At 43.3% G+C, this 144,179-nt stretch overlaps 1 long non-coding RNA gene across 1 annotated transcript; it reads right to left on the reverse strand.

The window, feature by feature from the left end:
- Window positions 1-35,776: 35,776 nt before the first annotated feature.
- LOC115587089 (uncharacterized) lies at window positions 35,777-101,016 on the reverse strand. Its single transcript, XR_003984961.1, has 3 exons — window positions 100,916-101,016; window positions 100,271-100,427; window positions 35,777-35,868 (listed from the first exon to the last, which is right to left on the reverse strand). It is a non-coding gene; the product is annotated as an uncharacterized LOC115587089 (long non-coding RNA).
- Window positions 101,017-144,179: the final 43,163 nt, after the last annotated feature.

Genomic DNA, 144,179 nt, shown 5'->3' on the forward strand with positions numbered 1-144,179 from the left:
ATACATTTTGCTGAAGTGCAATGATTGCAGACTTGTCAATAAAGAGTATAACAGGCGTTGTGGACATTCAAAAAAACAATAGCAATAATTTTTTTGGACATATGACTGCAGTGCTGTAATTGACAATCTCTCAGCCACCCAGCAGCTTGGCAGACACAAATGAGCAGCAACGTCTTGTTTTCATCTATGTAGATGCTTTTTTTTTTTTTTTATCAGCGGTCACTGTGCGCTGAGTCAAGAGCGAGAGACGGCAGTAACCTGTCAGCCAGAAAGGAGCAGCAGGCAGCAGCGTGTGTTTAAAGCCTATAAGCTAGTTTCACTTTGAACAGCGGCATGCTGCATTGAAGTAGTCCGCCCACTCAGACACCATGTTGGCGCACAATTAATCATCAGAAATCTTTTGTTGTGGCTGAACTTAGTTTTCACATTGTGGCCAAAACTCACGTCGTTAGCTCACCATTTGCTGCCACGCTGCCTGGCAATTTTGACATCAGCTTCACGTTGTGTGTTTTGTCTAGACACGATGTCAGCCTACCTTTACATTTTACTAATAACATGTCAGGTTGTTTTATATGGAGAACACATGAGTCTCATCTTCGCTGTTAAGTTATGGGAATGGCTGCATCTGGTCTCTAAGGGCACAAACTCTTCCTGTAAAATAACCGTTCCCCTGGGTGGCAGCGTGAGTTTCCAGTTTCCATTTAGAGGTGCTTGCGTGGGCGGATTTTCCTTTTGGCTAGCTAGCTGCTCGACATCAGAGGGGTAGTGATCCTTTCATTTAAATTTGGCAAAGAAACGTGATTAAACCGAAGTTTTAATATTTTAATTAATCAAACCCTATTTATGTCACATTTAAATGTGTGTTTTGATTCTGTAATTCTCATGTGGTAGTTTTTGTTGTAACTGCGTGAAACACACACAAACACACTTTGTAAGGATGACTGTCTTTAGTTTCCTTATAAAAAAAAAAAAAAAAACGTTTGCTCATTCTTGGCAGCATTTCTGGTTGTGTTTGTCAGATATCGTGTCATTTCAAATGGACCACTGGACTTGTTTTTTATAGGTAATACCTCATATCTACCTTATTCTTGCCACTCGGAGGTTAACCACAGGTGTTGCTGACCCAGAATCAATTCTACAGGATGTTAAGTTTCATATAAGAAGAGCATGATGTTAACACAAACAGAGCTCTAACACCAAAAACTAAATAAAAAAAGAACCAGGCAAGCTGTTTGTTTTAAAAAGTAGCATGGCATCATAAGAGCACGTGTCAGACTTTCCCCCCGCTGAATATAAGGGTTACACAAACTCAACCAGAGAGCAGACCCACATGCTAATGACGCGGTCAAATTGATCATTCTGTTGCGCCAATAAGGCTAATCCCCCAGGGCCTCCCTTCACCTGTTGTTAACAACATTCTCTGAGGGGTTTTCTGTCAAGTGCTGACAGAGAGGAAAAACATATGGCCGCCTTCATCTGTTAAAGCCGCATGAGAAGAATCCCTGGGAGGCTAGTTTGACCCTCTCCAGCAGTCTTTAAACCGCAAATTAAACAGAAATTGTTTTCTTACCTGAAGCCAGAGTGCCTCCCTGATGTCTTCATGCTTAAGGGGGAAAACGGACGTCAGTTCAAGGCGAGGGGGAACAAAACGCTCGGAAGAATGACATAAATGATTAACAGAGCGCTCAGCAGCTGTCAGTGAAAGATGAGATCATATCGTTTTCAACACCCACCCAACAGCTAATGATCTCATTTTATCTTGTTTTTTTTTTGTTTTTTTTCTCATTGGTTCAAATCATTAGCCGTTGGAGTGTAACAGCTGTTTAACAAAAATGATGCTGATTAGAGAAGCGAGGTTTTTGGAATTAACGGCAATCTGTATTTCTACACGTTCTCCTTCCTCCTTGAAGTGACCCTGCCATCCTCCTCTCCCTCTGGTGATCTGCATTCACTGCTTTAAGACAGATGTACGCAGAGCGCAGAGGTTGTTTGACGGCTGACGGTAGCCTGTGGGCTGTGTAGTTCTAGTGGTGCTTTTTTAGCTGTTTGAAGTGTGCTGCTTATGGGAGAGATGAAAAATTCATGAAAATAATTGAGAGTACGAGCCCCCTCTCTCTCGTGCAAAGGTTAGTGTGAAAACAGTAAAGACACATCCCACACCAGCCGGCACAGGTCTTCTGCTTAGTGTCCTGGTTTTGCTTCATGGAGGAGAGGAAGTATTTGCTGATGGATCTCAGGACTTTAACAGACACGCATGAACACATATCAACGTGAAGTCAGAGGCATCCCACTCGCTCTCTTTATATCCAGACTGTCAACTATTCTAAACCTTCACGCAGTTGTGGTATAGTTATTTGAGATCAGACTTGACACAACAGTTTATAACTTGGCGGCTTTAAAGGTCCAATCAGTAGGACAGTTGATTATTGATGCTGTGTCTCTCAGTTCAGGGTCTGGATCCTTCGAAGGACCCGGCCTTTGCGGTCTTCGAAGGCGAGTCCTTCGGAGAGACCTTGTTAACCATGTCAGCCGTTGTTAAATGGGACAGTCTAGCATTTGGAGCATTTCCTGGTTGCGTCACCAGATGTTTTACCCTTACGTCACGATTCCTGCCGCCATGGCCTGCGAAAGTGGCGATCTTCGCCACGCGATGTCGCCATTTTCTCTCTTTCTTTCTTCTTTTTCGGGCGCGCAAAGAATCCTGGGATCTGTGAGGCCACGAAGAATAGTAGCGGTGCATCCTCCAAAAACAGGGAAAAGAAGGAGCATTTGTGGGCTGCATTTGGAGGAGCCTTTGGATTGGGACAGCCTTTGCGCGGTGTAGTGATGTAATTGGCCTTCAAATGCAGCCCCCGAAGGATGCAGACCCTTAATTGAGACACAGCATGAGTCTAATTCCCAGCTCATCAAACACCGATTGCTTTGGGTTGATCGGTCGAGTCAGTATTTGTCGAGTCAGGAATAAGACTCAACTGTCTAACAAATTGGACCTTTGATGCATGGTATGCAATGTCTGCCAGGAGGGGGTCTCTCACTCAAAACAGTGAAAACAAAATAGGTAGTTGGACGACACCATGATGTAGCGTGGGATCATGGGAGTTGACTTTTAACAACCACTGTTGCCAATGATCTGTCACTGAATCTATCCAATGTGACTCAGGAATGTTCACAGACCAGGTGATGCTTTATTCGGGTTATGTTGACGTATTTTGGTGTTCACATTGGAAATTACAGCGGCAGACATCCAAATGAAGTACGCTACCTTGAATAAAATTATGGATTTCTTTGGGTTTGGGATACGTATACACCACACAACAAAGTCTCTAAAAAGTCTAGTAATTTTTAGACATTTTAATGCAGAAGTGTTGCATGTTATATCTTCAATCTATACTGTTGTGTTTTTACCGCCGTACAACTGCTTGGTGAATAATGAAACAAATATGGACTAGCAGCAGAGATAATATAGAATCTTCCGTTCGCTGCCACCTAGAATCAGTTTACTTATTCACACCCAAATTGTTTTACCAAATCGTAGTGAAATTGCCCCCAAAAAGATCCATGTAAATAAAATTGGGAGTGAATAGACACGGGGTTGTGGAAATTGCGCTGGCAAGGTAATCAGAGGCGGACAGAAGACACCAATAACTCCTCCAGGAAGGAACCAACCACTTCCAATGGCACTTCTTATTTCCATTCTCCACGCTCTGAAATCCTGTCAACTCTCTCTCAGACAGACAGCAGCTGCATTTCACGCTGTTCTTTGTACAACTGAGAGTTGCCCACTCACTCTACACAAAACTGGGTTGGTTGTATGCGGCGGTTAACTGTGCTGTGGTTTTATATGTTTTCTTATTTAACTATAGCTGAGATGTAAAAGATCTCCAATCGTCTGGAGGCAAAAGTCTTGTAATTCTATATGTGCGTGAGAGGAACGTAACATGAAAGGCTAAACAACGATGGCTTTAAGACTCCTGCAAATAAATGTACTTTGGTTTGGGTATTGTGGACTGTAATGATATAAAATGTAACATTGTTGGCGTACAAAGGTGAAAACGAGCTCACTCCTGCCCTTTAGACCAGCAAGTGCATCCCTCTCCAACACTGCTGCTTGACTCCTAATTTCCTGCCCTGGCCCTGGTCAATGTTACACTCTCACTTGACTCTTCACCCTCCGGGCACCCAGACAGTGCACGGACCTTCCTGAGTGTACTACTACGTAGAATTTTAAAACAGCATCCTCCACCCTCAGTACACTTCTCTTCGCTGAATGATGCGATCACAGGAACAGACCTTTTGAGCTCTGTCTCTCTTTATTGAAGCTGTGTGTACTTTTGATAATCTGGGAACAAAACATGTTGACAGTTGCAGGCGCTCCAAATGTGGTAATTACTGCTCACCTCTAATATAATGAAGACGTACTTTGGTCAAGCAGCTGCATCAGCGGGGTGTCTGAAACAACAGTCGGTCGCAGCAGTCTGCCATGTGGGCTGACTGTTAAATAACAGTTACATTGTTTCCCATGTGAACAACCTTCCTTTTGCTTTAAAGTAATATAAACACGTACTTTCAGGACAAAAAAATGTACAACATATCACTAAATGATTGTACAATATTGTCTTCCTTCACAAGGTAAGAGATACAGTATATGATTGCCAGGATCTTTATTGCAATCATAACACATTAATGCAGTTTAAAGACTGCATTTTGTGTGGAAGCATTTATTAGGGACCAAGTATTGTCCGCTGTGAGGACCCTGTTGAAATGCAAGGGATTATTATTATTCATAACAAAATTGTATCACATTTTAAACACGAATGTAAGCTCATAAGACTCAGTGCCATGACCTAAACCAAACAGGAAGTTGTCCAGACAAGTTAGTTAAGTTACTAGAAAATATAGTTTTTGTTAAATGGTAACCGTATTCCAGTGATACAAGAAGTTGCTGTAACTCCACTTTGCAAGGTTGAACCTGCCCCGAACTTCATACATTGATAACACTCCCAGCTTTAACACATTAACATGCCAACAAATCAAATCCCTCCTCCGAACTTTCTGACCAGATCCACCTTAAAATAAGATCTGGGAAGCCCAAAAACCTTGATGATGGTATATGATGAAAATAGTGAGTTTTCATTGGAATACGTTTTACTTGCCATGACATGGGAAGTTGCTGTAACTGTTTAAATAACCAGATCCTTCCCAAATTTCACATATTTGAAATATAAAAGTGTCCCTGTCTGAACACATCTACGAGCCAAATACCGTCAGTGCACCACGTACAGGCAACAGGAAGTATGCCTATAGACAACATTTGATCATCGTGAAATTGTCATGATAGGGTCCATCCATGATATACTTAAACATAACATGTAATTAGCGCCTCTTCTCAAGTGCCACATAGTGAACACACACTCTAAAAGCTCCTGGGTTATTTCTTCAACCAAATTTCTGGGTTATTTGTGTTGGGTTAAAATTATGGGTTATTTTTTCAGAGAGTAACCATTTTCTGGGTTATAGGGATGATATTTTGACCCAACTCCTGGGTTAAAAAGACACCAACTAATTTCTGGGTTATTTCAACCCAGAAAATTGGGTTATTCTTTTTGACCCAACTCCTGGGTCAAAATAACAACCCAATTTTCTGGGTTGAAATAACCCAGAAATTAGTTGGTCCCTTTTTAACCCAGGAGTTGGTAGTGTGCAGGAAGTGACACTGGACTCCTTTGAGCAGGTTCCAGATCAGGCCTGTTGAACCAGCGCGTCAGAGTGAACAGTGCTGCTACCAGCTTTCATTGGTTTCGATTTACCTGCAATATTTTTATGCCATAAATTAGTAGTTTTACAGTATTTTCAATTAATGTTTCTTTCTATTCAACTGTGTGGCTTCACCCAGCTTAAGGTTATCAAAACAACAGTGTTACAGTAATGATGGGATTTGTCCTTTGTGTGTATTTCTGTTTATTTCATGTATTGATTTATTTTTTGTAGTTGCAAACATGGCTTGTGACTTTCAGGGTATATTGCATTATTCTTGTTTGATGATTAGGGAGCAAGGCCTTACAACAGGGATGTCAAAGACACACACTTGGTGTCCGAATCACGCCCACTGCTGATGTTATCTGAATACAAACACAATTGCTGGGATGCTAATAAAAACTCCCTCATAACAGATATGTGGGATGAATTTCACCTCCTGTGATGTTTACTCTGTGTCCGCAGATTTTCACGGATCAAAGAATAAGTCTGGCTATTCAAGTACTCATTTTTGGCTTTAATCCTCCGTAGAAAGAGCCCTTTAAAGCGCAGCATTGTGTTGCATTGATCATGGGACTACTGCCTTCTGAAAAGATAAAAAGAACAGGTCTTCATTTCAGAGAAGAGATTGAGATGGAAACCTCAGCCGCCCCCCTTCGTCTGCTCTTTATTTCAGTGCACCACTGCACTCACATCAGTTGGAACAATAAGGGACATTTAAAGCCTTGTTCAGACTTTCTGTCCTGTGTTCAGATTGATCAGCTTGAAGCAGATTGCCTTTAATACGGGGCACCACAGTGTGAATCAAACGCATCTCCATTGACCAGTTATGATTGTATTTGATTTTCCTTCATCATTCCTTTTGTGTTAAATCTTCAAAGAGGTCAAAGACGCATTTGCCTTTGGACCACAATACAATGGCTTCGAACAGTTATGATTATGCCCCAGCTAAATATACACTCTGGGACAAAGAAGTGCATTTATTGCAATATGCATTTTACTTTGCTATATTTCAAAGCCATAGAGTGAAGTAAACAGACACAATATAAAATCAACACCTCCAATCAACTAAGGATGCTTCTGCGAATTAAGGCCACGCATGTGTTTGTATGAAGAGCAGCATATCAACACTTATGATTTTACAATGTTTTTTGTTTTTTTATCATTTGTCATGAGACAAGACATCTTGAGAGTCTGTGTGTATGTGTGCCACGTTATGTGTTATAGGTTCATTGGGATCACCATCACCGAGAACCTATTTTGGTCATCACAGATCACCGCCGTCGCTAAAAAAAAGCACAGAAAAGTCTCTACTTCCTACGGAAACGTAGTAAGGCTGGATTCCAGAGCAAGATTTGGGTCAGCTATTACAGAGGAGCAGAAGAAAGCATCCCGACTGGAAATATAACAAACTGCCATGGTTGGTGCACGATCCAGAACAGGAAGCCTCAAAGCTGTGGTTGGCACTAATGTTTTTTTATTCAGCCATTGGAAGACTGGTGCTGAGTTCAACACCAAACCTACTTGAGTCAGTAAAAAAGGACACTGGGCAGCGATTCTAGGCTTCTGATCCCGCTTTGCCAACACATCAGTTGTCGCCACAGATTGTTTATCCCCACTGTGTTCCACACACACACACACACAGCACTAAGAGATGATAGGCATTAGACTAAATGTCCCTGCTGTGATACAAGGCCCACTCTTTGTGAAGGGGCCACAGTCTCACAATGATCCACAACTATATCACTGACATTTTCCCCCATTACGTACTAGATACATTTGGGGTGCCGTCACAAAAGCATTGTGATCAGATCTGGGTAGATGCATTGTGTGCCAAGTTAACAATGCGGTCCAAAAGATAGCTTTTTCACTATCAGACAGACATCAAATAGTTCCGGGGGGGGGGCGGAGGGAGACACAAAGCATTTCTCTCGGCGGAAAATTGAAAAGCTTTTATTAAGTGGCTCTCACTTGTTAAATGCTTATTCTCCTTTTTTCTTTCATTTGTCTTCTTTGAAGAAGAAGAAGAAGAACCTCCTTTTGTAAGTACCCTCAACAGTGTTTCGCTTTGTTCTGCGTGCTCTTCCCGGGAATGTTGACATATGTAAAGAGGCTAATGGGTGTACCAGTCATCCAGGCAGCCACGGTGCTTTATGCTTTGATGTAAACATTTGAAATGTCAAACCGGTCCATAGCTCGGCGTGGGTAAGCTCCGACACAAATAGGACTGTCAATCCCTCTTTTTTTTTTTTTCTTTGTGTGGCGTGTGCGTGTATTAATCTGAGAGACATGCCACTGCCTTGTTGTGGGTTTGTTTACTTTATCACCAATATACAAGGAGCCCCTGCCGCCGTCGTACAGCTCTGCCGCTGCCCATAGTTATCCCTGTTCACTTCTTATCAAAGTTCCCCGAGGTGTGACACCAAACTATTCTCCTTTCCACTAATAACCCTCCACTTTTGTCTTCATCGTTCTTGCATGAAATTGGCTATTAGATGGTTCTCCGGGACAGATACAGAGACTTAATACTTTAATACGTGGCCCTGTGCACTAGAATGTGCGCTGGGAAAAATGCTGAAAATGCGAATGCCTTCAGAGGCAAAAATTCCTGACCTGAGCGAGGACGCACACAAACACGCACACATGCACAGGAGGGTAAGAGAAAGAGGGAGAAACGGAGAGAGAGATCGAGAGAGAGAGAGCAGTAAACAGCTTCCTGTGATGTGTCTTTAAACCCCATAAAATGGCTTCAAATCACGGCAGGGACACGTTAAGGAGAGAAGATGTCTTTTCAGTTTGATTTACTTTGAAGCCATCGCTTATCCCTGCATGATGATTACCATGGGTCTTTGCAGCCCCCGACCTCACCCCAATCGCGTTAGCACAATCAAATTTCTGGGCACTATTCGGGTTGCCACGAGCCAGCTACCTAATCATGAAACAGAGAGAGAGAGAGAGGGGAAGAATTATCTATGAGAACTTGGCTGCTTGAAACCCACATACTGGGTCAATCATCATTATCAAAGCCTGTCCTTCTGGTCTCACCAGAGATTATAAAAAAAAAAGAATTAAAAAAAAAACGGGTTGATGAACGGGCATCAGAAGAGAGAAAACAAAAGCAAAAAAAGTCTGACTGTGCCTTTGAAAGTTCAAAAGATGGATATAAATTGCTGCCTTCAAAACATGTCTTGCTTCAGTTCTCTTCCCGCGTCGCATCAAAGCAAAGTGATTATTTAGTAACGTACACACTGTGACAAAATGGCAATGCCGCTCGCGGTTGACGGTCTGTCAATAGGAGCTTTTGGAGAGGTAAGTACCACATTCAGAGTGGGAGTTTGAGTCTGTATCCTCCGCAACGGCTGTGATATAGAATGACTCCATCTTTTACTGCAGAAGTTATGAGCATCGCCTGTAGCTGTGGGAGACAATCTGCTTCGCTCGAAATATGAGAAACATATTCCGGAGAGGAAAAAAAAAAAAAGTTACAATTCCGACTGCGTCTCTTTAACCTGCCATTCTTTTTATTCGTTCCCATATGGAGCTTGTGTAATGTATTTTTTTAATGCACTTGTGGAGCTGCAAAAAAAAAAAAAAAAAAAAGGTTAAATATACAGTCGGTGCATGTCTGTGTAACCGCAATCACATTCCCAACTTAAACCCAGAATCTCTTCTTTCAATTCAAAACCACTTCCCGATCGGGTTTCTCCATTTCCTTTCCTTTGGTTTTATGGAAATAGGACACTTGTCCCCCCACTACTGTCACATAAGATATTGAGATAAATATGGAGCATGCACTTGAACGAATGCATAAGATTCCCTATTGTGCACTGCCGTATTATGCTTGGCACCACGTACACCTGGAGCCCCGAAACCACTAAAGCATGCTCACACAGTGGGAACATCCGCTTTGTTTTTCAAATACGAGGTGTAATGCTCGCTGATATTTGAGGCTCACTGTCCATAATGCTTACAGTGCACTTGTTGACAGGATGTGTGTGTTTTTTAGCAGAAAATGTATTCCTGCCATATATACAGTAAGTTCACATGAACTACAGTATTCTTGTAACACTAAAAAGAAAAATAGACAAGATGGTTCATGCAACCACCCTGTTGACGTTAAAGCTCCATTAATCGACGCTTGCATTACAACTTGAGTGCCTGTAATGGGAAGTAGCTGAAAACACGTACAGTAGAACAGCCTCTGCAGCTCTGCGAAAACGTTTTACTCTTTTTTATATCTTCAGTTTGGTTTTGTTGGACACAAGTACCAAATATGACAAACAGACCACTATACTTTCCATAATGATGGTAATGTAACAAAAAACTATGTGAACATGTATTCTCACCCTATTTTAAATCCTTTCCAGTTTTCTATATTTACCTGGAACTTTCTAATGTGTTCTGCATGCGTTTCACTGCAAAGAGCTTTGTGATGGCTAACTATGTTATTTTTGGCTGGTGTTACATTCGGGCTTCTTTATTAACGTCAAAACGAATTTTATATATATATATATACATATATATATATATATATATATATATATATATATATATATATATATATATATATATATATGTATATATGTGTGTATATATATGTATATATATAAAGTAAATGTGTTTTTTAAAAAAGAAATGAAGCTGACAGTACGATTTTTCAGCCCTGAGTCATTCTGCAGGTATTCCGTGTGTACAAGCCAAAAAAATCTTCCCCTGTAAAGTAGGCCATCCTGACTGTACAGCCTGAGAAGCAAAACCCGGGGCAGAAAAATGCCATGTTGCTTCTGCTCATTAAGCAGACCGCTTTGAGCACAAGGCTATACTGAAGCTGGCCCAGATGAGTGTATCAACATTTTATATCAACTCAGATCTTCTCTCCTCTGGTTGACAGCGAGAGAGAGTCTGCTAAGAGAGATTTTAGTATGAAAGCCAACGTAAGTGTGGGAGAGATCCACCAGAGGACTGCATGGTGCCGTCGCCTCACTCAGTATGTTTCCATGCGCATTGAAGTGGAGCTACGGCCATTGCTCAATTTGGCCGTTTAATTGGACTACTGCCATTGTCCCAGTGTACAAGGACCAGAATCCGTTTATTGATGGAAGTACTGTGTGTCTGACTCTACTATGGTAGGGGGCGATATGCACCGTTTCAGTGAGTTGCTACTGGATCTTCATCCGGTTGACCTATTATATCACATACCAAACAAGTTAATAAGGCCAACGGTGAATTCATGGATGTCTTTTCAAGGCTGTAGATATATATATATATATATATATATATATATATATATATATATATATATATATATATATATATATATATATATATATACATATATATGTATGTATGTATGTATATATAGTATTAATACCTTGGTTTTTCCCAGCATCCTGCTATGGATTTATGCCATAGATGAATTCCAGAATTGTCATGCATGCACAGAACGCCGAGGCCGGTCCAGGTCTAACTGAAGGCTTATACAAGAAAGAGTAAATCGACTTCTATCTGCAGGTGTGTTAGTCTGACTTTGAGAAATGTGATTGAGATGAGTCCATTCGGCCTACATGGACATTATGGTTTCAGACAGACTAACACAGTAATCCTTGCTGGATGTGTACAAAGCCCAACTATCTCAATCGATCATATAATTTTTGCAAGTGGCCAAAATATATATTGCACATTTATTCTAGGTCATATCCAACGTAGGTTTGATCAAACTGAAATATGGAGGTCTGACATGTGCTTTATGTAATGCCTTCACTCAATTGTAGGTCTTTCCTTGGCAGTTTTTGACGTATACAGAACATATTTCAAGCAACTGCTTTAAACACATTTGATATTGAACTTCCTCACAAACAGAGCCGAGCCACTTCAGACTGGCAGTCACACCTCCTCTACTTTAGTGCTCAACACCTTAGCTCCCCAGGGCTGTTTGCTCAGCCTCCTCCTGTTCACACTGTGCGCCCATGACTGCACTCCCAGACATTGAGAGAATGCTGTGGTGAAGTATGCAGACAATGATGAGGCTCCACTTTTTATGGAAACTCGAGACGGCAACATTTCAGAGCCAGATTCTTGTCAGTTTTTTGACAAGACAGCAATAGACAGCATCCATCCTGACTTGAAACGTTGCAAGCTGGCATGGTTCGTGCACGGCCCAGAACAGGAAGGTTCTCCAGCTGGTGTCTAGAACACCATTGGTACCCGTCGACGGAGCAACAGTAGCCCCTTTTAGATAGAAAAGGTGGCACATTTGCATGAAGGTAATGGCTGCAATGTGTGGCCTTGTCGATCTAAAAGGGAGGTGTAACCGCTGGGGTAGATGTAAACATGTGACGTGACGTGAGGCACGGAGTTCGGCGTGAACAGTGAAGCAGGTCAAATTTGTCTTCAAAATAAGAGCTTTACATTGCACCCCGCTAGAGCTGGGTTCTTAGCGGAGGGCTTTTAATTTGAAAGTAGTGACCGTTAGTAGCTTGCCGCTACAACAACAAGCAGACAACGAAGACAGCTACAGAGACCGAGGATATGCTAGCATCTCCTGGATCTCGGCGGCTGTCCAGTTGCTCATCTTGACGTCCGCGGATGAAGTGATGGACTGACTGCTGTGATCAGCTGTTTCCTGGTTTTAAAACTCCCCGGCTGTGGGTCGCGCAACAGTGCACGTCATCGACACCTCCGCCCACCTCACGCAATTGCCGGCACGTCGACATCAAATTGGTGACCAAAACAGACCCCCAATTTACCGCCTTCTGTCTAAATCCGCGGACCTAGCCGAAAAAAGGACGGCCAAATTGGCGGCTTGCTGCCCAGTATAAAAACAGCTAGTGGCATCTGTGAAGTGAGATGCCTGCACAGAGCCCAAAGGCTACTAGAAGACAACACCCACCGCAGCAACAGGCTGTTCACCCTGCTGCCATCTGGCAAAAGATACAGAGGTATCCACTGCCATACCACCAGAATACAGAGCAGCTTCATTCCTGAATCCATCCTCTGCAATCGACTCTATAAAATAGTTTCTTTTGTTTTATTTTTCTCCTTTGTTGTGTAAAGGGAATTAATCTAGGTCTAATTTTTCCACCCCGGTGTTTTAAAATGTGAAATGAATAGATCTTTCACCTTTTAACCTTAAAAACCTCTACAGTGTGAATCTATTCTCATGTGAAGCTGCTAATAGAAATCTGCCGAATGCAGTCTAAAGAAAAGACTGCTGCCGTGATGGGATTTCACCTTTGTCATTCAAGCTACTTAACTGTTGGCAGCTCCTGGTTAATATATATATAAATATAGATATGTGTAGACACACGACAATGGGAGCCGTAATTGTATTAATCCCTGGCATTTGTTTCTAAATGTCACCTTGGTGATGCTCCTGTGTGGAGCCTCGTATTTGTGAAGACGTGGGCTCGGGGGAAATCTGCGAGTAGATACTGAGGACAATATTTGGCAAGAGAGACATCTGACAATCCTCCAGCACTAAACCTGTCACACTGTCAAAGCACCAGCACAACTCCCATATCTCCAGGCACCGAGCACCGGCCAAGAGTGAGACTACAAAAAAATACATATTTATTAGTTCCTGCGAAATATAAAAGCACGGAACTATACAACTTAAGATAGTCTGTTCCCCGTGAGTCTGAGGGGAGAGGGAAAGTAAGCAGTAACCCCATTTTGAAGAGAACAGTGAGGCAGAGGAATACATGCAGCACAGCAGCTCGATGGAGATCGTTTGTTTGAATTAATGAAACCTTGCCACGGGTACGCCCATGTTAAATCATTTATAAAAAGCATCCTCTCGTTCAGTATGCGTGCATGTGATACAGGCTCTTACCTCGGCGGCTCAAAGGCCACCTTTCATTACCGCGCCTTTGTCATCCGAGGATGAGCAACGAGCCCTAACTCTACCGGGGCAACATTTAAAATATTAATATGTCTCAGAGGGGGAATGGACAATCGGGGATGAAAATTGGGAATAAATTATGTAGGTTAAACTCGTAGGCGCTTTTATTCCCTAATTCATGACAGTGGTTAAAATGGAGTGCAGCTCTTGAGGACTGTACACCACACACGGTGTGTCTTGAATAGTTTTTTTTTATGGTCGTATCGCACCAATTTTGTCTCATTAACTAAAAACCACCACTGAATTAACAGGATTCTCTGAAGGACACAGTGTGATGTATATGTAAGAGCCCAAAATGCACCATAGCATGTTTATGTATATCAGATGCAGCAGTTCATAGTGTATACGCCAGGTCAAGGCGGAAAGGACACGAGGCTGAGAGAGATTAATCACGTGTCTTTCCTCGCTGAAGCCTGCGTCTTTATATTTCGTCTCATCCACTAAATCTTGGATGGTGCACAGGGATGAGGTAAGATAAGAATGCATGGTCACAGTTTATATGAGGGAACACATGTTGACAAGGAACTAGTTGCTTATTTGCATGTTTATAAGTAACACACTTTCTCTGCAGCAGTCATTATGAATAACATCTTTATAAATCTTTAGTCTTTATTAGCCTCTGTCTGTTGTTATGACCCTGCGTGACCATATCCTACAACCACCGGGCTATTAAAGTCATGCTCAGCCTGGGCCTTATAACATCGAGTACTCATCCTCTCGTTTTATGGAACAAAACAGTTTTCATTTCAATTCAAGTCTTCCGACTCAGAATATGTCCCCCACTCTAAAGTGAGATCCTAACAGCATTAAGTTGGATGTTATTGAGGGAAGCCTCTTGGTTAATGGCCTAATCGTGCTTATAAAGCATTAATACGTGTTTGATTGAGTCATAGAAAGCCAATATGCTGCTAATATGCATGTTACTAGGCAACTAGTGTGTGGCTCCTGAATATCAAGAGACTCCAAATGTATTTTGTGTACAACAGGTGGTGCACAATTCATATTTTGTTACATTTTCTCCAGCTGCATCATCACAGTTTAGTATAGCAACAGTTGAGGAACAACCAGGCTGTTGGTTTACAGTTGTTGCATGTTGTTTCCATTTATTCCCATTTCATTTATACTCTTGAATAGCGTGAGGGTTGAAATAAAATTATGGTCTGTCCGTAGACATAACCAAACTTAAAGATTAAACACTCTGGACACAGCTAATAGGCCCTACCCTTTATCAGAAGGCGCCACCTGAGAAATTGCTACCTGGGGGTGACATTTAGCATCATACGCCGGCTGATGAAAAGGATGGAAAGTCTGAGCATCAGCAGGTTCCTCGCATGTTGGGTCCTCGGCAGCACCTTCCGTCTGTTTCTCTGGTAATGCAATTTGCCTTTAATTTCCTAATGTTCCTCTAATCACCAGGCCGGGTGCACGAGGGCTAATAGAGGGGTCACAAGTTGAAGTCTGTCCCGAGGAATGGATTTAATGGGGAACAGAGAATGCAAACCGCATTATAAGACACAGCTGCTTCTGCCTCACAGCGAGCCCGGTCAATGTCTGTGGCGGAGATACTGCGAGTGGTGCACATGTTGATGAGAATTCAAGTCAGGCTTCTTCTGCACGACGATTTAAGCAAAAAAAAAAAAGCCGGGGCAGAAAAGATCCCGCAATAATACAATAACGTTCAATCTGGATAATTGCATAACTTTCTAATTCTTATTCTTTTTATGACTCGCAGCAAGGACAGGAAGTAGCCAAAAGGTTCTTTTGTTTTTCTTCTGAGTGGAGTATTTTAGTGATGAATAATTAGATGAATGAGAAATAGATAAGGATGTTTCCCACAGTTACGTCAAATACAAAAGCAGCTGTTTTTATGATCTCTAAAGCGAAGTGATTCGTCATCTCATCTCGTCTCGTCATCTGACTCTGAACCTTAAAGAACTTCACAAGAGACATGAAATTCCTGGATTTCAAGAGTCTTACGTTTCCAGCCTCACAACGTAATGTGTTACATTCGTTTCTTCCATCTCCCGGATCTTCAAACGTAGGAGTTTGCCTTACATATGCTTATGTATGCTAGATTTTTAGATCAATGGCGTGAAGCCCTGGAAGGAGAGAGATGGGGGGGGAAAACATCCGCCGTGAGGAACTAAAATAAGCAGCCAGGCAGACGCATCTGTTCAGTCGCATGCTTTTTTAAACCGCCTGCGCCCTTAACTAAAGGAATCTCAGCGCGAGACACAAACAGAAAATACTCATTGCCGTTACTGTGAAGTCTTTGCACTTGTGGCATGTTTGTCTGTTTAATCATCTTGATTACTGCGCGTGAAGTGTCTGAGAGAATTAAACCCTCAGTTGCCGCGGGCTTTTCTTGCCCAAACGTGGTCTGTAAAGAGCACAGTCATTATCATGAATAATACAAGCAGTGCGAACGCAGTAGCTAATCTCCAACTCTGTTTTTCTTTACAGCTTGTTTTGAACTCTCGGTCGAGCGTGGTGTGCGAGAAGCTTGTTTGTGTGTTCCATTAAAAGGGTTGCGTCCTCCAGCAGAGGCAGAAAGGTCACAGAACGAACCACTCCGCGGTTTTGGCTGAGTGGAATCACACGACACCTGTGCTGTGTTTCGCAACACGCTGGCTTCATTTCGGCTGGTTGACCTCCGCAACGGGGCCGATCCCAGCAAAGTGTTTTCTGCAGCACGGTTGTCATACAGCAGATGCATCAGTAACCCGCTTGTCGTCGTCCTGGCTGCACCGCTTTCATACACTTTTGCTTTCCTTTCCTGTTTCCGAGCTGACAGTGACTGACTGATTGCGCTGCGCCTTAATTGCGAAAAAGCAGCGGAGCTCGCAAAAACTGAAAGGGAAAGGGAAACAACAAAGCAGAGCTGAAGTTGAAAAATGGAGCGACACAAAAGCAGAGACGGATACAACTGTCGTGAATGAATTCATTCATTTTTCGCTTTCGGCGGAGCTCGAAGAACACGAGTGCAAGCGCACATGTGATGGATCAAAACAGATTAGTCAGAGAGGCGCGCGGACATTCTCAATTAAAGGCGCTGACAATCAAAAGCAGTTAAAAAAAAATAAAAAATAAATCACAAATATTGATGTGCCTTTATTCCTAATTTGGCACTCATTTACAGGTGAAGGTGATAAACTAAATGAATCATTGCAGTGCTCTTCCGAAGAAACTGTGATTTATTTGTGGCACGTTCCAAAATAAAATGCATGAATCTGAGGAAGTTGAAGAGAAGTTCACTGCCGGTTTAGGAGGACAGAATGGGGGGAAAAACCCAGACGACTCGATCCATCTTTGAAATGCAACGGTGGTGAATAGATTCTGGCAAAAGCTTAAATTCTGTCTAAGCTTCTGTTTCTGAGAAGCGGAGTTACAAAGCTTGTCTACACAGCTCATTGTAATACACGGTGAATGCCTATTAAAGTGAACCATTTCTTCACATAAATCTCTGTGATGCCCCTCTTGAGTTACTAAAAGCGGCTGCTAGGTTTTGCAGTTAGTTGTTTCCAGTCAAAGTGTTTTTTGATTCTAAAAATCTGCATACTGGGGCATTTACCTGTTTACATCTCCATCCACTCCTCCTCATTAAAGCATCCGCTGAATCAACTGGATTGGCTACTAATAGGTATTCTGGCAAAATGTCCATTTTAGCCAGCGTTATGCTTATTGATGCTAAACCGAATCAAAAGCAAAGCTGCGCCATGAATTATTGATAAAGCCCGCGTTGAAATGGATGCATTTCGCGATGCCAAAGTGATCGTTAAGCGCTTTGATTTTAAGTTTTCATCAGCAGGCTGGGCGTTTAGTAACCGGCACTAGCTAAATGCTAACAGCTATCAGGAAGTCCTGACCGAGCCCTTTGCTTTTTGATTCAAATGCAAAATGCTGCGTTGTGTTTTTGTTCATTGACTAAATAGAAAAAAAAAAAAAAAGATTTTGTACGCCATCATGTTGAATTTACTTCAAAAGCTGATGCAAATGGCTGCTGTTTTGAATACATTTTTGCATTTCTGCTGGCATCACCGTTCTCGGGGCAGTGCTGCTGTTTGTTTACGATGCAGTTCCAACAGTGGAGGGAGAGAGGGCTTTGGAAACCCCAGGCTCTTTAGATTGAAGGACTCCAGCTGAGTGGAAGAAGTTGCAAACAGCAGGAGTCAATTTCATGTCTAAGCAGGGCCTCTTCCCGTGGATATAAGGCACTTTTTGAATGCTCTAAACTCTGCTGGTGTGATTCTCTCCACTATGAGAGCTTATCCATTTTTTTTTTTTCTTTTTAAATCACAGTGATCAAACAGCGAGCCGCGGTGGATGCTTATCCAGAATCAGGTGAAACAACATTTTGTTTTTATTTTAGTGGATCTATCATTTCGAGGAAACTGAGAGGTAAAACCTCCATCCAAATATTTATCGGGACGGAGAGGAGCTCCACTATTTCTTACGATGTCAGAATAATAACTGCCAAGCCTGAGGTTTCATATTGACATCGCTGTTAGCAAAGCGGGGCTGTGCATTAATCTGAGGCCGGGGAGTTCGCATTCTCCTCAGTCGGCTACGCAAGAGATGTTCGTGTGGTTGTTCTGGACCTTAATGCACGTGTCTTTGCACCTGTAAATGTACTACTATATTCCTGCTGGGTTCAACGCTGACAGAACACACTTGAAAGATATATTTAGATGTGTTTCCCCAGCAGCCCAGTTTATTACAGTTTAGCACCATATACTGTGGAGGTCGCGATTACTGTATGGCAGGATGCTCTATTTCACACTTCGAGTATGAGACAGTAATTATCAACACATCTAAGTGGTGCCGAAGGTGTCGTGTGAAGATGAGGTGACTACTACGCCTGCTACAGTTTCGTGTGAAACTAAGAGCGTGCAGTGAGGGAAAGATGGAAGCCAAACATGTAAGTTCAATCGGGAAGGCTGTTTCCTGCGTCGAGACCACTGGCTCTCAACCACGGGGTCTTCAACCCCACGGTGGTCGCGAGACCATTTCTAGGGGTCGTCAAATGGTTGAGAAGTAAAAAATAAAATAACGTATTTTGGATTGGGCATTAGTTTTTATCTTACATTGCTTTCACCATTTGTATAATTAGCTCTACAAATGTATGTAAAATTATTCCAAACGCCCATCCCCGTCAAGTCCAAAGTAAATTGAACGCTGTTGTTGAACCATTTGGAGCACAGGCATTGGTTTGGGCTCTTTTTAAAGGTCCCAGGCTGCCAACTCTGTAAGTGCTTTTGGCATTAATCTAAAGGAATTTGAAACACATTGAATTATATATTTGTTTTTCGTGCCCACTTTTTAGCGAAAAAATAAGCCTGCAGATGAAATACAACCGTCCATAGTAGCTGGGTGTATGTCATATAGTCTGACATGGTCCGAGTTCGAATTTGATGACAATATAACTGAAGATGAACACTTCATACACGTCTTTACCAGGAAATATCCAAGCAGCTGGGCAAGAAAATGACATGTGGTGACCTCAAAATATGCCTGCTTGAGTGTAACAGATGCAAAGACTTTTTTCTTCCTATTAACACGAACTTTATGCGTGTAAAATCATCAAAAATAAGTGTGTAGGTGGAAAATCAGCCTGTACGAACGGCAAAACACATAAAACTACATAAGCTTGCATAATTTCCAGCCTTAGAAAACTGATATATAAACTATATATTTGAAATCCCATGATGCTTCAGTCATCCGAGAAACTTTAAGCCCCTCCAATTGACTCCAACCCTTCATATACGTTGACATTCCTATGTATGATAATGTAATGCATAAGTTCCAGTTGGGTTTATGCTACAAGCCAACACTTTTGTCATATCTATATTTTTCTCACTAATAACCGTCCCTTTTATTAAACCAAGTGGTGGTTTACCCAGTACTATCACCTGCGTCAGGAGCATTGCGTACCCTAGATTTATCTTTCAGCAGCCAACATTGATTTCAGACAGCAATCTCGGTCACCAATCGGGAGCACTATGAGTAAGTGTTTGAGCTTTGAGACAAAGAAAAAAAGAAACAACGCTGCACACGTCTTCACAACAGAGACAAAATCCAATTATTGCACAGTGTAAGTTTATATTTTATAGGTCACACAATAGTTTGATATGCTTTTGATGAACATATTTTCCGCCATTTTCCCCAAAAAGGCTCATATCGGCGAACTTAAATCCAATAAAGACTTCACCTTGAAACACCTCTCAGTATAATAGACTACAATTCAACTTCAAACAAAGTTGTATGAACAGTTCTTCACATACAGTTTCGGCAAAAATTGAAACGCTGAAGTGATGATTCAATCCAGCGCTGACTTCAGACAGCAGACTTGGTTTTGACAGATGGCAGATGTACAACCTACGGTGGACAAAGTCTGAACAAATGTTAACAAAGGTGATATGATTCAAATCCAGACAAATGTCAAACAGAGAGTTTATTGAAAATTTGGAAGTGTAGTGCACCTTTGTCCTGAAAGTGTAGCCTCCTCTGAAGATATCCTCGTATATTAATGCCAGCAAAGGAATTACGCTGTGCAAAGGTGAGACTGGGGAGGATTCACAACTGACAGACTCTAAAGATCCAGCGGTCAGCTGTGCAGCACCAAAGCCACTGGAAACAGAAGCCAGGCAGTCTGATGGGGCAGTGTGAAGTGCAGGGGCAAGAAAGGGGGTCAGCCCTATGTTACCATATTTCTAGGACATATTCAAAATTAGGTCTTGTGTTCCTACATTTCCCTTCAATTTAATGGTTAGGGTTAGAGTTAGGGGTTAAGGAAACCCTAGCCCTAAGGAAATGTGGGAACATGGGGCCTAATTTTGGAAAATAAATCTTACAATCCTCAAATGGAGACAGTACATCAGTGACAGAGTCATTTAGTCAACACATGGCGGGGAATGATTTCAGTCAAACACCCATAATTAACTTATTTGTAGCCGTACGCATTTCCAAGTTTATTATGATTGTATTAAAAAGAAAATCCGACCATGGCTAGATGGAGAAAGACCCTTAAAATGGATTTCAGTGACTGTGAAATTAAAACCATAGTGGAATGAACCTGAAATAAGAAGAAAAAAAAAAAAAAAAAACCCTGATATTGTTTGGAGGCCTGAGCAGTGGCATTTCAAACACCGAGAAAAACAGATGAGTGGCAGAGGGTCGCTGACTCGGTTAATCGTGTGGGCAGCCGGCAGCCCGCGATGGAAGAAATCAAGAAAAGTGGTCCGACTTTAAAAAGCTCCACAGTCGAAAGGTTTACGACGGCATGCCTTTATCTATTTTTGTGCTGTTGTGCTTTTTGCATCATATTAAGTTGAACTCTGAACTCGACCGATGTCTTACCGCTCACCTCGGATTAGAGCGGCAGAAGTATTAACGTAACCTGTGTATTGATTTATTACATGCCATTTCTCTCACAACCCCGGAGTGGCAAATGTGAGTAATCCACATTCAAATTCGCCTCTGTGATTGTGTACATTAAAATAATGTACTCATTGTCGGTAGCCCTTCAACGTAACCCCTCCAGAAAAGGTCACGTTCTCATTGATTGTTCACACACAAGACGGAGGTCAAGCAGTAAATCTGCCAGACGCGATGTAGCAGCAGGAAACTGTGCGTTTAAAAAGAGCAGCCTGGTGTGGAAATATCTACATTCTTCACCCCACAACGCGGAGAAGACCTTTGCTCATACGTACTCACACAGAAAGTTTGCCTTTGCTGAAAACAAAGTGAGGTCAGTGACCTGCGGGATGTGCTGAGGAATACGCTGACCCACCAGTGAACTGACAGTCCCGCAAGACTGCAAGCTCAGGGCCCTAAATTTCCAGTTTGTGGCACTTAAATGACTAACGGTCTCAGTTAAAAGGCTAACATGATGGGTTGTATTTCAATAGGAACATAACTTTTGTGATCCAATTAAAAAGAAATGGGCTAAATATCACACACAGAGCTTCCTTTGCTTGAAAAAAAAAAGTGAATTTATGAGTCTAGATAACAAACAGCAGATTTTTGTCGTGCACATATCCATAAAATACAGTACGAGCCAAAATCTAATTCCCAGATAACGACATGTAAACTTAAAAAAAAAATAATTCCAACTGAGTGCGATATCAGACCGGGTCAGCGGAGCAGTTGCAGAAAAACAAAGCATATCGTGGCGCGGGATTTCAAGACCGCAATTAATTTCACATTAAAACAAAAGCCAAACTCAAAACTTGCACATGCGATTTTCTAGTTTGAAAAGACAGACAGAAAGCAAAAGGAACCCATAGCTCTATAATTATGTCTGCAGAGATGCAAAAGACAGTCTTACTTGAGAAAAAGTTTTGTTGTTTTTTTTCCCCCCCTCTCGGCACATCAAAGTCATAAAGAGTCGATGCTTTTTAGCCTCCCCTCACTGTAGCCTTCTGGTGTCATTATTTTCCTACGACACACAGAGTTTTTCGGTATTCAACACACACTTTTTACTGACAAAGTGCCGAAACCCCTTAAATAGGGAAATAGACATCACAGGAGAAGAAGATGGTGGTCTAAACCCCCCCGCTGTGCTTTCTTGTTAACTCCAGGCCAGAGCTGAAATCTAAAAAATCTGCAGTTTAATAGAAGCCAACACACAAGGGGGACAGTGCTCTCCAATATGGCGCTATAAGATCAAAATGAGGTCTTGTTACAACTTCATGATTACCAATTCGGAAGGCCTGAAGATATACTTTAGCTTTCTGTTGATTCAGCATTACTGTGTGTGGGGCCAGCTTATCAAAGTCTTCCTATGGGCATCCAGACCTGACAAGCAAATCCAGGGGGGTCGGCACCGACTGCGGATGAAATGCCGATAGATGAACATCAGGGGTGCTGCTGGTACACAAATTCTACAGTTTGATATGTTCTGTGAGTTGGGGGGGGGGGGGGGGGGGGGCTCATTTTTGGCACATTGGGGGAAAAGAAAACAAAAGCAGATAACAGCATTTCTGTCACTTCTTTCTGTAAAAATCCAACACATTACCATACTTACTACAGCATATATTATACAGGGCAAAGACGACATAGTGACTGAAATGTGTGCTCACTATGTGCATGCTGTATACTTCTTTCCAATATGCATACACTCCCTTCGCTGTTGTTACTGCTTTGGCATGGCTTGACTCTGTAGTCTGACGATGTTTGAACACTATGTGGAACTTGGAAATTTAGCATGTTTGAATGTTTGTCTGCGTAGACGTACCATGGTTGAATTTGTCTGTTTGCTAATGTGTACTTATCTGTGTAATTATCTTATATATTGGACACATCAGTATCAGAATCAGAATCAGAATACCCGGGGGGGGGGAATTGTATTTGTTCTAATGCTCAATGCAAAGTGGAAAATAGAAATACAGCATGAATGGAAACAAGAGATAAGAATAAAGATATAAATAAAAGACAAAAATAGACAATAAAATCAAATAAAATAATAAAGTAGACAATCTGGAAATGTATACAATATACAGTGAAATGGTTGTAGCGTTATAAATGAAATGAGAATGAGTAAATATAGTTTGTTTTGATTTGTTTCGTTTTCATAAATAGCCATTTGAAGAAAAAGTAAAAAACGACGTCCCACACTGTTCCTCAGTGTCGTACTAGAACTGTAGCAAATGGTATCTTATTTACCATGACTTTAAAATGAACCATTGTAGATGCCATTATTAATACCAGACCTGGGATTTTCAACATGTGTCCCTGGTGGGCCGTTACGGCACTGCAATGAGTGACTTTAAATATACACAAAGTTTTCAATCACAAAGTTTATGATTAGGGTTTGAAATCTTTATACATAATTTATGACTAATATATACATTTAATGGCATTGAATTACATGTTACTCTTCATTTATCTGACTCATTTTTATGTGGTGCTGTGTGGAAGTCTGTATCCCATACACACGTGTCGACCCTAACCCGCATCACCGGTTGGCATTGCAGGAAAAAAAATTTGACGAGAATGTGCAGTGCATGTGCAGAAAATGATGCAAGTTTTCAAAGTGTGACGTGTATGTGGGCGGATTATAAATTTGCGCTCCGTCGCCTCAGGCCTGCGTTAACATGGAATTGAGCATTTCTGGGGAAATACTTCATCTTAGTCTTTTGTGTTTATTGTAGTGTGGGTGCGCTTCAGAAGATTTTCCAATTAATAATCGGCTGGACCCCCAGCTTTGCCATAACTCTAAGATTAACCATATTAGAGTTGCATACTCTGGACTAGTGGTTGTCAAAACAGGGTCTTGGGACCCCCCAGGCATGTTTAAGGTGGTTAAAGGTTGTCCCCAGTAAAAATGGGAATATTAATAATATATATATTATAATTACCTTCATCTATAACTAACACAATGACACTAGTTTAGTCATGGGTTTCATACACTTTGCATTTTTGTTCTTGTCAGATGGGGGACCCAGGGACCAAAGTCTGTGGGTCCGTGGTGTGTTTCTGTTTCGTGTCCTTGACATGAAAGAAAAAACCCTTGGCAGAGGATTTTAGAAAGGTCGCCATTATCTGGGGTTTTGCAAAAATCTTTTAATATGCATGTTCTTGTTTGGCAGTATAATTGAACTTAGAGGGAAACAGTACTCCTACACAACGGCTTTGAATAATGTCAGAGATTCTTCCGGCTCCACAACACTTAAGGTGGACTGTTAAGCTAACCAGTGAACAACACTTCCAGTTACACTGCTATCAAACACATGTTGCCCTTGATTTTCCAACCTTCAAGTTTAATTCCAACCATTATCTAATGCCTGTAGAGGCCCGCATCTCTCTCAACTCTCATTCATTAAATCATGATTGCTTTGTATTACCACACTGGAGGTCTGAGGAGTGAAATATCCAAGATGACATGGAGATTTCCCCGGCATCTGTTTCTCCTCTCTCTCTGTCAGCCATGAGGGCTCTTGTGCCAAGGTCTTCAACTCCCTCTATCTCCACGGCTTTAGGCCTGAGAATTCATAACAGTCTCACCAAAGCTCACCCACATGGCCAGGGTCACGCACACAGTGGCACGCCTCGGTGACAGATGGAGCTTGCAGAGAGGGGAGAGAGAGCGATGCCCTGATTTGATACAGTATACTGGCCTGATGCAAGCTGTGCCACGGTCCCTTGATGTGAATGAAAAGCAGCAAATGTGTTCTCCTGCTTTTTTCGTTGCTTATGAGTGAAGGATCAGAGGTTACAGGTGGAAGAGAGACCTATCACTCCGACTCACTTCTGTCCCCCAGGGATGTGAGGAGGTGTCGTGTAGCTGGTTGTTGCTTAATGGCCTCTACTGCCTCTTTTTTTTTTTCCTTTTCTTTTAAGCCCTGCTGTAATGCACTTCATGTCGTATCAGTCAGAGCAGCCTACCTCCAATGGATGCAACACGCCGCTGCCCAAATTTTAACAGGCACTATGACATATGAACACATTAGCGCCTTGCTAGCAAACTCTGGCTGCCCCTCATGTTCCGTATTGATTTCAAAAGTGTAATGATCACTTTTAAAGCTTCAAATGGCCTTTTTCCAAATTATATACAGGATAAATTGACTTGTCCTATTGACATCATTAGTGTCTTAAATCCCCTCTTAAATGTTTCCTTTTGTAAGAAAGTGTTAATGAATATTTAATGTGTTGCTGCATTGTCTATTCTGAAATGCAGCAAACGATGTCATGGAAAGTGCTATATATCTGCAGTTTATTATGTTATAAAATCCTAGTTTATTGTAAGGGAACTATTACACCGTTCTGCTGCTGCTGAGCCGGAAATTGCATTTTTGACTTTTAAGTTTACAGAGTGCAGCTTTTGCACACCTTAAAACTCGACGGGTGCGTAGGAGAAGACCGACCAAAATCAGGAAAAAGACTCCCACACACCGTCCACTTCACTTGCAATTAAAGGAGAACTTCGGCCGTTTTTAACTCATATCCCTGTTGATCGAGGTTACCGAGTGCTGTCAGTAGGAAAAATAATGTGAATTTTTTGCACAATATTGACCAGATATTAGGACGGCAGCTAAAAGGAACATTTGGGGGCAGACATCCTTAAGTTTCACTTTCGGTTATGTCCGCCCCCATAGGTTCGCTTTAGCTGCCGTTCTGGTACTCTGTAAATATTGTGCCAAATGTTCTCGTTATTTTTGCTACTGACAGCACTCGGTAAACTCGATCAACAGGGATATGGGTTTAAAACGGCTGAAGTTCTCCTTTAAGTTTATTGATGGTTTTTCGGTACTTAGACCTTCATCAAGTTATCTTACAAAACAATGAGGGGGGTTGTCTTGGGTGGGGTTGTGGACTTGCGTGGCTCAATCAGGACATCCCTCAAAATCTCATCAAACACACCTGGACCAACAAATCCACAGCACTGAATATAAACCTTTTTTTTTTAAAGATCTAACAGGAAGTTCATATATCATTGATGTGCATATATACACACAATAGAAATAGTATAACAGTATGAATGTAATAGAATGTTATAGCGTAATGTCTCTTCAAGAACCTAGATTAGATAAGTTAAGAGCACAAACATTATCAAAGAAATGCACAGTGGGAACTGGCTAGAAAAAAACGATAAATCTCATCGAAGATTACAGAACAGGCCACCTCGGGACGTCGAGAAGTAAGTCATCCAGACCACTAGGAGGCATTGGTCTAATATTTCAAAAGGGTACACAATAGGAATATCCTTGTGCAGAATTCACAGACCTGAATCTGACTTTTAATTTGTAAATTTTGCTCAAAATATACACCAAGAGAGTGAAAAATGAACATCTGCTTCTATGCTGATGACACAATGTTCAGTATTTCAAAATATCAACGTTAACTCATCCTCAACTCTGCCACTGAACCAAAAAGGCAGGAATAATCAAACAATACTGAGCACTTCTGAGAAATTAACCAGTTAATAATGATTTAAATTAGACACCCACGTAAATGACATATTGATATAAAGCGATAGGCTTTATATCAATATGTCATGTACGTGTGTGTGAATTCTTGCAAAAAAAAACAAAAAAAACAACAACAGCAGAACAAATGTCTAGTTCACATATTTTTTTTTTTGCTCAAATGTAACATATAATTTGTAAACACACATTGTTATGATACAGTCCTTGGTTTGGGTTAATGAGCAACATGTCAACAAACCGTAGGGGCGGCCACGCACACGCTAGGGCACAAAGCATGGATTGGGTCAATCAATTAGTCCATTTGAAGAAAATTAATTAGCATAGCACTCTTTATATTCAGATCATGCACAGCAACACAAGCCCAATTCTAACAGGCCGTTTGAATCCGTCACTCTGCCCACAAGATCCTTGTATTCTGCGTTTTTCACTATTTTCTGACATTTTACAAACTCAGTGATTCATTGACTGATAAAGAAAACATTTAGCAGACGATAATAATCATTTGTTGCAGAGTAAAAACTCCACATTTATTTGGATATACATTTCCCAGCAGTGCCATTAAAAATCATAAATCCAACGACTGAAACCACCAAACATAAAAGTTATATTTTGGATAATAAAACAGGCATCAGTGTAACTTAGAATATAAAACTCTGAAACAGGTACGGGCAGAGCTTTTGATTTACCGTCACATTATGCATTTTATTAAACCTGCTTTGAATTTAATACACCTGCAAAAGTTTATTTTCCTTTCAACCTGATCCTCCATCTGGTGGACGAGATGAAAAGACAATGCTGCCTTCATTTGCATAAAAGCCTCAATGAGTCAGCTGCACGATTGGAAACAGCTGCACCTGCTGAGTAATAATACGGGCTTTTTACTTCAGCCGGGACCGTATGTATTGTCTGCATTGCTTTGTTTTAGCATTGTGGGCTTTCTGTGTTGTTTTGTTTTGTTTTTTGGAACAGCTTTGATGAACAGACCAAAGATAATGCTTTCCACACTGTGATTGGTACAATTCATTGCGTAAAATCTACGGCATTCTTTGATTCATCGTGGGAAGGATCCACTTTTTTTTAAGTAACAATGAAACAGTGAATGTCTCCACGATCTGAAGTTCAGTACATCCTGTTGAGATTAGATGGTCCAGTGAGACGTGATGAGGAAAAGATCTGGATATCTGAACATTAGGTCATCCCCGAAAAATGCCGCCATGGAAAAAGAAACAACAGTTCTGTAAGCCGGTCTTAATATTCAAATGCAAGTTGAAGGGTGCAGACGATAAACTGCTCGATTTTTTTTTTAGGGCCCGAAGTCCCTTGAGCATGAAAGAGTGAGCAAAGTTCTATGGGAGCCGGAAAAAAATAAAAAAATAAAAAATCTGAACATCAAACAAAATCCAGAAACTTCTTGAACTTCAGTGAAAATTCAAGTATCTTTACAAGCCTGTGATCTTCATTTGAATTTGTGCGATATCATTCTTACTGCCAAATCATTTAAATTACACTGTGTGCCCCCCAAGACTCGCTGCACACACACACACACACACACATGCTCACACACACACACACATACATGCCTCCCTTCAGCATCTTGTTTTGCTGCTGCTCTTTGATCTCATAAGCAACTCAAATTCTCTCACTTATTCTTTTATTCAGGGGAATACTGAGATGGATCGTTTCTGTGTACAAAAAGGGTTCGTGTTAGGCATTATTGGTGCATCATTATTCTGCCAGTATCGCTGACATTCTGCAAACACGCGCAGCTTCTTCTATTACGTTTCGAAAAAGGCACCTTTTAGTGAGAAAGGTTTATTTGACCTGCCACACGGAAAGCAAAAAAGTATCCTGAGCGAAGGTGCCATGATGAAAGCTTTGCAATCTGTTCATTAATGCCTTGTTAAAAATGACAAGAACCCCGTAGTTATTATCGTTTATAATGTCTGCAATTTTATCCGAGGACTTTCAGATGAGTTCTTCGGAGCTCTGCGCTTCAGTTTTCCGCTGTGGAGCTTTCATATTCATTGTATGCGTTGTTTGTTTTTCCTCAAGGGGGGGCAGAATGTCAAGTCGTGTTTACAGCACTGAGAACAAGAGATGGAGACGAGCGAGAAGTCAAATAAGTCGGTAAGTTTAAGTCTATTTTTGACACAGCATTAACAAACAGATGGCGACTTGATCATCATTAAAATGCTGCAGTTTGAAAGTCGGTGCAGTGTGATGACAGCGTCTACATCTACATGCAAACACCTGATAATCAGTGCAGCAGTCTGAAGAGACTGGAGGAATATGTAGAGGGATTCTGGAGGAATTTTCGATCAGATCTAGAGGGGCGTTGTAATCCTTTGATATTCCGATCAATACGAAAATGTTAACCATGTGAACGCTTATTCCGATCGTTTCTCCCTGGTTGGAATAAATATATTCTTTCCGTGCATGCTCGCCCCACATGGGGGTAACATCAAAAGCGATACTAGGTGCTGTATCGTAGGCAACTAGACTTGTTTTCAGTTTCTTGAAGATATTTCTCCTCTCATCCGAGAGGCTTCTTCAGTTCTAACTAACTCGAGGGGAGTTGTAGGGTTTTAAACTCTGTGTGGGAGACTCTGTCCTTACAGAGTCATTAAGGACAGGTGTGAGCTCCGAGTTTTCAGAGTTGTTAGGGCCACTCGTGGGTCGTTGACCCAACCGCCTTCATGTGGGTTGCTAGGGCTTGAAAGAGGTGTTGGAGGTTTGTTTTTTTTAGATGGTTGAAAGGCTCGAAATAACGAGTGGTTCAAACAAGCTTTTGAAAAGATGAACAAAGCCAGAATCTACTGAAACCATCGACCAGCTCAGGAACCGTTTGTTTGGAGAAGTTTGAGGCAGGTGTACAGGGCTAAAAGTCAAAACAGCAGGAGTGGTTTTGATCCAGACAGACTTATGGGATGATCTAAATGGAGAGCGAAGATGGCGTGGATGCGGGGTTTGGGGAAAACCCGGCTGATGCTCCTTCCTATTCAAGAGGGCGGCAGCGATACTGGCTTTTAAGTTCGATCTTGACAGCGATCTTCGATAAACATGAACGTGAAAAGTGTTTTGGCAGATGCAGTAAGTGTATGAATGACCTGACTATTCTCAGTTAGTTTGTCTGTTGTGTTTTCCAGCAGGTCAGATGCTTCAGAGCAGACAGAACCGCTTTACGTACGTCGAAAGAGTTATATTCTGATTAAATGCTTGGGGGATGTAAACACACGTCTTTATCAGATCGCCTTTTTTGTGTGTCGCTGTAAACGGTTAAGTTGGAATCTCTCATCAGAATGACTGAAGAAATATTGTCCTTGACTATGAGAGCGTCTGGTGATGTGCACAGTTCTCTGTTTTAGGTGTTTGTGCTGTAATGCACACATTGCAGGTCACACAGAGAATAAATCGATTTTACAGTAAGGGTCTTAAAGGCACTTGGTAACAAAAATGTGCTCAGAAAATATACATTTATGTTAAAAACCATCTGCAACTATATTACGTGGGTGTCCATTTAAACTATATTTAAGTGCTTACTCTTCATCTCAAGTGAGCTGTTTACTTCCTTCTAGTGCCTCTTGAGATTATGGCAAAGTGACCTGAGTGAAATGTTAAAAGAAATAAAAAGGCCAGCTGGTTTAGTAGCCTGAGGATCTGCAGGGACACTGTCACTCGATGCTTTATGTGTTTCTCTTAGTTAAAACACCATGTTTCAGTTGTTGGAGGGAGTTCAACGTCTTCATGTCTTCTCTGTGCGTCTCTCCTGCATGACCGAATGGAAATAAAAAAAAGATCTGGACACTGGAGTTCCTAGATTGGATGCAACAGCTGCTGAATGCTGAGACTCCAGCTGAACAGCGCGGGGAGGGGAAAAAAAAAAAAGCAAGTCGATGATGGATGATATTGATACTCGCAAAAACATCCTCACCTCACGCTGTCTTCACTGAGCGGTTTTCATCTCCGCAAAACACAGCATCTCTGTCTTCGGAAATCTCTGTCTTTTCCATCTCTAGTCTAGTTATCTGGTCAGAGAGGGAAGCATTTAGAGTCCGCCAGTCTACTCTTGACCAAACCTTCGGAATGATAAAGTGGCCTGACAGCCGCTGAATGGGCCGGGATGCACACCATCTTGCAGTCGTGCAATCTTCATTGCCAGAGGTTGGTGAATGGGCAATAAAAAAAGGAATCACTGTGGAGGGGAAAGTGGCCCGGTCAGCATCCGAGACGTGCTCGACCATGTGCAGGGAGAGTCGTCTCACGTGTAATCAAGACAGAATCGCCGACGCAGGACAATGAACCGGATCGTCTCTCTTTCCTGGACGACGTCTCCAGTGACGTGGCGGGGACAGGTGAAACATCAACGTTAACATTGTAAAGTAAAGTTCTGCTTCCCTCTAGCTTCATATAAATGATGTAACAATAACAGCGTACCAGCGCACAGTAGAAAAGGTAGCTGACAGGGGAGGGGGCTGACTTGGAAGACTTTGCTGCGACATGAGGCAGCCCGGTAGAATGGATGGCCTTGAAAGAGCCGAGCTAACAGAAAACAGTCAGGGAGATGCATCATAGGGCTCTAGCTGGAGGACGTGTCTGCGCGGCGCCCTATCAGGGGGCCCGAACCTTGATTGGCTGTGCCTGTTTTGTCATTTGTTAACTTCACTCCTCGCCAGCCCTAAAAAAAACACAGTCAGCCTCGGAGCAGCATGGATAATCTTGACAAGGACCTATCAGAGGCATCTGTTAACACGGAGCGTGCTGCTTTGTAATTCAATGTGACTGTTGTTAGTGCAGCGGGCTGAGCGGCCTCCTCGGAGCGGACGCGGGGAGGGAGGGCTCTTTACCTCCTGCACGCCCCAGTAGAGAGTCTGAATCAGGACGGCTGCTCACATGTGTTGCGTCTACTGGCAACGTCCTCAACTGCAATTCAATTCAACCGGAAACCTTGGAGGCACAGAAAACATACGTTGAAGGTGCACTATGTAGTTTAGGGGAATACATTTTAATCATTAGAGAAATATCTTCATTGACTGATTTACAAAGTCTTTTTGTTTTCATGACTGAATAAACCGAATGAACAAACTGACCTTAAAGGACAACACAGTTTCACTTTGTTTATATGTGGCGGACCCTGCCACCTTTCTAGCTCAGAGGCTTGTTTATTCAGTTTTTGAAAAACATTGTTATCTATAAGTTCGTATTGTTACCTCTTTCAAAATCTCCTTGAATTTCTTCTCCAATGCCACATAGTGACCCTTAAAAGTACCCAAAATATGTATCCAAGAACTTCTGCAAATACCGTAAGCACGTATCTCTAATGAAGACTTCATTATTTCACTGCTGAGAAACATCTTAGGCGTTTGCAGTGTAGAGTGGGGATCCTAAAAGGCCTGGAGAGACTTTGAAGGATCAGAACAAAGAACAAAAAACACAAGGAGAGCCATGTGTTATATAAAAACATTAAATAATGGACAAAGGAGCGTCTTATCACAGTCTGAAGCAGATGATGCCCACACAAGAGTTCATTATCTCCTACATAAGGACATCTCAGTGTGCATTATCGCTCTTATACGGTGGCCACTTCGCAAAGGGAGAAGCTGGCGGCGGGGCCTTAAAGAGACAGGAGCTAAAACAGAGGGGAGGGGGAGAAGAGTGCAGCGGGACTGGACAGGATGAGAAAACAAAATGTGTTTGTCGAGCATTGAAGCATGTAAACATATTCAAGTAGTAACCCCCCCCCAAAAAAAATGATGAACCCTGAAAATGAGCAGAATATTTCTCCTTTAATACAGAACTGACTTTTCCTGGTTCCCTGAGTTCCTGGTCAGCGTAAACTGCTTCTGTCCGCAGTGTTTGTGTGTTAGCGTGACTGCACTGCAAGAGATGGGGGGGGGCAAAATACACATTACTCGCCCTGCGCAAAACTGGTTTCCAGAAATCAGCTAATGCTCACATCGAGTGGGTATCAAGAAATGTTTAATGCACACTGTTACTCGCTCGAATTCAAATATCAGCAGACTATTTAGCGTTTATTGGATTTCCTCACTTCCAAACCACAGACGGAAGTAACAGATGTGAATATCTGATGCCAGTTTCTTCCCAAGCAGACGAGTACGGGGAGCTCAACGAGGAAGATGAAATCAGAGTGATTGTGCTCACGTTGGACGGCGGGAAAGGGGAAATGAAGGAGAACGGGACTCTCGCTTGGGAGTAGTATATTGAGCCGGAACCTCAAGGTGCACTGCAGATCAACCCCTCTTTGACCCGAGGGGCTAATCACAATTTTAAAGCATCCCCGCGCCCCATCTCGCCGTGACCCTGAGGGCAGACTCGCAGGCAACCTCTCAGGATGGCGTCCCCACTGGACTCATTAGAAATGGATGCGGTGTTCCTGTCAGACACGCCGGACGTGAGGGTTTTGATCAGCGCTGCCAGAAGGAGAGAAGCGAGCGCTTGGCTCGCACCTTGATGTGCAGAACTCATACCGGACCACTGCATGGAGGACGAGTATCCCAGAGTTCAGTGCAAAGCCGCGTCCTCGGTGACTGCGCAGTCCTGCAATGATTATTCTCCCTTTTAAGGGTTTAACAAAAAGCATCTTCCCTCTCCCCTCGGAGGTTAATACTGTGGGTCATTTCATTCTCTGAAGAGGAAATTAAACACAGAGAGTAAGCCTTGAAATATCTGGGTGCATGGCTCCATTACTTATATCCCATAATACATCTTTGTATTTCATTATATCCTGTGCCTGCTTTCGTCCCAGTAAGCAGTCCAGGAGTCAAACAGAAAGATAGCGGTTACTAAGCAAATGGGTCCCTATGCAATCGCTTTTCATTTTATTTTTCCACCCTTTTTTTTTGTATTTCTCTCAGTCAACCAATTGCTGCACTCTGTGTGAGTGCATAAGAGCATCCTCTCTTTTTTTTTTCTTTTCTTTTTTTTTTCCTTCCCTAAGGGATAAAAGTCACCTTCTCCAAATCCCATTGAACAAAAAGTCACACAGAAAATAAAAGCTAAACTCTATATTCCGCCTGCACACAGAGTTCAAGCTTAGAGAGAACAGGGTTGGCACTTTTTTAGTTCTCTCTTTGTCAGCAGAGCTATACAGAGAGAGAGAGAGGGAGAAAGACAGTGAGAGTGAGGGGGTGAGAGAGAGAAAGAAAGAAAGAAAGAAAGAAAGAAACAAACAAACAAAGAAAGAAACAAAGAAAGAAACAAAGAAAGAGCCAAGGTACGTGTCTGAACCTCGAAGAAGAAAAACAATACAGCGTTATTTTCCTCATTTACAAAGATCAGTCCGGAGACTGACTACCTCATAACCTCCGTCTCCTTCAGTACTTCACTCATCCTCGCTTACTGTACACGATTCACTCCGTCTCTCCTTCGCGTGCGTCGCATCTCATCCCAGATAAAAGGAGCAGAACGAGTGAACCAGGTCACTCTAAATCATTGATGAGACGTGAGAGGCATTCCGAGATTGGCATCCGACAGGGGAGCTGTAATAATCTCCCCCCCAACAGGTACCGCTGATGTGTTTCGATTGACAGGTGTTTATTTCTCGAGGGCTTTTTGCTAAAAACGATCCCGTTCGTTTTGTCGGAGCGGCTGCTCTTTAAAAAAAAAAAAAAAAAAAAAATCCTCGCGGTGTCACGTAGAGGCTGATTTGTTTTCAGGTGTCAATGATTATGAAGGTTTCATTCGATTTCTTGTAATCCAAGCTGACATTCCTTTCTTTTTTCTTCATCTTATTTATTCATTGATTCGACTGCCTGATCAGGACGAGTCAGAAAACGTCGTGAAAGACCAACAGGCGCCACTTCAAGCCAACCGAGAATATGCGACATTGATATTTCACCGTGTTTTAAAAAAGACGCTGTGAGCAATCATTGGCCTGACCGCCGTTACCATGGGAACTGGTGTCTCTGGTGTTGATTGACAAGTGACACAATCTGAAGGCTGGCTCACCTCTGAAACAGAGGTACAGCCGCTCAAATCAGTCAAGCAGCCAGGAGGAAAAAACATGGCGGCAGCCCGCGAGCGCGTGCATAAGCTAGTGCACCTAAAAGAAAAAAAAAATATCTCTAATGCACGGCTGATGTATAAAGCTGTCCGCGCCTGATTACTGATTCAAATTGCGTTCGTTTGATTGAAATAAGAGCGCCCGTGAGAACAGAGGGATGGACTCCACCAAGATTCCTCTATTAAAGCAGTTGGAAAATCTACTTCAGATTCCTTCAATATTTTACAACACCGGTATGCATCATATTAAGCGTTACACAAGTGTTTCAGTTGCTCCTTCACAGGGCTACAGATTGAACTCAGCTGGAGCAATCTTTAAATGGTGCACGGACCCCGCGAGGACTGAGAGTTTAAGCGTGTTGCCAAAGTTTAAAGGAGATAGAAAGTTTGAAGCGTCTAGAAGATTAATAGAAATGGAGGGTGGTAAAAGGGTTCTGGTTCTGTGTCGGTGCGCGAACACGTGCGTGAGGATTCGCTTTCACACGCATGTTTCAACGCTAAGAAAATGTGTGCAGACAGTGGCAAACATAGAATTCTATAAAATGCCACAGAAACTAACTCAGGATGTAAATTAATACCTGTCGTTACTTCAATCTTCAGAAATGCGTTATGCAACTGCATTACAGCAACTTCCACCTTCAGTCGGATGAAATGTGATTACTAGTCGTTCAAAAATGCCTCTGATTGTTTAAAGGGCCCTCCTGTGCTTTTTTTTTCCATTTCTTCAGTTCTACAGGGAATTGTGTATGTAAAAGCTCTTGAAAGTTAAAAAAGCGCAAAGTTCACGCTCTCCCTCAGAAAACCGGTCACACATTTGCATGATGAATGCCTCTATTCATGGTGGAAGTGAAGCTAAAAACGCGACCGTTGACACGGTGAGCGGTTCTGGCTCAGGCACGTGTTAGCTGACCAATCAGATGAAACCAGACATTCGGGAGGCGGGGGCCTTAAAGAGACAGGCGCGAAAACAGAGCATCTCACACAGAGGGGCAACACAGCGCTGCAGCCCTGAGACAACTGACGCAGTAACCCAAAATAAAATTATGAACCTGAAAATGAGCACAATACGTCTCCTTTAAGCCCACATCTGTCTTGTGGTGTGTGTGTGTCTGGTTTGTTTTCTTACCCCACTGTTTGGCGCTCACCTCCTCCTCCTCCTCCTCCTCCTCCTCCTCCCGCATGACCATAAAAGGATTCATTACTGACCAACCCTCCTGTCTGCTCATTTATCCAGAAAATCTGCTCATCATCCCGCGCTCGCCATCGACTCTGATTAGACACACAAACAATGTGTTTACAGTTCTAAATTTTCCCCATAATGAGCTGACACTAAGTGCAACATTGTCCACCTAACGAGCTCGTAAAAGCAATATGCCAACATTCTGGAGGCAGGGTGTAATTGATGGAAAAGAACTGTAATTCGAGGGGCACGAGAGGAGGGAAGAGTGTAATGATGAACTAGGTAGCAACAAAGAAATTAAGCTCGGGAGAAATGTAATAAAACAGGAGTGTGAGTACAATACGTGAGTGAATATGTTAATGGAGTCAAACAGGATGTACTCACATCACAATCAGGGGTGTAACCTCAACTGAATAAATACAACGGCAATATTTGTTCAACTAGATTCGAATGTGTGAATGTGGGGAGTACTAGATTATTCTTTTTTAATTCCTTATCCTTCCTCCTTTGTTTTTACTGCCTACTATTCACTGATAATTACATTATATATATTTTTTTTAAAAGTAATCTATAATGCTGCCAAAATGTTAATCTGTACAAAGAAAATGGCATTTGTATCTGATTTGAAATCGACTACTAGTGTGCGCACAAAACCGACATCACAAAGTCTGTTTTTAAAGAGAAAGTTCCCTGAGTTCTGCAGCGGATCAATTATTGTTGTAAATGTGTTGAAAAGGAGCTGCATGTAAAAGGTCAAACTAAAATGTATTTATTTTATGACACATTCACAGAGCTTTTAGAAAGGTGCACGATGAAAACTCTCTTGTCTCTCTTGTCCTTGATTGAATTGACAATTCATGATTGCGACTCGAGTCATTCAAAGAAATGTTGTCGGGGTCCAAAATGATTGTTTTGTTTGTTTTGTATCCGTGTTTCATAAAATTGGCTGCGATCTCCGTGTACATCTATCTCTATCCATGTGCTGCACAAACATTTTAGCCAAGTGAATAAACCAGTAAGTACAGTGTATTTATAAAAGCACCTTTCACAGATTCGCAGATACGCAGTGCGACAAAACTTGTTACCACTTGAGTGGGCAGATGATTGGAACAACAGTGGCATTGATGCGTGAATGCTGTTGAAGGGGGAGATGGTTCAATGTTATAATAACACTTTTAAATCTTAAATTCTCTGAAAGGACGATGGCGCTGAAATTTCCCCGAGGTCACTAAAAGCCACTAAAAATCACACTGAAACAATTTCTTAATTGTAACTTCGCCATCGCAGCGTGACTTCCCTCAGTATTCCGCTGTGTTTCCGTGCGACCTTGAACATATCAGCTCTCCAGTGTGAAGAGTCACTGACACTGTAAGCATTTCTCCACCAACGCTGAATTGAAACAGTTGCTTTCCACAAACACTGGCGAGAGCCGCGGAATAAAGCTTCGAGCGCGAGTGCAAACCTGGAGTTTGTAAGAGGATGAAGAGGGGAGAGGATTTACCGTGCGTTCCACCTCTTTTTTTTTTTTCCCCCTCGCTGCCTGCGTGAGCTTATTGACCCTTGAAAGACACAGGAGTTAACAGCCAGAAACAATTATAGACAGAACAAAAAAAAAAAAAATCACGATCATGGACACATCAAAACACTACTCACGCTTTATGTTCCTTCTTAATTTACCCTCCATCTCCACACTGCAGACCTATCGCCTGCTCTGTATCACTCCCCCACTGCCACCCTGATTCACTGAACCCTGCCCAGTATTTCCACTGGTTGATGGGTTGACCCCCACCCCCTTATTCGCGGTCTTATCTGGTCACCCAGGTGTACAAGATAGGCCCCACTGTGCAGCGGTCCGTTTGTAATGGTGGTCTGTGTTGTGCGCTCAGTAACCCTGCTGTTTCACAGATGCAGTGCTTTATCTGAGGCAGACTGTGGTTATTATTATATTATGATGGGAGGCGGTAAGCGACACAGGTCCCCCTGGGTAAATGTATACTGCGCGAGCGGATAAAGTCCATGATTAAAATGCGCTGCAACCTTTCCTCTTGTCCATTTAGCTTACGTTGAGGAGAGGCGCGCTCATACAGCTGATGTGTTATGTAGCATCACAACGGGAACGGCGATGTGCGATCAATCACGGGAACGATCCCAAATGATTTATTCCGTGCGCTATGTATGAAGAAAGAATGTGACTACCAACCTGATGCACACACACACACACACACACACACACACAGCTCTGTCAAACAATGCACTGTTACCAGATCTGTTGTGTTTTCACTTCCCATGATCTGTCAATAAGGGCGTCACATGGCTGGCAGGATGACGTGATTGTCATGTTGGATCCACACCTACGCGACGAACATCCTGAGCGACTGCTGCTGAACAGATGTCAGGGAGGTTAATAAAGAGCTGTCAGTTGCTCCGAGCTATATCTTACACTTTGCATACGCCTATGCAGCATTTAGACACAATGTAGTAATCAGCAGCTGTAACTCCCCCTGTACGGGCGGAGGCCGATGTGATAATGCGCTATGTTGTGATTACACTTCATATTAAGGCCCTTTTAGTGACAATTTAGCGTTATTAAATCACCAGAAATAACTCTAATGTCAAGAATGCTAAGGCTGTCAATAAACTACACCGCGGCCGCATGACTATACACTGCAGTATACTAGTATCAAACTACTCGGAAGGTCAGAGTTAGAATATTTTCCGACTAACTTTTCAAACTAAAGCCTGTAAGGACTCAGTAAGAAAGTGAACGTTTAACGCCCCCAACATTTAGCCGCTTGTCAGCATGCACCATTTTACAGAATCTAACGCTCTGTGATTCAAATGTATCTAGGTCCTACAATAATAAACAATACAATCTTTCACCAGACATTTAAACATGAACCCATTCTAGGAACCAATCGACTTGAAGACAAGGGAACCAGAAGTGCAAAAATGCAAACTTATTTTCTGGTATTAGGACTCATTCCTGTGGCACTCTATTACAAACAGTTATGTTCTGTTTTAGTGCTTATAAATGTCTTGTAATCTAACAATAAACGTGTTTGTCATACTATCGCTAAACACATATATCGTCATATAATAATGGTAATAAGCATCTTATAAGGACTTAGAAGGCCCTTATTTCCTATTACTGATGCTTATTAAAAGGACCTTAATTTAAGTTACATCTGCTAAAAAACATGAATAAACACTTACATCTGTTGTGCATATTGCTACATTACAGTGTGTTACTGATCCTTCATGTAATGTTTGTTTATAATAGGGGGATTTTGTAAAGTGCTGAATTCCATGTTTAACTTTAAATATGCCTAATTTAGGCTGGAGCACTGAAAGCAGGTCTTTAGGCTCCCATTTGCTTGCAAGCACAAAAAGAATGTGATACCTGCCTCCTGAGGAGGAGGGGGACAATGATAGCATTTTCCTTTTTGCAGGTGTTGGTGCACGCACTGACACTCGCTCACGATCACAAACACACATGCTGTGCAGCTCACATGCTCGCTCTAGTCAGTTAGCACACATAGTACCGAGATACACAGCTTTGCCCGGATGAATCCATCATTTTGAGCTATTATGCTGCTAGCGGTGCTGGAGAGAATTGTACGCCGCATCCCTCATCTGTGCTTTATTTCCTACTAAAAATAAGCAGACGAATAAATAAGTCTGAGCTCTGGGGCTGCTTAAGCAGTCGGAGCGGCTCGGCGAGTTCGGACCGGCAGTTCGGGACATTCGATGGAGATCCGAAGTCGCATCGGCTCTGAGGGTCAATTTGATTTTGAATGCAGTTTGTTTGACATTCCATTACACGTTATTTGAAGAACACAGCGTGACCCCGTGAGGATGAATCGAATGGAGTGAGGTGATATGACAAACGCTATTCAATTCAAAGGACTTGTGTTAGAGGCCTGATAAAAATTCATGCTTTAGATGTGCCCTGAAGTGTTGTGATTGGCTAATGCCGTGTGGGAGTGCGTCTCCACGTCAACAGGATCCTGGTTATGGTTGATATGAAGAACAAGCCTAGCAGCTAATCTCCCTCATTCCATGCTCACCTCTTTAAATGGGAAGCACTAAAAGAAAAAGATACCGTATTAAGTTCACGCACATTGTCAATCCCCCCCCCCCCCCTTGTCTCACTTCTTTCTCTACCGCTGTGAATAAATCACTTCTGTTCATGCATTCTTTGTGCACATGCACTGCATAGCTGGATCAGGTGCAAATGCGTGCATGACATACGCACGAAAATGCCCGAATCAGAAGAATTCAAATAGTTTCAGGTAAGTTTGCAGTCACTTACACTAGAACTCACTGTATACGATGAATGCACTCCTGTTGGTCATCGATAATGACAATCAGTTATTAATATGAAATTATTTTTGGTGTGTTACTGTTGGGTAAATGGGTAATAACTACAATATGGTTATTCTGACCTATTAAAACCTTAAAGCTTTCACAAACTCACTGTTTGTTATGTATTTTTACATTTTATCCAGTTCCAGTTCTGGCCTTTCATTTCCAGTCGCTTTTGCCTACTGCAGGAAACTTGTTCCAAAGTTATTACATACACATTTATGAGAAGGTCTGATGAATCATTCACCACAGATGTAAGATTAAAGGGTAAAGGACAATCTTAGCAGCTACTGACTGCTTTAAGTAGTTAGTCTGATGTTTCTATGGTGAAAAACTGCAAGAACACTGATGTCTTACTTATAAGGGCAAAGAGGAATTGACTCCATTTTCATGTAGACAAATCATTGTTTAGCTTGTAGAAAGATGCAGAATGAAAGTATCTATTTTCCACAAGAACGTTATTGTGATTGCGAATCGATAATTTTACTGTGTTTGTCCGATCCAAAATGATTTCTTTTGTTTATATCTGCGTACGAATTCTGACGGTTCCAGCTTCTAACAAGATTTGTTAGCCAATGGTATAACACTGTTAATACCACGTGGTATCCGTGTTTTGTCACGGCAACATTAACAGTGTAGCTCACAAAATGAGTCTCTTCTACGACTGTCTTTGTCGAATGAATAAAGTATGAATATTCATACATTTAGCCATCGAAAAACGTCGTATCATTGCTGTAAACACAAGTGCTAACACATTTTGATCAGTCACCAACAGTAGTACTGAAACACGACCGGTTTATACTTAAAGAGCTCTAGAGTACTATTTCTAACAGTTGGCTGCCATATTTGGGTAATTAACCTACTAACACTGGAAGAAGACAGCCCCTTGTCTTTGCTCTGATTGATGACCTGCTGGTTTTCTACCAAAGGCTAAACCAAGTAAAGCATTAGCTTGGTGATACGGGATTTTTTTAACTTCTTAAATCAACTTAATTGTTCTTCTGGAACTCTTCTTGTTACCATATGTGATTAAAAAAAACCCTCCATCTGGAAAATAAATACACAAAATCAACAAAATCTCCAAAGAAAAAAGACTAAGGATGCACGTGTGAACGGGTCAGTAAGAAAGAAGGTCTCCAGAGGGATGAAAGGGTGGTGATGGTTATGGTGTTTCTGTGCCGTGGGCTGTGGGGCATTTGGTTTTATAACCCGTGCAAGGTCGAGGAAGCTTCTATCGAAGAACTCTCCCACCCCCTCCACCGCATTTCCTGACCCCTCACCCACCTTTGAAAGGAGAGCTTTACTTGCATAAAAGCAGCAGCTCCGAGCAGCAATTCTGTTTATTCCCCCCTTTTTCTTCCTCTTCCTCACTTCCTCACCCTGCTTCCCCTGATACCAAGCCCCATGAAATCTACACAGCTTTCAAATTAAATGTGAATGAAGGGTATGTTTCCTTAGGATTGCATGGCATGATGGTTGAAATCCCATAGTAAATATAACTTTGGAACCAATAGTATCTCTCAGGCTGTAAGCTGGGAAAATATTCTGCACTCTTGCACTACATACAACCTCTTCAGAGAATCTGATCCGTTCCCGAGGCTTATAGAAGGTGTCGGTGGAGCTCCCCTGCTTAACGGTCCTGATATAAATGGAGGATGATGGGGAAAGGGTGCAATTTGCACCAATATGATGCAGCTTCACGAATGGCCCACATTACATAAATGTTAAAGCAACTGCATATTTTGTGCAGCAAAACTGAGAGTCCAAGCATGTTCGTTGTTTTATACGTCAGTGCGGGCTGGGCATCTGAGCAGACTTTATTTAAAGAGCAACTAAACCCCCAAACCACTTTTTTCTGCTGAAAACCAATGTATTTGGGTATGAAGTAGTGTTGCTGAGTGATTCTGGTCCAACTCTTGACATTTTAGTCGAAGTATTTCAATTTGGCGTATTTTGTAGTAAAAATGTAAGTGTGACTGCCCTCTATGGGTTGAAACCCGGTTATTACAATCGAATTTTCCTATTGGCTGAGATGGAGGCAGATGACGTTTTGGAGGCAGCTTTCGTCACGGTCCACCACGGTTAGCTCCGCCCCCTCCTATAAAAACTAGCACCTGCTGATCTGGAATCTGTGGCGAGTAGGTTGGATTGAGAGAATTGCGAATAGAGAGGCATAGTGATTATTGAGTAGGTAGTGTAGTGTGGTGACGGTTAGGGGGGAGGGGGGAGGGGGGAATCGGAGAGTACTCCTGGAGCCCCGCCCATCATCAAGGCATTTTTTGAATTTCCAGCTTAGAGCACGTCATCCAAAACTGAGGGGTTTAGTTGCTCTTTAAAGATCAATGAAACTTGATTTGTGCTTTAAGAAAAGCTTTCATGTATCGTAATGAGATAAGTCTGGTTTATTAGTTGATTGACAGCCATCGGAACAATCTTGCAGCGTGTGGCGCTGAGTTGGAGGGAACCTGCATCAAGTTAAAAAACATTCAAGTCAAGTACATTTTAGTTATATCGCCCAAAATCACGTTCACGTTGCTACGCTGAGCTTTACATCTGTCCTGAGGTCCTCAGTCTGAGTGAGGAAACCTCCCAGGGAAGAAAAAAAACCCTTGCAGCAGAGTACAAAAATGGAGGAAACCTCAAGAAAGAGCCACAGAGAAGGGATCCCTCTGCAGTTCAATTTCATGATTGGCTACGGTTTTTAAGGTTGAGGTAACTAAGCCTTGACCGAGGTTTTTTTTTTCTTGAGTGCAGCAGTCAGCGTCGCCGCAGAGCCTGATGCTAGGAGGTGTGACGGTGGCATCTTTAACATGTAACCCTCAGTGAAAAGTAAGCGATCAACCAATCAAGACAAGTGGGTTATAATTTCCAGGAATACGGTCAATTGAATACAGGCCTCCCGTGTGTCGAACGCTCACCTGGATCTGGAAGAGTATTACTGGAATCTGATTGCAATTAGAGCTACTTAGTGATTCAAATATGAATTTACACACTCTCTTCTACATCAGACTAGTTTTCACCAGAGTGATTTCCTGATTGTATTCTAAGTGATACTCAAAGTTGAAATACAATGCCTCTCTAATAACCACATAATTGAAGTTTTGCCTGTTAAATATAAGGTCCAAAATAAAAAGTCTGGTATGGTCCAGTTGATGGCCCAAAACGTTTCCCTTACGTACTGCAAGGTTTTCTGGGGGATGAGCAAAATGTAGTCTGGTCTGTTCTCATGTCAAAGCTTGAACCCATGTGTTGTAGCTTCGTGTTACCGAGTGAGTCGTCGGTCTTATACCGCCAAGTTGAAAATCTCACAGCCTAATTCACCCGGGATCAGCAGTGCACCGGGGGATTAGGCAAAAGCTCAGGTTTTGAGGATCGTTAGCCAATTAACTTATCATTCCCATGCCCGAGAAACATGACAAGAACAGGCCACATTGATTTTCGTGGGGTTTGATGTTCTCTATCTCTTCCTCCATCCTTCTTTCCCTGTCCCTCTTACTGCCCGCGCAGTCTGTTTCTCGCTGGATCTATCGCTGTGTGCTGTACTTCTTTCTCATTGACAGGGCTACCTGATAGCACAGGCTGACAGGGCTCTAAAGGGCTCTCAGGCAAGGTTCCTATACAATAGGTCATCAGCGAAGAGGTGTTGGCTGATGTTTTCCCAATCTACAGCTCTGTAAAAACTGCCCAGATCACCAAGGCACAGACAGCTTGACAAAAACACCCACCGTGAAAAAAAACAAAAGTCAAAGTCCATTTGCCTCTAATCTGTTCCAGTAAAAGACCGGCCGTTAATGCCAAATGTCTGTTGTTGGAGATGTTTGGGGACAGGGCAGGATGACCTTGTTCCAGCATTTGTGCGTACGGAGACAATTTACTTTTTATTAGCTGCTTATTAGTTGCTTATACATGGGCAGCAGGCCCATGTGTAGAACAGGGTTTGAGATGAACAGTTTTGTTGTCCTGGGGATGATAGAAACTGTGTTTGGAACAAAAAGAGAGCTTCTTCTAGGAAGAAAGGGATTTTTATATGAATATGTAAAATTACCACTCAGTGAATAACAAACTGCTCCAAGCTCTGAATCTATCAGCGCTAGTCTGCTTATGCCGTTACTAAAGTTGCCATCACTGACTGGCTACTCCAATCTAAACCTGTGAAAAATATGATGCCCTAGAATCCAAAAGGAAGCAGTGAATTCACTCTCGATGGTGGATTCACCGCAGTTTTTGTCATAGGTTAGTTTGTGGTAAAATTCGACAAGATGTAATTTACAGGGTTCGTACACATTTTTCAAGGTCAAATTCAAGCACTTTTCAAGCACTTTTCAGGGTCATTTTCAAGATTTTCCAGCACCTTATTGCTGGGGTAAAATACGTATCTACAGGAATATATATACTCATGATTTTTTTCTTCACTTTTTATCACAATTATGTACATTGTATTATGCTGTAAACATCTAAAATTATGTTTCATCATAGCAAAAACTTCAGAAATTAATTATCCTGTCTGATCCCAATTTTGTGAAAGACACAGATTTATAATGTCAAGCACTTAACCTAAAATCCAAGCACTTTTCAGACCTTGAAAACACAACATTGAAATTCAAGCACTTTCAAGGATTTCAAGCACCTGTACGAACCCTGAATTTAGCAACAGCTATACACACTGAGAACACTGCAGAACTGGGATTATCCCTCCAGAGGAACATGAAGCGCTACGTCACCACGACAGGATGTCACAGCGGCAGTGTCTCCGGGCCTGTTCAGTGCAGCATCCGCCTAACTTACGAGCCCAGAGACACTGAATGAGTGACCCAGACAAGAGCAGCAGACCAGGAGAGAGGCCAAAGAGATCGGTGTGTTTACCTGCAAAAACTAAATCTTATAAACCACAAAAAGCAAAAAGAAGAGGCTTCGTGTAAACAGTTAGAGAACAAAGCCAACCAATCAGAGATGGAGTACGCAACCAAAAAAAACAACCAATCAGAGGCGGAGTAGGGCCGGTCCTGTATGACCAAAAGTGGAATCCATAATAACGCGTCCCTCCTCATTAGAACCATTACTATTAAAAATATTATTGTATCACTATAAACTATTACTGTTAGAATATAGAGCTATTTTACACTTATTTCAATATAATATAAAAAAAGGAAACTCACTTACAGCAGCTTTAAATGTGTAGGACGGCAGTGAAAAAGTCAGTCTGGAGGCCTGGTGCAGATATTTCCATCATTAAATGCATGCACGTCTTTGAACGCATACACAAACAGGCATGAACAGACACAACAAATCTACATGCACACACACACACACACAAGTGGCTACCCCCACCAGGCTTTTGTTCTTGTGTGTTTTAATAAGTGCTATCAGTGGAGGCTACAGCTATTTGAGGACACGGACACACTTCCCACTCTGCGGCTCTCTCTTCTCTCTCCTCTCTCTGTGGAACTCCTTGTTCTGCGGGACACATATGGCAGCAGATTGGCCATAAAAAACCAAACCAAACACTCCATCGCACATGCTCGGAAATAATCTGCCGCTCAACCAAAGCACTCGGTACTTTCCACGCGTCTCATAGAGGCAGGTGTGCGTTTGGCCCAACGGTCACGCACGCGCGTACGCGCACATTCAAATCAATAAGCATCAAATAATGTAACAGTCCCAGCTTTGAAAAGATAGCACGCTGCCACTCATCTAACACTATTATGAGAACAATCTCCTTGAATCTCGCCGTCACAATGGGGTTTTATTCCAGGTGTCCTGCTCCTCGCCGCAAATGGTTTTTCCTTCGCGCGAGCTTCAAGTAAAATCACCTTGAATCAAATTTTCTCCAGATGATAGGAGAGCCGTGGACACGCTTTGAAGGCAAAACACGATGAGTGAAAATTAGGCTCTGAAAAAAATACCACCACCATTCATTCCATGCATAATGATGCATTTTGTCCTTTGTGAGGCGCGGTGTAACTATTTCTAAATAGAAATGACTGTCGAGTCCTTTTCAGCCCAATTCTATCTGGTTCCAGAAAATAAATAATAATAATAAAAAAATAAAAAAAACATGAGAAAGCATCTACTCTCTTCAACACATTCCAACTAACTCATTACCACCAGCGAGATTACTCCAGCAACACCATCTATGACGACCCTAAAGCCCCCCCCCCCCCCCCCCTTCCCTCCCGACCATCACAGGAAAATATCTGGGGCTGCAAATGTGCCTCTTATTCATTCATGGACTATTACATATCAAGCTATATATGCAATAAGTGCAAAACAGATTAGCTTTTTGGATTATGAGTAATTTCATATGGGGCGTCTCGTAATGCCACACTGAGGGTGTGGGTGTGTGTGTGTGTGTGTGTGTTTGTGTATGTGTGTGTGTGTCATACGGGAGCAGAGGAAGTGCAGCAGCTTAGAGAATGTGATTTGCCGGACTTCTCTAAAGACCACAGTGACCCCTGCTGGACGGGTCAAACTGTTTAGCTGCAGTGAACTCGGAGCCTCGCAGAGAATACAGAGAGAGAACGAGGGGGAAGGCGCTGCTGGAGTGGGGTTTTTTTTTGGATGTTTGGCCCCCTTGAAAGCGGATTATCTTTGTGAGGTTATGCAAGGGTCAAAAATACTGTATTGGACTTCACTTAATGTGTTCTATTGATTGTGGGAATGTAATTAATACACTCACTGCTGACATTTGCCGTGTCCCTGTGTGTGTGTTTCAGCGGGCGATTGAGACGGATCTTTATTTCAGGGAGTTTGGGAACAGAGGATGGAGGGGAAGGAGGGGGGGAACATGTTGAACATTAGTCTGATTGGCTCTCGCGGCTAATGTTTATGTTGAATCGCGCCCTTTTGCATCCTATACCGTGCAGACCTGGGTAAAAAAAAAAAGAGGAATAAAATCATAAATCAAAGCAGCTAAATGGCACAGCAAGTGTAATATTGATTATGAACGTTAAGCTAAGGCTCCGTAGACTCCATGCGACTCCACAATGAACCATGATCCCTTTCCAAACACGTCTTCTTCAACACAATAGTAAAACAATGGTATAAAAAAAAACCCACAAAAGTCATACTTCTTCACCCTGGAAAAATGATTCATGCAGACGCTGCAACAGTGCGAAAGTGAGCGGCGCGTCCTATCACAACATCGACTCCCTCAACATTATTCAACTGACTGACGGGGCCTTAAAAAATTGACAGCAAAGAGCAGCTTGATCAAATGTGATCTGACTTGTCGCTAAATGTGTAATTGTGGCATCTATCAGGGCGAGGAGGAAGAGGAGACTGTCAGTGGATGTCTCCCTCGTGGGAGAGCTAATGGATTTACAGTACTGCCTGACAGATTTAAGAGACCTTACATCATGTTTTTTTTTTTTCTTTCAAATATGTATTTCTCTCATTTATTTTGAAAGTGGAAGCTCGGGCTCAGCAGTCGAGCATGAAATGAGTCAAATCTGTTTGACTTTGGCTCTGTTCCCGTCCCTCTAAATGGTTATAATGGTTAAACTGACTTTTTTTTACCTTTCACTGAGGTTTAATTTCGTTTTTTTGTTTTTTTGTCTGACGTTTCTCTAACGCGACTTTATCATCCAGCAGATAACATCGTACTACAGTGTGAAGGCTGTGCATTTCCAGTAGGATTCTCCCTGAAACATCAGGTGTGTGTCAGGGCGTTTTCACACCTATAGCTCGTTTGCTCTGGTCCGAATCAGGGACCAACTTGTTACAATGTTGCATATTACCTCGAGTTTGGTTTGTGTTCACACAGCAGCATTTACAAGTGGACCAAAATGTGTGATGCGTGAGGAAACTGCTCTCTAATTGGTCTAAATTTCGAAAACGAGGCAGCAATTCAGCTGAATTTAGCACCAAGCAGACAGGAAGTCAAGCACTGAAACAACAACAACATGACATCCGGTTACTTTTCAAAATAAAACACTTCGTGTTGACACCAGCACCCAAATCTCAAAAAAGAGACAAACACAAGCTCTTCTGCTGATCCTTCGGTCGGGAACACTTCGTGTTGTTGTTTTTATGACACAGACCTATAACTGCGGTCGCGAGTGATCATTTGATTATCGCGGCAACTCCTCTGCCTTGAGACGCCAGTTGTCTACTATACTGCGCCGTGTCCGACTCAAAACGCAACCGGGGGTTACCGGACGGCGGAGCAAACACCTGATCGGGTCGTAACGCAGCGGACACGTATCCAGTGGAAATCTGGGGTTAAGCACTGATGCTTCCTGCAGTTGGGTCGGATCGAGGTTGGATCATGTTCTCACCACAAACGAACCGTACCAGAGTTTGTTTGGAACCGGACCGAGACCACCTCTTCAACAAGGTCTCGGTCCGGTTGTTTTGGTCTGCACCCGAGTGCGACTGATGTGTTCACACCTTCCCAAACGAACTGCACCAAGGGGGTAAACGCTCCAGGGTTCGATTCAACCGAACTAAACAAGGCAGGTGTGAAAACGCCCTCAGTCTGTAGACTTAAGATAGTGAAGTGAACACCCCGCCCTGCTGTCCAAACTCCGAGAGGAACTGTCAGGTAAGCAGGTTCGCCAGCTGGAATCCAATTAACATTCAGATCACTCGGCTCGTTACTGTAATTTTCATGTGGCTTCCGATGAGGATCAATTACAGTGCAGGGGCAGGGCGGCTGCCCATTACGAAGCGAGCCTGCCCATCTTCTCACTTTGAGCCACAGGCTTTCAAATGAACACAATGTAAATGAGCACACAACAGAACCCCCCCAAATACTCATTATCTCGCATTCACAAGCAATGTGCCATTGGATATTGACTACATTATTCTCCCTGCAGGGTCTCCAAAAGGTTATTTGGCTAGTAGTCTCTAACATTCCTTTTAGAGAGAATTAAAAAGAAAAGGGGCCTGACAAACGATGCCAGAACTGCCTCCGCTAATTGGGTTGTGTGTTTGTGCGGCGTCAGATAATATCTCCGAATAATGACTTTTTGATGGAACATCCGACGACGCAACAAAACACGGAACGAGAGGCAGAGTGGTCGGGGAATCAAAACGCGCTCTCGACGAGCGGGCCTTTGTCTCTGATGTTGTTGTTTGACCGCACAGAGCGCCGCTTCCTTCGCGCCTCCCGCTGAGCGACTGAGCGGGCTTAAGTGCAGTCTGTTGCCTCTGAGCGGCGACGCCTCTGATGTGCGGGTCCGTTTGCCGCTCTCCCGAAATGGCTGCACTAATGAACTCTGGGGAAGCTGCACGTCATTTCAATAACACGCCGCGCACCCATCCGTTGTGTTCTTGAGCGGCACTTCAATGGCGGCGTCGTCCGGATGGGGGGTCTCCGCGCCCGTTATTCAGCATGATCTATATTTAAATCGACGACGTCTCCGGGCGACACTTCCGTCTTGGAGGGAGGTCGGCCACGCTGGCATCTCGAATCACTTTCATTAGTTTTGACACGCGGCTTATTTGGGAAAGAAATCACCCGGCGAAGCTAGTTATCACCGACTTCACTGAGAAGGGAACGTGTCAGGTTTCCACTTCCTCACTTTCAGAGAAACTGAAATGAATCTTTGGATAAAGGATACTGTGTTTGACATTAAAAGCGACATCCAGGCCAACATATTCCGTGCTGTCGCCTGCTGTACAGTATGAGACTCATCATTACGCTGACTTTGAAACTCTCACTTAAGGCCTATATGTTGTTCTGCTGTGATTGAACATTTAAGTTACTCCTCGTGTCACCCGGGGGGGGGGGTGTGATCCGTCTGGTCCGGCGGCTGTCTTACACTCCTCAAAAAAAAAAGAAGAACCTGCCTTTATTTCCACCGCGGACTGATGGATTGTCCTCACCTTCAAGTCGCTGGCATTATTTATCTTTTTGTCCTGCGCGCTACGTTCTCGTCAAACAGCGCTCCCCTATAATTTGCCGCCATGTATCCCTCAATCAAGAGAGCGCGGCTTAATGAGACACTCACAATGAGGACAGATGTAATTCACACCCTCGGACTGTGTTTATTGGACAGTGGCGTCTCCTCACATCCTAACCGGGAGTGATGAGATGCTCGCTCATCCATCTTTATTGAAAAGAAGAAAAAAACAACAACAACATCACTGCAGCATTAAATATTTTTTTACGTCCATCCAGAATGCGCCCGCTGCTGACTTTAGGTGGTGCGCATCCCTGTTGTTCTGACCAGGTATACTCTTTTTTCTTTTTTATATTTAAATACATGCAGCTCTGCAAACCGTCTCTCGAACAGCGCGTGTAATATTAATAATGGAAAAGCCGTCACTGAAATCCTTCTAGTTCATTAAGCGTCATGCAGTTATTCACAACCTTTACGACCCTGTCTTACCATTCGACCACAGTGACATTTCATTGTGATGTTTTTTCCTGTCGAGCGAGTGCGGCTCAGGAGGTGGAGTGGATCATCCACCAATCAGAAGGTCAGTGGCGGCCCTCGAGCGATACGGTGAACCCCGGGTTTGCTCCCGATGACCGCCCCGTCGGCGTGCGAGTGGCTGAATGCAGAAACATCACGGGCCGGGTCAGCACTTTGCATCGCAGCCTATGCCATCAGTGCATTAAAATATGTGTATGTGAATGGGTGAATGTATTAAAGAGCCCTTTAAAATGTCAGTAGACTGAGGGCACGCTCACACCACCGTTTGACCACGCAGGAGCACAAGAGCAACATGGAGACAAAGTATATTGATGCGTATTACGCTATCTCGCATAATCAGGAAATCCAGGAATGTGAGGCATGACGCATGTACGAGATTTAACCGTAAGAGTTATCAGCCATTTCTTCAGTTCCCCTCAGCTGTACTAATGTAGGTGTTTAGCATCTTTCGGCTAATTGTTTCTGTTTTTTCTGGCCAGCAACTTTAGTTATCAGCGTCCTTCTGCACAAACAGCCGGCTGCTGTTTATCAAGATACACCCCGGCCAGCAGCAAACAGCACCCCGCCATCTAGCTGTTGAACGTGGTTCAACAGAGTTTATTTGCGAGGGAGACGGATGAAGTGAGAGTTGGGTGCAACGGATCGCCAGAAACACGACGGCAAATGAATTCTAATGTCGCTCCGAGTCTAACGCACGTGAAAACACGAAAAGAAAATGTTCTAAAATGTCCACCTTTCGCAACAAGGACATATAATAGGAATCCAATTCCAAATCCAAGGTACGAGCAAATAATGGGAAAAAGGAAAGTTCAAGGGAATATGGAGAGAAATAGAAAACTGAGGACATTTCAGAAGACCATGAGTATCGGGTCAGGAACACGGGGATCACAAAGAACAGAAGCAGATGTTCCAACAAAGAGCGAGGGAACGGCACAGGCTTAAAACAAAAACTAAACTAGCGAGGGGTTGATGTACATGTGGAAAGACGCTGGGAACAGGGCAGCGCTAACAAAGCTAACGTGAGACAGGGAAGCTACTGCAGGGGAGGAATCAGGCCGGGGAGGAGCACAGGAGGGAGACAGAACACTGGGAACACAGGTGAGCAGGAAGTCGAGAGGGTATGACTGCAAAATAAAAGAGCAAATAACCAACCAAAACCAAAACCATGACATAATATGTCAGACACACATGCTCAGTTTACTGTAAAATTCTGCCCCCGAGTGGCCACAAAACAAATTGCTTGCTTTAATCACCTCACAACCCTCTCTGATTCACCCTGCAGCCTCTGCGGGCTCCTGACCCCTGTAAGGTGGGAGTCCCTGTCGTAACACTTTACGTGGCGATGCTGTGGGCTGTCGGTGACACACGGCCTCACTGGAAAAACCTCGTAAACGTGGATTCCATTTGCAGGCTGCTGGTTTGTGATGACATGATTTAGGGCGTTGCCTTTGATAACTCAAGAGAACCTGTTTAAAATATCATCTTCACAAGTGCTCCTCATATTTAAGCTGCATATGAATATACACTACTGGACATTTTAGTCCATCTGAAATGATGAAATAGATTTATTTTTGGCAACATATTCTTCTAGCGGCACACAATCAAATATTCAGCTAAAAAAACACAAAGCTGCAGGTTTGTGTCTAATATTCCTCCGAAATTTCTCCCGGCCCTCCACTCCATCTCATCTCATCTTCATCTGCTTATCACTTCATCCTTTTTTTTTTTTTTTTTTTTTTTTGTTGCACTCCACACATTCCTGCAATCATTTACACAGCGGATTATTGCCCCTGTCTGTTCATGATAAAAGACGGCGATAAAATGAACACTGCGATAAAATGAATTAAAGCTTCAAGTATTTCTTCCCAACGCTTATGAGCGAGGCTGGTATATTACCATGTTTATATGACACCCGTCCTCCTGTAAACTCCGGTAAGCGGAAACAGAGGCAGCCCGCCCATAAAGCACGCCGCCCTCCCCACATCCGAGTATTTATGGGAATAAAAACAACAGGCTCTAAATCAGAGCCCTCAAGAGGGGCCGGGGACTTGTGCTGAGGAGCCGTGTTGTGTCCACTCCTTCACTGCACCCTGTGATGAGTTCATTTATTTGACTCCTGATTTCATTTTTACGCAAGGAGGCTGGGGGGGGAGATGGCGTTTGACGGCTTTCATTTCATCAGGATACGTTGAGATTTTCACCTCATTTTCGAGCGTCTCGCCTTCAGTCAAACATAACGTGCGTACTGCTGTGGGAGCACGGCGATGTTCTATTTGGTTATGCAGAAACCAGTTGTTTGATAACATATTCCATTTTTCTTTGGCTTTAAAGGTTAAATGTGCGTGTCGTTTTTTTCGCGTCTCGTGACAAATGATTTGCTCTTAAAAATATCCGTTCTACTGCCGGCGCGTGTCTTTCGCATCAGTTACCCCCGCTGCCCCTCTCTGCATGCCACGCTGGCTTTTGTTTAAAACAGCAGGAATAATGCGGTCAGGCCTCAGAGCAGCCTTTGCCTGTAGGTGCGGCGAGGGCAACACAAGATTGTTCTTGTTATATTTGTTTTTCCGTGTCTAGGGGGGATGCTATCAATCAGGAGGGAGAGGGAAAATGTAATAATAATACGGCAGTGAGAAAAAAAAAAATGGCCCCAGTGCAGATGGTTGGCTCGTGAGGCAGGTGAGTGAACGCTTGCAAACAATAGCAAAAAAAGAAATAAAAAATGGAGGCAAACCATGTTGTGAGATTGCCTGCCCTCGACTCAGACGGGGTGTTGTGGATCACCGCCAGTTTATTTTTATGTTTCCTAATATTTTAGACTTGCCAGTCGACCACAGCAGATTACCGGCCAGCTCGTTCTCACTCCCAACATGTCCAATGCAGCAGCCTGGTCGGACGCCAAACACTTCTGAGTTTGGTGTTGGAATCACCCCACTAGCATCACTTCATGCAAGCGCACCCGTAGTGTAAATAGTGGAACAGACCAAGGCTGGGGTTGCTTTGGGTGGAGGGACGGGTCACACACGGGAAAGAAGAATTTCAAATTGTACAACACAGGTAAGTTAAGGTGCATCGTCAACGTAAGTGAGCACGTTATGGGGCGTTTAACCCAAGTAAAAGTATTTTGTTGTGCCTAAACCTAACCAAGCAGTGAATAATATCATAATATACTATAAACTCTTACATGTAGTGTTGGCATACATTTGGGTTCAACCATCACTTTGTCTTAAACATCCTAATCTGGATAATTAACCCAGGAGGTCATTTACAAACGTTCTGTTCTGACTGTATTGTTTCTGAATTTTCAGACTTTCCAACCATGTCCACGAAGAAATCTTCTGTCCTCTGAATGATGAAGATTTTTAACCCATTTTCCCAAGTCCTTTTCTATTTCTGGATATAAAACAAAGTTGGTAGCCCAGCGGCTCCACGGATCTGAAACAGAGTATGAAAACAAGAGCTGACACATTTTGCATGAATAATGTTAATGGCTCGTTTCCAAGTCCGGACCAAATTAAACATGAAATAACCCTGACCCTGGATCAGCTATTTTCTGCTAACTGCACAGGGATCTACTTACAGGGCGATCAGCTGAAACTAACCGAGCAGCTGCCTGTTCATCTGTCAATGCTGGATTCTCTCATGTTGTTACAGGCGCAGGGGCTGCAAGCGTGACACCACTGGATATCTCTGAGGAGACGTATCCAACCGCGTTTGTGGCAACCAAAGTCCATTTGTGGTGACAGAACCTGGAGGACATGTACAGAACAGTTTGTGGTTACCAAAAGATGCATTTTAAGCCAAACCCGTGATGTTTTCCTCGCTACAACCGAGTGTTTCCTGTGCCTAAACCTAACCACAGCAGAAGCACAGCGTTGTGACAAGAGGGAAAAATTAAAATTTGAACCAAAACAAAAGAAAACTTGCAGCTTGAATTTATTTATCCTATGGATTGCCCATGCCCGTGTTTACTGTTAAAGTATGGGTCTTTGCAAAAGTTTTTTCAGGGCACAGAGTTTGCATCTGTCAATGTGAATCCGGACCAATCGTCTGTGGAACTAAACTGATGGCTTCAGTTATTTTCTTTCATCTCTTCAAAGCACTGTGGTTTGTTGAGAATACAGTGAGGGCGGCAATTTGTGCCTGGATGGACAATCAACCGGCACACAACCTTCTTAGCTCTCCAACTATTCTGTCTGGGCTTTATTTTTTATTTTTTTTACGCAGGGTTCTCTTTTTTCAAGACACAAAGGGAAAAAGGATATAATTAAAGTTGGGGTCGAGGGAGGCAGACGTAACGCAGGAGGCTCGACAGCTACCACGGCCGGTCTGTAATTAATTTGCTTTCACAGCCGTACCATCTGGTCTCTGTATAACAGCAGCTTCTGTAACAGGTTCACCTTACATTCTGAAAGACCTGTCATGGTATTAATCACGAGACTTTCGGGGGTGATGCTTTGTCTAAACTGACACTAAACTCATCATAAATCTGCATCGAAGCCACAGTGTCATGAATGGTAATCAATACCTGTAAGATTAGGAGAAATGCTACGCTTCGCATGTCTAGAGCATTTCTCCAAAATCCCAGAAGGGAGCGAACAATGAATTCATCTCCCAGCTGAAGCCGCTAACATGTTTCCCTCTATTGTTACCTCCATCCACACCGAGGTGAGAGTCAGAGGAAGAGTATAAAAGAGAAAGTAAAGAGTAAAGAGAAAAAAAAGGACAAAAAAGACAAGGCCATTAAGCAGCCGCGGCAGAGGATTATATTTATTTCAAAGAAGAAGTGAAAGTGTAATCCAGTTAACATTGGGTGTCTCCGCCCTTGGGGAACAGGGGGCCTTCACAACCACGGCGTTTAAGCAGTCATCACGGCCTCACGGAGCAATGTTCAGTCTCATTACCACTTAACAGCCTTATTAAAGTCCGGCTCCAAACCCCCCTTACATGACATCAAACGTGTTCCATTAAATTGTGACATCTTGTACAAAGTTGTAGAAGCCATTAAAACGCAATGGTGAGGAAAGCGGCGGACACAAAAAGTGAGCGAAAAAAACCTATTGGATGTTTTTTTTTTTTTTTTTCTTTTGCTTTTTGCCTCCGTTTTCTAAAGCTTCATTTAGAAAATTAGAGCAGCTCATGGCGATTGTGAAAAGCTTACCACTGAATACTTCCCCTGAGGGAGAGTCTTATAGTAAGTGTGCTTCCCACATGATCATTAACCATAAACATCAAAGACTCTTGACCCAATCATTTCTGGTGCGGTAGAGCTAATGCAGCTTAATTAAAATCCTCTTAAGGATCACGATGGGTGACCTCTGGAATATGCTGTCTGGATCATCACAAGCAAAACTTCTCTCATTTCTAAGTCTGCATTAAGTCCCGCACGCTAATAGGCCAGATATTCTTAATTTGTTTTCCGAACCGCCGCGTCTTTTGTTCGCACCAACCGCGAATAATGAAATAAAGTCCGACCGCCGAAAGACACGAGCGGAGACTTTATTAGGTTTCGCTGGGAATCAATCAGTGCTGTGTTTTCGTGGTATTAGTTGAGATCGTAGCAAAAGTGTCAGCAGCGATCTGTCATTGACTGCTGCAGACTCTTCTCGATCGGATGAAAATGCCGAGGTGGGATCGTGTTATTGGACCGTGGACCTCTGAGGATCGAAGTCTGGATGAACTGGTCAGCAAATTGCAAATCTTTCACACTCGTAACTTGCTTAATATTCTTTTCATAACCGGTGGCACAAGATTTTGCTGAAAGTTTCCTGGATAAATCGATTTAATTAGGACGTGATTCTACAGAGAAAATATAAACACAGACCCTCGACTCGAATTTGAGCTGAAAGTATTTGTTCTGATTTAGGACTCAAATTGGGGCCTTTCCAGATTACACTCCGTCTGATCATTTAACTGCCACGGGTTCTGCGGACCTCAACACGTGAAGTTCAATGAATTCAAAATTGTATTTAAGTGAACGACTTCTTCCAACATGACTTCTTCTTGGAACTGTCATCTTTCATTCTTTACTCTGTTGGTCTCAGGATGTTTTATCTTCTGTGCCGCAGATAAAAATATAACTTTCAATCATTTCAGTTAAACTAGAGGTCGACTGCATTTTGGATCTGGTCTAATTACTGCCGGGTCTGATTCTGCCTTAAGACGTTTTAAATGGACTGCTACGTATTATATCTTTAATTACAACAACATATAGGCTCCGGAAGGCATGACAGGGAGCTATTTCAGTCGGAAACAATACATTTTTTTTGTTGTTTACTCAGTAAAAATGTCCGTATCTATGCGGACACGTACATTTTCATATACTGCGTCTAAGCACATAAATGTGTCGGAGCTGTTTGTCTCCCTGACGTCGCTATTTTAAGAACAAAAGCTCGCGCCTCAAACGTGGATGTGGCTGCGATACGCCGGCACCTCCGCCTGGTATACGTCCTCTGAGCGCTCTCGGCTCTGACCTTCAACGAGGTCCTCTGGGCCGCGTTCACACCGTCGCTTCTAATCACAATGGAGAGTCGGAGAATGCGAGACAAAAATGTAGATCCCGCTGCTTAGTCCGCGTTTCTTTTATTAGATTTTGCCTCGAAATATATCACAGACATTTTGGAATAGGAGCAATGTCCCAGAGGCACTTCAGACCATATATCAATAGTAGCCATGGCATTTAAATGTCAACCAGGATTAGATACTTGCGTCACCGTCACACCTGGAGCTCATCCTTACACATCCTTCAATAAACACAGGGCTCCCGCGTCCTTTGTCATACAAGAGCAATGTATGGTATCCCGGGAGAGCCGGGATGAGCGCCGCGGAGCCCCCTCGGGCCGGGCACTCGATGCAGAGCTCGCTTGTCCAGCCTGCACCTTTCTTTCTCCAGCCTCCCTACCTCTTTCTCCTGGCAAGCGGTTTGGAGAGGGACGGATCACGCGGAGCCAAACCCCAGTTATCTGGCAGAAGATCACACAGATGGGCCAGACTGAGCCAGCTGAACCCACAGGCAGCTGGGAGTGATGATGCACAGGATGCTTCCTATCAACAGGATGTACTGTAGCGCAGAAGCTTCACAGGCTGACACACCAGACAGAGCCGCTGAAGGAGGGCCCGCAAAGAGACCGGAGAGGACAGGGGGAACAGAGAGGAGGGGGGGGGGGGGGGCGAGATCAAGAGGAGGGGACTCCAATCTCCATGATTGAGTGAAGAGCTGAAGTGTGGGGGGGGAATGACGGAAGAAGGGGAAGTGAAGCAACTCTGTGGACCTTCAATGAAAAAAAAAGGAAGGGGAAGAATAAGGGCAGGATGATATAGAAGGCGCTTTGAGGGAGAGGAGAGGGGAGATAAGCTTTGTGGCGAGTCGTAAGGAGTGGCGAGGCGAAGTGAAGGAGACTGACAGTAAAATTAAACATGTGAAAGGAGAAAAAAGGGGGAAACTTTGAAAGAGGAACGGCAAATGTGTTTGGACTACAAAGGGCGGGATGTTTGCGCGTTTTTCCCGGGGAGATAAAAAAAAAATAGGCTGGGACGTTCCATTTAATTCTCCACGAGGTCGCATTATTTCAAGTCTCTTACTCGCGAGGTTTCAATGAAGCAAGCTGCAAATGAGGAGGCAAACCTCAAAAGTGTTTCTTTTATTGAGTGCTGTTGTTTCCGTTCAGATCCTCTTTTTTATCTTTTTATTTCACTTCTTTTTCCACTTCCCCCTTTCTCCTCCCGGAAAATACAACCCACAGCAGCCAAAATATCTGCGGGGAAAAAAAATAAATAAATAAATAAATATTGCAGCTGCCCCCCATAAAAATGCAAATATGACAGGTAATGTATGAAAGCTCAGTGGCTGCAAATGGCACACATCTGCAGAGGAGAAGGCGCACAGGGCACGTAGCCCGTACAGTATCATCAGCTGGTGATAATCACCGCATTCAAGGAGTTTATTGTGATTAAGTGTTTTAATTTGATTTGAGGGGGTGTGGAAGCTGGGATGTGGGACGACACTGTGCCGCCGTGTTCGTGGTTGTAATGTGTATAAATGGAGAGGGGTCTGACCAGTCGGGATCGTTTCACCGCTTCCTGATCGATCCGCAGCCGAAAAGATGATGGATAGTGACAATCTGAAGGAACGTCGGGATGTATTTCGTGGTAAAACTGCATGCATGCATTGATAACACGGTAGCCGACGAAAAGCATTCGACCACTCCCTAGCTAACGTTACTGTGTGATTAGCCAGGATCCACTGTGTGTCGGCCTTAGATAAATGTCTCCAAGACGTGAAACTGAAGTGCTAACAATCAAGGTTCTGTGTCGTAGGCCACTGGACTCGTTTCAGGTTCTTGAAGACGTTTCACCTCTCATCCAAGAGGCTTCTTCGGTTCTTGGATGCGAGAGGTGAAACGTCTTCAAGATACTGAAAACAAGTCAAGTTGCCTATGATACAGCACCTCGATCTACCATGACCTGAATGACTGAGAACCTCCATCGACGTGAAATGCTAACAGTTTGTTACGACGGATCAAAGCATCGGAGCTGACCATGAAGGCAGAGGAAAATAGCCGCCCTGTGAATACGGTCAATGGCTGCATCACACGGGAGCTCTCGAGGTCGCCGCTGTTGAAGAAACTGACGTCTCTCCTTATTCTACGATTGATTCCTGCTGGAATGATTATTTCATGTTGGTGCAAAGCACAAAGACTGCTTTGCTCTGTGATTCTAAAGGGGCTGACACCACACGACACGTGCACCGTCGGAGTTTTAAGGTGAACATTTTTTCCCATAAAATAACTGTATTTCATAACTCTTCAGTACACATCACTAAATCATGTCACCTCATCTATTTTTGGCTCCTTATCTGTGAGAATTAAAAAAAAAATGCCGCATATCCCCTGAAAAATGGGGCCAAGAAAATTCAAGGTACACCACCGGTAGCTGTATTAAACACTTTAATCCACCCTTTAATCCAGCCTTAAACACTTTTTACAGTGAAGGATGGATTTTTTTCTTCTTTTTTTTTTCTGTCTAAAAAAGCTGCGCCTGCGATGTGAAGTGAAGACAGTCGGAGTTTGCCTTAAAAGGAAAGTATTCTTAGGCGGCATCCTTCGAACGGTGCGAGCGGCATGTTGTGCTTGGAAATAATGTGAAGGGAAATATGTAGTGTACTGTACACCGTGACAGGGTGAGAAACTCTGTGGCTTCTGCCGGCTCATACTGCAGTTCTGGAGGCAGGTCACCCACTGAGAGAGGAAATAGTCTATAGGAGCGACATATAGAGCTCCACCAGTCCCTGTGATGAGCCGCCAGCCTGTATGTTGTTGAGTGTTTCACAGGCGCCACATGACCATGAAAAGCGCTCTAATGAGAGAACTTTCACTTCTAAAAGTAATCATGTCCTGGCAAGCACAGCAGTTTGAATGAGAGGAAAGGCTTGAGGATTTGCGAAACAGTATGTGTGTGTGTGCGTGTGCCATGCAAACGGCTGACACAACATTTACATCTTTGGTGAAGCTGAATTCGTGCTTAATACCTGTATTTGGGGTATCTGCGAGCGTACACTTAAGACTTCATGAGATGAATATGAAGTATTATGAATATGCAAAAGAGTATCCAGTGTATGAAACACACCCGCCACCACGTGTGTCTTTGGAAATGCAAGGAAAGAAGTGTGAGAGGTCATCTATCACAGACCTTAAAACAGGTAAAACGCTGGTATGATGATGTCTTACGGTCTATTTTTGTCTTGCAGGAGGAGCAATTAAAACACTGCGACAGTAAAAAATGTATATTTCTTTGTTGTCCTGGTCTGAATGTATGTATTGATATATAGTATGATTTTATAGTATGATTTTGCAAAGTTGCATTCATGTGTAAGGGCCTTGTGAGAGCGCTGATGAGTAAGATTTAACCTGTGGCAGTGAGCGAGTAACACACGGGATGGTTACACTATCCCCAAACATCTTCTAGACCAGTTTTAATAGGGGGGCCAGGTTGGGGCCGGCTTTTTTGTTAGGGGGTACATACAACCCGGGAAAAGACAAATCCCTCATTCAGATAAGGGATAAATGGGACTTCAAACAATATTTATAATTTCAACAACTTTGATTGGGTAGTAAACTGCTGAGACACTTTATTTCCACCTTTCCCTTCAGTAAAAAATCAGTGCAAGAAATCTGTCATTGTATTATTGATGCAGACTCCCTGTCAGGGGGGCCACAGGGGGTCCAGACTCAGAGTTACGGGGGTACTGGCCCCTGTTGGCCCCCCCCCCCAGAACCGCCCCTGGGAGAGGCTAATCAATGCAATCATAAATACACCATGATGACATTAAGGTATCAAACTAAATATTAGCTCAAACTACTCCAAGTACATCAGATGATATGTAGGGGAATGCAAAGTATGAACAAACAATCAAATCAGAAGTCTGATATTCATCTCTTCTTTCGCTGGTTTTTCTCCACCAACACTCGAGAAAAATAAAGCTCCTGGATATTTAAAAACCTTTTCTCACACAAGCTTATCTATTATTGCTGTTCAGTCGGTTCATCTAGCTTCTCTAGCTAATAAACACCAGCTCTCGATGAGGCGTATCAAAGTTGCGTTGCTGAGCCACGCAGCAAGACCGAAACTTCAGCTGAAAGAGGCAAAAACGCTGAAAGCTGGCGCGATAGTTTTCCGAAGTTCGGCCATTTCGAGCGACACCTTTCGCATCCGACCATAAACGACAGAAATCCGACACAGGCTGAGCCGTCTTCTTCGCCCCGCATTTCCGGTCTATGAGTCCTGAGATTGGTGTATAATAGAATCCCTACATTTCAGCAGAAGGCTTTTACTGTATGTGACAGAGAAAAAAATGTTGGAGGATTCGGTTCGGGAGGGAGGAGGGGTATTTTCTTCGTCAAATTATAAAGTCTCACCGGTGGAAACAGGACTGTCACTCAGCTTGCCAGGAGCTGGGGCAGAGCTGGCATATTAAAAGACCGCTAAAAGGTTAGAAGTCCACCGGGGGCTTCTGTGGAAATAAACATCACAAAAGAGCCGCGCTGACAGACTGATTACAGAAAAGTAATAACGGGAGAGATTTACGGCGTACAGTCAGGGACGGTCCACTTGGCATCAGTAATGTCGCTGCTGTATATAAAAGAGGATGCACAATTTTCCAGACCTTGCTTTGATTTAAAGGCAGTGAAGTCCTCCATGTCTGTGCTTGTGTGGGAGGCTGCTCAGAGGAAGAAGCGGTGGGGGGGTGGGGGGAGTAATTGTTGACAATACTTCACGCGGCTTCATTTCATGGCCACACTCAGATTAGCAGATGTTTGATAGTGTCACCCTGCCCCTGGAGGAAGATATTACACAAACAATCACATAGCAGAATGCACACAAAACGGATGGGTGACTCAAATCAGCTGCCGGACCACATCCATCCATTACGGTCCCAAACAGTCGAGTCAGCCTTGAGTCAACACCCGTTCGGAAACCCGCAAACACGACCTGAAACGTGCGTGTGTTTTACTGTATCTTACGAATAAGGGTGAAACTCTCACCGGGGTAATCTCGCAGCTGGCCGATATCTGCCGTCATTACCAACAGGTTTGAGTCTGCAAGACTTCTCATTGGGAGGAGGTACCCGCTATTAAATGAGGAAAAAAAAAAAATGGCATGATGTGAACGTTTGATGTCCTCAGCACAAAAGGTAACATGCCTGATAGCGGGGGCACGGCTGGAAGCCGCGGATCCCTGTTTAAAACTCTATTAGACAGAGATCAATATGTGACAGGACTTAAGAATTCCTCACACTGGCCCTGACATTTATTTTGGGATGGCCGGCGCTGCGTCGCGAATACAGAAGAGCGCTGGAGTGAGGCCACGGGATCGTTCCACTGTTCACATCCTTACCTCTCATTTAAACGAGCCATTTTTTAAATTTTTTTAAAGTCAAATTCTTGGGTAAGTCCACTGCTTATGAGCAGATCTGATGTTTTTTTTACGGGGGGTTGAGACCAAACCATAACATGTGTTCATGCGGCATTTATCCCAGCCAAAGCAAAAAAAAAAAAACGTCCATTTTTTTCCTTTTTACTCTCTCGCGCGCAGCTGAAAGCTCCTTTAATAGGAACACATGTAAAAGCAGCGACGGAGGGCAGAAACCTGCTTTTCCTTTTCTTGTGTACATGAATAGATTCATTTAAGCACGCTCGCCATTCTTATTTGAAAGACGGGCGCGCAGAAACACATGCCAGACCTACGCGGGCGATGTGTGTGTGCGGATAACGAACGCTGTTGTCATTTGGAATCATTTGATTTCCAGTGTGTTGCCCATTTGTACTCGCCCCCGTGTGTCAATGGGAAAACCAGCTGTGAGGCTCCACAGTGACAATAATAAAATGTTAAGGACGGCAGTGTCGCCCAATCAACCTGAATCCCACTCAGTGTGCTCCGAGCGGGCAAAAGCAAACCATTCCTTCTGGTTTTAAACAAAGAGGCGCACGTAAATGTGAACCGTGTGAACGTACACACACCGTCGCACGCACTTACATTTGCATTAAGAATGTTTGGAGAGGAATACATTCAAAGCACACTGGCCCATTATAGTTGTTTACCCGCGTTTGAATGGGGCCACGTGACGCACGCCGCATCTCGCGCGCCGTCAATACACCCTTCATTATCGCTGAATATTTAACCGCAAGACAATCGTAGCACCCTTTTAAAAAATTTTAATTAACTTTCCACACTCGACAGTCAAACATTTACTCTGATCTCGCGAAGATGGGCACGACCTCCAATATATACACCGCTCGCTTTGGATGCAAATGAGCGCCGCGCGTTGTATAATCTATAAATATTAAAAGCAAAAGAAGGATGAATGTGGGTTTTTTTTTTTCTCGTAATTATCAAGTTCTACACCTGCTGATTCGGAGCGGATTAGAATTCATCTTCTTGCGCGAGGCTTAAAGTCCAATAATTGATGTTACATATTAGCGCATATGTGACTTAGGCAAAAACAACACGCTGTGCGAACGCGGTCCCTCTCTTTAAAACGGGCCCGGTGGCAAGCTGAGAGAGCGAGATACCTCAATTCATTAAAGATAATAGTACTTACAACAATGTATTCGTCCTCTCGCCACAACAGCGTCTGTGAAATTAATTTCAGACAAGTATTTATGCCAAATGAATTCATTATAATGTGTAATGTACAAACACTTTAAAAGAACATTACTCTTGGAAGACATTTATTGTGAACGGTGTGAAATCTTAAATTGAATAAGAAAATAAAGGAAGGGACGACTTTACGGCTTTGTCCCCGAGGGAGAGCTGATTTAGTAAATGTGACCACGCGCTTGTTGTCTGCTTTTTAACAAACACACGGGCTAAAAGAAGTCCTCAATGCATCATCCGGACACACTCTTGCCTTTAAAGTGGTTTTATAAGGTGCCATATCACTTTAGTACATTAAAAGAAGCGATACATATTCAGTAATGGGAGCCCATGCAGGCCTGAGTAATGAACTGATTAATTTCGAGACGCTAAAAGAGCGTACAAATGCAGCCATCGTTTGTCTTTATTACAAAAAGAAACCCTCTAAATGATACATATATACGAGAGACACATCAGCTGGTTTCATGCTGCTTTATTAAACAGCAATGAATCTCTAAGCAACCACAACAATGGCTTCCTTTCAGTGTGGTTAATGCTCTTTGTGAAGCCGTCGCGGTGTGTGCTTACTGTTTTGTGTCAAAACAAATTAATTCAATCATCTCGCAAGTTAAGTCAAGGTCACAGTACACTCAGTTTGTGAGGGATTCAGTTCTGCCCTGTTTTAATTACACTTTATGTGGCTTCACGGTGTTTGAGTGTGGTCTTCTTTTTTTTTTTTTTTTTTGCACCGCTGACTAAATGATTTACCTGAACTTCATCGTGGATTCCTGCTCAAAAACAAACACAAGAAAATACGTGTCAGTCAGTGCCGCCGCTGCAGCCAACAACCGTACAGTGAGTGATGGTCCGTTTACAGATTTAGGACTATACAGGCCATGTAACCCTGTCGATCGATATGTTTGGATTTGGTGCTGTCTTGGAAGCAGTCCTGGATGGAGGAAAAGACCGTGCATCTGCCTGTTCAGTTAAAGTCCTGCAGATGCAGGTGATCAGTCTTCCTTACAGAGGCCGTCTGACTCAGTCTGAACTTTCTGCCAGGACATCTCTGAGCTCAAGTCCTTCAGGCTCCCAGTGGACACCCACTTCCCTAATGACATGCAGGCCCGCTGGCTTATTATGAGATATTTATGGATGTTGTCCAGCTGCCCAACACAGGGCCTTGTTTCATCAACTTGAGGACAACTTCTCGATGCAAGCTTCCTTTCTTGAAAGAATCCTAAATACACTCTGTAATAATAACACGGTACAGAGTAAGAACATTTAAACTGGTCAAAATTGACACACTAATTATATAAAAGGACTTAAAAATGTCAAATTTTTTGGACCTCATTCCCAACTTGTCAAAAACTGATGCTTCGAGATTGTAGGTCCGGTTGCCGCCATCCCAAAGTGTCGGTACTTGACGAGTTGGGAATCCTAACATATTGGACCTTTTATAAAGCGTTGGAAAATGATAAGGCAGCGCCAGGCAGACGATCAGTCTCCAAGTCTTTTGCACCGACTGGGCGTTCTGTTTCAGCAGTGGAGCCTGCTGGTGATGGCAGTCATTGTGATTGGCTGTTCAGCCGAGCAAATCATCGCACAAGATGAGAAACAGAAAAGAAAAGGGGAAGTCCCTCGACCCCGTTGCTGTAGTATCCATTATTTCACCTCCTTGGCTTGGTTTGACTTATTTTCGCCATGTTCGCCAGAGCTATCTGCGATATTGATTGAATTAGTGACAGTAGTGTTGAAATATGCTGCTTTAGTGTAACTACAGTTTGTATATCCACAGGCCGGAGTCTTCCAATTTCCAATTATGGGTGCAGACCACCTCCACCTGGTTGTACGCAGTTATCTCCTCTCACGCAGGCGCAGAACAAGCGGCGCCAGCGAGCTTCACCAGAAAACCAGAGGTGATGCAACTGTCAGCCTTTGTCGCTGCTAGTTCTGTCGGGCTTGTTTGGTCTTTCTGGGTTCAATAAATGTAAACTTTTGAACTGAGTTTCACCATAGTTTGTAGATAGTGACTAACGATGCCTGACGATAACTGTTACAATCATAAAAGTAAGAAGTGAAGGGTAATCAAGTGCGAAGGAGATGCTGAAACGTACTACTCGGCACCATCTGATTGAATGTGCGTCTACTGATTAAAGCTGCTGTAGTGTGATGATGGGAAGTGTGAACCAAATACACAACACTTTTATTGTTCTTTAAAAATGCAGTGCCGAGAGTGATCAGGCGTAATGGGATACATCAAGAAGGGGACTGGGTTATCACAAAGCCTGAAGGCCAGAGTGTCTTAAGAGCTAATGATGTAGATAGAGGAAAAGCACCTGAAGAGGCGAAGAGCTCTGCACGGAGTGGAAGATGCTGGAGTCACGTACGCCATAGCTACGAGCAGGTGCAGAACATTGACACCATGAAGCCTGGGAAAACACTCCCAGTTTTTTGGGGGGTTTAAAGGAGAATGCTCAATGCTTTGAACTTCGGGTCAGTTCGTTTTTTTCACGGGTTTTGTCTGTGTCTGACCTCGTTCTTTTTCTGCCGGCAAATGAAGTCCTGCTGCACTCAGCCTTGAAGACTCCTGGTGACATTTTTCATCTTTGAAATCTTTTGGACCAACCAAGAAAAGTGAAGTTGATTTGCAACAGGATCCTTACAATTACATCACATTACAGAACGCAGGATCCAAAAACACATCGGAGCAGTACTCTCCCACTCCAGACAGATTCCTCTAACATTTTATTTAGTATCCCATTGTCTTTTCCTCCTCCTTGTCATCCATTGTAGTAGGAAGCAGTGCTTTTGGCTACAGTGCAGATAATGTAAGGATGAAAAACTTGTTCTGAAAATCATTTGCCTATTCTTGTGATCCAAACCACTGACATGAAGCTCAGTTCCGGGGAGTTTTCTCATAAATGACAGCACACAATGTCGGATTAGCCTCCCTGAAAAGCGTCCGCATTCGCACGAGCATCCCTCATCCGTCAGCGGGGGCGACGCCTGCCTCGATCAATCCAGCCGCGCTTTTACTGTCAGTAAATCTGTGTTCGGTTCGACTACGCCTCTGTGGTAATGGCGGCGTCGCCGGAGAGCACAACGCATGAATCAACCAGCGGATTGGGCTACAGACAGTGAATAATGGAAGAGCTGCTGGAGGGTACGATAGCAGGTATGGTGATTTTACTAGGGAACGCGCATCTTCCGATTCACATCAGTGAGTTGCGCGTTTGATTTTAAAGTAGAACGAGCCCACGCGGTCAATCATTAATTAATTGTGGGAGGATCAATTCTGAGAAGTGTCACCTAATGACATCATCGATTTGAGTCTTTAGTGCACAACGGTTGCGTAGCAGAGAGAAACACTTGACGCCGTCTACAGACGCATCAAGTTGTCATGGAGGAGCAGCGGGGGAGTGCCGATCGAGAGAGTGAAGGTCACAAAACTGCCGGAGAGTCGAAGTGCTTTGAGGAAAGAAAGAGGAGCTGGCTTGTCTGACTAGTTGTCTGCTTGTTGGCTGCTTGTCAGAGTGCGGGCTTTGCAGGCAAAGCAGTGCGTACAGGTGTTTCGGTAACGCGCACGGGTGTTTTAACAGCATTGATTGCGGAATCAAGGAATACATTGATCCAGCTGCCGTGGGACAATCTGTAGAGCAAACGTAGGCGTGGACGTCTCCATGCAAGTACAAGAGACAAGAGAGTAACCCGATAAAAAAGGTTATTTTTTGTTAACGCTATTTTTAAGGTTTGAATTTTTAGGCACGTGACATAAAGTGTGTGCAAAACGTTTCAGGGCCTGCAACATTTTCAGAAGTCTTTATTAGTCCCTTGAGTGCTGACAATACAACAGGTTCCAGTGGTTAATTCGTAGCTTTCCAGGAGTCAATTTCAATGATTCCCACAGTAAAAGTCAGTCCAAATCGACTGTGGAAAATTTGGGCGTCACGCACCGCTAATCTGCTCAGCTTCATCTGTGGGTGGCAGCAGGTGCAGAGCTCAAACTAATGAATATGCAAATCAACAGCGAGTGCAGAAGTACTAAAGCTGAGGGGCAAAGGGCACCCAGCAACAAAAACATTAGAGCAAGAATATCTCACAGCATTGTGTGCATTAATCAAATTGACAGCAACTGGTAGTTGCAAACCCCAGTTGGAAACCCAGTCTGCACAGCAAAGTCAATAGGAGATTAGTAATTGAATTGTGTTTGTATTTCCAGCCGGCACTCGAGGGAGGTGAAGAAGAGAGCAAGTCGGATTTAAGCAACAGCGCCTCATTACAATGGACTGTAAGATGTGTTGTCAAGCAGAACAACTGAGATTGAGTCCCGCTCCTAAATAAATATTACATTTTGATGAACTTCTGATACATTTATTGGACCACAGTTTCAGACGCAGTACATTTGTCTGTAATATTCCGCTCCTCTCAGAACATAATGGTTTATTGCAATGTTATTATACTCATTTAAAACTACTCAGTGGTGTATTTAATTGTATATGTGTGTATTTACCTTCAGATAGTACAAGGTGACGAAGTATGCAGTGTGCATGTATCCTTTAAGTGGTCTTACATTACTAGATCGATGGCAGGCGAGTACCCGAAAAGGATATGCACAATTTGAATTTGAACAGCCACTTTAATGACCTGCCCTTTATAGTTTAATTGTATTAATCCATTTAAGACAACATCACGTTTAAAACTTTCAAATGTTTTAACTCAGCATGATGGAGTCATGAGTGCAACACAACATGAATATAAATCCCAGGTTTCCGTGACGGTTTGTCGGATGTAGATTGCGTTTGCATCACAATGGAGAACAAGACAGAGAAAATGACTTTACTGACTTTTTTGTGGCTGAGGAAGTGTTCTGTCCTTGAGCACGGTACTGAGCGCTCACACTCGTCAAACAAACTGGACTCCAGGGGTCAGACGTGCTCGGGCACGGTACAGACTGTCTAGTGTAAGTACACCCTTAGTTTACCTCCATCAACGCCCTCTTCAGTTTCTATACTTCCAACCAGGTGTCCGTTGAGGATCCTGAGCCCCGACTGAGTCGCCCTCTTGCTCTCTTCAGTTCTGGTGCCCGGTCTCATATAATCAAACAGTGACGATATTTCTACCACTAAAGCTTTTCACAACCAGGAGGAATTTGTCCCCTCTGATGGAACATACAGGCTTCTCATCGCGGCACTAGCACGCGATCAAAGGACAGTTTGAAGTAGACATCACACCTCGCTCCGTGCTGAAAACCTGTTTATGTTAAATACTGTATGTGCCCTGATAACTCAACAGCGCCGACATTATTGGCAGAGACGCACAACATGATGTGTGGGGGACCCACCAGAATAAATGAGGAACGAAGACTTCTGGCACAGAGTTTTTGACTTTGTGTTCACGATTGTGTTTAACACCATGCGAGTTATTTCGTCTACCCGCAAAAGGTCTAAGATCCGAGAATTAAACAAGATTACACGCGCAATTTAACTCGATGCACCTGAACACCTTTGAACCTCTAACTTCTGATTACAGACACACTCGCAAGTAACAGTACAGTAGAGGCGCAGTCGCAGCTAATCCGGACTGACAGCTTGACTCAAACTTGCATCGAAGCGCCATGTCTGTGTTTTTCACCCATTTTGCGCGCCTCTCCGTCTCTCTCGTGACATTTTATGCCGTCCATCGTCGAGTGCACAACAGAAGTCTTTCATTGCGGGGTTCATCTTCAGAGCCACAACATCGTCCTTGTTGCATCGCTCTCTGAAAGAAAAGTATGAGTAGTAAAGAAGCCAATTCAGAGGATGCACTTAGAGCATCGTCTTGATTACAGCAATAACTCAAGAGGGCGGCTGTTCCCCGAGCCCTCTCACAGTACGTACAGTAGACATCTGTAAAGGGGGAGACGCACGGATCCGTACACTGATGCTGGATGGATGTTGAGGTGGGCGGGTGTGTGTTTGTGTGTTGGGGGGGGGGGGAGAGTAGAGACGAGATGAGAGGGCTGCGAAGAGGTGCGGGGGGGGGGGGGGAGGAGGGTGGCATCGGCGTACAAACAAATACCTCTTTAGAATTCTACACAGCACTCCGCTGCAGCGTGTTTGGTTTCCAGGCAGCACTGCATTATTAATGCACCCATCTACCCCGTACTCCCACCCCCGGAGCACAGGGAGTAGGGTGGGGACGGGGAGAGATGGGGAGAGAGGGAACGAGAGAGAGAGAGAGAGAGAGAGAGAGAACAAATTGGGGTGGGGTTAAAAGAAGGAGAGCCAAATTAAACGTAACGTAATGGTTGCTAATCAGCACATGCTACTTTCAGGACTGTTTGATCCGGAGATGCACGGAATTAGACGCAGTTGAGATATTGTTGGAGAGTATGTTATCATGTGTATTGCACAGCCTCTTATATGATGATCATACTATTTAACGACCGCAGGAAAGTAGTCACCACACCGGACGCTCTTATTGTGCATCATGAGTATCTGCTACGACCTTGAACAATCCAGGTCAAACTTTTTGCACCACTGGGTAAATCTGGACCGTTTTCACCAACTCAAAAATCGGTATTTACACTGTAAAATTCCTCGCGTGTGAACTTACTCGGCAGTTCAAGCGATTCTGATTCTGAAAAGGTTACGCAATGAATGTCGTGAAAAGACCAAAGCCAATGATGCGTTGATACTCAGAACAAGACATTAATCTTAAAAAAATGGGTCACAAAGGTCCATTTAGAGATTTAAGAAGGGAGAGGACAGTTCCTTAATCAGCTGGCCACTGTAGCCTTGCAAATATTCCTTTTAAACACATTTATTTGGGACAATTTTGCATTAATACATACTCATACGTAATGTGCCAGTGAGTCTTTACAGCATGCAAGATACAGTGCAGTGCCTGTGTTCGTTCTAATGAAAAAACTAAGTCACTAATGCAACACTGTGGCCCATTCATGTGTATTTAAAAGGAGAGGTTCATCTTAATGGGGCCTTTTAATTCACTTTCTTACAATGAGTTAAGGCTTTGAACTGGAGCCAGGAGGCGATTAGCTAAGCTTAGCATAAAGACTTGAAGCAGATACGAGCCTGGTCCGCTGCAAGTGTAAAAAAAGTCAGCCTGCCATCAACTCTTAAGCTCGCTATCAAAATGCAGTATCTTGGTTTGTATTTAAAATGACAAGGAGTGATTGGCTGTAAAAGGTAGCCAAACAGTTCATAATCAAGAAAAAGTCACAAAACAAACCAACAGACTGTCTTTTTAGTTTTTTCTGTCTGTGAACACAACAAGACCGAGTATGTTTAGTCTGCTTGGATGTGCAACGGTTCCCGAACCGATCAGTGTCCTACGAGGAACTACAGGCAGCTACAGGTGTGGGAACCAGCGAGAGAAGACTGTTGGTTTAAAAAACAACAATGGTGGCCACTAGAGAGATTAGCATAGATGCTGCTATAGCATCAATTATACCAGAACTAAAGTATATACTTATTTAAAGAAGAGCAAAGAATAACCTACAGGTTTTACTCATTGGAAAAAATGTCTTGGTGACAAACTCTGATGGCAATACCATTTGATTTACACCAAATTACCAGTTTAAAGTAACCCATGAAGTTGAGTTAAAATTATCAAGTTGAACTACGCTCTCTGGAGTACTGGCATTGGCTTTTTCTTTTCTTTTCCTTTTCTTTTTTTTTTTTTTTTTTAACACCCTGGCAATATTATTCTGGCAGGACTGGATCCCTAAGATCATAATCTTACGATATCTTCCTTCATAAAGGAAGATAACAGTTTAAACTCCCGGCCAGACTGCCAAAAGATGGATCCGTACCATGATAAACAGTCCCTCTCTCTGTCTTTCTCTCTGTGTCTAATTAACAAACTCAGACATGTTTGTTCCTGGCAGTCGGTGAGAGAGAGAGAGAGAGAGAGAGAGTTGTAGAGAGGGAGAGATAAAGATTCCAATTTCCCCAGTCACTCACATCATAAGGTACACATTGTGCCTCCTCACAGATTGGCATCGAGCACGCCTTGATGCCGCGGCCGCCTCTTGGAAAATGTTAAGAGTTAACCTGTGGCGGCCCAAATGCGATCATGTTTTTGAAGCCGGCACATTTGCCTCAGCTCTTTTAATTCCACCTTTTTTTTTTTCTTTTTTTTTTCCGGGGGACTTCATTTCCTATTCAAGGTAATGGGGTTGGAGTAATGAATTCTTGCAGAGGCCAAACTATGTCCCCCTTGTGACCTCCTGTCTGTAAATGAAATAGTCAGCAGAGCACCGGGCAGGAGGTTATTCTGGTATACAGCCTCGGCACACGGCTCTGCAGGGAGCATTCAGGGAGATTCTCCTCTCCATCATCTCTAAATGGAACTATGCAACCTTTGTTTTTTTCTCCAGCCATTTTTTTTTTTTTTTTTTTTTACAATCCGGCACAATTTGTTTCCATTTTTCTTGGCAATGAAATTGAGGCAATCCACAAAGGATGTCAATACCCATTATCTTTTGTCTTTTAGTCGGCGTGTGCAAACAAAAGAAAAAAAGGAAGGAGCAGCAGAGTCGAGCTGAGAGACTGACCGCCGCCTTGTGTCTCTGTTGTGCTACTTGACAAATCAAGCTGTTCAGGCGACACTGTTTCCCTTCAGTGGAATTAAAAGCTGTGAGCAGGAGGAAAGCGGTGGTGGTAACATCGCCTTGTCAAAGCAGTCAGCCTAGATTTGCCAAAGGGCAATTTCTGCTGCATATCCCCAAGCAACACTGACTTCAAAACCCCCTACAGACCAATGCTGCATTGATGGCATGTATGGATTTGTGGAGAATTATTGGCAGAAGGGTTTAAAGTTAAATACAGTCATCATTATAAAGTGCCTTGAAAAGAGATCCGTCTTCAGCGAGCTGCGTGGCATTCAGAGAATTTGGTGTAACCTTTATTAAACTCCTTTCATTTATAATAATGTATCATTTATATATTTTATACACAATTATTGGAAAAACCCCATAATGAAGAGTGTTTTTTTTTGCTTTGACTTCAATACAACATGTATAAGAAGATGTCGCAATTACAACAAAAGAATGGAAAGTAATATAAAAGGCGAGCAGCGAAGAGCGCGATGCAGCTATCAGGGTTGGGCCAATGAACGCTGTGAATTCTTGGGCTCGAGCTGGCATGTTTAACTGATTCTGACATTTGCATTCACGCAAACAGGTCCTGCTGGTTACATCAAGACAATTTTGATAGGGGTGGGCAATACTGCAAATTTTGGTATCGATCCGATACCAAGTAAATACAGGGCCAGTTTTGCCGATACCAATACCGATACCGATAATGATACTTTTTACTTGAAATTTCCTGATCAATTAATGATTTTGTACTTTTGCCTTTAATAAGTTGATCATGATTATAATAACGATAAACACAGGACAAAGATTTTTGCCAAATAAGAAAATTACATTTAACATATTAAGTCTTTAACCTGCATGTAGCCTAAATAGGAATACTAATGTTCCTTCAACAGATACACAAAAGGGTTATTATATTCTTGAGGTTATATATCTTAATATAAGTATATATTTTTGAGTTGAGTTTGACTTGCTGAATTTATAAAAGAGAAACTACAACAAAAACATCGATCTCATCACGCTAGTATCGCTAGTATCGATCCGATACCAATACTCACCTTGGTATTGATACTATCGATATTTGGATCGATCCGCCCACCCCTACAATTTGAGGCTAGTGGACCAAGTGCGAGAGGGGAAAGAGTATGAATGGCGATCCAAGTAGACTGCATACTGGAGGGACACATGATTGTCTGTGTTGTGCATATCATATTTGACCAAATGAAAACCAAAATTGTCACGAGCTATGTTTCACAAGTTACAAAAGTAGTTGCCCATGCGCAACTAGAACTTTTGTTGTAGTTTAACTGCCATTATCTCAACTCTGTTCAACTAGAACAGTCAGTACCGAAGGTGAGCCTCGAGCCAACTTACTACTGTGGCCCGGAGTAAACCCACGTTAGGAGCTCAGATGATTAATTCAGAGGCCACAGCTGACTCCAGGTCGAGAGCCGCGGCACCTTGTCAACAGCAGAGATGATGGTAGTGCAGGCTTTTGTCAGTCGTGGACACAGTTCAGAATTTGTTATCATCATGTCGCTGTTGCGGCTGAAAAATATACAGAGAAAGAGCGAGTCAGACTGTTTTTTCTTTACAATCACTTCACTTTTGGCCGCAACTTTCATGTCACTCTACCTACACCCTGAGAATTGCTTGTTTTACGGAAAAGTTGGCTTCCAAATTGATGTGAAATGCAGAACCAATAAACTGATTAATAAGCAGACTCACACATACAATTCAAAGTGAACTTCTCTGTGGTGACATTTAGTGCCGTCTTTCCCCATGTGGCTCGGAGAAAACAGGAACGATAAAGGCGCTTTTAACTATTTCCGCTGCTTTATTCCCCCCATCCAATGCAGTTCTTCTTCCTCAAATAAAATTATAAGAGTTCCCTCAATGGCAATCCTGTGTTTATAGTGAGGGGAAGCAACAATGTAATGAGCAAGATTTGTTTTATGGCCTCCTCCATGCTCTCCGTCCTCCCCCGTTCCGTCATCTCACTCTGCTTCGACGTTCTTTGTGTGTGTCCTTCACCTTGGCAGGAACATTGCTGTAAACCTGTTCCTTTGAGAAAGTGTCTGGTAAAATTTCAAGTCATGTGCAAACAGAGCAAACAATTCCAGGAACTGCTGTGCGGTGTTTGCTGCCCACAGCTCACTTTGTTATTGCTGGGGTTTTTTTTTTTTTCTTTAAAGGAGATTTGGCAGTCCACTCCCATTAATAATTTTTCACATTGAAGAGACAGCCTAGAGCGATGAAAGTCACTCGGGGAATTGAAACTTGATCACTCAGCAAGTCGGACACACACAACTTATACATAAAGTGGAAGTCAAATACCTTCTCCCAGCAGTCATTATAAATGCTACCGACTCCTTTTTCTTGTTGTCTTTAGCTTCTGTGAATTACGCTGTGAAACAAGTCTTAATTAAGGACTACACAGAATACCTTCTGTTACGATTAACAAGAGATCATAATCTCCCCATGACATCGTCCCTCTGATCCCAGCTGCTCTTATTTAAGTTTGCACGTTCTGCCGGAAGTCATTAGACAAAGTTTTTCCAATCACAAATATCACAAAATACTGTTGGATCGAGTCAGTAAATTGGACTGGAGCACAATGTGCAATCAGTAACAGGTGAATAACTTTTTGTCTTTTTTGGGCAACTAATGTTTAAATAGTACAAGACATTATATGGAGTTCCACAGGGTTCAAGTCTTGGTCCTGTGAGATTTCATATTTTACTGCTTTAGCTGCTTTTTATTTGGCGCCCCCCACAGTTGTTTGTCAGACATAATATAGGAGCAGTACAAAACAAAAATCATTACGTTACATTATGTATGTAACACTGTGACCCTACCCTCTCACTGAAGTTACGTAACTCAGATACAAGTGATGGGGTTGAAGTGGCAGAGACAGAGACAGCGATCACCCCATTACAGGACACTGTACCATCAAAATGATGTTGAAGCTGTTATTTTAAGTGTAAATAGTGACAGATGATCTGATATAAAATTATGCATATTGTGGAACCTCAGTGTCAGAACTCCTTGCACTGTATTGCCCAGTAAAACACAACAACATTCATTAAAAAGGAAGGACAGGATCTTGATCTGCTTTCTTCAAACCAATATTGATCCATTAAAATATGCCCGGTTCAGCCCTGATACTGTGCCTTCAGCCCGGGCCGGGATCTCTCCCTAAAATCCAGTTCTAATAAACATGCATCATTGAGTAAACCATATTCGGTGCTCTCATCTCAGTTGAGCTGGTGTAAAATGCCTTTTAGCATGACAAGAGCTCTACCTGCAGCCCAGGACTCTGTTGAAGAGACGAGCAGTTTGGGAATTTGAAGTGGATATTTCTGTTTTTAGGTTAAGCTACATGTATCCTGCCGCCTGCATTTTGGCAGCAACACTGAGATTGTGGCTGTTTGAGGGTGATTTGAGGATAACTAAAAGGCATCGTCAGCACAACCGATGCAGTCTGCATGGAGTGTTTTATTGCTTTACAAAGTGGTAGAAATGGAACCAGTGCGTTGAAACAACAGTTCAAACGTCCAATAAATAATTTCATTCAACAGTCTGGACTATTATCTTCTGACCTATAGAGATGCCGTTGTTTTTCTGCAACAGCTTAACAATGTCATTTATGGATGAAAGTTCCTGTGAGGGTGATGATTTGTAGGGTTGTTTTTTTTATGTTGTCCATGGAGAAGTGCATTTTATTCAAACAAAAGCCACGTTAACACCTTTCAGTGCGGGAATCATGCACCGCAGAGGCGGAACAGTTTCGCTGCGGCTCTGACCAGAGGTAGTATCAATAATACATTATAAAGTAAAGTAACTACACATTATACCAGCATCCATATGATTGTAAAAGGTCTGCAGATACATGTTTAGATTAACAGGCGGACACCAGGTGAAACACACAGATCTCAACATCATGATTTTGCCTCCTTTGGACCTGCAGTGGTGAACAAACAAAGACGGAGAAATGGTGAGTTTTTCGCTGCGGAGCAACATGTGATGTTCGATAAAAGGCAGAGGTCAAAGCAATCCCATACATCCAAGGGTCTGTTTTGTCAGGAAATACGGCGCCCAGAGCACAAAACTGAGGAAAAGCCCTCTGCTCCTGTTGTCTGCGTGGGTTTCAGCATCACACGGGTCATCGTCGTTGGGTTTGATTCAATGAGGGGGTTTTTTTTCTGCGGGTGTGTGACCTCGACAGACTGTGCTCAGGGAGGCAGGAAATGTGAGTCATGCTGGCAATGTGTGTAGAGACACCTTTACCCTCAAGTCATAGTGAGATGTCACCTTTGCCTTCAGAGCCGCGTGTACCAATTCGTCCGGCGCATGATACTGTTTATTCTTTATTGGTGGAGACAAGACGAAAGGTCGGATCGTATCAGTACTAGATTGTTTGTCTTTTTAATCGCGGTCACTAAGGCAAAGTAAGTAGGTTGAAGTACTAATTTCCTACATTTATCTGATGGCTGTCGTCAGCAGTTACCTGACAGATTTAGTTTTTCAATTCATGTAAGCATGTGCGTGCTGTATATGTACCGTACGCATTACTGTATTTCTGTCAAGCGCGGATCAAATCGGGCAGGCAAATCGATACGACTTCTTCAAAATATACTCCAGCAAGAGGCAAACAGAACAGATGACCCGAGAAAGACCGAACAACAGACTGGACTTAAATACAAACTGAACTTAATGAGGGGGGATGGGGTGCAGGTGGAAACATCGGAGGGGATAATGAGTCAGAGAAGCAAAAGAGGAGCTGGGAAGAACAGCGGGGAACATGGCTGGCTGACGAGGGCGATGCAGTGGAGGTGAAGCACTCTGGAAACACCACAGAAACATCGAATATGACGCGGAGGAAGAGTAACAGACCTCAGCGCACGGCTGAGGACGGCAACACTCTTAAACCCACTGTGTGTGTTAGACTAATGGACGGACGAAGAAGACGATGAAGGTAACTTTTTTCCCACCTGGATGAGGCGCAACTGATAACGGGATCCACCTTGCGTATGTGAGCGCCTGCCCCTTTTTCCTTCCAGGCAACGTTATCTGTGACAGTGGCCACGTCGCGTGCATTTTTCACGGGCGGGTGATACGCACACTCGAAAAAGTTTGCCACCTGCCCTGAGGCCTGTACCGCGAAGCGAGTTAACACACCCAGGATATGTTTGTGTTATCTGGCTTTTGCTAACCCTGACAATCGCGATCATGCTAAGCGGTCACACGAAGCCGGTTATTAACTCGAAAAGTCGGCCTAAGTTTTCGAAATGTAGCCATGAGCCTGTTTATTTGCATATGACCAATCGGCAACATGGAATATTTTATAACGCAGAGGAAACTACGACATCAGACAAATGAACCAGGTAAAAACTGCAGGTGCCACATGCAGGAAGGACAGCTGACAGAAAGTCACTGACTGTGCAAATGTGTAAATACAACATCGCTGTCTCATCGTTGGGGCACGTATAGGTCTGACAATAGTTTCAATTGTGCATTTCATGAAATTGAAATGTTGATCGGGTGTTTTCTCACGCCGTGGAAGACAATTTCAACCTTGCTCTTTTAGCTGCAACCCCCTCAGTGTCAAACGGATTTGGGAACAAATAAAAAAGAGTATAAAAACATCATTCAAAGCAGTTATTTCAGAACAAGGCTTTACTCCGTCTCTGGTTTTAACTGATAATGGCCCCGAAGCCACCTCGCTTACCCCAAAATCCTGCATCGCAGCGCAGACCTCTGGTGAAGTGCTGGGCTCGATGAGTTTATCAAACATTCAGTTTCAGCCATTTTCAGTTTACTGCAGACGACTACAGGGGCCTGCATGTAGCGAGCCGATCCAAGAACCCCTCAATCAGACTAAATTACAGCGTGTCACAAACTATTACAGGTTTCCTTTTGTATCACGCAGCAAAACATTGTAGAGTGACATGTTTGAGTGAGTTTGCCTCGCTTGACATCTTGCAATGTGACCTTTGCACATGCCGCACATCATGATGTAAATGCTGAGATGATATTTAGCGCAGCCTTAATTAAATTACCACATAGTAAAGCAAGAACACCGACACCTCTGGCAGAAGTTGTTTTCTGAGAGAGTACTTTTGCTTTTGACACTGAAGTGCCCTCTTTACTTTACAAGAACGACTTAGATGCTTATCCCCATCTGATCTTCAGGGCTTCACTTTGTCCTGGATATATAATATATATTCTCCCTGCACATTGCAGTTCACTCATCCCCCTGACTTCTTCTTAATCAACCTCAGCCCCAAGATCAATAGCCTGCGAAGGACAATCCAATCAACCACTCATAATAACAGACCAATTAAAACATAATCCATTTATCCATCACCTTTAATAAGCATATTTAATTTTCAACGTGTTTCTCCTGCATCCTGACCATCCGTAATGAGAGGGGCTCTTTCAAGGGCGACGTGGCCTAGGTGCTGACAGCACAATCCGAAATTCCCAAATAAGGGATGCACCTTTCTCCTCATTACGAACTCAGCAGCATCGTGTTGACCTGTGACAGAAACAGCCTCATTGACATGCGAGGCGTTCCCTCGCTTTCTGGGGAGTGAGTCTGTCGACCATGTTAGGGCAATGAGGGAGTGCCCGTCAAACACTGCTATCTGAGCTTTGATGTACTACTAAGTGCACACATCCTTAATGGCCCTTGGCCTTTGCATGATAAAAAAAAATGTTGCTTCCTTCAGTGAGCCAACACTGAAAAAGGATTTATTTCTTACCCAGCGGAATAAGCAGAAACCACAACCTTCTGAAACGTATTAAGTCGACTGCTACAGATCACCTTGAAGACATTCGGATGCACCATGATGAATGGACCATTACTGACGCTTCGACAAAATTGATAGGAGTGGAGATAAATATGGCCATAAGCCAGCCAAACGCTGTCAAACCCACTTGGCCCTCCACTTGTCAGTTAACCATATGAATTTATGCTGCCGAGGCAGACATTATAAAATAATTTCCATCCCATTAGACCTTCAAATTCAAGAGTCATTGTATAACAATATAATAAAGATCAGCTACTTTTGACCGTTGGTACACCTGTAGCACGGGTAGCACAGTGAATGCATCCATTCAGAAAAAAATGTCTCAGGGATATTGTGACAGACTTATTTACCCTTTTCTTTAGATTAACAGAATAAAATGTTGATGAATAAGTTAGATAGACAGATAGATAGATAGACAGATAGATAGATAGATAGATAGATTTATTAGAGGGAAAAATTATAGGTTTTTATACAGGTCATAGAGGTTAATATACCAGCGGGTACATTCAAATACAAGTACAATCAAAATACAAGGGCAAATGTAGAAACAATAAAATACTACATACTATAAAATGCTTAAGTAGCTATAAAATAAAATAAGATGTAGTAAAGTAAAATAGAATAAAATAAAATACTGAGGTAGACAGAGAAAAGGTAAGAGGAACATAACGTGAGAGGGGATAAGGTGCAGTTCTAACAGTAATACTAATTCAAAGAGCATTACCTGAGTGTTATGGAGCGTGTGTTATAAAGTCTGACGGCACCAGGAATTCCCCAGCGAGCCGGGCTCTCCTTCTTTCCCCCAACAGAGTCAGGACTGTTAACACATTTTCAACAAAAGGCTCAGAGGACACCTTCTTCGTTCGGTGAATCAGATCATGAATATTATCAGCTGATTTAAGTGTATTAAAGTGGCCCTTTTTGACACGATGCGATGTGTCAGATAAATCTCCGAACCAATTAGATTAACATCTTTAAGACGGCCTTGACAAGATGTTACTAAATGACTTAAGTTGCACTTGAACATTAGGAGCTGCTTGAAGAGCGCACGCACACACACACACACACACACACAGTCATGCAGAAGGGGCTCTTTCCAAATCAGACATCTCGCTGCACTCTGGCATCAAAGCCCTTTGTGGGAGAGCCGACACCTGGTCCCTCTCTCCTTGCCAAAGAGGCCCAGCGAGTGGACTCAGATGCCTGGAAGAGCTGGGAGAATTTACACCACCCGCCTCCCGCTCGCTCAATGCGACAACCGTCCATAGGCTGTTGGAGGTCCAGGCAAGGACGGTCTCTGCTGCCCTATGTCGCCCCCAAACCCCCGAATCATACCCTACACCCCCTACAGGCAGAGTCACACACAAACACACACTCAGAGAGACACACAGTGTGTTCTGTAACATTGCCGCTGATTTGTGCGCGGTGGAGCACGTGCCGGACAACACACACACACACCACGCTGCTGTGATGGCACGGCGTACGTAATGGAGCTGAATTAAAAGTCATGAAGGTCGAAGAGGGAACATAACCAGTTTTGGATGTGGACTCTGCCACTTGAGGGGCTTTGGCTGGAAACTTCCACCATTTTCTGACTTGATGAACCAAATAATCCCCACCGCACAAGTCCTGCTCTTAACCTAAGGCTGTGCCTTTAACTGGGATAATGACTTTTTTTTGTCGTGTGTGCAGTAAAAAAAGAGACAATTTTCTGTTACTGTTTTTTCGAGACAGGAGCTAGTCTTACATGTTGTAACGTCGGGCAGGTTTATTTACTGAACGACCATCAGACCAGATGTTAGCCCCTCCCACTGCCCCACCGTCACCCTTATCTTTGATGTCAGAGTCTGAGACATCGCCCAAGACCTTCTAAGACTCCACCGCTCTCAAAGCGAAGCCTGAACTACATGACCACTTAACCACAGGAGACTTTTATTTTTTATTTTTTCCCAGGTAACTGCGGCAGCCTCCTTTTAAGTCTTCAGCTGCCAAACACCATGTTGATTCTCCGGAATGACTCCAATGAATGTGCTCCAAGACACGACACAAGCGTTCACGTTTGCAAGTCATCTGCAAATTATCCTTTCACGTAATCTTACAGTCTTTAAAGCGTTAGAAATGAGAAAAATGTCACCGTCACCCGGTTGCCAGAATCCAAGGTGACAACAGTCAAAAAAACCCAAAGATTAATTAGTTTTTAGTGCAATCAAAGAAAACTGCAAATCTTTACTGTTTCAAGGCCGGAACCAGCAAATGTTTTAAGTGTCTCATTAGTTATTTGACAAAATTGTTTCCATGTAATGCCTGTGGAGAGCTGAGTATTTTCTATATTTTTATTGTTATGTGCAGGCACAGGCTAATAGTGATGATGTTGCAAAACGGTGCTTTTAGTTATCAATAGAATAAACTTATGAGGCAGACATAACGTGAGGAGGGAGAGAGAAAGGGCCGGGCGGCATGTAGTAAAGCTCCGTAGCCATATTTTTAATGATATACATTTAAACCCCCCCACCCCCCGCCCAATACAGCATGATGCCTACATCTTTACAGATTAATTTAAAGATTACATCTCTCCATCATGGATAATGCCTTGAGTGGCGATGATGCAGACATATGAAGGCACTTTGCAGGGCTACTTCTGGTAATTAAAATCATCAAATGTATAAGCTGTATAAGCTCCAGTTTTTTTTTTTTTTTCCGCTGCATGTGTTCAGCCATCTGTCAGAAACTGAAATGAAACTTCCACTTACGTATGTTCTGTCAGTGGGCGCAGGCGTTCACTGAGTCATCAGATCGTCTTTCGCTTGATTTGTAGCTTTTCTACTTCCGATGATCTTTATATTTTGTGTGTAGTGTATACAGTAAGTTTTAAAAAACACTAGTTCTCTTTTATTTACACAATAGATTTCTTTCTTTCTTTCTTAATGTTCTCAAGTTTTCTTGTGTGTGCTCTGGGCTGAATTTCAGAATCCCTCTGGACTGATGCAGTGGACTCAGATCACCTGACTCCTGATTAATGAGTGGAAGTAGCTCGGGGCATTCCCCTCACAGCCAATCAGGGTGCGACGACGCCCTTTCATGAAGGCTTAAGAGGGGTGGGGAATACTGCAGAACTCATCCTGATAGAGATACCAGCCAGAACCTCCAGTCTGGTTCAGGCCCCCCGTTGAGATTTCTCTGCTGCCCCATTTCATTCTAGTTCAGGGAAATTGTGTTTATTCTTCCGCCCAGTTGAGTGACCACAAAGGTCACCAGTCATCTACTGTGTTGCAAATAGCCCGACAGCTGTAGGTTTTCTTTTGGTTTTTCTTATATTTGGTTCATCTTGACTGACCCCCGATACATGTTTTTAACAGTGAGGATGGCCCAATGGAAGTACCACCCTGCCCCAACACACCTATGTACACCTCCCACCCAAAGGACATTGTTGCAGGACGCCTGAACCATAACTATGACATTTCTAATTCTACAATTCCATTTTATCCAGTTATCCTCCTTCTCTCCCTACCATTGTCTTCTTATAACTGTATTAAAATAATGAGTAAACACACCTTTAAACTCTATGCAGCTACCTCACTAATGGTTAAACTATAAACCAGCACAAAAATTACAATTGCCAATATAACATAGCCAACATGTTCTGAATTGACACACTAAAAACACTAAAACACTAATTTTTTCGTTTTTATACAATTGGGAGTCTGCACAGGGTGTTTTATTTTGAAAATGTAGCGGACGCTCTATGCCATTCCTGTTACTCTGACTTCCTGCCGGCACAATCTGCTCTGTGCAGCTTGTTGCGGCTTCCGTAAAAAATAGACCAGGCAGCCGGAACCCAAAGCAAGCAGTGCACGGATTGACTTCACTGTACGCCGGAGCTGATCACGGCCGCTTGTGATGTGTAACACAGTAACACAGTGATGGCAGGTTAGCATGGGGGATGCTTTTTGGTAATTTTGCTAACAAGGGGGATGGCATCCCCTCTCAAATTGCCTCCTGCCGATTAGGGGTGTACCAAAATAACGATACTACGATATATCGCGATATTTCCTCTTGAGGTACGTTATCAATACACTGGTACACTGGTTGGAATGTTGTGGGTTTTTTTTTTATTTTTAGTGCCTTAAAATTGAACTTAATGACGTCTATTTTAAAGTACATTTTTAGAAGTACATTTGAAAGTATTTTTTTTAATTAAGCACGACAAGAAAATGCACAATTGTAATACATTTCTACACCTAACATACATGTTGTTTAATACAAAAAGTTTGCCATGTTTGTCACTTCGTAACACCTGTTGGCAGATCAACACGCTTGAGGCTTCTTGGATACCGTATGTGAAAACTGGCGGTGGGCGTTTACATGCAAACACTTCATAATTATATGTCTTATTCACTGCAATACGTTCTGTGACGCAAACCTCACATGTCCGTTCCGAACAGACATCTCGGTGCTATGCAACTGTGGCGTTAGAACAGAGAATTTATGTGTATGATGCCTGCTGCCATTTATAGCTCAACAGCTGGCTGACGGGCAACCGTGGCGCTACATCCCTGGAGCTGCTGCTACTGTAGCTGATGAATAGCCACAGTAGTCACTCTCCGCCAGCCTTCCTCCTCTTCACTACACATAATGCCAGTTTACAGTCCTCCCCTGGCACTGGCATCTTTTTTGTATGTCAGGGATGTTGCGTTCTGTTCCGGATAATGCTACATATGATCGGTGAGGCTCTGTGTTGTGTGACGAGGGCATCCACTGTCTTTGATTTCATCTAGATCAAAGCCCTCTACTCGGAAACTGACTTTTGTGCTACGAATTGTCCATCACAAACACGTCAGTGGTTCTTGAAATAGTGTACCAAGAAAAAAACATCACTTTTCGTGGAGTTTTTTTTTTTTTTTTCTGAACCTGCTGTCTCCTCCGTGCTCCGCAGAATTTCAGGTGACATTATCCCTCAGGTGTCAAGAAGGCTGCCATTGTGGAGCTCACTGGGGTCTGTAGCTGGCTGTTGGCCGCGTGAGCTGGAATCAATTGGATTTTTGCTGCGGTTGTGGGCCACCTCTGGGGTTAGCTGGCCCACAGGCATGGCTATGCCTCCTCAGCTGTAAGGTCTGGCACAGGGCCCTCTCCATGGAGCAGAATGGTGGAGCACAATGTTAATCTCTCCTCTCTGCTGAGTCCCAGCTGTGGCCCCGCATCCCCGTCGAGGCCTTTTAATGTGGAGGCGAGGGGCGGGGCGGGGGGTGCAGCGAGGACCTCTGCTACCACCCCAGTCATGGTGACAAACAGTCGCAGTCGCACATGATTCAGAAATGATGTTTGCTCTTGCCTTAAAACCTCCACAGTTCAATTGTGTTTGCTTTATGCTTAAGTGTCCGTAGAACCTATTTAAACAGTTTAAACCAACAGCTCACGGATCAATATCAGCTGGAAACTTCCCAAATTGGTTTATGTTGATTTTTTTTTTGTTTTGTTTTGTTTTCAGATGTTTAAATATGCAAAGGAACAGATTTAAATGTTGGCTAAAACATTGTGCAAACTGTCATTCTTGACATCAAAGGATTGCAAAGAGGGAATATTGCCTTTATCTTTTTATCATTTCATAAATCAGAAATATTGAAAAACAGCCATTTTAAAAACAAATTTGATTTCGCTATGTTTTTAGGAATTAAATGTTTTATTAATCAGGCTATGAATGATTCATGACGATTTCACCCACGCCATGTAAAAAAAAAACCTTCAGAATATAGTTTTAAAGAATTGAAAGTTCGGTGTTTCTGCAACCAAAATGGACAGAATTATTTTTAGGAAAAACGACCCTGAAAGAATTTATTATAAAATCCCATTCTTACACAAATACTGGTGATGATGATTCTAATGAATAGATATGACCATGGAACTTCCCCAATTGATTACTTTAAGAATTATTTTTATGTTAGATATTCAATGTTTTAAATGGCAAAATTTGGCTGAACTCCCAGAACACAAGTCTGAAGGGAAATAAAAAAAAAAGTAAAATGTGTATTTTGGACATTTTCTCTCCACTAGTCTGAGAGACGAAATGTTCTGGAAGATAAACTTCCCCAAAACTTGACCACTGCATGACAAACACGATGTTTTCACATTCAATGATCGGATCCATCTACAAGTTCTGAGTTGTTTTTTTCAGTTCTTTGGAAAGTACGGCCACTTCTTTGTGCAGAAGTACGTCCCAGGTTTCATAAATATTTAGAGCACACTTAAAGAAGTTTCAGAATTCATTTTCCACTGGTTTGTGGTTCCCTTCGCATATTCTGTAATGGCCTTCAGTCGACTCGCATTGTTGTTGTTGTTTTTTCTTCTTTTCAAAGGCATTCATATATTTTCGGCCTCCGCACTCGCTCAGATGTTTTTTAAACTGAATTTATTTCCGCTTTAAACCGCGAAACCCTCAGAGGGAGATAAATCAAAGTTTTGTTCGGGTGACATTACGAAAATCCCACAAGGATTAAAAGAAAAAAAAAAAAAAAGCAAACACAAACTCAAGGTGACAAACCTTGACTTCCAATAGCAGAAATTAAATAATAATCGGATCTTTCATTGATCATTGTGCGTGTACTCTGCTTGTCCTCTCGCAGGGAGGTCAGAGCTGAAACTCAGGTACCAACTGGCAGGGATTCGGCTTTTTTTTTTGCTTTTTTTTTGCAGTAAGACGGATGCTTGCCAACAGAAGGGCTTGAACCTTTGTCCTCGGTTTGAATAATTGTCTCCCTGTTCACAATGCCACCCTCCTGCTCCAGAAAAGGCTACTCACCTGGCAGCAGATGAGTAAAAGAGAAACGTGTAAATAAAAAGCGGCTCATACTTGCGCTGCTTTTTACTATTCGCAACACATAAATCAAACTCCCGTTTCTGCAAAATATCACTAGAATAAATATGGAACAAATACATTCAAATGCACTAAAAGATACATACAATACTGAGTTGCGCATGCAGCAGCACTTACAGGATCCAGTGACTTTATACATTGGAAGCTTGAGGGGAAAAAATTGCTCATTGTTATCTTTAGTAATCCATAAGGTCTCTGAGCTACAGCGCGGCATGCTCCGAGGCTCGGTCGCTAATCGTAAATTCACAGAAATCTACCCGGCGAAAAGGCAAATATCAACAAGTCCTGCACCGGCTTCCTCTATTTTCTCATTAGGCAGATAGATGGAAGATATCTAGCACTGGGAGAGGTGGAGGCAAGAGCAGATTAGTCTCCCTTCACAAACAACCACATATCCTTGACTTTTAATTAAAAATGCCATCGCAATTAGACACGGTAGTTTAAAGGACTGCCGAAATAAAAAGAGTTCAGGCGCTGCTATAAAGGCAATCCGGCGCAGTTCCAGGAGAATAAAGCTTTTCACTTCTCTCATTGTGAATGTGTGTTTTTTTTTTTTTTTTTTTTTTTTAAACGGAAACTTAAATCGGCTTATAGGTTTTTCGCAAAAGCACTGAAGTGGGAGCAAAAAAAGAAGAAGAGCCAGAGAGGAGAAAATAGAACTCAAAGTCATCACGGTGGTTACAAAGGACGCGGAAGATTGAGGTCAGGGGAGGAGGAACGGCGTCGTGTCGGCACAACAAATGAGAACAATTAATCAAAAGTTAATGTGAATCGCACCATTTATCCATCTAAACAATCCGGCGTTCAACCGAGTCACATTCACCGAAGCGATGAGTCCCGTGCAACTGCTGACATTTTGAAAACACTTTAGAGGAGGACAACAGCCCGGAGCGTACGACAACACGGGCATCTGCTTAACGCGAGCGACCACGGGGCTCCGAGTGACGCATAACTGTACGTTTCATGCATCTGAGTCAACCGCGCACACGCAAGCCTCAGCCTGGAAATAGCAGTAGCATGTGTGTGGTGTTTTCAAAAGAAACTGGGTCTACTAGCATGGCCTACTTTGGGTTATTTTTCCAGTTGCGTTGCCTCATCTAATAGTACTATGAATAAAACAGCTCAGCACTGATTGCCCAAAATGTGAGTCATGTCCTTTGAAGAAGAAGAAGAAGAAGAAGAAGAAACAACTGTGAGTGTGTGTGTGTGTGTGTGTGTGATGTGGCCGGTTCTTGGTGATTCATTGCCACCTGATAGAGTCCAGTTGTGGTTTTGATCAGCTTCTCTTCTTCTTTTGTCCTAATTGTTTTATGTATTCTTGTTTTCGTTTTTTTTTTTAAATTGTTCCTCCTTTCGCTTCCGTTTGCGTCGAGCTCTTCCTTGTATTCTTCTCTGTTGATGTGTTTTACCTGCATGTGAACAAATTCCCACACTTATCGAGGCTTCTTTTTTTTTTTTTTTCTCCCCGCTTTTCGCGATAGAATAACAAATCGGTCTTGGTGATTTAGTATTCCCCTGGGTAATTGGTTTTCTGGAGTGGTGACCATGTGGAGATGAAAAACAATCAGCAAAGCTCTTAACAGATGCTGTAATTACCTGAGCAGACTTTTGCACAAGCACTCGAGCACACCGGTGTAGAGGATGCGCCCTCTGTGATCAACCACTTACAAAAGGAGAAGGGCAGAACCCGGCGGAGCACCTGAAGGGTTCATCTTGACAAGAAACAGAATGTACCATCCAACCACGCCGGAGCAGAAACATGGAGCGGGTACCATTGTAAAGATCGAGTCCATCCAGATGCCCTGATTCAATCCACTGATTAAATAATAACAAACCTACGTGATTATGTAACAAATTGTCTGGAATTATTCTGAAACTTCCACTACAGTCTTTGAGCGGGTTGTTGCGAGAAACACAAATTGAACTGTAAAAACTGCAGATCCCCTGTTTTAAAGGCGCTCCATGCAACAGTTTGCAGCTTGTTTACATGTATTGATCACTTTTTTTGTTTAGCATATACGAGCGCTTTGTAACGTGACATGAAAAATGAGACCTTCCCCGTCTCCTCTGGCTGTGGTCGATTATGTGTAAGTTGTTTAAGGCTGCTGCACTGTGGATGTCTTTATGAGGGATTCAGGTCGTAATTTCTGCAACAGACCGAAGAAGAAGAAGAAACGGAGTCCGCTAAGATAATCTAAAGACCCGTTTCCAGCACAGCACAGAAATTCCACAGACCCCCTTTTACTCGTCAAGTGCGCATCCTCACGACAAAATGGTTGTCCAAACAGCTTATTAAGACCTTTTGTTTATTATGAGGCAGCCGCCTCTGCTGGTCATAGTGATTATGACGGGAGCAAAGGAGGAAGTCAGTTGATGTCGTATAAAGAGCAACAAATGTCCGACAAGGTTGGGGCAGATGGATGGCCCAAACACACTCGTCACACACTTTGACCTGTGTGAAACCAAAAGTAGGCATTGACTTATTTCAGGTTATTTAACATGTCAGTAACCCTTACCTTAACATGCATAACTTAACCCAAACCTTAATCAAACCAAGTCATTTTGCTTCCACGGTCTCATACAAAAGGCTATGGAATAAGATTTGTGCCAAAAGAAACAAACAAAACTTCTTAAATGTCAAACAAAAACAGGTTTTGGCACAAACCTCTCGGGTGGGCGGGCCTTTTCAGCAGAGCGTCCCCATTGGCTTATTAGATTTTGACTGACACAGCTCAGTACCTATGTGTAGATAGCTAGCGCGCTAAATGACCCCGGCTTTAAAACGGAGAGAAGAAGAGACGACGACAACGACAATGAAGAACAATATATGTATGTCATAACTACTTACATTTCATTCGTTTTTCTTGTTGTGGGTTGTTACTGTTGATCTTCATTGTCGTCGTCGTCATCTTCTTCTTCTCTCCGTTTTAAAGCCGGGGTCGTTTAGCGTGCTAGCTACCTACACATAGGTTCTGAGCTGTGTCAGTCAAAATCTAATAAGCCAATGGGGACGCTCTGCTGAAAAGGCCCGCCCACCCGAGAGGTTTGTGCCAAAACTGCAAACAAAAAGTCAGGGAGCTCAAACGAGACAGAACTGCAGAGAGACCGCAAAGCTGAGAGTCAGCGCAAAAGTCTGAGCGGAGAGAGACCAGCAGAGGGAACCGCAAACGAAATAATGCATTATTAGAAGAGTAAAAGACCAATATTTTACACTATTTGACAAATTATTAGATTGCAAGTTCTAAGTTTTATTTTTGTAATGAGTTTTATGTTCTCTCAAATTCCTGTTTTTGTTTGACATTCAAGAAGTTTTGTTTGTTTCTTTTGGCACAAATCTAATTCCATAAAAGGCTGTGTCATTTTGGAAACGAGGTGAGTAAGATGTGTTATAATATCTGTGTTAGCTGTACCATGCTAACCTTAGATGATAAGATGAACGATAATGTACCTGCTCAACGCATGCATGCTTGCATTAACATTTTGGGCAGTAATCATGAATTTTGTTAGTACGCAGCTCAATTGCTGTTCTTTTCTCGTAGCATACAGTAGCTAGTCCGTTCGTTACCTCTCAAGAAACATAATTCGGTTTTCCAGAGGTAGTCCACTTAAAGGAGAACTTCGGTCGATTTAAACATGCAGCTTCATTGCTCAAGCTACCCTTGACTTGCGAGTACCGAAGACGCAAACAAATTTGGTCCAGCCATTACAGAGCTCCGTGAACGGAGACTTAGCATTGAACGCTAACTGCATGGGGTCAGAACTTCACGCTGTGTTTTAAGCATCTTAACATGCTCCACATCTCACACCAGAAGTTATGCAACATCAGCAGACACCTTAGCACACAGCACTGTAGCGTGTATGACTCAAACTGAATAAAAAAGTAGTTAAAACAGTGTGTTTGTGCAAGGAGCTACTTACCTGTTTGTTGACATCTGTGTGTTCCGGTAGCTAGACCAAACTAGCGTATCCACCGAGTGTGCACTTAACAGGCTTAACAGGCTATTGTAAGGCTCATGGCTCATGACAGGTTGTAACATGGACATGTACATTATGAACAGAAACACGAAAATGCTGGAATACGTTTCCGTCTCCGCCAGTGAGGGAGTAAGTGCACGCTCGACGGATTGACTAGTTTGGTCTAGCTACTGGAACACACGGATGTCAACAAACAGGTAAGTAGCTGCTTGCACAAACACACTGTTTTAACTACTTTTTTATTCATTTTGAGTCATACACGCTACAGTGCTGTGTGCTAAGGTGTCTGCTGATGTTGCATAACTTCTGGTGTGAGATGTGGAGCATGTTAAGATGCTTAAAACACAGTGTAAAGTTCTGACCCCATGCTGTTAGCGTTCAATGCTAAGTCTCCGTTCACGGAGCTCTGTAATGGCTGGACCAAATTTGTTCGCGTCCTCGGTACTCCCAAGTCAAGGGTAGCTTGAGCAATGAAGCTGCATGTTTAAATCGACCGAAGTTCTCCTTTAATGACCGACAAACACAAATGTCCTGAAACAGCAAAATAAAAATACGCGTCGAAGGACACAGCTCTAAAGGTTCAGACGCCAGGATTTTTAGGAAAATCCTCCTCATTCTCCCTTTAAAATGGAACATAACTCCAAAAACACTTTCAACAAAAGCTGAACTTCACAACCTTCATGATGAAAAGATGTTTTTATCAGAAACTGGCAGCTGAGCCGTCGCTGCCGCATTCTGTGGCATTGTACAGTCTGTATTGTATTGCAGTTTCCATGTTACCGAGAACGTCTCCATGTTCTATACTTTATACGTAACTCTCAGTGTGTGGTTTTGATTTAAAAGAAGGCGAGCATTGTTCGGCGCACCGCACATGAAACATGATTCCTGACAACAAAAAATACCCAATTTTCGACTCAAAGCGGGCCAACGTGAAAGTCTGGCTCGTGTACAGTTTTATCTAATTGCAGCCAGTTTGTGTGCGTGGTGTGTGTGTGTGTGTGATGCTATGATGTACTAATCTGAATGCAAAGGTGTAACCTCTCGACAACAGCAATCTGTTTTAACAACCTAAATTACTCCTAATAATAGACGGATTTAAACGCGCTCCAGCCTTTTTGTTTTTCAAACTGCCGAGGAATATGTTCTCTCTCTCACTCTCTCCTCTCAGCTTGATCTGCCCGTGGGGATTCATCATTTTTGTACAGCAGTGTAGATGATTAAAGGCTAAATTGCTTAAAAAGGTCTTGAAGAAAGGAAGGGAGAACATTACGGGTGGATGTTAATGTTTGAAGGATGTGAGGTTAATGTGGTGCCATGCTGAGAGAGAACTTGTTCCTTCCCTTCAGCCCATTCTGCACCGCTGAAGTCCTCAGCTCCAGACGACCTCTGCTGCTTGTGTCACACACACACACACACACACACACACACACACTATTATGGCTACCTGGTGGCAGCGGGACCTCGTCAACTCTAACCACAAGCGACAGACCACTGAGCTGACTGGAGACAAATAAATATAACTGCAAGCAGAGGGTTGTCCAGAATATTCTGTGCTGGGAACGTCAAGTTTTGGGGAGGTGTAACGTTTCACCCTGGGATCCATGTTATGTCATTTCATTCTACAATAATGATTATGTTACTGCAATGAGCACAAGAGGACAATATCAGCTTTCCTACATGATATACATCCTGTACTTAAGCCACGTTGCTGTTCACCTACAGCGTATCTTTAAAGACTGCATTAATCAGATGTCCGAAAGCCTTTTAAATAATCACAATAAAGACCACAGTCGCCTCAGGAGGTTGATCCCTCCCCACTCTTCTCCACATGTCCAAGTGTCCTTGGGCACAGAGCTCTGAATTGCTCCCAATCCTCAGGATAGCACCTCGTGTGGCAGCTCACTGCCATCAGTGTGTGGGCGTGTCGGTCTGTGATTGGGTTAATGAGCAGCAAAAATCTCGTAAAGCGCCAGATAATGTAATGAAGATATTTAACCATTTACAGTCCTGACGATTTATTTCCACTAAATGAAAACTGATTTTTACGACTCTGTGCCGTCCACACCAGCCATGTCCACCACGACTCAAAGATGACGTGATTAGAATTTGGTGGCCATTTCATCCTATTAGACACGTGTGTAAGGAATAACAACTTGACTGGTGTGCAGAGGCATTCAACCAGTGTTGGGGCTCATACTCAAAAAAGTAATATTACACATTACACATTACTCTCAAAAACAGTAATGCCTTACATTAAATGATTACTCCCTGAAGAAAGTAATTAGTTACATTACTCGTTACAGTCATGTTGCTTCACGGTTCCTTAGCAACAAGCTTTGTGTGTGTGTGCGTGCTGTCTCTGTAGGTGCTTCCAGGTGCTTCAGTAAGTTTGAGGTAGTGTTAGCAGCTGTGGAGAGAAGTTTCCAACACGGGCAAAGTGTGCACCTTACAGTCAAGTTATTTTCCTTACCTTCAACAAATTCAAAGTAATGTTTGTATCTCAAACCGTCAAAAGTGGCTTTACGCAGCGGGGGGACTTCAGGCAAGTCGCATGCAGCAGCATGTTCTGCTCTTGTTGTTGACACTCCCATTGTTATCCCATCGCCTTGCGGGTGGCGACTAACCAATCGGTGATGGTGAAAGACACCTCGTGCCAAACCCCAACCAATCACTGTTCCATTATCGACGAGCTTGGCGAACTGCAATGTGATTACTTCATTCAGAACAGTAATGCCTTACACTACTCGTTACTGAAAAAAGTATTGTGATTACAGTAACCTCGTACTGCACACAACCACGACAAGGGGATTCCAGTTTTTAGTGTTTCAGTGACAGTGGATCTCATCGAGTCGATGAAGTTGCTCTGCTATTTGTTCGACTTTTCCTAAACTATAGCTCTGTTGTGTTAAGGATGAGTTCAAAATCTGTTACCACAGAAATTGATCAAGTTTAAGCGACATGGAGAAACTTCAGTCGTTGGCGCGGAGAGACCAGTTTGGTACAGAATCTGGCGGCGACGGCTTCAAACAAAACCGAGATTGAACAAAGCTTCTTTTCTAATAACGCACAGCTTACGGCATTATCCATCCAGCCAGATTTTCAAAATGATGAGTGAAACTGTCTGAATGTTCCTCCTCGGTTGGGACTTGATGGCGCCCAAAATGTCTGGTAACCAGCACTGGTTTCAGACTGGACCAGTGTCATTTCATTTCAGTTAATCTTACACTCAATCATCCGTCCAGGAATTGTTTAATCGACAAACAGGCAAAACTTTAACACAAATATGGTGAATGTTAAGTTGTGTTCAACAGGTTTACCTCATTTTCTGTGGAAAAACTCTGCACTTTAAAACAAATACGTGAATGTTGCTCGATTATCGTAACAGGTCAATGCATTGTTCACTGATAATACCGTATAGTAATGTTTCCAGCGGAGCTAAGCAGCTGAACATCCTTTTCTCTGTTGGCGACTCCATCTCCATCTCATCCTACTCTCTCAAAAGACAAAATTTGCCTCGTACAAGACCTCACTGCTGCCAAACGATCTTTTAATTGTGATCAAACTGCACTTTCACAATACCATAGCAAAAAACAGAGCACGGTGGCCAAAAACTACAAATCTCTTTAGATATTTCAACATCAAACATGGAGTGCCATTCTCCTCAAACATAGAATAGAATCCCCTCGGCACTTCGCAACTTGCCGTTGCTGCCGACACCCTGAAGCCACCAGACGCTGTTTACCACTGTGCTTTTTTGATTTATTACTTACACGCACCGCTGTGAATATATACAGTACACCGCACTAATGTACCGAAGCGCAAACAAATATCAGCCAGACCTCTCCCCGCTCGGCTGTAAGAATCTGTCAGAAGTTGAGGTGCGGGGTTGCGGCGCGTCCTTTAATCACAGGCCCATCACGGCGACAGAGCCGCGTGTAGTTTAATAAAAAGCCCCCCGGAACAAAGACATTCTCCTCCAAACTATCTTTTCTCACGTAGCGACTGCGAGCGGGGGGCTTAGGAGGACTGGTTATTACCATCTCATTGAAGAGGGACCCCCTCAACAGCTTGTAAAGTTGCTTGGCATCGTGTCCCTACCTCACTGTATGCTGACAGCCCAACCATCAAATCTAGACACTTTCCTTTGGAGGCTGTTTCAATTATTCACTCTTCCCTTAGAGTGTCAGCGCCGTCTCTCTGCTGACACCACCTCTGCCTATCTTTCGTCTTTTTTTTTTTCCACTTTCACTTCGGCGTTCTCAGTCTTGTCTCGCCTTCGGGCTGAGATGGGCAGGTACAACACTCAAGGTAAAAAAAAAAAAAAAACACAAAAAAAAAAGAACCTGTAGACAGAGAATGGGAGGAAAATGGAGGATGAAAGGCGGTGCATTAGGGTTACGGGAAGGAGGAGGGGAGAAAAAAAAAAGCCCTTAAACAAATCTTATCACAGAAGAGAGCCCAAATGAGACACCTAACCAAAGGGAATAATTATCTTTTTTCCGATTGAGGCTAATCTAAAGCTATCAAATAAAAAAAAATAAAAAAGGCTTCAGTGTGAGTGTAAGGAAATGCAATTATTTAAATGGGATAGAAATGCAAATGTGAGGTCTTATGTGGAGGAAACAAGCAGCCAGGCGTTAACGTCCTCAAACTCCCCAGCGGCTCATAATTTCCTGTAATGGATGTCAATGTCCTTGTGGACACGTGCCATTCAGTGCCAGTCAGCTGGACCCTAATCAAGGATAAATGTCCCTAATTGTGTTTACAAATGGCTTCATGCAGTGGAAAATATGTTTTGATTACAGGTAGATCTCATAAAAATAATACACTTTATACTGGGGTATGCAATTTATAAAATATATATATTAAAAAATGCTTTAAAAGGTTGTATTACAGCACAAAGAATGCGAGTCAGCAATTTCCAGGTCGAGGCATTGATTTCCCAGATCGCTATCCTCAGGTACCCGTGGAAGAGCTGAAACAGGTATGGAAAGAAGAAAGAAGAGGATGAGAGAAGTGCGAAGCTGAGGTGTAACAAGAGTGAACAGGTGATGGAGAGCGCTGGTGTCAGAATCTGTTGCCATGGTTGATACGTGTTTCATCTCATCAGCGGGATTTGAAATGACTGAAAACCAACATTGTCTCCACCAGATGAGAAAGTAACAAAACCTGCATACTTATTAAAACTGAGATCAGGGTTTCTTGGTCAATTGGGTTGAGTTAGTTTTTTTTTTTTTTTTGCTTTGGACAGTCGTCAGGCTGCTAGCAGTAGCCGTGTTGCTAACATCCATAAGTCATAAGATGGGGAAATGTTACTGTAGGAGGGAGGAAAGTTGAAAAGTTGTCTATTTCCACTTTAAAACACAAGTGTATTGGTCGGCTTTGCAAAACAACACTCAAAATGTGCGCGTGTGATTCCGCGGTAATAAAATTATAGCAGGTGTTCACTCACCGTCCCCGCAGCTGCAGTTCAGCCACTTTAACAGCCAACTTCAATACAGTCGTCCATCTCCCTCTTCTTCCGTCTCATCTTTGGGCCTTTTCTTTTTTTCTTTGCAAAGTCGCTCTCCGAAGACGTTTGTTTTACACTAACATCAGCTAGCATGATTTTTTAGGGTATACCGGTCCGTGACTGAAACAGGTACGTGTCAGGCGCGCCAAGAGGAACAGACGGATGATGTTAAAAGAGAATCCGTTTTGTGTGTGATCGTCAATATAACAGAAATAAAATAATGTATTTTTTCCACTGGCCTAGAGCATAAGCAATAGTGGATTTTTCAGTGGTAAGAGTTTAAAATTTCATATTTTCTAATGTTAGAGCCAAACCGTTTCCAGATACAGAGACTCTCGCTGCCATCACTGCTGAAGACTTGCCCTCAAATTCCACCAGGTTCATCTCCGCCACGACGGCGAAGCTTATAGGTACTTCCACTGGCTCCTTTCCATTGCGTATCTACTCCATAGCAGCTCCGGCCGCCTTCAGCTGCAGATAGGCAAGGCTTCTATTTCTACTGGATGCCAGAGCACAGCATGTCAATTCAGCCAATTCAGCATGAAGCAGACAGGAAGTCGGGCACTGAAACAACAACATAACATCTGGTTAATTTTCTTTTTTTTCACATGTGATTCTGTAATTAAACTCATCTGGAGTTATAGTTATGTTCAGCTGTTCTGCTGAGTACGGCTTACTTTCTTTTCTTTTTTTCTACCTGGAGTTAAATGCTTACATCAGCATGCCAACATTCTCACAAGGGGCAACACTATGAGATATTAAGCAGGTTCATATTGGTCACCATGTTAGTTGGCCGCGTTCGTATTGGATATAGCCGGCGGGGAATTTCAATTAAAACCCTGAGTACTGTACTCTGGCAGCCGTCCCTGGGAAAGCAAACACACTTGCATTTCTGTATTGTTTTTATCCTCCAGCTTCACATCAGACATGTATGTCACTCTGTGGGGCTCTAGTCTTTTAATATATTACATCATATATCCCCCAGTGTTCACGACACACACTGCGTGTCTTGTCGTTCAAAAGTGCAACTGGTTTATCTACAGAGGGGAGCAATACCTTAAAGCATTTTCTTCTGCAATTTGCACATTATTTTTATCCTCTGAGTGACACACACACACACACACACACACACACACCTGTCTTATTCTGTCTTTTCAGTTTGCCTGTATTGTCTATCATGCTGTCATCTGAAACACACACACACACACACACACACTGCAGGCTTACATAAGAGCAAATGGAGAAGTTTTCAGCAGGCTGTGGAAAGTATGCCATAAATGAATTTTGCCAGCGAGCACAAGTCCAGCGAATGAATTAAGAAACATGGCACCAGAGCCGCCCGTGATTAGTTTTAAAATATTAGACAAATGGGAGAAATAAGAGGAAGAGCCCGTGGATTAACGCCGACAACACACAAGCAGGTGGCTCAGTGTAGGCGGGGTGTTTATGTATTATCAAAATATTCTGTATACTCCAGAAGAAACAATGACAGAATCCTTTGTACCGCCCTGAATTCATGTTCCTCGTACACATTCCAACAGACGTCTCGCGTGTTTAATGTTAAGCTGTGCGGCCTACACTGTGAGGAAGCTTTGATTCACGGGAAACGATCACAAGATGAATCAGTGAGGTACGATCGGCAGACAAACCGGCAAGTGGGAAGTTTTCCAGACTCACCCTTAAAGTATCTGAAACTAAACTACTACAGTTCATTAGAGCAGATTTGAGCCTCTGTGCCTGCCGTAGAGCCTACAACAGCCAAATGAGTGATTGTGCAGACAGCTGACCCTTCCTCCTCCTCTCTCCTGAGTCACGTACACACCTGCATCCAGATGACTGATGAGTCATGTAGCCAATCAGATTTCAGTTCCAGTTGTATATAGTTTAAATCAGTTTTTAAAGCCCTGAATTTTTACTTATACACATTTTTTATTTTTTATTTATGAGTACTGGTCTATGAATAGGCTGTGTTTCCAACTCAGCACTTGTTTGACTATTTTATAAGCATAAAGTTTGTGTAAGTAAAGAACTACGATGAGTTTTTTCCCTTGTTAATCTCAGGCAGGGTTTTTTTTTTTTTTGGATCCCAAAATGGTGTTTTTTTTTACCAGGTGCCTCAATATTTCCCCGGAAAAAAAGTGGTATTTTTCAGTGATTCTGTTATCTAATGTGAACTTGGACCATGTAAGGCTGTATGTATGTTGTGTTTTCCAGCTGATAGAGGCGGTTATACATCATCTGCAGAGCTTCTGACAGCTTTGGGACCCAAAATCCAGCGTACGACCTTTTTCTAAAAGGAGCCGACGCCAAAGTCTGCACTCCAACTTTCAACAACAGCTTTGAGTTAACTTTGGGCTGGACTGGGAGAGGCTTTCCAGGATGATTTTTTTTTTACATACATTCCCTGGATTGCTAACAGAGCCGATCCATCAACACGTTTTTTTTTTTCCAAGTCGCGGAAGTCGTTAACCTCAAAGAAAGACTTTCAAAATCACCACAGAAAGCCCAAACTCACGCCAAATGGCTCTGCATCTTCTGCTGTAGGCTGTTTTATCAGTTTCACATACAGTAAACACGCAGCGCGAAGAGCTGCATCTGCACTTTCTCTAATTTATTACTATTGGTTGCAAGGTTGCTCTAATCGAGTTATGGAGATCCTTGATTGGCTTCCAGAGCCGCGGATGGATCCCTTTAGATTACCGGGGTCCAACGGCAGCAGCTGAATGACAGGAGGCAGAAGACGAGTTCAGCAGCAGGAGCACACACGCACACCCAACATGCTCCGTCAGCACGGCACTACATTAACTCGCATCCCCAACAACTCTCTCAGGCTTCTTTTTCCTTTTTTTTTTTTTTTATTATATACTTTTCATCTCTGGTTTGACATTCATCCCGGGCATCAACATAAATACTCAATACACCCCATTTCCTTTTAAAGATAAAATAACTGGGATTGCAGAGAAGTTGATCTTTAAATATAGTTTCTTGGCTCTCCACAGTACATAAATAATTGATCACAGAAAGGCTCCGGGGGAGTCGTGTTCGCAGATATGTTGATTTCACACCAATTTCCTCACATATATAGCCCAAACTCTGTGTTTACCCTGCATAAAATTATCACACGCTGGACAGTACCTCTCGAAGACGAGAGGGGGGGGGAAGAGATACAGGAATGACGCACAGGGCCTTCAGTAACTAGCATTTGCGAGGAAAAAGAAACGTGAGGGTGGGGTAAACTGGCTTGAAGAACGAGGGCGGAGGACGCTTCCAAAAACGCTGACGAGACACCTTCCGTGATCCATATCTCTCGGAGAAATCAGCGAGCGGGCGCGTAAACAAGTGCGGGAGTCTGCCGCGAGATCAAAAACAAATGTTAAATGTCAGAAGAGTCGATTGAACAAGCGGGGGGGGGGGGGGGGAAAAATTCAATTTAATGTACAACAAAAGAATCGGTGTAGCGCGCTGTAGTTTCTATCACGGCGCAGGCAAATAAAAAAAAAATAAAAAAAATCTGGAGCAGAGTGTGCTGCTGGCAAAACAACACAAATCATCCGCTGTGTGTTCTACAGAGAGGAGAGAGGGGGGGGGGGGAAAAAAAAAGTTAAGAGTTTTTTAAGCTTAGCAATACTGACAACACCTCAAAAGATGTTGCCGCACGGCGCCGTGCATAAATATGCTCCAAAGTTTTGTCTTAGTGTTATTTCTTAAAGGAGTTGCAAAGCGATGTTTTCAGGGAGGTTTTTCTTTTTTTTTTTTTTTTTTCCCAAAATAAAAACCCGGATTATTCCAGGCAAATTAATGATGACGGGCATTTATTTATTATAAATTACGTTTGATCTCATCAACAGACAGCTGACAGCGGTGTAGTTGATCGAATGGGGGGGGGGGTTCAGATTAAAATTTGAAGCACCGTGATGTCAAAGAGAGCTGACACCGTGTCACGTCAGATTCCACGCGGTGCCCCGGCAGCACGTTTCGGATGTTTCGGACGCACGCAATAGTCCCCTCAGACCCCCGCCCAGAGCGATTTCTTTCTCTTTCTCAGTTGTAAGTAAAGGATGCCCGGCTGCAATTTGTTCCTGTCAGGATGATTAATGGCCCTCAATAATATTCCAGCTTATATGGATATGGGAAGGTGCATCTCTACAGCAGCCAATCGATAAATCTGTGATCCTCCAGCCACCCGCCCTCACCGCCGCCAAGAGATTTAGAGGCCGCACGAGCAGCCTTGAGTCCTCGCGCAGTAAGTCTTATGCAGATTAATAAAAATGTTCCTTAAACGTGCTCTAACTTCGTCTATTAATACCTTTGGCGTTAATTCTGCGGGCTGACAGCCTGAGAGCTTTTTGCTTGAGCGGGGCCCGAATACACGCATCACAAACTTCAATGCTGCGAAATGAAAAACACAGTTGTATTTGCTTAAAAGTGGATTATTCACAACTTCTGTTGTCAGGAATCTGGAAAACAAACAATAAGTGAACATGGCTAATATGAGGAGAATATTGCGAGTGTAGTAGGATAATGTTAAAATGAGCCTGGGGTGTGACTCCCTCTGGCACATGAGTGCTCTACAAAGGGTTCAACAGGCCTACAAAATACAATAACATGCTCCTCTACCACATTGTTATGGACCACATTGGCCTCTGCTCCCGCCTTAATGAAAATAGTGACATGTCCTGAGACCTCGGATACTAATTTGTGCAACAAATGAAATGAGATCAGACGCTACAAGACACGACTTCGCAATTAACACGAACCGAATGCAGCCGGCGGGAGGAGCTGCAGCAGACGAGCGGGTGCCGTAATGTGACGAGCAGAAGAGGACCCGTGGAGGACACCCGTTGTACCTTCGCCTTGACGTTCATTCACCAGCAGGTTAGCACAAGCAGCCAGGCTCAACTTGTCGAAGCAAAGCAGTGTTCCTCAAAGACAAACGACGCCTTTCGAGGGAGGTCGCCGTGTTCCCGCGTGGTTGACGCTGACAAGGAAAGAAGCTGCTCCTGCCTGAAGTGAAGAGAATCATGGGAACAGTCACAGGGGCAACGAGTTATTTTACTTTTATCAACTTTTTAGCAGCTCAGAAGTCAAATGTTTACATCCACTCGTGAAGAACATGTGTATCACAGCAGTCCTCAGTTCCAGTGATTTCTACAACTCCTGCTTTCTGTGCTGGAACGAGTGGAACAAGTGCTACCCTGTCATAAAATCACATTCATGAATGTCATGGGCTAAGTTTCCATTTCAGTTTAAACACACAGATGATTACTTTCCATGAAGTTTACTGGAATCTTGTGAAACTAATAACACAATACAACAAAATGTATCCGAACATCACAGCAGTATCTGGTACACAGCCTGGCTTAGCTATCCCAGCGGCAGCAAAATACAGAGCTAGCTTAGCTTTGCAACACAATCAGCATCTTAGCAGTCTCAATATTCACATAGACTCAAATCGCTTTATATCTTTATGTTACTGGATGATTAATACTCACAGACGCTGCCTCAGCAAAGAGGGAGGAAGAATAGCCTGCTAACTAACTTGTGCTCACACAACTGCATCTGATGGCCGCGTGGTGAATTCACTTCCTGTCCGTCTCCCAGCATGCACTGCTACTACGTTGCTATGGTTACGAAAATGAACAAAAATCACACAGAACTGTGTTTTCTAGAAAAGCACACATTTTCTAGGGGACAGTGAAGTTTGGTTCGATAATGAATTTATCTTCATAACTTTCATAACTTCTGAAAATGTGGCCAAATCTGCTGGGTCTAAAACATACATACAGGAGGCTTAATTCTTTATTAATTACATTTTTTTTAATCAGATTTGAAAATGTATATTTCAGTGACCAGTGAAAGTGCACGTTGACTTCAAGACAGGAGTTTATTAGACGTGATGCAGTTACGGCGTGCTGAGTTTTGCTTGCACTCGCAAACTGTGGGCGATCTCAAATCGCGCAAAATACAAATTACTACATAATATTGCTTTAACAACCCAGAGGAAACGAAAATTGGAAAAGAGATCTCAGTAGTGTCTCATTCATTTCTCCTAGACAACTACGAGATCTATGTGAGACCAAAGTGAGGCTGTGGCTGATTTCTCCTGTTTCTCAATGGTTTCTCCTGGGAAACAGGTGCAGAAAATCTCAACTTGGGCTCCCTGTAAGTTTCAAAGGAGATCTCATCGAGCTCTCAATGAAGTTTCAGAATGTCTCCCCAGTGCTGGAAAGGAGCAAGGTTTAAGCGGTAAAGTCTCAAGTCTCACCTGTTGCTCCTAAGGAATTTTAGGAGAAACAAATGAGAAGTGTTTGAGATCAAAAAAGACTACAACGAGACTGAAATGAGAACTCTTACTGAGCTCCTTTACGGCTCCACGGCCATAAAGGAGCAAGCTTTGAGCAGTAAAATTTTCCTCTAGTAAGGCATGAAAACAAAACAATCATATTTTGAGTAAAGGGTCATTAAAGTTGAGGAATATAACAGTCAAATACTTACGACAAAAGATTAGTTGAAGCTTGAATTTCTTCAGGGGCGTTTCACTCTAGTGAATGTGTGATCGGAGTCTAGAAACGCTCTGATCACATCACACCATCACACAATGCCACAGGACTGGTTAAGAGCCTCGCTCAACGGCACCTCGGTGTTACTTCTGACCTCACCAGTGTTGAACCAGTAACACGCTCACCTCTCTTACCTTCAGGATGCCACTCACACGTTTATAATCTCTGGGCTTCGATCCCTTTTTTTTTTGTTGTTGTTGCCATTAACTTTCTCCCTGGACTTTTTTTCGACACAGCCGTCTGGAGGAAACCGTGTTTACAACGAGCTGAATTCTGCCGCTCAGAAATCACATAATTAGTTTGATTTATTATGACAGATAGTGGAGCAGACGCCCTCATGCCGGTCCAAAGCAGATATCAAGCCACTCATCCTCGATTAATATAATTCAGATTAATCGGTCAGCGGTGGATGCAACTATTTGGAAATTCCGAAGCCCAATTATTTTGATGTCAGATCATATACTGTTGTTGCTCGGGGCAACCCAAGCTTAATAAAGTATGACTGCAAATTTCCTTACGCCCGTGTTCACTGACAGGCTGCTCTTACTTACTTATTTATATACACCCACAAGTCTCACACGGACTATAAGTCGCCCTTGAAATATTCAGTACTTTTTTGGTATTTTACTAGCGTTATTATGTCATGAATAACTTACATTACGGTGTCTTTAATGAAAAAAAAAAAAGGAGCTTTTATTTTAAATGTTTTATTACCTTTTTTCTCAAAATATTAAAACTTTATGCTCGAGATCTTTGAGGTGTTTTTCCCCTCCAGGCAGCACGAATACACATCGTACTGAATGTCAGTTTTATATATGGCAGCCGCGAAAAGAATTCAGTGTGAAATGGGATGTGATGCTGCACAGAGGTGTTCCAGTCCCACAGGCTGTGTTGCTGGACTTCACTGACTCCAGCCCGCCTCCCATCCACCTCCTTTCCCCTCGGCCCTTCTTCCTCTCCCTCTCTCACTTCCTTCCTTTGCCCCCCCCAACCTGGAGAGAACCACCATTTCCTCCTCATCACCTCCATTTTTCTTTGGCTATCTCTCCCATGAACAAAAAAATAAATAAAAAAAACCCCAGAACCATGCTGAGAATTTGCTGTTCTTAATTATTGCGCGGCGCTAAATGAAGTCGGAGCTCCAACTCTCCAGAGTGGCTCATGCTGATCTCCGCCGGAGAGAGGCGAGCGCCTTACCAGAGGCACCGCTGCTCACCCACATCAGTCTCATCAAGCGCCGTGGTTTCGCTTCGCTTACAGCCTCGTATATATGAGCGCTTAATAGAGACTGATTCATTGATATTCCAGCCAAACTGCCCAAGGATTTGGCAGAACGGGCACCAGCAGAGGGGAGAGACAGAGAAAACAAAGTGATAGAGAATGAGTGGGAGCGCAGGGGGAGAGGCTGGGGAAAGTTACACCAGATTTGCAGCCACACGCAGAGATGCCAGGGATGATAAAACCATCTCTCTCAGATGGGGCCCCTGTGATAGACTAGATTCGGTCTACTCAACCACCAACCCCCCCCGACTCCCTTTATTCTCACGCCGGTCTCCCGCATTCTCCGTCTCTTATTCACTGACTCAGACATGATGAGCAGGAGCAGGGGAGAAGACGAGCAGCTGGCCCGGTCTCGGCAGGGCCGAGGGAACACATTTGACAAAATCAAATCAGGTCGGTCAAAGGTTGAAGCCTGCCAGTCCCTCAGTGGAGCGGTGAATGGTATCGGCGCTGCACAGATGAGCAGGATGCTGTGTTGGTCCAGATGGAAATGCTGCAACACGGTGGCGGACTCGGGATGTTTGAGGAGCAGGGGTGGAAATTAAAAAGGGCACCAGCTGTATGTGGTGGGGCACCAGCGCACAGAGGGTTGTCATATATTCATACTGAAGAGAGGCCACCTCACCACATTCTGTCCACTGGAAAGGCCCCCTAGAGGGCACTTTATCATGACTTACCTAAAACAAAGGCATCCAAAAGGGCACTTTGGCTGTGTTTCTTTGTACCCCAGCAACCATAAAAGTCCACCGTTGTTGCAACACCACATCTCCAGTTTCCAAGCTTAAAGTGAAACTCTAACCAGAAAGCAAAAAAACGTCGTGTAAAAGCATAATTAGGACAAAAGAGGCACTTTTAAGATTTACCGTAGTTTCGTTTTCGGGCAAGCTAATTTTCAGTGGAGTGCCCGAAAACGAAACTACGGTAAATCTTAAAAATGCCTCTTTTGTCCTAATTATGCTTTTACACGAAGGTTTGACTCATATTCCATCACAAATAAAGCCTCAGTTGCTTTCTGGCGGGAGTTTCACTTTAAAACTCACATTGTTCTATGATCTGTTCTGACATGCATACGTTACAAAAGGCCACTTTTATGAATCCATTAAGACCGCTCTGGATTGTAACATTGAATGGCCGTTGACACAGCTGCCCACAAAGGTGTGCCATTCTTGTCAGACGGATTAAGTGCATGATTACGGGGACATTGCACAATGCTTCAATTTCCACAGATCCACCTCTGTCGCCGCTGGAAGCCGGCTGTCGGTTTATTTTCCGCAGCTAACACTTTGATATGCAACACCTCATAGAGCCAAAGCACCAATTGAAGCCATTATACAGTGTTCAGCCCGCTAATAGATTTATTAGAGGGCTGGAGCAGGCTTGTTACAGAGGATCTTTACATCTGCATGCTAAGCCAGCCGCGCAACAAAAATGACCATAAATTAGCGCCGAAGGGAAGAGAACGTGAGGCGGATATCCAGCGCCAGTCCTCTGCTCTCAAACCCGCGGTGATGGTTGAGGTGGTCGTGCTTCTCCCTCGATATGCATAGTCATAGAATCACGCTCACATTTCCCTTATCAGGGCCTATCACCATGCCTCATCCTTAATCATCAGCACCAGAGAAAGGTCATTACCCGAGTAAATTACCTCTTTAGCATTTGATTATTCACTCTTCTCTTCTCTTTTTTGCTTCTCGAGGCAGGAAGCATCAGGGAGCCTGCAAATGCTTCCTTCGTCCGTGTCCATTTACGAAGTGGAGAAGATGTAACCACCCTTTCAAACCAGTAGATCTACCCACACTGTACTCGACAGTATGAAAAGGGTTTCAACACTTTTTTTTTGTTCTTGGAGGTCTCCGTCACTCCATCTTCTCCCCGCCGAACCCCTCCGGGCCCTAATGGAGTTTCCTCAAAAGGATGGCATGAAGTGAAAAGAAGTTTCTGGGCCTCATATTAGCATTTATGGAAAAATACGGGATGACAAAGCACTTCTCAGTCCAGTGCACTCACGCAGCACCACGCCGTAAAACATCTGTTGAAAGCTGGGCATAATTCATTTCCCCAAACACTCATGCGCGTACGATAATAAAACTCACACAGTCTCTCTTTTATTTATCCGCGTATAGATGTGTGCCTCGTTCGGTCTGTCTCTCGCTCTCTCTTCCTCCCACACACACAGGGCACCCTGACACTAATCTGCCCATAAACTTATATGACATTTTGCAAAGAGCACGGTCCAGTCGGAAATGTTTTTTAAAATGTTAAACTTGCCGGTAAGATAAAAAGGCGCCGTCACCTCCGACATTCAGCAGTCGCCAGGTGTTGCAAATGTTATCAATTAATGTGGCGGGTGTAAAATTAAGGGTTAGGGTCAGGAATTAAATATTGGATTTTAAGCTCTGAGAAATGATTTGTACAAACTGGCAAGCGCCGATATCGTGTTCTGTATCAAATTTCTATTGTACAGGCAACTCACCGTTCAGTCAAAGGTTAGCAACTGTTAAAAATGTTACAAAGGTGAGATGTTCGGCAGAGAGTCTATTCCATCACCTCTCCAAAACCCTAACGACAGAAGCACAAGTGAGAGAAATGTGTTTTTTGTCAAATATAAGCTGCTAACGCTAGCATGCCTAGCTAAGGTGCTAAGTAGTAATTTGGCATTCCTTCCCAGGCCACCAGTTAGCATATATCTCGCTAACGACATTATTCTGTAGGTGATGAGATGTTGAAAAGCCCCGATCAGGAGCGACACATCCACTGCATTTCTAGCCAGCACAAGACTCTTTCAACCACCGCTCAGTTTATACGATACGATGACGATACAGAACATAAAAATAAAATAATCAAAAACATAAAAACTAAAATATTTCTTCAGTAAACATTTGAACAGCATTAGTGAGATCAAAATAGTCTTTTCCTTATATTTCTGTATAGAGTGCTGCAGGGAAGGGGTTTTTTTTTTTTTTTGTAAGCTAACCCAAAGTTAGCATCACCCTCGTCCTCTTTAAAACAGTTTATGGGATTTTTTCGTTTGGATAGTTTGCAGAAAATAAGCTCATTGGCAAACACAAGTTTATGACACTATGGTATTTACACTTTATTATACCATAAATTGTTCGATAGCCCAGTTGTAAAGTTAGAATTGAAAAAGTTTGAAAGTAAGACGGGCCGGTAGAGACTGACTTGTGGGTAGATGAGTCTCCGTGTTGGCATGGTGACGTTTAATGTCCCCAATGACGTCTCTGCAGTCTCAGTTAGCAGCCACCGACATATGTTCGCTTGTGATCAGCCGCCATTCGAGACATGGAAACACTTTATAATTCATGTGTGGGGTTTTGCATGCATTTATCTGAAAACCCACTGAGTTAGGGGCAACGGGAACCAGAAGTGCAAAACTGTTCTGGTTTTACGACTCATGCCTACGACAGTCCAGGGCTACGTAGAACCAATCCCGCCTAACCCCTGATACAAAAACAGTGCTGCTCCTTGAATTTAATGGTCCTGTAAACCTTCATAGCAACTTGTGAGGATGCTGAAGTTCATCCAGGGACCGGTAGGGTTTAGCTTCAGCTCTTGTTGCATCGTTACATGGCGCTGGAATAGCATCATGTCACTTTTGCAAGCCATGCAACGTGTTTAAGACTCCTTTTGCAAGTTTCTCTATTTTTATTGCGAATCAAACATTAAAAAGTTCGACAAGGACAGAGTTGAATTCCGCGCAATAAAGGCCACAGCTAATAAAGTGCGGCGGCGGCGGTTTTTTTATTCGAGCCATGTAAATCACCTTTCGCCGAATTGTTTTTAAAAGACTATCATGAATTTAAAGCGGTAAATCTGCCGACGTAATTATTGTAAAACTGTGTACATGAAGTCCTAAATTGGACAGCACAAGGGCGGCGGGGTGTAGCTCACATCGCCGTTCACGGGACACATTGGAATTTACAGCACAGCCTTGCTATTCGCTCGCTGCTTCCTGTCTTCCAGAGATTACTAGATACTCATTTACAGTTCTGAGCATTTGTCATCCATCGCCTTCCCCATCCACCTCACTGGACATGCAAGGCCAAACAGTAGTAACCCAAAAGCCAGTGGTGTATGTGCACAATTTCCATCTCTCCCTCATTCTGTATATATCCCCCCCCCCTCCCCCCAACTCTTTTGAAATGGTGGCTATGAATCTTCATTGCATCCGTTGGTGTGGAAAGCGGCCCTCTCCTAAATGACTATTGATGATAATGCCACGCTGTAAGGAATGTGAACGCAGTATGGAAATGGTTACGGCAAGCGTGGAGGACTCGGGGAGAGGTGTTGGGTGGAGAACGGAGGACCGGCTGGGAGGGGATGCAATCAGCCTGCGAGCTTCACGTTTTCTCCACGCTGATATAATGTGTTATTTATAAATACATTGGTCCAGGGCGAAAAAGTGTTATCAAAGGCTTCGGATTTATCAGATGGAGAGAACTTCAGCGGGAGTTGGTGTCCTTGCTCTGTCCAGAAATGAAACGGAACATCCCCAGTGGCACTCGGATGAAATATTTAATTTATCGAATGGTAGATAAGTGAGCAGTAATAAAGGCAATAATAAAAACAAATTCCAACACACACCGATCGGCTACATTCATTTTCAGTCTTATATTCATGGCTAATTTTGTGAGAAATGTACGAGGTAACACAAACTGCGGCGCTCGAAGACCGAGTGGAGAAAGCTGCATTTATCATCAAAGAAACTGAGTAAGTGCGATCCGTGGTCCTCTGAAGATCGCACACACATCCTTTTTCTTTTTTTCTTTTCCCCTCTCGCTGCTGCAGGAAACAACTTTTTTTTGCAGGTAGCTTCTGGGTCTTATGTGCACTGGTGATATGCACTCCCCCGAGGGCCCGTACAACTTGTCCTTGGTTGTGAGGGAGCGATGAAAAAGTTATCCAGACAGCACAGCAATCATTTGCTTACAAGCCTTGAGAAAGACACGGGATGCTGCCTGACAATACAGATGCCGCTCAGCCGAAGCGCTCCAAACCACCGCGTGGCAAAAAGGTGCTCGACCTCGACGCCGCACCAGGTGAGTTTCTGGATCCCTGTCGGTCAGACTTCATCCAAGAACTCAGTGGCCGAATGTAGAAACATGCAACTGCAATTTACCATGCTTGAACAGATAGTTATGAAAGATTGGCTTGTTCTTGCAGTCTGTTTTAAACTCAAATATGTAATTATTCCTCGTGTGCATTTTCCTGTTCGTGTTTTATTTTCGATTGATCGTTTTCTGTAAATGTTGTTGTGCTTGAACCTAAATCGATACTGATTACCTTTCCACAGTGGTGGTGGTGATGATGATGATGATGATGATGATGATGATGATTAAGACACAGTTTAATTGCTGCTGATAGTTTGCAGGTGCACGTGCAATTAATTAACGGATGAATAAATTACACTGTTACATGCTATAAATAGCCACAGCCGTGTGTGGCGGCCATGCATAACGACCTCGTTGAGCAGCCTCAGAAACGTGATTTAGTGACACTGTGGTTCTTCTGATGTTATTATTAAGTGATTCACATACAAACAGCTTATTAAAGGACTTGTCTGTATGTATTTATGGGTTATGGCCTCTGCATATGTACAGAGAGAGAGAGAGAAATAAGACAGACCACGTATCTACAGTAACATCTGTGCATCGACGTGTAAATTGTTAGATCACAGGAATAAGGAGCTCCTTATCCTCTAACTTCTGATCTTGGCTCCTAATAATCAAGTTCAGGCTTTTTCTTTATTGTATAGCAGGCGATCTTTGGTTGTACAATGTGTTCAGACACCAGATTTTTGTCAAATGTTTGTTTTTGTTATTTTAAGTTTTATTATTATGCATAATCGCCCAGTGGGCTGTTAAGGCTCATTTCTGCCATTTAGATAAATCTCTTCTTTCATTTTGTTACAAAGATATTAACGTAATTGCCAGAATAAATGATGGCAATAAAAGTTTGTTTGGCGTTGCAACGTTGCGTTTGTTTAGGTTCAATTTTTAACTGAGTGTGTTGTTATGGTCTGGTTAGGTTTAGGCAAATTAAATACCCACACTGGTTAGGGTGAGGAAAAGATTGTTTATTGGCTTAAAAGACCTGCTTTGGTAGACACAAACGCAGCGGGCGATGTTCCAACATGTCGTGACACATATCAGTTTTTTGGTCTTGTCAGTGTTCCCCAAAAACGAACATGAAGTTGATACGATTTCTAACTTCACTTTTGATAGAAATTTGAATATAGATATATTTGTCAAATAAAAAGATACAGAAAGTAGCCTTACATTATATATTTACAGGTATCCATACACCTCCCTGCAAACTGCTCCTCCTCCTCACGTTTTACAGTTCCCACTACCAACAGATGGTCTGTGTAGGTTCTGCCCCAGCCTCTTTACCACAGAGACCCATCTTTACCGGTATTGCAGTTCTCCCACCAAGGCCACAAAGTCAACCACAACACAACATTACAGACTCTGGCGGGGAATGCGACACCGTAATCAAGACCTTAATAGACTTCCAAATGCACAAATCTTCTCGTGCAACATGAAACCCAGCAGCAAGCGCCTTCTGCTTTATCTTTCTCCCACTCCTCTGTCGTGTTGATGTGGAAAAGCACCAAAATGGAAGGCAGTCGTGTCACAGAAGATTTTCTGGAGGCCTTGACAGAACGGATGGGTCTCCATTACTGTAATGAGGCTACAGGAATGGCCGCCACGCTTCCCTCATTTACGCCATCTCAGCCCGCGCCTCCTCCGGGGGATACACTCTTTCCTCTGTAATAGCCTACTCAGTCTTCTTTTACTCCCTCTCCTTTGCTCTTTGCTCTCATTCCCTTTTTACTATCCCAGAAATTTACAAGAGGTGTGCACATTTGTGCGTGTGCATGAGGGAGGGATGTTTCACATGAGGAGCTTAAGGTTAATGAGGCATGCTGGTATGTGTCCAGCTACTAGACCTTCATATACAGCATGAACACGGGGAGTTCATAAAAATGGTCCATGGAATATTTTTTTATTTTTTTTTGGCTGCTTAAATAGCCCAATATGTTAATTTGAGTATTCTGGGTGGCACGTACCGAAAAGATTAATCCCTAATAGTTTGTTAACGGTTTGGGTTATAGCAATAATTTACCCATTCAATCTGTCTCTCTTTCTCATCTATTGTGTCAATATCAAAACAAATTAGGAAAAAACACAAGTTGAAATACAGTCCGCAATGTGATGTGTGTCTTTGTGTCAGAAAAAAAATAAAGTGCATTTTCTTTGTAGTCTACTTTCCAAGATGCAAGGCAGCTTTATGGAACATGGATTCACTGTTAAAGCCAAAAAGAAAAATAGTCAAGCGTCCAATCACAGCATTGCAGTTTGCTCACAGCAACAACAAAAAGAAAAAAAAGGCTGGTTTACTGGATAAGGATAAGCTCATTCTAATAGATGTCCTCAAGGTAAATAGCACAAACTGCCTGAGGGGATGTGAGATTACTGGATGGGTGAATTCTGCATTGCATAACATTACGGGTATTGATGAAAGCATAAAGTCTAGAAGACCAACTTTTTGGCCAATTGAGGAAATAACCTTGGCTGCCTATCATGGCTACCATCAGGGCTCGTGTCAGTGATGATGATGGTTTCACCTACAAGATGTAATTCGCACCGCCTCATGAAAACGAGTCAATGTTTTGCATATACTGTTGACGGATCTATGCGACTCTCTTAAGACCGAACTGAAATAGTTTTCTGTGTTGTGATTTTACTTGAAAGGTGTCATTTGTACGACTCGACCAGAAGCTGAAGGTAGCTTCAAATCTATAGAGGCAGCGTAACTGCTTACATCTTTTCACTTTACTGAAATTGCTACCATTCACTGAAGATATCTTTTGGCTGTAGCAACTAGTTACATAGTGCTGCCATTCCTCATTCGTTTTATTTGTGTTGAATGTGTTTTCTGGTGTCTTCTGCTCCGTTTCCTCCTTGTGTTCCTGTGCTGCTCCCCAGCTTACTTGTCCCTCCACACCTGCCCTGCATTAGCTTTGTTAGTCCTGCCCTGTTCCCATTGTTTCTCTATCTTCAACTCTTTCCTTCAGTAGTTTAGTTTGTATTTAGGCTCAGTCGTTAGTTTGGTCGGTGTTGAGTCCTCAGTCCAACTTTTCTGCTCCAGTATGACAACTAGCTGCTGTTAACAAGTAACTCATTCAGCCATGGAGCTAAGTGGACCAATTAGCTGACAGGGATCTGCCTGCACAGAACCTGGGATGACGGGCAGAGTCACCACAGCCAACAGAGCTTAAACCACCGGCCTCCCAGTGAGTCTGAGCATCGACGGATGCTGGTTAGAAGACAGGATGCAGTATGGAGGCGATTTACAGCTCCTACTTACTCCCATCAGGACTTTTAGGATGAGAAGAAACGACAAGCGGGGACTGTTTTGGTGAGTTTTATTTCTTGTACGACGAGTTTGAATGTATGTTTTATGATGAGTTGATGAGGCAGAAACATTTCAGTTCAAACGGCATATGGTTGTATGTTTCTGTTTAGTAAACAGAATAGGTGTAATAAAATGTGTTTTTTGTGAGTTTGTTTTGTTAACCTATCAGACTAAGAAGCTAGCTTGCCACTTTTACAAATCCCATCTCAAATTAAGTAGTTCCACTTCTATATGCAACAAATAATTACACTAAGACCAACTATAACAAAACAACCAGCACAAAGAAAAGGAGAGACATTTCATGCGAGGTCTCATTCATGCAGATTTCTCAGTCATTACAAGATTAACCAAAAGAAGTGTTCATTATGATAATCAGCAATGTGCCCCCTTATTGGATTGTGAAAATGTAGTTTCCATGGCTTTTCACTTCGCCCTGAATCTGTAAAGAAGTGTAAAATCAGGAATTTTACTCAGTGTTCCGCATTTCAGTCAGTCAACTAATAATAGTCAGTCGACTATTAAAAAGCGAAAAAGAGAAGAAAAAACAGCCTGTTTCAGTGTGTGGTTTATTTGTGTTCTCCGAGGTGTGATCTCTTAAAAGGTCAAGATTATGTGTCCAGTGTGAATACTGGATGCATGATTGTCTCCTAAAAGCAGAGTTGTTGCTCTGAGGCTTTGTGAATGTTTTGTTAAATTCGCTGAATTGTTTTGTTTTTTTTTTGCTTTATAAAAATTCATCATCCTTTCCAAAAGGTTTCCAGGGACAAAAAAAAAAACACTTATTCTCTTTAAAGGTGTTGTCTGTGTGGTCTTGCAGTTGAAAATAATAAGAAGAGGTCCTCAAAAGGGCAAGTCTGTGGGCAGTCCTCCTCGTTCAAGCTATCAAGAGGTCTGAGGCCGCCACAAGCAGAAATGGTTTGATGGGGTCGAGGCGCTTCATCGTCTAGATGCCAACTTTTAAAGTGTGTTTTGCTTTCTACCCATGTCTGCCATGTGGTTGGGGCTAAGCTATGATTAAGGGAGATTGTCCTCCAAACAGCATCGATTCAGCAAGTGCACTTAAAAAGCATATGTTAATGTTCCAGAGACAAAGCCTCTAGCAGTCGTTGGAGTTATGAGCAGCACAGGAGAAAGTGACGTGATGAGGTAGATGGTCAGTCTATAAACAACATGCAGTGATATTTAATATCGTAAACAACCTGTTTTGATTATAGTGTATGACACCAGACGATGAGGTTGGGTGGTAACAGGTTGACACTGTGACTGTAAACTTCCACTGTGATCTTGAATTCAAAATTGTGAACTACAACCATCCTGTAGTTCATTTTAAATCTAAGTGAACTCAACTTTTAGCTAGCTCTTGTAATGTGCGAGCACGCACAACACTAGATGGGTTGATGAATAGTTCAGGTCACACATTTTAAAATATTCAAAGTCAGGGAAAGATTGTGACATTTTTCTTTTCTTCTTTTTTAAAGGCTCTTCAAGATAGCATACACTCCCATCCACTGCATGGAAGCTGGACTCACTACACAGTGGTCCATAACTACGACTTCCATACCTTTTCTTTCCCCCACGTGTCACTGAATTATTAAAATATCACAATAAGAGTTGTACTTTTCATGTTTTATTGAAGTCAAGAAATGTGAATTCACAGACCTGGCTAGAGACCCAGCTCAGGTTTCACTTTTGTATCAGGTAATCCGTGTGAAAGTTTTCAACCATGTTTTAGAGTTGCCTTGTCAAAAATCAATTTGCCACAAACAATCTGCCTGTCTCGACGGAGAACTGCCCGAACCGATGCCTGCAGTGAGCAGTAACCTCACATCTGTGGACGCCTTGCTGAAAACAGGTACAGAACCACATCTAAAGACGAGCATGAGTCAACAGTCAGGCAGGCAATTTGCAGAAATGTAGCATCATCGCTATTAGTTTTTGAGGACCTGCAGACAGTCTCAGGCTTTTTCAAATGTTCAGTTTCATGAGTGCACATAAGTGTTTTTGCTATCTGTGAAATGTTTAGTTATAATGATTGTGTTTAATATCATAAAAACCTCAAACAAATTAGTGACACCCAATAATACCAAGTTGAAACTAATAAAATATAGCTCCATGTTAAGAGATAATTAGGAGTTCGGGGAATTGTGGAATAAGCTGCACTGTCTGGAGGTCAACAGCTGACCTGGCCGAGAGCCTCACCATTTATTAATTCTGCAAATTCAGTTCTGAACTTCTATTTTTAACACTGTGGGTTATGGAAGCATCTTTATTAAAAACATTTTTTTAAAAACTTCAGCCAAAGGGTCTGAGCCTCTGAGATCCATGTGTAATCTTTGCATGTTATATAACTGGAGTTATAAGCAGAGTTAAATCAAACGTCATTCTTAGCATATTGTCTACAGATAATTGTCCATCTTTTGTCTGAAGGGTGAAAATGATTTCACTTTTCTATAATTGGCAAAAACACCAGTTTAACACCAGTTTTCGCACTTTTGTACAGCGCTGATAAAAACCATCAGAGCAGCAGGTTAATCTCCACTTTCCGCCTCTAAAATTCACACTTTTGGACCAAACTCTGCTAAAACAGTCGCAATAATTTTCTAAATGTATTTATATAAAAATCCTTACTTTTATACTCCTTTTACCTCTCTCTAAACCGGCCCATAGATCCCTATACAAATCCATGAGCCGTGCCTTGTCGCCGGTTCTCCTTGAGGCTCCAAATCGAAACGTGGTGGAAGTACGCCTTGAAATGATTTTGCACGTTCATCCATTTAAAACAATAGGTGGTCTTCGAAACAGGCGCTTCGCATGCTTTCAGTATATTTGGCCCTTACCTGGGTCCATATTTGCTTTATTTTGTATTTGTATGTTATTTATCACCATCAATTCTTTCTGATTTCTATTTTGTGTTTCTGTGGCGTGCAAAATCCATTGCAGTTGCTTTGGCGACGTGAATTTTAAAGACGTGTGCTGTGATTGCAGCACAGACAATGGCCCGGCCATGTGGAGAAAAAAAAAAAAAAACGCTGGTCGAACACCATCCATTAATGCAGAATTTAATAAAAGGGACTATAGATGCATGACATTTCACTCCGAGAGTCCTCCAATCCCAGCAGCCGTGGGTTTAAATGCTATTGATCTCATTTCAGAGCATACCGAGGTGGAGAATTGCCCAGCTAGAGTTACTGAAGTCCTACAATAGCACGCCTCCCAGGTATCTTTTCAATAGCATATGAAATCCTTCCCAGGCTCTCCATTGTTTGCACACACCGCACCAGGTAGATGAATGCAGACATTGCACAAAGCGATGGTAAACACACAGGAGCTTACCGCCTATGTTTGTTCATTCCCTCCCTTCAAAACGAACAGCGTTAGTTATACATGCTAGAATATTAGTTTTTGAAAGTGCATCCACTGTATTGTGGGTTTTTTTTTTTTTATGAAATATGTATTTAATCTCAATCATAATGTAAATTAATGGCACATGGTAATTTCACCCAGGGGTGCGAGGTCTCCTGAGTGAGATCAACTAATTAACTCGTTGCCAGAAGAAGTCCTTTTATCAAATTTCTCACTCTAATTGGAAGGCGGGATGTTAATTTTTCCGCGTCTGCATAACGAGCCCGGCACATTCAGTTTCACCAGTGATTGCGGCGTTGTGTCTTTGCCAAACAACGAGGAAACATTGTGTGAGATAATTAAGAGTCTCTCAGTTCTTTCGTTTAGTTTGTCTGTGACCACTTGAAGGCCATCGCACAATTATTCCCATCCATGGTCCGTAATTACGTTAAAATCTAACGGGGTGTTACGACATCAGAGGTCATAGAAAGAATTCTACTGTATGTGTTGTCATGTCCCTCTGTGTTACCTGAGAGAGTGTGTGCGTGTGATTGGTTAATTGGCTGGATGAGTGAAGGTTGTCCAGGGAGCAGGGATTGGTTCCTGCCTCTCCACTTTCAAGCCCGACTGCAACGTGTTTCTCGACTAGACGTGTCTTCAAATAAAAACCTATAAAAGACTTTGCTGCTGTGGTGCTTGGGAGATGGTAAGTTATTTAATTGTAGTTGTAATTTACATGTTGTGCCTACATTTCCCCTAGGACCTGGTTGTAACACCGGGTTAAAGAGATCATACGTTCGTACACAAATTAAAAAAACGAACTGAAATCTGTCATTTGTGTTACTTTTCGTTCTTTATTGTTTAATCTAAGATGTTATCCTGACTGTGTTATTTGCAAAGTGGTAAATTTCATGAGTTTGCTGAGCTCCTTTCTGCGTGACAGTTGCAAATGTGTGTTTATTATTGTTTAATTAGGCACCTCTCAGTACAAAAGATGTCTTCGGTAGATTAACGTATTAAAATACAGTTTTAGCCCTCACCATGGAAGCATCACTCTCATGACAATTTCTCTAATTTGTCAGCGGCATAACATGTTCGAACCCTGACAAGCACAGCATCCGTGGTATGTTTGCCAGAGCTCCGACAAATAGCTTGAACATAATGTCACATTTACCATTTTCAAATATGCATTAGAGAAGTAATTAGTTTGCAATACATGCAGCCTGCCCTCCTTTGCACACAGCTGAGAGCCTACACCATGAGTGTTGGAGTACCGGGCGATGGTTGACAGCTGGTAACTGCAGATGTTGGTAGTCGGAGTGTACACCCGCTCACAGTCCGGTCCTGACCTACTGGACACCACACTCAATACATTCTGGAGTTCAAAGCATCCACAATACAGCACCTGGCTGAATCATTTCCATATCCAACACCTGTCTCAACAGCAAGCCCCAGGCATGAAAGACCATCTGACTTGAAAAAAGCCAAGTCAGGACTTCAGTCACTGTTTTTGTTTTAATGGTCGCAGATCATTTGGACAGCTGAGCCCCCTCAGGGAGGATGGTCTGCTGAGCAGTTCAGAATATACATTGCAAAAAAAAACAACCAGAGAGAGAAGACATACACACAACAAGAGGGCTCTCCTTTTAATCATCGGATTGTTTATATGTGATGAAGTGAAGGAACTGTTATGTAATGTAGACTCTAATCTCTAAAAACGATCGTTGCAGGGAAATGCAGCCAAGATGAAGTAGGAGTAACAGATCATTTTAATTACATTACGGTGTGGTTTAAGTGTGGGTTCTCTAGCTGCAAATCAAAGAGGCATTTAGTACCAAAGGCGTGTACAGCAGACAGAGTATTCGTTCGGGGCAGGAGAAGATGTTGGTGGCTTCTGCAAAACAGTGATTTGTTCACGTTAATACGTATGGTTGGCTACGTACCAGTTTGACATTTCTATGAAAACGTGTCATCATGCTCGCGTTACATATTCTCATCATGAGTGTTACATTTGGTGGTGGAGTTGCAGAGGAGACTGTCTTTAAACGTGTGTCTCCAGATGTGTACGGGTTAAAAAAAATACATATATTTTAAGATAAAACTTGATCTTTTCCTCGACCTAGCTGAGTAGATTTTGCGCCTCAACCTAACCGATATAACATAGAAAAATCTAAGCGTAACCAGCATAAAGTTGCCATGAAATGTAAAGTTTCAGCCTGGTTTTGTATAAACGAACATTTCAAGCAATTATTCTGGCATCTGGTTTTGAACAGGAGACCACAAAGTCACTGGGAATTTACTTTATGTGTTGTTTTTTTTGGGGTTGGGAAGCCCGGAATTGCCTTTTTTAGATATTCAAACATTCTGAAAACACAAATAGGCTGATACAAATATAAAATGAACCTCATAATGCCTTCTTCTTACTCTGGTCCCCTCATTTTCCAACACTAAAAGTCCGAAAGCTACGTGTCATGATGCTTCCGAACTCCAGAAGCTTCCCTTTCAGTCTCCCACCACTCTAAGACAACATCAGGTGGAGAAAAATCATGTTTCTTAACACATTTTTTCGGCTACCCACGATTTGTGCAATTACCAGGAGTGACTCAGCATCACGGTGCAGCGCTGGACTAATTAGTTTTCGCTGTTCCTGTTCTTGCTGATGGGAATTTAGCTTCGGTGGTCCGTTTTCCTGCTCCACGTGCACCTGTTCATCCTGGTGGTGCCTGTCTGAGTGATTCTCTGGGTCCTTTACTTGCTTATTTTAATCCAGCGCTGTGGCTGTAAACTCTTCCATGCTTGTCTCAGGTGAAAGATGTTGTATTGTTGCTGTATGATCTTGAAGATGACAGTTGTTCTGTGCATTTTTGTAAAAATGTTGTTGTACTAAATCTTTGTCTGCACGTGCTCAGTGATCATTCTCCAAATATTTCATTTTCAGTGTCTCCAAATGCTTTTCACATTCTCTCTGTAATACTGTCCGCTGAGGGTCGGGGGCTGTTCTCTTTTTCATCCTTTGCATTTCTAATGTCTTTCGATCGCCTTACTTATGTTGTGAAGCCCTTTGACAATGAACCGTGACTAAAAAGCTGGCTACACCGGCTGCGTGAGTCTTCTTACGCGGCTGCAGCGGTGCATCATCTATATCTATACTGCGAAAACGTGATCACATCGACATCATACCAGTGTTTCACAACAGTTTTAATGTCTGTATTTGTAGAAAAGACAAATACAGACATGGAGGTGAAGGGCAGTTTCTTTTTTTTCTTTCTTTGCCTCCATCCATCTACCGCTTTCACGCTTTTTCAGCAGAATTAAAGGAAAATCCCATCATCATTATCACTGATAATTATCAAAGGCAGACTCCATGTAAACAGGGCAGCAGCAGCAGCAGCCGCCGCGCACTGCTCGAGCAGCCAATGGCCGGTCTGTAAGAGGCTACTCACACAGGCGTACAGTGCGACGCGAACACGGTCGAGCTTTGAGGTCTACTTTGACAAAAAAGCCGACATCAACAGAGAGGCTTTGGTATTCTCTGTGATCACATCATTAACTCACACACGCCTGAACCATGATCCATGATGTACCCACATGTATCCTCACACATTAGCAAATGTTAGTTATCATTCCTTAAAAGAGAAACGGGCCACAGTTCAAAGCAAAAAGCACATAAGTCAAACGACAGGTTGCCAACTTGGCCTATTTCATCTTGAAACAGCATGCATTTTCACACTGTTTCATCTACCAATCAACTTAACACATGCGCCTTGAGATGAATGGAATCCATTATCTCTCCTCGGCTTTGAAGGTCAGCCAACTAACTTTTAAAGTTATTGTCCAAAAAAAAAAAAAAAGAGGACACAGCAGTGGTGGGAAAACATTTCCACTTTCAAGAGCTACCTCACTGGATGTCTGAAATTTCTCATTTGGAGTTGACAGGGTGCTGCTGGGAGCAGAGCAGCATCACTCAGGGACAGCTCTCTGGCTGTGGCTCCTATCTCTCATTTTCTCTCTCTTCTCTGTAAATACGCCCCCATACCTGCTCACATAACCCAAAGACAGCCAGGCTGCGCAGCGGTGTGGGCTCCCCGCTCACAGCAACACAGCGTGCTGGCGGGCTCACAACAGAGAGGTAGTATAGCTGCGCTCCACCACGGCATCACTGAGCCAGGTGATGTATACTTGCCGCTGTAAAGAAGTGACTCCAAGGCCGGACGTGAGTGATTGTAGCGCAGCTTTGATTGGTAAAGAACACCATTTTACAGTTTAACCAACAAATACATGAAGAGAAAATCGTCTTAATTAGGAGGCAGAGTAAACGACGATGTGGTGCAACAGGATGTGGTTTCGGAGTCTTGACTCGTGAAGGATCAGAGAGTCGGGTTTGGTAAAAATTTCGCTGCAACCCTTTTGACATTTCCATGAGCCGTGGCCCGCGACAATGCCCTTTGGTCCTCAGACATTCATGAAGTAATTAATAGTTGACTTAGAGGGATTATTCGACGCGAACGTGCCTTTGTTTTGGTGACCTTGGAGAGGTTGACTAATCTCTCTAATTGAGCACTTGTAAACACTATTGTTTCCAGTCTGTTCCAATGTCAATTTGCTCGCGTTTGTTTGACGAGCGCTCGCACAGTATCTCCAAGTGTTCGCACCACGACCGAAGGTATTGTGACAATCTATTAATCTAGAAGCCATTTGGCACCGCGAGACGCCGCCTCCGGCGCGACGCCTCAGATCAGGCCGCGGCGCTTATAATTAATGCATTCCAAACCAAAAGGAAGAAAAATAACATCGCTTGGAAGTCACATGTAATATTAAAATCATGCTTTCAGTGTTCTCTTGTCTGTAGCACTCGGCACAGTGGCGGGGCAAAAACGATGCTAAATATTCATACTTTAATAGTATTTCTGCATTTCACAATGAGATGATGGATTCCCCTGTCTATGTCCTCCTTGAAAAACCCAGTTTCATACATATTTAATGAGGTCCTCTAAACAATTTTTACATTTTGTCATCTTCAATGATGCATGCCATCAAACTCGTACTGTAGGAAAAGTGCTTCTTTCCACCCCCGTTGTCTGCTGCACCGCCGCCGCCGCCACCACACCCAGTTTGTTAGACTGCCAACTTTCCCAGGTCTGTATTTATTATGGAACCTTTCAACCCGGGCTCAAATGGATCGCTGCGGTCCCAAAGCACCTATTATTGTTATGGCGAGCGTTCACCTGGGCAGACGCGAATCTGAATGATGTGATTGTACCTCTCAAAAAAACATGCCTAGCGAGCGTGGATGCGCCCGAGCTAAGTGGCGTGCATTAATCACACACATTCCGGAGGCTGTTACAGCGCATGCTAAAGCAAACGTTCCTGTTCATTGACAGCGGTGGGGAAATTAATGTAGATAAGGCGCTTGTTATGGAAATAAATCAATACACAAATGAACGCCGCGCTTGCACAATAACTCCCGGCACATTCAGGGATATCTGAGTGATACGAGCGGCACCTTTTTAGCGCACTCTATTTCGAATGCATGAAAAAAAAAAAAAAAAAGTGGTGTGTTCATCCACCTGTACATGCCGAAATGGGAAATATGCTGCTACCCCTCCCCTATTGGAGCATCCTTATGAGTGTGTGCATCCTCACGTACGATGGCCCCAGACATTGTGCTGGACCCAAATTAACCTGTGAGGACTCAGTGAACAGCTTGTGACAGTCCATTTCATCCTGACAGAGACACTATAGCTCTGCTGGAAGGGAACCAGCTGCGGGAAAACATGGAAATTGACACTTACAATACGACAGCAGTCAGCATTCACACCATCACCTCCCTCTCTCTCTCTCTCTCTCTGCCTCTAACTCAACTCACACACAGAGTTTTTGTCAGGCACTCGGTCGTCCTCCTACAGAAAAACTCACAATTAATTCTGCTAATAGGATTTCACTCGCCCCCCCCCCCTTTCTCCTAAATTTATCTTGCTGCGCTGGTCACGGGGAGGAAAAAAAAGAGGAGATAACCTTTGATAAATGCACACTTACAAATCGCACAAACACGCAACAGAGATAATATTAAATAGTCGGGAGTATTGCTCGGTCTGTTTCTCCGTCCGCAGCCACGGGCTTTCAGAGAACTCATAAAAGCAAAACCTCATTAATGTGGATAAGAGGATGAGGCAACTGTTTAAATGTGTTCAATGGGATTCCCGAACCTCGGCTTTGTGTTTAATTAAATCAATAAAAAAAAAAAAAAAATGCAGGACTAAAACCTGCACATTTGTAGCCATTTACAGCGAAACGGTTTTATTCCAGACCTGACCCAGAACCGGTGGGTTCTAGGTTCTGTTGCTGCTCATGAGAAACTATGAAATTGTTAAATCTTATTAACATTCAAGCGACATCAATCTTGGAGGCGTTTGTGTGTGTGTGTGTGCGTTCTTTCCAACACAAAGTGACGCCCTTGTGGCTGGTGCTGTGTTGCAGCAAAAGAAATCAAGTTTGCAGTTCTGCTGCGGTTCAGCAAAAGAAACACTGTCTGTGGAAGCACAGAGGGGGAATTTCATACTATAATGGCCGTAACATAACAAAATACCCACTCGATTTGGGTAAATCAGACCGCTGCGGCTTCAGAATGACTTTGACTGAACTTCAGAATGCATTCTCTCCGCAGATGATGGTCAGCCGATTGGTCTCTTGTCTCTCTCTCGCAGCGTGTTAGGAGGAGCTCACTTCACAGCCGGCGAGAGAGCAAGAAACTCTCCAGAAGTTCCGTACGGCACCGGAGTACTGCATCGAGACAGACCCGAAAAAACAATCTGAGACTGTTCTATAAAGCGGTGGTGACGGTTTGCGGCGATGCGCTAACTTGTTTAGCGAGGTTTCGTCGTATAGCACACATCTGTTATCAGAACAAACTCAAACTGTACGAGCTCAATAAAGCAAGACCGAGGCTGAATTTAAAATCGCTCCGTGTGGTTGGAACGCATCCGTTGACTGATGACTCCGCTCGGCTGAAATAAAAAAAAAAGCACAGAGGCTCTCCATCGACAAAATAAATTAACTCCGATAACGCGGCAACTTTTGACCTCGCTTTAACTTTTAGCTTCAAAACAAAAAAGGTCATTAATTGCTTTTCCTCCCACCCATGTGGCTGATTAACTTCCACATAAGAGCCTCCTCTCCCAGTTGGGATCATTTCAATCAAAAAGCCTCTCTCTATCTCTCTATATCTCCCTTTAACTTTTAAAAGCTCTCCACTTTCGGGCTCAACAGGTGTAGAGCGAGCCGTCCTGAGCAGCTCCTGGATTGGGTCCTCTCCCGAACAAATTGCCTGCGCTACAGTTTAAAGGATTAGTATCATTCGGTATGTCAGATAATGAAACTGGAGCTCCTACAGATGGTAGCGGTAACACTGCCAACGCCTTAATTATAAATACTGTAAATAGACCGGGGATTCGGAGGACAAGGACTCGACCGAATGTGCGCCTGCTATCCTATAATCAAGTTCAAATTCCATTAACGGAGCCCTGTCTTCAGCGAAATTTCTCCCTCATTAAAAGGTTTAGCAACTGCTCCTCTTTCCCGCATCCACTCCCACTCGAAAAAAGCACGCTCCCGCCTAATTCATTTACCCATGCTTCCTATACACACCGGCGGTATAATTGCGGTTGTAATGAACGTGCGGAAGTAGCAAATTGGGATGGGAATAACATTAGCAACCTGGCAACGCTGGCTGCCCCTATCCAACCTAACCACCGTCTTCTTGGTACGTACGTGCATGCACGAACGCAAACGGCAGAGCAGACAATGCCACAAACTGATACATCTGCCCGATCTGCACAGCTCTGTTTCCTGCTAAGCCTGATTCGGTGGAGCTCTTTGCTTTGCCAGTGTGCAGCTGGCACTCTCAAGGCCTAAAGGGGGGTCCACAGGGATCTCGCTGCCCTCTGTAGTCAGCTATGCAAAGCTACAGATGAAGGTCACCCAGCTTAGGGCACGTGATTATAAGAAAAAAAAAATAAAAAAAAATAAGCCCATTACATGTTTATCAACAACAGAAAGAAAATAGGGGCAGCTTTCAAAAAAGCAATTACCCATGATATTCCAAAGATGCATAATGGTATTCATTTTCCATGGCGGGGTTAGAGGGTGATATTAGAGCCAAAAAAAGGAAGCACTTTTGATCAGAGGCTGAAATGGATAAATGGCAGCGAGTATGAAGGGATGGATAAACAGACCGAGCCTTGGAAGTAAATACATTTCAAAGAGACGAGTGAATCATACCCACACATTAAGAGTCAGGAAGTGAAGATCAGCACAGAGTGTTGCTTCAGCTACGGGAGGCTCAAATCTAAAAATGGGAAGTTTGTGACTCTGCGTAAACACCGTCGGTGTCTCATCAGCAGCACGCTAACACGCTCACTACGGCTAAATTACAATACCAATGTCCACCAGTAAGATGTTGAGCAGCGTTCAGCTCAGTTTGGCATCTGCTATTAAGCACCAAACACATCGTACAACTGGTGCTGAGGGGACTGTCGTTAGCTTTCCAAAGAACTGGACCATGAAAGTCTTTGACCCAACGATAAAAAGGTTAAGGAACTAAGTAGTTGTAAGTAGTATACTTAAATACACTTTGAAGGTACTTTTACTTGAGTTTTCCCATATTTTATACATTTTAGAGACAAATACTTTACTTTTTACTCTATTGCATTTATTTGATGCTAGGCTGCTAGTTACTTTGCAGATTACATGCTGCATCATTAGCACATTTTTAAATGGATTTACTTTGTTGGCAATCAGACAAAAACACTATCAGAAAAATGCTGAAAATGAATATAAGTCGACCTGTAGTATGCAGTGTATATACCTATGTTACACCTATTACTTTTGATACTTGCATGCATTTAATACTGAATACTTTAAGATTTTTTTCTCAAGTGGCATTTACATGTGTGAGTTGCACTTTTACCAAAATAATATTTGGATATTGTGTCTTTACTTTTACTGAAGTATGACTTAGTAAAATAATCCACTAGTTGTCGGTTGGAGACGTTTGGCTCAAAACCATAAAACTGAACCTCATGGTGGTAATAACGACTCCTTAAATTCTTTGCGATACACTGTCTGGAAACCGTGAATGACACGTTCTCACTCTGAACTCGTCAACCTTAGAAGCTCGATGGCTCATAGCTTCAAACTACAAAACTTTACTTACCCCTGTAGCATCAGTTTAACACTGCGATCAAGTGAGCAGCAATAAATATGCAACGTCAGGGTCGACATTGTGTTATCGTTGTGAAAAGGGTGCAGTTTTGTTTTGGCACAAAAACTACTTGATTCGGTTTAGGAAACGATCATGTTTTGCGTTTAAAGGTGCAATTTGTATGAATCGGCCACCTACCAGAGTAACTGTAGCTGCCGTTAGCCAGTTAGCTCAGTTAGCCATGTAGCTAGCGATGCAGACTAGGACGGGACCAGGAGAGTATTCGTGTTGCACAGTCCTGGTCGTGGTGGTTAGCATGCTGACGTCAGAGGGTCTCTGTAACAACATCATACATCATAACATCAAACTGTTCTTCACGTTCTATCGATAACTTTTGTTTTTCAACTAAAATTCTTACATACCTCACCTTTAAAGAAACGCATGCAAGCTAAAAACGAGTCAGCTTTTACTGTTTTTTTACACAGTGGCCTTGAACTCAGGTTGTCAAGCTAGAAGTCCGGCAGTGACTATAACACTCGAGGGGAACCCACAGTGTTGTAGTTTAAAGTAATGGGCCACTGATCAAGCCACTGTATTTGACATGCTGGGGGTGAGAACGGGCTGCCCATGGATATTTGTACCAATCCATCTTATAGTGCCAAACATGCCAACCTCGTGGGGGCTGCAGCAAAAAGTCAGGGATCACAGAAGTCGTTTGGGTTCATCCTCATGGGAGCATGACAGCGAAGGGTGCTCACCACAGCTCAGGAGCACTCAGAACAAGATGTTTTCTTCTTTAAAAGTATTCCACCAGCGATCCCGGCTGCTTTTGATATAAAATATTCTCCAAATTCTTTGCTTTGAGGTTCAGCTCCCTGTTCCTGTTCCTCTAACCCAATTAACGTGACGCGCTATGCATGTAATGAGGCAACAGCTCCAACTTCGTGTTGGCTGGCATGTGCCTCCTTCTCAGAGGAGGACGCAAGGGCAGAGATTAAATTGCATTAGCCGCGTAATTATTTCCCTTGAAATGGATCATGACAAAAATTAGCGTCTTGGGCTGTGTGCAGTAATGGACCGCTGCGACCATTCCCGCGCTCGACATACCCTCATATCTTTATTTCTGGCTCTTTTGATTTGTTGCCATTTGTTTTGATTCCTTGGATATACTGTGGTACATGATGTTTTTCTCTTTTCACGTCAGTTAGTCCAGCTGCCTGCGTGTCTAAATCTACGTTTCAACACGTGTTCGCCCGACATACTGTAACATGACATACTGTGCGCTTAAAAGCCATTTCATGCATGCATGCTCTCTGCAGCAAATTCACTATAATGCATTGCAGGAAGATACTCTGGGCAATGATTAATGGCTATTTGCCTCTTGCATTAGAGATAAAAAAAAAAAGAGAGGGCAGCGCATTGGCTGTAAAAAGGACTGTAGACCTTGTATATCCGAAATGGTTTAGTTTGACTGAGTTTCGGGGATTTGGAACTAAAGTGTCTGGCAGCAGCACTGAATTCTTACTCACTCAACCTTGAAAAAAAATAGCACACTGCAGCATGATTACGCCTCTCACATTTTCACAAACTGTCACAAAAACAACAAGGAGAGGACACACATCGCTTCAGGGAAAAATATGCATACTAAGATATTGTTTCCTTTGAAAATACATGGGAGACCTTTAGCTTTGGTATCTCTGCCTTCTGAGTGTTGTTTCTGCGACGCTAAGCACAGCAACGCGTCTCGGAGCAGGTGAGAGTGACACTGTCAGCGCTGACGGGAGAGCATTAGTCAGCTATCGCTCACAAGTGACAAAACCAATTACGATCACCTGGAGAAATTTGGTTGAAGCTCGCAATTACATATGCTGGATAAGCACTATTACCCAGGCAAGGGTGTGTGTGTGTGTGTGTGTGTGTGTGTCACTTCCTCACCAGCCTTAACTAAATGACAAACTGTTATTACTGACTGGGGGTACGGACACTCAGACTCAACACAGCTGGGTTTTAACACCACACTTGGCTTCACATCCGCCCAGCTCATGCCTTCAGGCCCTTAAAGAACCACCAAAAAAAAAAAAAAAAAACGTATTCATCCCACCACCTCATCCAATTGTTTGATCGGCGCCATATATATCACACATCAGGGTCGATACCGGCCATTCTCTGAGGCCATCACGTCCTCCTCCTCCTTTCCTTCCGTTGCCGTGGCTCATCCTATTTTCTGTTTTCTCCGTGCCCCTCTTCCTCTTCTCCCTCTTCCCTCTACCTCACAGCTGTTGTCAGCTGACGGTAAGTCATCCTTCCTCCTCGAGGCATCTCGGCTAACATCGCCTCCCTCTGTGTCTGGTGTGGGTTAAACATCAGCTGTTATGTTTGGAGGGAGGGAGGAAATGGGTAACAGAGTATTAATGTTGAAATCTTTCTTCTTAAACCGAATTCTTTTCAAAAAAACTAAATGAATAAACCAGTGTCTAAATATGTTCACTGTCTGATAAAGACCATGTCACTTCTAGTTTTGTTTATTTTGACAGAACGTACGTCTTTTACACATCTCATCAGTGTACTCTGAAACAAAGTACGACTGATTTTGAGCCAGTACTCGAGTAAACTTCATGCCGTCGCTGTGATCCTCCCCGTCTGCCTTCCGCTGCTCTTTCCCGCACTAAAGGATTTTTCACGCTAATCAGCCGATAAATCATAAATCACGAATGCTAATCATGAATCCATAAATTATGTTCTCAAGTCAAGAGAGCAAGGTGTAGCTATCAAGCTACGCACACCTGATAGCTGTCAAAGATAAAGAACCTGCAGTTCTGATATGAGAAATGTGATTACCTTTCTGGGATCGTGTTAGTATTTATTTATTTTTCCCCTCTTTGTCAAGAAACTAGTGTCATGTTAATGGTGCAGCAGCGCACAGAGGGAAGGCCGGGTGATCAGATTGTAAACATGGGAAAGAGAAATCCTTGTCAGGTACACACCGTCTTAGGTGTTTAGTTGATTTAGCCTAAGAGCATGTCTGTGTGTGTGTGTGTGTCATCTTTAAGGACTTTGAACACCATTCCCGTGGCGAGGTTGAAAAGCTGAGTATAAAGGTTCTGTCTGTAATTCATTTTCAGCAGCGCACATCGTCGTGTCACGACGGCGCTGAATGAACCCACCTCCCGATTGTGAAAACGCGTTTGGTCTCATTGTGTGTGTCTTTCTGACATTGACCCTTTGTACAGATACGTTAGAAGGACATATACATATAAGTCTGACCTCTTTCTCCCGCTTTCTCTCCACGCCTCCTCCTCCTCCTGCTTTCTATTTACGTTCAATAACAGATACTCTAGATGCAGACCCAGCGTGAGGCATTCAAGTGAAACCGAAAGGTGCGCACTCCATTCAGGGTCGGATGCTCTTGGTATAGCGCACTTTGATTCGACACGTTAAACGTTACTTCTCTCCGGGAGGGTAGGGCGCCATACTGAAACTACAGGAATCCATTTCAACTAAGAGGAGTATTTAAACTAATTACTTCTCGTAGGCGGCTGCAGCCATCTGGCAAATAGCGAGTGATTTAAGGTTACCCCGCAAAAACAGTAAGTGTTTCTTTTGCCAAGTCCATATCAGATGTGGGGCGAAGAGGACAACAGCGCGGCTGCTTGTTGTTTATGCTTAATTAAATTTGTTCATCGACTCCCTCGGTAATTAAACTCCAGCGTATTTTCTTTCGGGATCATCTCTTGGGTGCAGACATCCCATTAGGATCAGCAGGATCTCCGATGGGAGGATGTGTTGCTTTCAACTTGGTGTAGTTCAATGAAGGTCACCAAGAAACCTCAGAGCTCGGACATCTTTTCCCTGGTTACATTCACAGAAGTTAGAAGTAATTAAGGTTGAGTTAGTAAGTAAGTTGATAGTTCTATATGCCTCAAGTTTAGATTTTGTGCACCTTAGATTTTGTTTCCACATTCAAACATGGCAAGAGATTACCTAACTTTACCACCACCACCGACATATAACGTGAACATGATATGATACATATTGTTGAAAAGTCTATATTGTACACGTGACTTGTTAAACGTGTACATTCCAGTGGTTTGCGAAAATATGAACTTGATAATGTTAACACAATCTTCACAAAGCTTCTGGGTCTGAAAAGTGATTTAAAAATTAAGTCTAATTATATGTACGCTTATGACAAAATGGCCCCTCTTCTCACTTGATTTCCTTCTCTTAGTAAAGTCGTTTCCTAATAAGTTAATGGCCTTAATCGTTTTTCAATATAGCATGATGTTTATTTTGTAAATTACATTCCCATTTAGAGTAAAATCAGCTTTAGGGCGTGGCTATCGAGTGGTGTCCTGACCGTACTTCACCAATACAACTGATTTGCCATAACCACAATCTTTTCCTAACCTTTATGCAGCAAATCATATTTCTATATCAACAATAGATGAAGTGACTACTTATAATGTGAAAGGTGTCAACATATAATTATCACGTCGCTCTGCAGCTCCCCTCTATAGTCTCTACAGAGATTATTATAAACATTCATCGTATGGGTCGTAATTCTACTGTTTCAGTTCAATCGACAGGGCGTTAAGCTGGTGAATAGCGGCTAAAGAGCCAGATATTTCCCTCTGGAGTTGGTGGAGACCAAAACAGAGCTTAAAGCGGGGAAAATGTTAGGCCACACCTCCAGACCGACGCCAAAGTGGCTCCATATCTGCCCGATGTCAAAAGAGAGGTGATAAATCTGCTGAATTGCTCGACATCAACGTACTCGAGCAACACTCACGTGTCGTTAAATGTAATATACAGTACAAAGCACATAACAGCCACTGAAAGATACAGATAGATTAAGCTGCAGAGGCAGGGATAAGTAGGTATATACCAGCATATTTTTAAGTCTGTGATTTGAACTTGACAGACAGTCTCCTGCTGTGTACTTAGCAAGGGAAAATGCAGTAAGGGAAAAAAAAAAAAATCTTTTTAATCCCAACTGGGATTCCATGCTGTAGAGTCTTATTAATATGTAATATTGCTTGACTACTGGGTCTACAGGCAGCTTAGTTTGTTTGCCCAGAATAGGGTGATCATCCATGACAAGCAGGTGTATCTGCCAGTCTCCAGCTTGCTGCAGCATTAACAAGATCCACACTTGAGAGCCAACACAGAACATCAGGCACACAAGGGAGCGAGGGCTGCCGATAGAAGCCGATACGCAAACGCGCGGGTCCAGACAATGCCGTTTATTAACACAAACGTTGCGCGGCCTATGCAGAAACATGCGCTTTGAAAAGCTTTCATCCTGATTCTGACGAAGGTCAAGCTGCGTTAAAAAGGGAAGAAAAAGGCTTGTGTGTGTGTGTGTTGTGTGTTGAAGGCAGAAGACGTTTGAAGCTGACTCGCATCGTCACATGAGAGGAGAGGTGGGAGCACAGGCACGCGGGGGAGAGGGGAGGATGACAGCCGCATGGGGGGGATGTGTTTGCATCCCACCGGTGGCCAGGTGAGAGTCACTTCTCCCTGTTTTGACGTGCGTGCCGTTGCGCGACTGCGAGTTCAATTCATAATCGATCCAGCCCCCCCTTGCAGAAAGGATACAATACGGCCGCATAAGTCGCATTCGATGAATGTAGCGTGCAGTGATTTAAACTGCCTGCACATGATCTCCAGCAGTCTGCAGCTTGATGTATTTCAGTCCTCTCAGAGCCCTGTATCAGCACTTGGTATTACCTTGAGTGTGTCAGTGAAAAGCCTTCTTCCTGGCACCATCAAAGGAGGGCTAGGACTTCTGAATCCTGCCTGTCAAAATTCAAATGGACCCTCTGGGAGCAGTGTCATTCATCTCTCCTCAGTCAATAGCTGGCAGCTCTGTCCCTCAATTGATTATCAACTGCGAGGGAGGCGAAGAGGGACGACAGGCAGGCCTTTTGTTCCCTCTCCTGAAGGAGGACTGCCAGCTAAATAACTCGCTACAATTAAAATCTCAATACATCAGCTGGAGTTTACTTTATGGAGGAGCCCAGCTGTTATCTGAAGCACTCAACGAGAAGGAGACGGAAGACGCCCAAATGCATGGAGATGGAGATGCTTATGGTGCCGTATATATGGGAACCTGCTCAATTTCTCTCTCGGCCGCCGTCTGGTTCGCTCTTTTTCTTCCGCCCGTGCAGAAGAAGTGGTTTGCCTTTTAATTCTCTTACTGTGAGGACTTTTAAGGTGAGATTTGCCTGTTCGCCAAAGAGAAATAACATCCAAATAAAGAAGAACTGAACGCTGCATCATCCGACAAAGTGGGACCATCACACAGGGGTTGAGCGCGAGGTCAGGGGTTAAAGACAGCTCAGTGGCAAAGGCCAGCGGAAAAGGTCAGCGCACTTGTTGCACTTCAACCCCGCAGATGATTGCTCATCACGACGAATTAAATCTCCTCGACAAAGCAGGGAGCCAAGTGGACAAGGGTAGTAGCCTGGAGACATGAACTTGAGCTCGCTCTGTCAGCTTCCATAGCCTCCCGCAGAATGAATAAGTTAACAAGCTGTCATAACATTAGCAGGCGAATATCCGGAGATTTGGATTCCGAAAGCATCGCCCCCCGATTTTGCCAGCGTCGTTCTGAATGTGCCCGCGGTCCCAACAATGCGGTGTGAACACAAATAGAGCCGCTGAAAGCATACAAAGAATGCCCCGCGTCCAGTCTGTCAGGTTCTCATTGTTTTTTTGTTTTTTTGGGGGGGTTGTTGTTGTTTTGTTAGACAAGAACTTTTTGGGACTATATGGATACGGCATTTCAATCACACACGGGGGAAAAAAACAAATGCCGGGATGCCTCTGCAAAAATTGAGGCATGGCAAAATGGAAACTGGAAATGAGGTCAGACTTCACCCTGCATTCATCCCCGGCGAGGCAGCGTACCTGTGTTTAATGCGAGCGGTATACAGAAAGAGGGACTTTAATGGATGGATGCAGCAAGTAATTCAGGCACTGCATGGAACCTAATGAGGGATAGAATTCAGAGAAACCAATCTTTTCTCCCCATTGGTGGCGCCGGGGTTGTTTCATAGAGCTACACTGCCCTCTGCAAGGTCTGACAGGTACTGCGGCTCAGGTTTTGGACTCACTCAGGCTCTGATGATGTCCCTTTTTTTTTTATGGTTTCTAAAAAATTTTAGCTGCAATAATACAACAGCCTCCTTGTGTTAGCACCGCCGACCGGGAGATTTCAGTGTCTGCATTAAGGCAGACGGGTAAACTTGACGGCTTGCCACACGGCCCTGAAATATGCCTGCGGGGGGGGGGGGAAGCCAAGGAAAGCACAAATGTGAATTGATCTCTCCAATCAACATGATGAACGAGGAATGCCAGGCGTTCTTTCTGCAATGCCAGGTCTCGCTCTGCGGTATTGTTCACTCCATTGTGTTTTGGGGTGGGGGGGGAGAGATAGAGAGAGAGAGAGAGGAGGATTGGGGTCTCGTAGTCGATATTCCTTCTGGCCATCGAGCGAAAGCTGCAGTGTTATTACACAGGTCAAGACAGCATTTACATGGAGAGGGTTCGTTGATTTGCCGCACCGGTCTGTCATTGGGTTTATCGCACCAGAACAGGACGAGGACGGAAAATCCTGCTGAACTAAAACATTTTCATCACACATAACCGACTGTGGGTGGTCTGCAATATTCAATGTTTCTTTTTTTTTTCTTTTTTCAATGGTTCATTAAATGCAGTGAGAGGGACAGGCGGGCGTCTGCATTGTGATTGCTGTCGCTTCATCTGAAGCCTGTGCTGCGAGACGGCGCGTGCATTTAAATGGGCGGATGCAAAATCGTTTCTAAACTGATACCTTCCTTCACCTGTGTATAGATAGCACAGTGCATCCAGCACATCACATACATAATTTCTTTACATCGCTGAATTATTCCCGCCACCTGTTCTGAGAGATCCGCAGCGTTCCAATCAACGCGGAACATGTCTAAATTTAATACTTAATGCGGCGTTTTTTTTTTTTCCTCTCCGGTCTCCGCACTCGCGAGACAACAGGGTGAAACACAACAGATGGCAACATCTGTAAACTTTGCCTCAGATTGCGCACCAGTGGAGGATGTCATTATACGTGTGCTTCACGTGTTGCTTATAATACTCTACATAAACACAGTATTTATCTCTTCTTCTTCTTCTTCTTCTTCTTCTTCTGGGAGCTTTTCACATTTTGCATTTTGGATCATCGTCCCTGTTTTTATGACATTTTTACTCGCCACCTTCGCTGTAGAGACTTCAGGCAGCAGCACTAGAGTATCACAAATGCAGGCAAACATGTTCAGTTAAACTCAACTCTCTGAAGTGTCACTTGGAGATGAGAGGGAAAACAAGCTGTCCGTTACAAGCGTCTACACAGCCGCACACTTAATACTGCACACACCGCGCCGTCGCGCGGCTCCCTTTCGCTGCAACTACAGTCGGTTCCAAACACATCCGTTTCGGCGGGCAGATTTCGTGAATAGGCGATGGCGGACAGGTGCAGAATGACGAGGTGTAACTTTGCACAACACAGGGAATAATCAGGAGAATCAGAGCTGAATCGTACCCCCCAGCTCAGGGTATGAATTAAATAATGAGCGACAGGAACATCCTGCTGTTCCGTTTGAAATATTGAAACGTATTGGTGGTTCTATCAAAACAAGAACAAGTTTAGCTGGTTGTAAAGCCGCCGCATTTTGTCCAATGCAAGTACCAGTACAAATGAGAATTAATAGCAATGTCAGTGTTGTGAAATCAGAAAAAAAACAATCACACTTTGTATTTATTTATTAACTGAAAATATTTCTTACTACCGTTATAATTTCCCACAGAATTTATCCCCACTATGTGTTGTTCTGCGTCGCCGATGAACATTAACGCTGTACTGGAAGCCTTGTTAGGGCGTAATCTCATCAGATGGGAAACCAAAGGGAGTCGAGTGCGCCGTGAAGTGGCGGGCCGCTTGATCCGCTTACCCCGATAGGAGGGGTTGACGCGTATACGAGCCATCGATTTTGCGATTCCGACGGAGCAAAAGCGATCGAAGGGCGTCCTTTCACCTTGTCAGATGTCGTGTAAACAGAGTACCTTTTTTTTTTTTTTCCCCCACACAGTTCGTCCTCGCTCCCTATCCAGAGGTGATGTCGCAGGGAATGATCCTTTAACGTTGATCAATCCCGCCACCTGACACCATCACAAGAACAATTAACTCCTGTTCCAGCTCTGGGAGGAGACGCGAGGGGGGATGGTTGTGGGGGAGAGAAAGAGAGAGAGAGAGCGCAGTTCTGTGGACAGACAGGCTTTGTTCTGAGTGCCGGCTCGTGTGCCAAAATATCCGGTCCCGGTCCTATTCTGCAGCCCTGCGTGTAATGTGTCTGGCACTGTCATCAAGTGTGCTCCAGATTTCTATCCACCCCAGCAGAGTGGCTTTCAAACTTCTCTGGTAGCCCCTTTTGTTTTGCGACCCACGGTAATTGAATGGACTATTGTGCGGGCTCATCGGGGCAAAACGTATCCCGTTTCAAGCCGCTGCTAACCTGGTGTTCTGACTCAGCTCACCACACGTTGCCGTGACCACGCCGGGGCTTCGGCGTCGCAACGTGGCCGTAATTTGGATACGAGCTTACTCGCGGAATTATTACCTGACCCTGTTAAATCTCGCTGTGAGTCATCTTTGAGTTTTTGCTACCCGAACGCTCTCCAAGCATGTTAACTTTGCGCGCAGATCCCGACGGTAGCCGGCGTGTCTGCGGCGCTTTTAATTACCGTTTTCACGTCGCGCGCAGGTGATGACACTAGACGGCAGCAAAATAATGGCCTCCGGACGTCCCTCAGGGCTGTGTTTATCGGAAAGAAAACGAAGGGAAATTAGAGTAAATGGAAACAGAGACTTTTTACTCTATTTTATTACGTGATGAGGCAACGGAAAGCATCCAATCATTCACATGTCATTATTTCCTCGAACTTCCTCCTGTGTGAGCTCGGCTGGACACATTTCCCCTCTGCGTGGCATCTTCCCGTAATCATCTTACGCTCTCCGACTCTGTCTCTCTCTCTCTCTCTCTCGTGCACATGGCAGTGTGTGTGTGTGTGTGTTTGTGTGCAGAGGGGGGGAAATACGGGAGAAACCACAACTGATGGAGAGACAGAACGCGAGAGATGGGATGAGCTTACTCATCCAGGCCATCTCTGCCAAGACAAAACAAACCCGGAGAGTGAAAATCATCTTATCAGGGCGATAGCAGACAAATAAAGGGGGACTGTCAAGAAATTATCGCGTTGGTATTCAAGCCATGACTTGCTGTGTCTTGTCACAATAAAACAGGGGGGGGGGGAGTAAGAGGCAGCTCAGAGAGTGCAAGGCAGAGAGAGAGAGAGAAAGAGAGAGCTGTTGATCTGTTTAGCCTGCTTGCTTCATGCCACTGCGGTGCATCTCCTCTGAAATGGCTGTATTTGAAAATCAGCTTTTATAGAGTAGGAAGACACCGCAGAGCCCTGCGTGCCCGGGCATGCCTGTCAGAACCCAGGAAGAGGGGGCTTCACGGATGAACTGTGATTGCTTACATACACAGCTACACACCGAACATTAATCACAGACAGCGGTCTCTTTTCCCAAAAAAATACTGAAAAAAGCAACAACAACAACAACAACAAAAAAGCAGCGTAGGATCAGAGACAGGTGCAGAGCCGCACTGGGGGGGAAACGGAGGCAGGGCGCACCGAGAACGCGCAGAGCGGCCGCGACCTGGAGGAAATAAGGCGGCGAGACTGTATGCAGTTTAAGTTATGAGAGCACTTTTATTTTACCTTGTGGAAAGAAAGAGTGCAGTGGTGAGACCGTGCGCGCTTCGAAGAGAGCGTCGCCTGCAATTTTAATGCAAAGCACGGCTCTGCTGCAACCTGTCTGAGACAGCAGGGACTCTCTCAAGTGGCTCTGACAGGGACCGTCTGTGAACCTGCCTGTGGATCATCGTAAACCCTGCACCTGCTCACGACTGTATCGCAGCGCCCCGCCGCTTCGCACGCACGCCGCATATGGCTCAACACATGCTGAATATATGCGCCATTATGGGCCATAATTCATCATGCGTCCGGCGCCATTGATTATGTGCTCGGTGACAAGGCAAGTGGAACATGCTTATTGAATATGGATAAAACATGCATCTGCATTAATTCGCCCGCACATCTAATTACCGATCAGCCCCGGCGCCAAATAATCACAGAGGAACAAAACAGCTTTAATTAAACATGACTTGCAAAAAATAAATAAATAAATAAAAACGCCTTAAAAAAAAACCCTCTGGAGATGAAGGGCGGCGTAAGCAGGACTGCCACACAGAAGACGTGTCTGGATAAGAAATGTGCACGCCCCATCACTTTTTTTTTTGTTTGTTTGATACAGACTTTTTTGCCACTTTTTCGCTCTAATAGACTTTGGTGGCAGAAGTGATTTGTAATTAATGGGGGTTTTGTAACTCATCTATATCCCCGGAGCTTGACGAGGCCGATCGATAGCTCTGCCTGTGGTCCACTCTGTGTGCTCGCTCTCTCTCTCTCTCCGTCTCGCTGCAGCAGGACCAGGACTTCCCTTCACAGGTGGCCACGTGTACCCGCATTTAGAGGTGGATTTCATCGTTCGATGTCGAGATTCAGTTCCCGTCGGTCAGTTCGGCAGGATGACTCGTTCATGTAGTTCGTTCGTTCGTTCGTTCGTTCAGTCGCACTTCCGGTACAACGGCGGTGATTGTAATGCACAGTTCTCAGCTCCTCATTCTCAAACGATCATGCTAACGGTCAACATAACAAGCTGTTCATGACAAATACATAGCTGCAACTACATGATTATGTGTACTTTTAGACAACACGACAGTTAGCAGCTAACAGCTAAAGCCGGCTAGCCAAGAACGAGTGACTAACTGAACGAGAATGACAGGAGAGGAATCATAACCGAACGAGAACGAGAGCTACGAACGAAATGAAATGTTTTTTTTCTTTTTATGTAAACGGTTCTCATTGGCTAAAATTCGACGACAGTGTCCTAGACCCAGCATACTATTGGCTGGCTCTCAGTCCTCCTCACCACTCTGATAACTGAACAGTGAACAACACAGCGACTGGTCTGTGAGAACAAACGAACGAACGAGAGAGAAGTGAAACGGGGAATCAGGTCAGTTCGTTCGCGTTAAAGACTCGTTCGTTCGAACTGATTCGTTCACTACCCGCATTCACACGATAGGAAATAGGAAATACATTCAAGGAGACGACGCGCCATTTTGTGCTCGTTTCTTGGGTTATTTGGGCAGCCGGTGGCAGCAGAAACCATCCATGAACACAACTGATAACGACACCTTATTAAGCTGACACAGCAAACATGTTAGCAAACAGCGATCAGGTACCCGGACACCACGATGAACACATTCCAAGCCTGCTCCAAAATAAAAGTCAACTCGTGTTTCAGCTAAACCAATCAAATGCTTTTAATAAGGGTGGTTATCGATGAGTCCAGCTTTAAAGTTGTCACGTAAATATTGAATTCCTGGCTGTCTGGCGATGTCCAGTGTGAGTGTTTTAATAATAAGCTCCATAATTTGTCGTTGAATAAAACAGAATGCAACAAAATTGTTCGGAAAATGTTGGCAGTAAGCACTGTAGTAAAATGTGGCTTCATAAACTGAAAATCTTGAGTCAGACTTTGTTTACAGCGTACTGCATGTGTGGAAAACCGATTGTATAGAACGTTTTTTGTACGCCCAAAGGGAGCTGCACAAGGTGTGACAACGTGTCTCAGGTGATGTCACTTGAGTCGACATCAGTTGGATCTGAGGACGAAAAAAAAAAAAAAGACAGTGTGGGGGTGTTGAGTTAGAAAGGATGGAGTCTGTCTCACCTGCTCCTCACCTCTGCACCTCTGCTTGAGGCCGGTGGCTTAAGGCTGCATTAGCTGCTACCGTCATTACACCGTAAAAACTTGTCAGGTTTATCCAGCCGGAGCTGCAGCACAGACGTGAAGGGAGCTGAAGAACATTGAACATCCAAACACGGTTTTGTGGTAACTGGACTTGCATTTCTACAGCGACAGTGATTTTGATGGCTGCCATGCAAGGTGCCAATCAGGAGCAATTTAATGTTCAGCATCTTGCTCAAGGACACTTCAGCATGCAGCCGGGGATTCGAACCAGCGACCTTCTGATTACTAGACGACCTGCACTACCTCCTGAGCTTCATGTGCAGGGTTCGTACATTGATTTGGTCACAGTACAGGCCCAAAACTACTCCACTTTTATATTGATACGTATAACTGTAGCACATAAAGACTAATCTCTGTTTTAGTGTACTGCACGAACCTTTCACAATAAAAGCCCTTGATAGTATATTCTGCTTAATAGCTTATCAGGGGCTAAATTAAAATTGCTCTGACCATTTTACTTACAGTCATTAAAGTAGTCTACAATATCATTATTACAATTCCGGTTATAACTACAATAACATTATTTGCTGTGAAGGTCATATATTGATGGGCTTCTAACGCGGAGACTGCATCATTCCGTTGCCTCGAGTTGCATTGCGGTTAATAAATCCATCAGGCCGTGACAAGGAAGGAAACTACACGAAACGGCAGAGATCTCATGTTTATTTTGAGTCTGACGTCGGGATGCAGTGTGAGATACATTTGACTGCTCTCTCAAGGATGATCATTTTAACGCTGAACTTATGAACCACGAATAAGCTCCTTTGTCAGAACAGGAAACGTGTATATTTAAAAAAAAAAATAATATGTGCCAGCACTTTGCGCCTGACTGCTCTCTTTCTTCTCTGTCACGCTGAGATATTTACTGTTGCTCGTTGCTTTTGCCGCTCTCCAGTTCACGCAGGTCTCCCGAGCTCCCGGCTCGCTCCCCGGGCTCACAGTCAGCTCAGGTCTTTATTTGATTTTATGTCTCTTTCAGACAAGTGTCTTTCAATCTTCCCCCTAAGGGTCATACCCCTGAGTTGCTCACATAAAAAACACTGCACCGCCGAATTTACGCTTCAGTGAAAAATGAAAAAAAAATAATAATCTCATCCGCAAAAAAAAAAAAAAAAGGAGGGAATAAGACGGAGGGATGGGGAGACCTGAGGGGGGGAGAGAGAGAGAGAGAGAGATGGGGGTTAATGATAGACACTAACCACATTTTTCCGGAAAGGTCACTTCACAGACAGACGGCAGCCCTGTGCTGTTCTGCTAATGTTCCCCATCATAATAGCTCCTGATTTTCATCTTCCATTTCCTTTTATTTTGGGAGTCGCCCATTCATTTGGCGCCGGGAAACTTTCCCCCCCCGTCGCCCCCGACACAATATCAATCACGCCGGTGACACAGCCAAACAATGCGGGCAGCGCCAGTGTTAATAACAACCTTATCAGATAAGATGAAAAATAAACCGGCTGCCTCTTACGCTTCAATCTCCAACGTGAAATGACACGAGCAGGTGCGCGAGGGATGACACAAACAAATTAGACGAGAAGGAATGTGTGACAGGACGCGCTATCACCTTGTGTTAGGTCCAGGAAGAGTGGCACTATATTCAGTTGTGTCAGCACTCCTATAGCTCGCACGCACGCACACACACACGCACGCACACACATTCTGGATGGCTGCTAAGAAGCCTGAAGAGCGGGATGAGGTTGCTGTAAAAGCAATTTCCTCATGAGAGAAAGGTCTCATAATTCTTGCGAGACAAAGCATCTGGGATGATCGGGGGACAGATGGGGGGGAAAAAAACTGTACGGAATCCAGCAACGTCCTCATCCACTGCAATCGTGTTTTTTTTTTTCGGTAACCTTTCTCGCTGGAAGTTTCTCTGATGCATTTCCCCTGTTTTTGAGGGACTTCGCATTAATCATGGCTGACAAGCAGCGAGGCTTTCCTGTTGACGGCAGTGTTTCAAACGCGGAGCGGGCGCGCCTACGGGCGTAACGCATCGTGCTGGCAGTGAAACGCGTATCCAGTCATCTCGTCCACAGCGAGCTTCCTTGATCAATTACCACTGATGAGCATATGTTCAAATGCACAACACTTTTTTATTTATTTATTTTTTTTTTTTTTGCAGCGTCTGCTATATATCCATCTGATGTGAAAGTGTTGCTCTGTGTTTGTCGCTCACACTCTATAACCCCTATATAAATTGGGCTTCTTCTGCACTATCAGGGAGAAAATATCCAGCCAAGCGAGAGACATAAACAGAAGCTGGACTCTGTTGTTGTGTCCAGACGTGGGAACGGTCGGCCTGGCCGAGGCATGACTCGCTGATTTCAAAGATGGTCGTAGCAGGTGAAATGCTGGAGGAGCGCCATCCTCCACTATCCTCTGGGGCGGTGGTATTTACGTGTCCTCCATCTCTCTCCATCCCTCTCTCGCACTCCCTCTTTTCTCTGTTTTGGTTGCAAAATTTAGCTCAAACAAACTTGCAACAGCCATCCCCCTGTGCTGATTTCCCAACAGTGCCTTTGGTTGTCAGTTCAGTATCTTGAAAACGGTCTGAATGCGATGTTTCCAAATGTTTACGCTCATATTTGAACCCAGACGAATCTATCATTTTGGTCACCTTTCACTGGCGTCATCCCCTTAACCCCCTCTTTGCTGTGACTCCCAGGGAAAACACGGGTGATGCGTCAGAGAATGAGGAAGGGAGCTGGTGAACACTTTTGTTTGTGCTGCTCACTCAGGATCGAGCGTGATTATTAGTAGGTGCGCTCCAGTTGCCTTGTAATTCCCTGCAAAGTGGACTGCGCAGGGTTTTAAGCCATGTTAGGAGAGAGTCCAAACTGTAGGGAGCAGGTCGCGTTCAGTTCAAAGGGAACCGCGTGGGGAACACTGCGCTCAGGCAGTCGAACTCTGTGTGAACCACCGGTGGCACTGTTGTCATTAATACTAAAGTGGTGCGGTTACCTAAAGACAACAATGCGCATACAATATTCAATATTTATATTCCCTTAATATTTCTCTTAGATTTCTGAGGAAAACACGTTTTGGTTGACCTTTTTTTTAATTACTCAAGCGTTACCACTTGTTTTGTTTTGTTACGGTGACAACAAAGGGGTGCACGAGACCTGCCGTTCACTTCTTTTCCCACTCATAAATTATCAGAGACCACATGATAATAAATATGACATAATTATGCCTAGGTTGCATAAAAAATCTGCATGATATTAACCTCTTCAGCCTACACAAGCTGCCGGGAGGATTAACGTACATACAGGGTTCGTACGGGTGCTTGAAATCCTTGAAAGTACTTGAATTTCAATGTTGTGTTTTCAAGGTCTGAAAAGTGCTTGGATTTTAGTTAAAGTGCTTGAAAGTGCTTGACATTATAACTGTCTTTCACAAAATTGGGATCAGACTGGATAATTTCTGAAGTTTTTGCTATTATGAAACATCATTTTAGTTTACAGCATAATACAGTGTACATAATTGTGATAAAAAGTGAAGAAAAAATAATGAGTTTATATATTCCTGTAGATACGTATTTTACCCCAGCAATAAGGTCCTGGAAAATCTTAAAAATGACCCTTAAAAGTGCTTGAAAAGTGCTTGAATTTGACCTTGAAAAATGTGTACGAACCCTGTACATAAAGTGTCATCAAGCGAAAATATTTAGTTTGAACCCCAGAGTCAGAATATCAACAAACCGACAGGCGTAGTGGGAAAAAAAAAACTGGATATGAAGGTCACGCACGACACAAAGGGTTAAACTGAGAGAACGAGAAAAAAGAAAAAAGTATGGCTTTTGATCACCAACCATCAGCTCAACCACAACCTCCTGCTCCCCTCCACTCTCCTCCATTTATCTTCCCCGTGTGTTCCCGCGCTCGTCAATGAAAAAACCTCCCCGTTATGTGGAGCGACACAACAACCGTTATCAGGGGATGAGAAAAGACTCCTCGCCAGGATTGTTTCTCGAGAGCTGGCTGTGCCGTTTCGCACCGCTGGCGTACGATGTCGCATTTTAAATGCTGGAAGAAAAAAAAAATACTGAAATAATCCAAAAGCCGCTCGAGCATTTTGCGGCGTAGCAGCACTTCTCATTTAATGGGCCATCTCGGTTCATCAAAATTGCAGCACTGCGCTCGAAGCAGCAATAATTGATTTTTTTTTTTTTTTGTTCTCGAAAGCTGAGATCGCTTTTAAAAAAAAAAAAAGTTGTTATGGCACAAATAAGCAGGAACAGCTGCCTTTTTACACATTCAGCAGACACATAAGCAGCATTAACACTGATGTGTAGTCACGTTTTGGGCCACCCAAAGAAACCGAATATCCTGATTGGGTCGAGTTTGGCCTCCGTCGACTCTTGAGGGGATTCTGGCTCTTAAGAAGCTCAACACTTGTTTACCGAGGCTGTTAGCGTGCAGCAGGTTTCCAGAGCTTTCTCCCTGAAAACCTTGAAAACATCGCCGATGAGAGCGGTGAGACGTCTCGAAATCGGGGAGTTGGCGTAAAACCAGAACAGCGAGCTGGAAAACACGCCGATCATTTTCTGCGTCTTTATCACTACAAGCGTGCCCATCGTCTTTTAACCCAACAATTAAATAAAGAATATTGATGGCTGCTGCTTTTAAAACCCAATTATGCCTCGTGTCATAAATGGGTGCAAATATATAAAGCTGGACACAGTTTTGTGCCCACATCTGCAAAAATCGAAGTTTTGTCATGTCCTTAAAAAAGGAGGAGTGCTTTTTTTTTTTTTAAGTGTCGATGAATAATTAAAAGGTTCGGGTCTGACGAGATTTTCAAAGGTCTGGTGGAAATAGATGAAAATGCAAAACAAATGGGTAATGAACTCTTGAACATGCGAGGTGAGGCGGGAGCGGGGAGGGAGCCGCCGGGCGGGACAAGCCGACTGGCGTCTCGGCGCTCCGGCACTGTCAGATCAAAAAAAACGCCTTTTCTGGGCATCAAAGACACCTGCAGCAGCAGTGTCTCCGGTGATAAAGATGCCACTCCGCCTGCCTTCCCCCTCCGATTTTAATTACAAATATTTATAAGCTGCTTAACTGCACGGACAGGGTTTTTTTTTTCTGTACCAGGCAAGGGTGTGGGGGTGTCTGGGTATCAACGCAGCTGTTGGATACGATAAGATTCTTCTTTTTTTTTGTTGTTGATGTTGATGTTGTTATTTTATTTGTTTACTTCCTGTTAATTATTCATACCCCCACACGATCATCGACTCCACTTTCTCCTCCTCGATGCGTTAAACGGTGGATAACAGCAATAAATAAAAATAAATAAATCGCACTCGGGATAAACACTATCAGTGAAAAGCTCGAGGGGCGAACTCGTCTCCCCTGGAAATTAAGACTCCTGTCTTGCGACTCGGGACTGAGAGCAGGTTTTTCGCGTGTCGCTTCCTTCACGATGTTAAACTCCTTGCTTAACGGCTTTCATATCTTTTAAGTTTTGTCATCTTCGCCTTCGCACGCGTCGCATTTTGGCGTCACGCCGCGCCGCTCAAAAGCTGCTGACGGGACGACAGGTTTACTTTAGGACACCTATTTTCGCCAAAAGGAAAAAAAAAACAGAGTAGAGCACACTCATGTAACACCTCGCCACTTTAACCTTCACGGCACATTAATATAATCCTGCAGAAGTGTGGAAGTCACCTTGTGTGAGAGAAAGAGTTAGAGACAACACAGGCGTTTTTTTTTTCCTTCTGCTCTTCAGAAAGTGAAATGCATTGTTTTTCCGGCGAAACGGGCTGACGGGGGGGGTGGGAGGAGGTCGGGCGAGAGGCGGGGGCGTTTATCTTATTTAGTTCAGATGTCTTCTGACTAAGCAGTTCAGAAAACCGAGTGGAAAGTTTCTGTGGGATACTGTTAGAATGTCAATAACTCAACACCTCCTGTGATTCTCTGCCTCTCTTTTTCTTTTTTTTTTTAATCAGTTCATAGATGTCAGGAAGACTACGGTGGCCGAGCCATCAGCTAATGGGAATCGTAATAAAGAGCCCCCCGAACGGCGATCTAAATAGTGGCAGGAAAGCCAATTGTAGCACTGAGCGGTGACGGCAGGAAGGTTTATTCTCGTCCCCGCGCTCGGGGCCCCAAATGGGAGTGCGGGAGGGTTTATTTTGTTTTCAAATCGGAGGTGGACGGTAATTACATTTAGTCTCATTAGTCGTCCCCCCTTGACTCTGCACGGTCATCAAGGTAATGTATGTGGCCCTTCCTGTTTGGGCGAAAATGGATTTGTGCTGCATTAGCTGATGAGGCAGGTAAATTACATTATGTCCCCCAGTGTGATCTTAATGTCAGTGATTCAGGGATGGATCAGCCCTGTGGACAGTCTCAGAGTTGTTAGTGCACTTCGTTTCACCGCTCCGCCTCTCGCCGCGATAACAAAGAGCCGGGTTTAGGCCGCTTATCCTTTAAAAAAATCCTCATTTCAAAGGAGTGAGAGGAGTCACTCGGTGATTCTTTTTCAATTCTGACTTCATTTGGGGGGCCAAACATGGCTGTTGATGAGGCATTACAGAGGCAAAGAGATGACAGTCAGTGAATTACCCCCCCCGTAACGCTGAAGGGCTGAACGAGCGGCATGAAAAGGTGGACGGAGAGTCTACTTGGAAAAGAATGACGAAGATGAATTCATCAGAGGTTCGAAATCTTTCCGTGTCCTCTCGTCACCTCTCAGGGGGGAATATGTGGAGGTTTGCTCTTCTACAGGTGCACTTCTCATGTTATTTGGTTTGGTGTTGAGCGGGAAGCATGTGCATCATACAGGTATCACTCCAGCAAAGGTACACAACACATACAAATTATGTGCAACCGTGCAGAGGGAAGAAGGGATCTGCTATTTATTTTTTTTTTAGAGCAAGCAGACTAACATCATAGACTTTATTATCTGGTTATTATCCGGCTGTTTGGGGTGATTTGGAGTTGAGCATTTAT

This window comes from Sparus aurata, chromosome 8, assembly GCF_900880675.1.
Source record: "Sparus aurata chromosome 8, fSpaAur1.1, whole genome shotgun sequence".
NCBI classification, from domain to species: Eukaryota; Metazoa; Chordata; class Actinopteri; order Spariformes; family Sparidae; genus Sparus; species Sparus aurata.